The sequence below is a fragment of the Physella acuta genome, unplaced genomic scaffold, assembly GCF_028476545.2.
Source record: "Physella acuta isolate Inbredline_101_S28 unplaced genomic scaffold, ASM2847654v3 ptg001441l, whole genome shotgun sequence".
NCBI lineage: Eukaryota > Metazoa > Mollusca > Gastropoda > Physidae > Physella > Physella acuta.
Genome location: NW_026732956.1, coordinates 132,822 through 277,000, shown reverse-complemented (window position 1 = coordinate 277,000; position 144,179 = coordinate 132,822). Strand labels below are relative to the sequence as shown.

Genomic DNA, 144,179 nt, shown 5'->3' with positions numbered 1-144,179 from the left:
AAGAAGATTAACCAACAGGAAGATCACATACCCTAGGCAGTAGATACATCCATTAAGTATATATCTAGCTACAATCTAGTATATTATAGATGATGACCTCAAGAAGGCGCCTTCAATAGCTCTAAAAAAAAATGTTCGTCATCAACGTAGCTTCTTTTCATGTACTTTTATCAATACATTATAGACAAATTATTTTTCCTCCTGTTATTCTGTCCTCTTAATTCTTTTTACTATTTCAGTATGTGAGATGAATATTCATTTAACAAGAATTACAACACAAAAAAAATAAATTAAAAAAAATTGCTTTGTGCCTTTTTTCTATCCTTCAACAAGTACGTTTTAAATCCATGTTTTACAAATGAAAAGGGGAGACAAGCAACACAGTAAATTTAGCAGAATGGCTGCTGTGCTTACTAGAGGTCGAGCTCCGGCTCAGTACCTCTCTGTTCATCTAAGAAAATCATTCATCCGTCGGGCCTCAAAAAATGCTTATTATGTTCTGTAAGATTATAGATCGGTAAAATCTTAGTTTAGCGTCGTAAATTCGGCCAAAACTAGTAATGTAGGAGAGAGTGCAATAATGAATATGTCATTAAATAATAATAAATATGAGTATATTTTCGTATATTTTGATAAAATATTATAAATAATTGAATAATAGATCACCATTTATGGTTAAATCAATTTAAATATCCTGAAATTAATTTTTATCAACCCTGTTCGAGATAGTAAATTTGCTATTAAAAACAGCAGCCATCTTAAGAAAATGTTATTTAGAGTAGCTTCCCTTTCATTTCTATTCGTATGAAAATGTATTTAAATATGATTGTCTTGTTGTATAGTCCGTATAACAAAGCATTTTTTTTTTAAATTCTGCTCTTTAAAAACTGAATCTCCTAACAAACAACTTTATTAATTCTAGAAGCATTGTGAGATGCAACTTGTATCCATGTTTTAAATCACGTTTTTTTTTTTTACTAATGTTTATTTGATCTTACTATTACTATATAGTTTGAGTTTTTTCTTATTGTTTGAATGTTCACTATTTTCATTTCAGGTTTTTCTTTTCATCAATTAGTGATTCTATCGTAACTTATGACATTTTTTTTACTTCTCTTTACCTTAATTAAACCCCAACCTCCGTCATATTTTTGTTGTCAATGTCACAACAAGTCATAAGGGGTCATCCATAAATGACGTCACACTCGTAGGGGGGGGGGTCCGTAATTTTGTGTTGTGATTATGTGTGATGAGGGGGAGGGGGGGGTGGTTCAGATGTTGCGACGTCACATTTTTGCATTATAAAAAAGCAATGTTAGAAAACGAATTTTAGACGTTATTTCGCGTTTTAGATAACTGTTTTAATAAATTGTAATAGTTTAGACAAGATTTTGGAAAAATATCGATGTTTTAAAAAAATTCAGCTGCAATTTTGAGGGGGGGTTGTAGGTTGAGGTGTGACGTCATTTTAGGGGGGGGGGGAGCTGGCTTTTTGTGACGACGTGTGACGGAGGGGATGGGGGGGGAAGGTAAAAATCGTCAAAAAAAGCGTGACGTCATTTATGGATGACCCCTAATGTAAAAAATTACGCTTCGCTCTGCCTTATCTAAGATCTCTAGCCATAATTTTGACAACAATAAATGTTTGTAATCATTTATATATACAGAGAGACAAAATGTATTATCCACCAGCTTCCCTCGTAAAACATCATCTAAAATAATCAGCCACTCCACCCCTTAAGTGCGTGTTGTCATTATGGTCGATCGCAAGTCTCCACCTGCCAGACACATTTTGGTTATCCTTTGTTGTCAAATTGTCAATATCAAGTACCCAAGTGAGTGATATGGGGTTGCCCATAAATGATGTCACATATGATTTGCTACGGGAGTGAGTGAAGATTTGTGACGTCAACTCAGGCGGCTCCGCAATTTATGATGTGTCGGTCTCACGAAAGGAGGTGAACGGGGAAAAATACCTAGGTGGTTGATGGAGAACCTCTATAATGCTTTGTTCAATCAAAATAACGATAAATAAGCATTAGTAGGCCTATACGTATACCTTGCTTAAAACGAATCATCACAAATCTTGCAAGCCTGCTGTTTTGGCAAAACATTTGGCAAAACGGCCTTAACTTAACACATTATCCCCGTCAAAAAGACTTGCCACCAAATGCCTGCCGACGAATAAGCCGCGTCTAATGCGGGGCGTTAGGAATACGGCCATTAGCATGGGCCGCGTTAGAGCACCAGTAGGCTATCGCGCTTTGTAAGATGACGTAAATACTTAAATTCAATTTCGCTAAACTGCGCGAAAATTTAGTAATGTTCCATCGTTTGAGGAAATTTATTTTCTTGGACTTAAATTGAAATATCATGTTGACTGTCTGGCTCTTAATTTCCGAATATCACTTTTAATGTTTCAAGATTCAGAACTAAAATTTACTTTAATATAAGTGTCATCTTATCGTTTATTGTGCTTTTTATAAAGCGCAGGGTGCGCGGACCTTTGACCACAGGTGCTTTGACCATAGGGGGTTTGACCATAGGGGGTTTGACCACAGCGGAGCTTTGACCATAGGGGCTTTGACCATAGGGGGTTTGATCATAGGGGGTTTGACCACATGTGTTTTCTCAGCAGAGGGTCTATGATCACAGGTGGTCTATCAACTGGTGTTTGATCACAAGCACCTGTGGTCAAAGGTCCTAGGACCAAGCGCAGAGCAGCTTCAAAATCGGACGGCCATCCTGTTTTCACCAAGCTTCTTTTGGAGCTTAATATGGGTAGTCTAGTTCTATACGGTGAGAGCTTAATAGGCAGCAAGCTTGCAGAAATAACTACGTACGTTTAAATGGACGAGTGATAGGTGTGTTAGGGGCTGTTTAATGAACACCAACTTATGTAATCAAATTAAACGTCGCATAAGCGTCAAAAAGGCAGTGCTTGTTGTTTTTTTTTATATATAAAATTAGCCTAACGGTCGGCGGTACCGGTACATGACGTCACGTGCGAGCGCTAACTCGGTGTCGATGTACTAAGTGGGGGAATGAAAAAGGTGGGGTTCAAGAAATGCGACTCAGCAAGCTTTTTACATTTCTTGACCCTTCTTAATAGTTCTATCGTCCCCACTGAGAAAATGGATCACCAATGAATTACGCGTCATACTTCTACAGCTGGTCTTTCTCCCACAATCATCCCCTGTTTTCACGAGAAAAAAAACCTGACCCGTCTCCAAAATCACATCGCTGAGTTCTACTCAACCTCTCCCCACCACAAATCACAATTTCTATCTGAAACAATATGTTCATATGTTTGTTCTGTAATCATGCACGCTGTCATTACTATCTTAAGAGCGACGTCATTTATGAGCGATCTAATATTGATTTGATTACTGCAAATAAAGTGTTCAAAAGTTCAACCTCCCAACAATTGTTGTGGTCTTGGATGCACACTATTAAGTCTGAAAAGGTCTATTAGTCATTCATGTCAACTATATTGAAAAAAAAAGTAAAATTACTATACAGGGGGTCATCCATAAATGACGTCACGCTTTTTTTGACGATTTTTACCTCCCCCCTCCCCTTCGTCACACGTCGTCACCAAAAGCCAGACCCCCCCCCTAAAATGACGTCACACCTCAGCCTACAACCTCCCTCAAAATTGCAGTTGAATTTTTTTTTAAACAGCTATATTTTTCCAAAATCTTGTCTGAACTCTGTCAAAATAGGGTATTTTTATCAATTGTTACTACAATGTATTAAAACAGTTATCTAAAACGCAAAATAACGTCTAAAATTCGTTTTCTAACATTGCTTTTTTATAATGCAAAAGTGTGACGTAGCACCATCTGACCCCCCCCCCCCCTCCCCCTCACCACACACCGTCACAAAATTACGGACCCCCCTTCCCCCTACGAGTGTGACGTCATTTATGGACGACCCCCAGGCATATATTAAAACAATACAAAACAAGCATATTAAACCACAAAATCAACACAAAAGACATGCGAATAGACAATTTTTCAAGGGAAACTAGTCTATTATTGTTTTTGAAACATGGCCGCTGCTTGTGTTTACTCATTGTTGTCTCGAACGGGGTAGTTTAAAGTTTATTCCAGGATATTTATGACTGGTTTGGTTTTAGATTGTGATTTGTTATTCAATTATCTGTTATATTATGTAAAATATGACATAAATATGGCCAAATGAAAGAAATATTCATTAGTTACCTTCATCGCACATTACTAGCTACGTTGGAATTTACGACGCTAAACTAAGATTTTACCTATAGATCTTTTAAAAAGCTGTATGCGCTCTTATTTAAAAATCACGTTAAAAGTGATTATCAAAGTGTTACTTCGATCTGCTTTTTCAGCCGACTTTTTAACTTTTTATTTTTATAAACTTTTTATTTTTGAAGTGACTAGATCTAGATTCTAGGTCTAGATTAGATCTAGACTCTACTCGGAAGAAGATTGTTCTCCCCGTCTCCTCTTAGTCGGAAAAAGATAGCTCTGCACATGAGCAGTGATCTATGGCTAGACTCGGTTAGGGCTAGAATTAGGGTTAGGGATAGGATTAAGGCGCAGGGTAAACCTCCATTTTAGCGTATTAGTATTTTATTCCCCGCTTCACGTTCACCTCCAGTTGAGCGTATTTTATTATAAACACAACCGAAACACACAAAAACGTCTGGAAAACACTAGATCTACTTATTTTTTAATGAATGTGATTTTTAATTAGAAAAGGTAAAAAAAAACATAAAAAGCATTAGAACTGTTCCAATTAAATATCGAATCTCGTGTAATCGTCAGCGGGAGAAAAATCCTTACACTACACGGTCGCGGGTTCACAGTGAGTTCACATTGACATTGAATTATCAGCATACGTCATAGCTCGGGCAATTGCTATTTGAAATTGTGTTGGCCTCAGTTTTGGGGTCATTGTAAGTTCATTAATGTTTATTTATAGTATCATGCCTGGGAGATACTTGTAACAACACAAACTTAACCGACTTGCAATTGTGAGTTACGTTTACGTACTTCACCCATTGCCATGAAAATTCTGACACTCGAACATTGCACATTCAATATTCTAAATTTGGATTTTTCTCAAGTTTTAACTTTAACAAAACTAAATTATCAAAATCTAAAACAAAGTCAGTCTCTTTGTTTTTTTTAAATTAATTTTTATTAATTTGTAAAACAAAAATACAATACAAATAAATGAATCGTGTTTTCCTAATGTTTTGGTGTGTTTCGGTTGTTATAATAAAATACGCTCAACTGGAGGTAAACAAGCAGCGGAGAAATAAAATACGCTAAAATGGAGTTTTACCGTTAGTGTAACGCGGGGGGGGGGGGGGGGGGGGTACATATGTCCCCGGGTGCCGACCTTAGGGGGCGCCAAAATGGGTTGGAAAAATAAATTGAGAGGTTGAGGGGGGTGGGTGCAAATCGAAATCTTGAGGGGGGGGGATGCAAATCGAAAAGTTTGTCCCCGGGCGCCGGGAAGGGTCGCTTCGCCTCTGGATTAAGGTTAGGGATAGGATTAGGGTTAGGGATCGTGTTAGGGATAGTATTAGGGTTGGTGCTATGGCTCTGCAGCTGTAAACACACGCATGCGCAGTACCATCGAAAACATCGCAGCGATGGCATCGGCCAAATTTTTAAAACTTTTTTGTTAGTAAAGTTCAATAAGCCCTAATTCTTGTTTTTTTTTTTCATATTGCATACTCATAAGGTTTGGAAGATTGCGTAAATGAGTAACAACACTCGATTTATACTTCTATTCTAGATTTAAGCTCTAAATATTTAATATTAAATACGAGCCGACCCATGGCATATCATACACCGCTATTTAGTTGTTTTATTTTCTACTTTTCAGCTTGCTCCTAACTAACACTAAGATATTCTAATTAAAGATCTAGCTTGGCCTAATAGTTCATCCAATTTTCATGCTATAATAACAACTTTTTATTGAAATATGAATTTTTCTTCTTGCCCTAAAAAGCATAATTGACTGATTCCTAACAAATTCACTACAGTACACCGTTACCGTTACAGTGTTGTTAAAAGATTCTTGATTGAATAATGTCATGAATACTGTAATCAACACTTCTAACTAAAAACTAAAAGTACTAAAACATAATCATACAATTACATATTTGGTCCCTTACTCAAAAAGTCAAAACATAATCAATAATCATACATTATAACATAATGAACCCCTTTGTAAAAAATATCTGACCAGTTTCCGAGTTCAACTTTCTATTCTATATAACTATCTATATACTACTAAAAGTCAAGTTTGTTTACATGTTTGAATATTTATTTTTTTGTTTGTTTGTCCGATCGAGTATTGTGATATGTTCGACTCTATCTGGAGAGCTGTAAAATAGTATGTAGGTAGAGAATAATTTTTTAATGCAGACAGACTGATAATCACAAATTTATTTAAAGACGTTAATTAATTTATTGATTTATTCATAGGTAGATTAACCCATTTTTTAAAAAAATGTTAAAACATTGACTAAACTTTGTGGGAATAGTGACGTCCCTTGATGTGTTTACTTTTTTTGGTACAATAAAAATGGCGGACTCCATCATAGACTTTGTGGCCCATTCAAAAGTTTAACGCGTTACAAAGCTAATTTTCTGCTGGCTATAACTTAAACAATACGTCCGTTTGCTGTATTTATTACGTTCCAACACTTATATCAATTTTAAACTGTCTTTTTTCATTTAGTTTTACAATAAATTTCTCTAGATCTAAAGATCAGCTGTCGAAGGAAAGTTAATAGTTAATAGTTATGAATCTAGAATCTAGCCTAGGGCAGGGCCTAGATTCTAGATCTAGGTCACTAGACTCAATGTAAATTCTAGATCTAGACTTAATGTAAATTCTACATCTAGAATCTATTTCGGGCCTTAATTATTTTATATAAATCTTTGTTTAGCTTCAATGATCATCTAATTCGAGAATACATGGGATTTTTTTGTTATCTAGGTTCTATATCTAGATATAGTAGGATTACTCACTAACTTGGAGGCGTGGTCGGCTGCTAACAACAATATGGCGTACGGACCGGACGCATGACTTCCGACCATTTTTAGGCCATGTTTACCACGAGCAAAATGGCGGGTGTTCACATTATTTAAACATGGTATAGGTGGCCAGGGCTAGATATGCCAGAAAAGCATTTTAAAATTTGCTTTGGAGAATGAAGGCTAAATTTTAAAGTCAGTGTCATAAACATTAATAGAACTTTTTTTTTTTTTTACGTTTTCAATTATTTTTTCTTAAGCCCTATATGTGAATGATAAGGTTGACTATCAGGACCTCGCGGGGCACAGGGCAGGTGAAGTAGGGTTCATCTGTTTCTTTGTCCTAAGCAAATGAAGGGATAGTGTGGTCAGAGACATGCTCGGCTGGAATCGTTTTTGTTGTCTGAGACGTGGCGGGACACTGGGCAGGTGAAGTAGAGTTGAGTAGGTCACCTGTGACGTCAGTATATGAAGAATAGTCCGAAATCGTTGTTTTCGATGTTTTTAAAAGATAAAAAACATATTTTTGAATGTGGGGTCTGTTTTTTGTGACGATAAGTGACACTGCAGTAGCGTAGCGAGGAGGGGGGAGGAGGGGGAAGGGGGGGGGGGCGGGGGGGGACATATGTTGGGGCGCCAAAATGGTTTGGAAAAATAAATTGAAAGGTTGAGGGGGGTTCAAATGGAAAGTTTGAGTGGGGGGGGGGGGGGGGTGCACATCAAAAGTTTGAGGGGGGGGGTTGAAAATCGAAATCTTGGGGGGGGGGGGAGGGGGGGGGGGTTCAAATCGAAAAGTTTGTCCCCGGGCGCCGGGAAGGGTCGCTATGCCTCTGAGTGACAGACGTGATGTTTTTTGATGGATGACCCCCGAAACCCACAGTTATCCAACGGATGACGGGTATTCTAGTATGTATATAAATATGTTGTGCAACAGTGATTGCAATATAGTGACAACTGTGTACAGCTTATTTCTATATCTGTGCAGTGTCTAAACAACTTGTAATAGAGAAAAGAGGTGTAAAAATCAAATAGGGCTATAAATAAACAATATTTAATGGCTAAAATATTCCTTTTTTTCATGAAAGTACTCCATCTTGAATAATTGATGAAGACTAAAAACAAAATAATGTAATCACAAAATGTCCATCTTTTTATTAAAAAATTATTACTATTACAACATTAAAATTGACCTCCCAAGAGCAGAGAAAATAAAAATAGCCAAAAAGCTAGCAATTGCGTAGTGGCAAACTCTTGATGTTTGATTAATGGGGGAAAACTAGAAGTGCTGCATAAAACGGGAGTGTAATCCAAGCACTAAAGTTAACTGAAGTAGGTAGTACACTACAGACTAGACTCACTTCACTAAACTATATTAAGGAAAAAATATTTTTAATGAATGGACAACCATGTGAACAGTCTCAATTAGTTTATTTAAAAAAAATTTAAATCATGTGCGGTGTATGCAAAAAATATGGTTATAAATACTATTGTGAGGTTTTTGTTGGGCTTTACTAAACAATTTGTTTTTTACATTTTATTACTGAAACTATTAATAAACATGGCATAACTAAATCATGTTGTTTTAAAAAATCAGCTATAATTTTATTAAAAATTTTGTTGGCAAAATTTAAAAGTATCAATGTTTGTAACTTCAGATTATAATTTAGGCTTGATGAAAATAAATAGAAATAGAACTGTGACTTTAAACACACAAAAATATTTTCAAGTTATCAGAATTTGCAACTTTTATAATATTATACTTAAAGGATTAAATTTCTGAATTTTTTCAGGCTCAAGTTTTTTTTTTAACTGCTACTATGAAGTCAAAAGTAGATTATTAAAATAGTATTTTAATTTGCTAATGTCAACCCCTAACAGTATGACAATACTAGCATGAAAGTTCTAACAACTCAAGTTTACTTATCACATCTATGGAAGAGTGTATTGTTGGATATCGTAATATCCATACTCCGCTTTCTTAATAAGATATAATATGTAAATCTAGTACTAGTTATCTAGTAGAACCTAGTCCTAACCATTTCATAAATTCATCTTGAAGACTTTGCAAGCATGGTTTTTTACTACTTTTAACTACTTATAAAAGCACTTTTTGCAACACTCATTTCAACTGAAATAATCTCACATTACTGGCCTATGGTGTATTTTTACATGTATTTTAAATTGTTTAAATTTATATTTAATGCAAAATTTAGTTTTTCAGTTCAGTATGTGCTGTGGATAATTAGTTAACTTCAAATTGGACTACTTGATGGAGTACCACAGGCCAGAGGGCCAAAATATTTAATATCTTAGAGATTTGTGATACCATCTGAGCCACTGTTATCATCACTACATACTTAGTTTCATGTTTTAAATTTACTTTTCTAATATGTTAAGTGAGTAAACCTAAGAACCAAAAAATATTTGTTTCAGTTTGCCTGAAATTCCCCCAGACACAGCTGAAACAAATGCTGTGATGAGAACAGATCAACTTCCACAATTCTCTGAGATTACGCCCAAAAAATGTGTTGCAGCTTGTGCTAAACTCGCCATTGAATTTGAAACAAAACTTGAATCTCACATTGAGAACTTGAAAGGTAGGTCAGTTTTATGAATTTAAAAGCTTACATTTATAGTAAATTTGAAAAGCAACAAAATTTTAGTTCTAGGTTATTTTCTTATTTGTTTTGTAAACTTTTTAATATCTATTTATCAGATTTAAAAAAAGGCAAAACATTTGAAGAAGTTTATCATCCACTTGAAGAAATAGTTATTCCACTCAACACAGCATGGGCAACAGTGAAAAATTTAAACTATGTTGCAGTATCTGAAGAGTACAATAAAACTTTTTTAAGGGTAGCCTATATTTTTTTCATCATTAAATTGATTTCTGTCAAATTTTGTGTACATATATATGTATAAATATATGTATATATATATATACATATATATATAATATTAACCAATGTACAATACATAAATATTACTTTAAAAAGCATTAACAACACAAACGTTTTTAAATATTTTTTTTTTATTTCTTATTTTTATAGGTTCATCCTCAAATTGAAAGAGCAAAGAATGAAAGATGGGTTAAAGACACATTGTATTATGCTTTTAAAGTATAATTATTTTATTTCCAACCTTAATTTAAAATCAGAAATTATTCCTTGTTTTTCTTAGTGTATTTGTAATTAAACTATGATAACTGAACCTAATTATTATACATACTATTTTCATGGGTGTCCAAAATGTATTATGTTTACAAAGTGAATAATTTTCCTAATTTTAGGGTTAGTTGAAATGTATTATTTTTAAAAAATTGTATTTTACTTTGCTCAAATTACAATGAACTTATTATTTATTACTCTTTTAAAAAGGAGTTGGATGCCAACCGTAGCAACCTTACTGCTCATCAGAAACGACTTGTTGATCTATACCTTTTAGAAGGAAAGTTAAATGGAATGGAGTTGTCTTCAACAGAAAAAACACAACTTCTAGAAATTGCCAAATTAATAAAACAAGAGGGAAATAATTTCAGGCAATGAAAATAAGTTATTTGCTTATTAAGCTCTCCCAAACTAATTTCTGCTTATTTGTAACTGTCAGAATTATTTAAACATTCATGTCAATATTAATCTGAAATTAATCAAACATTTTGACGATCTTTTTGAATGTATGCTTTTTGTACTTTGCAGAAATAAAGTGCGAATATCCACAGACATGTTTTCACATGATGTCACAGACTTCAAAAGTCTGGAAGAAATGCCATGGCCACTATTGACTCAAATGTCTAAAGATCGGTAAAATGCCCAATATTATGTTTGAAAAGTAAATTATAGCAATTATTTATTTTAAAAACACTTCTTCTTTAAAATAATTGCCCATTTCCTTGTTTTGATTATTATAGACATTGATTTTTTTCTATTTTCTCCTAATTCTATGTAATATAGAATATCAGTTTGTGTTTGACAACTATTATTACATATTTAAACGTATACCCAAAATACTATTTACAAAGGATGAATCCAACTAAAGGCCCTTGGCGAGCAACACTGCAGCCAGTTTGCTATCAATCTATGATGGCTTACTGTAATGACAGAATGATCAGGTGGAACTTGTGGAATGCATATCACAACCGTGCTTCAGTTTCTTATGCTAGTAGTTTTTTAAACAACAATAAACTTATTGAACAACTTAGAACACACAGGTAATTTCAATTAAAAACTCAAGCATTAATATGTAATTAAAAAATTAGGATCCTTTAAAAAATTAGGATCCTTGTTTTATTTCATTAAAAGACATCATACTTTCATACTGGATGAGAATACCTAAACTCAAATCTGTTAATTGTATCATATTTGTTGTACCTTCAATTTTAGGTTAGACTTAGCCCAGATGCTTGGGTACAGTAATTTTGTGGAGATGTCAATGGAGACCAAAATGGCAAACTCTGCAGAGAATGTCCTCAGTATGATAGAAACGTAGGCCGAAACTTTTTACTTAGAATTTTTAAAAATATTATTCCATAGTGAAAACTTTTAAAATAACATTTTTTTCAAAATTTAAACAAAATAATATGAAGATACTAATTAGTTGTCTACATTATTATTTCACAGACTAAAGCAAAGATTTGCACCCATCTTTTTTGAAGAAGTAGCCCAATTACAGAAGTTTGCTGAGTCTGAAGGTTTTAAGCATTCTTTAGAAATGTGTGATATGAGTTACTGGCAAAGACGACAGAAAGAGCATCTTTATGGGTGAGATTTTAAAAAAGCTCTTAAAAACACTCGTGAATTTTTGTTGTTTTATTTCTTTAAAAATAAAAGAGATGTTTAGTGCTTTATCAATCTTAAAATATCTGTGACAGACAACACAAAGAAAAAGTTGCTGAGTATTTCCCTGTAAACACAGTGTTGTTGGGTTTGTTTGATCTTTGCACAAAACTTTTTGGAATAACATTTGAGGTAAGTTGAGTTATTAACTCTTTCTTCATGAGACCCCTATCCCCATATATACATATATCTATATATATATATATATATAAACATGTTCTCAAGCAAAGGGAAGCTACCTAGATAATACGTTTAAAAAGATATTTTAACATAATCATATTTTTTTGCCATAGCTATCCATGGTTTTATTTTTTATCATAGTTTAATATTGTTGCTATCATTTTTGTCAATAATAGTTTTTTAAACAATACATTATTGCATTTTTTTTCCCCCTCAGGAGGTTACACCTAGTATTGATTTATGGCATTCTGATGTTAGATTTTTCAACATAAATGATGAAGATGGTAAGAGTTTTTTGTGTATTTTAAAAAAACATTCTCTATATATCTTTCTAGACTATTAAAAATGGCTTTTTTAAAATTGAAATAATTCTTTCAGGAAATCACATCAGTTCTTTTTACTTTGATGCTTTTTCAAGGCCAGAGAAAACATCTGCACCATACATGGATGTTGGTCGAGGTACTATTAGCAATCAAATAAATTAATACATTTATTTGCCATTATCATACCACTAAATACTTATAATATATACCTTAAACTTAATCACAGTGAAATGTATTTATTGGGATACAATTTGTATTTACATATATTTTTATCGCTATAAAATAAATTTCACTAAACAGAAAAAAGTGAGTTGATGAAAACTTGGCCCTATTCTTATCTCTCATTGAAAATTCCCCGACCTCCTACTTCATCTGATCCTGCCCTAATGAGGTTTGAAGACGTGCAGACACTGTTTCATGAGGTGTGTTGATTAATGGATAACTTGCATTGTTAAAACTCATTTATTTTATAGTACCATTTTTGTTTCAGTTTTTTAAAAAATCTCTTAGGCATATGGTGTTTTGTCATTCCAGGACTGTTCTCATTATTTTTAGAATTAAAAGTTAAAAATCAACAACTTGTCTCAGAATTCAATTTTTTAAATAATGACGTGAAAATGCACAATGTTATTAAAAATCTTTACACATTTTTCAACATTTCTTTCAGTTTGGTCATGGTCTTCAGCAATTACTGACTACAGTCCCCTATAGTGAAATATCTGGTCAAAAGAATATTGAATGGGATGCAGTACAAGTGTGTGCAAAGTTTATGCGTCAGTGGTTAACAGTACCAAGTGTTATCAAATCTCTCAGTGGGCACTGGCAAACTCAGGAAAAAATACCAGATGATTTGTTAAGGAATGCTTTAGAAGGTTTGTAATGCAGACAACTGTATATTTTATGTAAATACATAAGTAGCATTCTTTTATTTAACCAAAGAAAAGCAATTTCATTTAAACTTAACATTATTATTTAACTTTGGTTCTTATAAAATAAGTGAGGGTTAGAGTCAGAACTAGGATGGAAATAGGAGCAGGACAATGCCCCTGCCCCCTTTGTCAGTGTGTCTAACTCACCTTCTCCTGTACATCACCTTGTCTCTGCTCAAACTACTGCAGTAAGACATTACCCCTGTCACTCCCCCATCCCAACCATTTAGAAACAGATAAATGGATAGGTTAGGGAGATGGATATGGTTAGGTATAATATGTATTACTAAAGGTGTGCTTTTATTCATCAAGTGGTAATGATGGGAAGGCAGGTAATGCTCTAGATAAAAAAAATTTACCTTGAATATTTGCTGCCTACATTTAAAAAATGAACCATACTAATTTATTTCTTCATCAGCAAGCAACCATTCTTATAATTTTGATATGATGTATCAGCTCTACATTTCTGCTTTTGATATGGAAATATATATGACGTAAGTAGAAAACGATAGCTTATCTTCAAGATTTTAAGTTCAATTCATACCTATACATTTCTCCAGACAACCAAGGAAGTAATATTTATTTTATAATTATTGCTTTTCTCACACGACCTTATTTAATCATCAATAACTAGAAAAAAATTAGTTTAGTTATATTCCATATGGCATATGAAGTAGAGTTGACCTGTGGTCTGACCTATGTAGTTCTACTTTCAGGGATATTCTATGAACTGGAGACTTTTAGTTAATGATCAAATACTAGCCCCACTGTTGATAGATTTAAAATCTAAGCACATTCAATAGTTTACAATCTGTAGTAGATTTCATATTGATTTGAAAAAAATTTTTGCATATAGAAAATCACATTGGAAAGCAATTATGTCAACGTTGTGGAGTAAATTTTTACCTTTTCCTTTGGATGAAAATGACAACCTGCCTTGCTCAATGACACCTATCTTCTGTGAATTGTATCCAGCAGCATATTATTCTCATAAATGGTCTGAGGTAATGATTTTTTATCCTAAGCCAACTTTTAAAAAGGTTATTAAAATAGTCTATTAGACACTGGATAAAATGTTACATGTATAGGGTAGAGATATACAAATAATTCTTATCTTATGATTTTATGTTTATATAAGTGTCCTAAAGAAAGTAATTAGCAGAGATTATTTTAGAATTTGATATTGTTAAACTATTAATGTCATCTGATGATGTTCTTGAGTGCTGCTAAACCGAAAGTCTTGAGTGCAAATCCCAGGCTCAAGTCAGTATGCTATCCGTTAGTCTGACGGATATAGTGCTGACTACATTATTTGTAGAGGAGATTGAAGCTGATGAACTACTTCATCTGCCCCATGTGTCTTGGTTACTAGTGGGAAAAGATGGTGATGATTATGTTCTTGAAATCTTCATGGTTTAGGTTCTACAAACATTACCTTGTTTTCATATGAAAGACAGTTTTAATGAGAGAGTTTTCTTTTACTTTTTACAGATGATTGCTTGTGATTTATTTGCTGCCTTCAAAGAGGTTGGTCTTAATAATGACAAAGAAATACAAGCACTAGGGAGGAGGTAATTTTATACATTTATACATTTCTAACAGCTTATTCTATACATTGCAATTTAAGTTACATGGTTTGTCTCTTTTATCTTAATAGCATATTTGATTCACTGTTTTCAGATTCAGAGAAACATACTTGTCAAGTGGAGGTGGAGTACCTGCTAATGAAGTCTTTCGTAAATTCAGGGGTCGTGACCCATCAATAAATTCTCTACAACCTTTAAATTTTTCTTCTTGAGAACCTCTGTGATTTTAGTATTGAAGCTTTGCGTTTGAGTGTCATTGCATTTTCAAACTGTGAATTAAAACAGCTTTTAGCCATTCGATTTTTATGTGAGCATGAACAAGTAAGAAAAAAAAATATTATTTTCTGGTAATTCTAATTATTTATAAATATTTTTTTATTAAAAAGTGACATTTAAAGATCTTTTATTGTAATGAATTCTTTATTTTGCGCATAAAATGGTTTCAAAAACTCTTTCTTTTTTATTAAAAATCTAAACACATAGCAATACTGTTTTTTAAATACTTTCTTTTAAAAATCTATTTAAAGAAACACAGAATGGGATTGACTTGTTAAATACATTTTCATTGTAAATATTTATTCATTTATATACATCATATAGATGCATACATCTGGTTCCTCCTACAAATACTACTGTATCCAATTACTTTGTCAATATTCTTATTTCATTCAAACAATGAGATTTAGATATGTTTTGAGAAAGCTTAGTTTAACTGTGGGAAATAGATCAGCCTCCTTTCTATTCTTCATACTAATTTTAATTGATACATTTTAAAAATCTATCAAAAATATTACTTTTAAATTGTAGATTTATTGTAAATTTCATTTCAGAGGTAGGCATATGGTAATAATCTAAAAAAAAAAAAATGAAAATTCTTTTAGATATTAAATGTAATAATAACATCTTTGAAAGGTATTAAATTTAAATGCGTCCAGTTTTTTTTTTAGACACCCTTTCTAAAAGAAGTTCATTAATACATATTGAAAACTTCTTTAAAAATGTGAATGATTGTAAAATGTTAATTTTTCTTTCTACATGAGTATCTGTTATTGAAAGTTTATGTTTGATGTAAATTGACGAATAAAACTACTTTTAAAAAATTAAATGTGACATTTTTTTCTAGTCTGAGTTTGTGATGTGTTTCTCTTCTTCCAGCTCACAAAATTCTTTATGTAAAGAAGTAGTTGACTTACATAAAATTGAACAAAGCTTGTAAAAATGTTTTATTTGCAACCATCTTATAGTCAATTCTAAGGAGCAACTATATGAATAAGAATTTTAGTAATAAATAGTTATTATTACTTAATATTACTTAGATCCCTCACCATGATTTCTGTCATGCCAACAGCATTGCTACATGTGAACACAGGTGGAAGTGAGAAAAGATATCAATCACCAACTTTTAGCATGGAACGGTAGGGCTCTGGACTTCTAGCCTGAATGTCTTGACTGCAGATCTGTATCACATCCTTGAGTCCAACCAGCTATGATAGATAAATGACTCTCATTACAGAAGTCAATAGCGGCTGGACATAGTGCTGATCACACTATCCTTTCATATGTTAAGGTTATAGAATCAGGTGAACTCTACTTCACCTGCCCCATGGACGAACATGTTTAAAGGGGTAGCCTACTTTAACTGAACCAGAAGCAGAATCCTCTACACAATAATCACACTGCCAACTTTGGGAAAACCCCGGTCAAACACTATTTTCCAAGATGTTCAAAAAACGTAATAGAGAGATCGGAATACACATTACTCAAACCAAGATTTGCCAGTCAGGTAGCGGGTAGGCCTATTTATTACATTTAAACCCAGAAAGAAATAATATGGATAACTTACAGGATAAAGATCTTTTGACAATGAGGAAAAAAGAGACTGGAAAGTGGTAGATCTAGATTCGACCCAGCTTAGGGTGATCGCCCAAAAAAACATTCGTAGTTGAAGACGTATTAATTACTATTAGTATGGCTGCATTCTCAATGTGTCACGAGGGGCTTGGGTGATAATGACAGTTTCTCCCCCCCCCCCCCCCCCAAAGTAAATGGAAATTACATAGATATATTAACAACATATACATGTCCGCTCCCCCGGAAAATGTTGTCCGCACCACCCCCCCCCCCTCCCGAAAGTTCATGCAGCCCGGAGAATACGCACATACAATATTTATTAACCTCTGCACGTCCGATGTACAGTTTCTTTACATTTTGGTGCTTAGAACGACTTATTTTTATGTACTCATTTGCATTGAAGTTTCAAGATCTCTATGTTCCTATGCATCGTCTGCAACTTATCAGTTCTTTACAAGTTTTGGTTTATGCCACCTCGAACTCTATTGATTTTCACCGAGTTATGATGTAGAGGTGCATAAATAATTTAAATTCGACGTCGAAGGAAACCAGAAAACATTTTACACTGGTACGTGTGCATCATCTGTGCATGGATTATCTGATTCTGGAACTCCAGAAAAAAAATCATCAAGAACTGAATAACTAAAAAATAGTGATTTTAATTTTAGAGTTTAGAGACTAGAGAGAGAGTCTAGTCAGTACAAAATTAAATTATAAAAAATGTGTAGATCTTGATATCAGATAGATCTAGATCTATATAGTTTTTAATAGTCTAGTAGTAGACTAGCAGATTAATTCATTAATCATTAATGAGTAGGAGGCTAAACTTAAAAATTTAGAACTAGATTTAGATCTAGGTTTTAGAGTAATTTAGGCAATCTATTAATTAATAATGCAATCAACAACACATTTAAAAGTGTAAAATATTTATTTCAATTATTAAAATTTGATCAAAACATATAAAATACAGGGGCAGGCGGCCGCAGGGGAAAAAATATCGCAAGGAGGGTCGTCACTGAAACATGAGTATCTCAAAGTCTATATGTAGGAATACAAAATGACTCGTACATATAAGAGTAGAATGGCAGCTGAGTAACACAGCACTTTCGGTTTGTTTCCGTGTGAAACGGTTACGAAATAACGCCCAATGAAAATCTGGAGTTCGGAATTTTCCGCTATGTCTGATAGATTGCGGAACTTACTCTATATTCTAGATCTAAAAACAATCTAAAACTCTAAATAGTAAATCTACATGTTTCATGAATTAGTTATTAGACACTTCGATTCACAACTTCCTTGTTTGTTTGTTTATATCTATCTCACTGCCCAAGCCAAGCGCTAGACCTAGAAGTGCATTGCTTGTTTAGTTAGTTAAAAATTAGGCCTAAATTAGGGTAATTATGAAAATCAGCCTACTACTTTATTGCAGGTAACAGGGTACAGGGTGCAAGCCCTATTTCTTCTACCAGTGGTAGTGTCCAGACACTCCAGCCACAAAGTACCTGTCATATCATTGTTAGATGCTGCTTGTTTTAATTGGTATAGGATGACTGCTTCTTAATTCAAAAGATGTGCCATGATCAGCAAGAATGAAATCAAGACTAGGGAAGCCCTAAAATAAAAGTATTTTTTTGTTTCAGTTCCTCTGCATAAAATAAAAAATGTGTACAGGATTTAGATCTCTTTCCTGGCATTTGTCTACCTTGGTGTTGCTAAGCTGCTTACTTTTGGATGTTCAAGGGACACTTTCTAAAAGTCAACGAGGAAAGAAAAAAAAGGAATCAAAAGTGAATTTAAACTTGTAAAATTTTATTAATAAGCATAAAGAAGTTATTAAATATACTTTAATTTAAATCCTTTAAAAAATCCTTTTTTTCTCTCTTTTAAACTTAATTCTTTATCTAATTATAACCTTTTAGTTTAAATAAAACTAGTTTAAATCATGTCTGTTGATGAGATTTGTAAATGCATAGAAATTTCACACTTTTTTTACATTCTACTTCATAGGTTGAAGTTGCTGATAAGAATGTTGTGGATAGGGGGCTTGTCACTAAAAGTTTAACAATAAGAGATATAATCAGAGAACATTCATTGTATTTTGATAGAGACAGGGAGGTAAAGAATTTTGAGGGAGAAACTCTTGCCTACGTCACACCGGTAAGTTTGTAGTTTGGGCTTTTTTATATTAAATTTGTTAAATCTTTTATCTGAATGTGTATAAGTTATAATTTTTAAATATTTTTTTCAGTGGAACAACCATGGTTATGATATTGCTAAACTTTTTGGAGCAAAATTTAACTTTGTTTCACCAGTTTGGCTTCAGATAAAAAGACAGCCTGGTGGGGCATTTCAAATTCATGGAACTCATGATGTTGACAAAGGTCAGTGAAACAACATTCTCCAATCAGTAAAATTTATGTAAACTTTTAATAGAGTACCTGTGACATTTGTTAGTTTCTGTTAAACTAACCCTCAGCAAAACTTAAATACACTTAAGGAGACAAATTTTATTATCCAACAAAGTAAATAATGTCTATTCTAAAGTAAGCATTTAAGGGAATACTTTTACTTTTAAGCAGACTTAAAATTTAGTGTAAGCTTACTATTTATAATTCTATTAAGGATGGATCTCAGATGTTATACAAGGGCGCAAGACTCAATTAGGTCAGTTGATATTATTTAATTTTTACTTTAGTTTTAGATATATTTATCATATGTAAGGTAGCCAGACATTTCAGTTTTGTATTTGATTTAAGTTCTTCTATTTAACATCAATATTTTCAATCTAAAATCTTGTAAAAAATTTCACCCATCTTTGTACCTCTAGTAATTTAGAAATCTTTTAGGTATTTTGAGTTTGATCCTCTTAATTTTAACATAGAGTAACAATATGATTTTTATAAGTGGGCAACATTTTTTATGTGGGTAATATTGTTAATTTTATTTGTATAATTTTTAGTTCCAAGAATTCTTTTTGATGGGTGGACAGCTGATGATTATAATGCAGTATTTAAAAGTGAAGATGCAATGGAAGACTGTATTGAAACAATTATTAACACATTAAAGGTAGCTTTTAAATGAAAGTAAAATTTACCATATAATATATTAAAACATTAAGTTGATCAAGATCTAAAGCCTTAATCATAAATGTTTTTTCCTAAGTAAAACTCAAATCTGCTGTTTAAATACTTTTTACTGTTATTTGTTGAGAAAAATATCCCTGCAGATTTTGAAGTTTTTATCACACTAACATATCTCCATCTTACAAGAGTGATATTTTAGTAATTTTAACAGAAAACTTTAGTGAGCATTAGTGCAAATGGCCCTTTTTAGCACATGTTCTTTACTTTACTGCATCTAATGTACATTTTTAAAACCTATATTGGTAAAGTATTTTTAAAACTACATACATTTTTCTGCATTTAAAGCATTTTTAATATAAATATTAATAATTAAGTCAATTACAATGTAGATATTGATGCTACATTTGAAGTTTAAAATGCTTTATTTGTGTTATATGTGTATAATTTATTTTTATTCTTCACAGAATTATAAATGGCCTGGGGCTGTGATTGAAATATGGTCACAGTTGGGGGGAAAACAAAGGAAGTAAGGTCTATTGTTAATTTATCCTGTAAAAAGTGTTGTTTATTTTAAATTTCTGTCTCAAAAAATTTAAAGCACTCTTTGTTTAACTCATAATTTGTGGTAGGCCCTAAGTTTATTTATAATGTTATAAGGTATTACTATTCATGAGAAAAATTTTGATAACTAAAATCTATTTGTTTACCATTAGTTATTTAAAATATGAATTCATTCATTACTTCCTTATTCTGAACATTATTAGTGTTGTTATTAAATTCAAAAGGAAACAATTTTTTTTTCAGGGAGCTGGTACATTTAATAAACCATATGGGCGAGATGTTCCATTCTGCAAATAAAGAACTTATCATTGTTATACCTCCTCCTCTTTATGGAAGGTATTAAAAGTGCTTTTTTTATACTGTTTATTTCCTCCTGTAATTATGTTAAAAGCTACCACCTAGTAATTGATAAGTTGATTGGCTAAAAACAATTTTAATTATTCAATTGATGTTTCCCTTAAATTAAATAAAAAATACAGTGTAACAGAAGAAAACAACTAATACTAATAAGGGTTTTCATAGAATTTTCAAAAATTATGTTGATTTGAATTTAATGACAGAGATGTGGAAGGCCTTATTAGTAAAGAAGATGTTGATGCTATGGAGAAAAATGTTGACAAATTTAGTCTGATGACTTATGACTTTTCTGGTCCAAACAGGTACTAGTATGTAATAATCTTCTTTCAAACTATAATTTTAAATAATGTACGTCATATATAAATAAATACAATTTTAAAAATCAACTAAATCATGTAGTATTTTATAATAAAATATAAATTGTAAAACAGTTTAGGTTAATTTTGAAAATATAATTTCCAGACCTGGTCCCAATAGTCCACTGTTGTGGGTTAAAGATTGTATTCTAAAGTTGGCTCCAGAACAAGATTCTTCAATTAGAAAAAAGTTACTTGTTGGGCTAAATTTCTATGGCTTGCGTTATGTTGTAAATGAAGACAGTTCTTTATCAAATGGTGAACATATTATAGGGACACAGTAAGTAAAATACTTTTGGTATCGAAACAACTGGTATATCTTTATCTTAAAATAATTTTATTTTTTACATTGTTAAATTATGATATCATCTCCGCAGATTTATAGAAAATCTAAAGAAATCTAAGTCATCTAATATTAACTGGAGTAATCATGCAGCTGAGCATAGCTTTGATTACACGTGAGTTACTGAAAGATTCAGTTTTTTTTAACTCTAGTCACTATTTCAGTTTTTTTACATTAATTGCATTAATAGTTGTATAAATGATTTTCTGTCCATCCAACTAAAGAGGCACTATTTAATTTTAAGATATCAACACTATCAATACAATATTTGGCTTGTTTCATCAGTAATTTGTATCGCAATATTTTTCAAAAAACCAATCTTACATACTAAAATTTTACTTCTAGTATAAGCAATTATCATTTTTAATTGCTAGTGATTTTTTTTCCTTACTGATGGTAAAACATTTTTAAAACATTAAAATAATTCCAGATTGTTTTTAATTTAAGGTTATATTTTTTAACTAATTCAATTACTGTTTATTTTTCAAAAACAGTACTAAAATTGATGTTTTGTCTACAATTTATTTCAGGGACAGTAAAGGTAGATTCAGCATGGTTTATCCATCTCTAAAATCTATTCAGGATCGTCTCAATCTTGCCAGAGAACTTGGAACTGGAATCTCGATATGGGAGATCGGACAAGGCTTAGATTATTTTTATGATTTGCTTTGATAAACATTTTATTCATCTTTTAAAAAAAAAATATATCCAAGTATAAATTTTAATGAACTCTAATGTTGTAATAAGGTATATAATGATGCTTAATGAATTTTGTTTTTAAAGATTCATTTTTGATTATGTAGCGGCTGTCTTGAATATATGTAATTGTGTGAATCTGTGTTACAAGTGTTTGCTTTCGCTAAACATTTTACTTTTAATGTCAAATTGTATTAAATGTTAAGCAATTAAATATATTTTTAAAATAATGTAGGCCTGCCTGTTATACTTATTTTAATACAATTATAATTCTCCATTTTTGCATAGTATCTTTTTTGGCCCCAACAATCCATCATTTCACAATTAACCATTTACTAAGACAATTAGGAATTGATAAAAGAGCAATGTTCTTTACCAATATATCACTCCTATTAATATGCAATCAACACATGGCTTTATATATGAAACTTATTTTTTCAATTAAGGTATATACAATTTTACCTGTATGACTTGTGCTTATAATAGGAATTAAGATGTTTTATATGTTGATTATATAAAAAGAGGCGATAAGCTCCTTGCTAGGAGTAATTTTATACTAAGTCAAGCAGTTTAATTATAAACAAATATGTGCATTATCCTCTTTTACATGTTAATTACAGCATGACAATAAAAATTAAAAGCAATAACATGATGTTGCCTGTTTATTGCAAAATTCAATATAAATATTACACATAGCAATATGTATAAACATTTAAATTTACGGGCATAGCAATGCTCTTGTTAATTTTTCAATTCAATATTTTGTAAAAACATTTTAAAAAGATGTTTATTAAAATAATCATTTAGTATAATTAAAATATACTAATATAAACTATGAAATTTTGATAGAAAAAACTATAGACAAGTTTAAAAACAGCCCTTTTATTTATAGTATGTTAGTTTAAAATTTTATAAATTATCACGCTTTTAAGATAAAAATTTATTATTTGATTTTAAATGACTAGATGGTTACTAGGCTTAATTACATGTTACATATAATAAAATGACTAGTGTCTCTGTCCACTTTCAAGCTGAAGACTTTAAAAAAATACTATTTACAATGATATGGTTGTAATATAACTGAATTTAAGTGATGTGATAAAATCAGATATGACTGTATTCACTTTGCTTAAACTTATAGACACAATTTTAAATTATTGTTGGATATACATGATTAAAGGATCACATTAAACCCTTTCTGTAACACCAATTAGATAAATAAAAAGCAATATAAAGCACAATGATACTATATAAATATAAAAATAATTTTATCACTGCTTATATCTGGTCAGTTAAAAACATTAAGTAAAAAAAGCCCTTCATTGTCTGACAAATGAAATATTTACTGTTAATTTGCTTCTTGTGTAAGTTTGAAAGACATAATTTTGCTCCAAAATGTGTTAGAATCCAGTATAAGTTTTGTACCAGGCTTAGAGAGAATTACATTTGTTTAGTATTGTTTAATTACTTTAAGCTACCCTATCATTTGAAAATGTACAATAAGGAGAGCCATTTAAGTTGAAGCATTCATTATGACAGCCTACATACTGATTGCAGTACTGATTCCTTTAAAAAGTGTAAATTAGAATCTTACCCAAAAGACAAATTTAATGTGTACATTTTACTGGACCATAATGTAATTTTGGTACATTAATTTGATAAAATAGACTACAATGTTAGAAAGTTTTTGATATTCATACACAAGTAAAATAAGTATAAAAACATTGCAAAAGTAGGCCACAATAAATTGCTATTTGAACATTTTTACTGTACAAGATTTGATTCTTTAGCCATACTGTAAAAAATTCCTTGCTTGTTGGAGAGAAGATCTGCTGGTGTTCCAAATTCCTTTATTTCTCCATCAGACAGTACAAGAATTCTTAGAATATTGAAAAATTGTGAAGGACACAGCATATAAACAAAACTTGGATGGTACAAAAACAGCTTGAATATTTATTTAAATTTAAAGAATATTTTTTCATCTTCTCTGTGTAAAAGAGTTTTAAAAGAAGTCTCTGTTACAGTAGTATTGCTACAGAAATACATACTGTCTTCAAAATTATCACCTGTTGGTTTTTAATTGTGCATTAAACTATTAAACTAATTTAAAAATCTTACCTGTCATAATCAATAACTGTCTTGAGCCGATGTGCCACTGTCAAAACAGTGCAATCCTTGAAGGCCTTCCTAATTGTATTCTGAAGTAGGAAATCTGTCTCTAAATCTACGGCTGCTGTTGCCTCATCCAGTATCAAGATTTTTGTTTTTCTCAGAAGGCTACGAGCTAGACACATTAACTGTCTTTGACCAACACTGCAATGTAATTGCTGCTTTTAAATGGAACAGTTGATTTTAAACTAAACATTAAAAAAAATTAGTTCAAGTTTAACAAACGTGTTAATATCTAGTTAAACTTAGAGATGACTGGTTTGTTAAAAGTGAAGCATACCTGAGATTTTGCCCTCCTTCTTCTGTTATGTAATTGAGCTGACCAGGTAGTTCTTTAACGAAATCACCCAGATGAGCATTGTTTAAAGCTTCCCAAACAGATTGGTCAGTGTGGACATCAAATGGGTCAAGATTGAATCTCAATGACCCGGAAAACAACACAGGATCCTAAAAAAATGTTTTAAATATGATACTTGATAAGGGATTTGTTTTACAAGGCAAAGCTAATTCAGTACTTGTTTTATAAAAAAAAAATATTCAGCACAGAAAACAACAAATGATCATAGGATGAATTAAAGTTTTTATATAGGCTCTACAAGTCCAAATAAAATAATTTTTTTGAAAAAAAAAACAAAGGTAAAAAAAGGTGTAAATAAAATAAGATTTTGTTCATAGTTGTTTAATGAAAATGATTGAGAATGTTAAGATTCCTTACCTGGGGAAGTATTGTAAGCTTTGACCTCAGGTCATGAAGACCAATAGTGCTGATGTCTAGTCCATCTATTAGAATCCTGCCCTCTGTGGCTTCAATAAGACGAAACAGTGCTAATGAAAGTGATGATTTACCTGCACCTGTTCGACCTACAATGCCAACCTGTAGACAACAATATTGTTGCATTCTCATGAACCCCTTTTTAATGCAAAAAACAGGTTAAAGTTAAAACATGATTTATCTTGGCTTCATTGAGCAAATCAAAACTTGACAACCTGTAAAATGGGTGCATTTGAGTGCAGCTCTACTTGAGAGGTGGATGTTTAAGTCATTGAAGCAACAATAGCTCCCAGTCTCTTCAACTATCTCCTTCACTTTTTTCTTCATTCTTAATTGTAATATTAGAAGGAATTTCCTCAAACACAATTAAGTATTACGTGCCATCATGTTATGCATCATAGTCTGACGACTCAGATTTCAGCCAATTTTTCTTTTTGGATTAACTTCTATAGCCGTTGTCCAACCAAGAACAAACTACAAGGCAGCAGTAGTTTCATATGACAGTTTTCTCTCCTGGATGGGTAGTTCCCTGCTATCAAGCCTCATCTGCCAAGGGTTTTGACCTCAGGACTATTCAATTTAGAAACCATGAGCTTTACCAACTAGACTGTGCTGTCCCCCCCCCCTCCTCAACCTCCATCCAAAAAACCACCAGACCATACCAACCAACTAGCTCTACAGATGCCATCCAGTCTCACAACAGCCTCACCAAGTTAAAGACTACTGAAACAATGTGGCAAACCTTTTCTCCACTGTTGACTGTGAATGAGACTTTCTTTAACACAAGATCAAGCTGGGGTCTGTACCTAGTGCTGTAGTTCTCAAACTTGATCTCCCCATCTCTGGGCCAATCAGCTGCTGGTTGGTTTCCTTTACTGGTCCACTCGGGCTTTTATTCGATTATAAAACATGATAATCAACCTTTGATTTTTAATACTTCTGCTAGACTTTTTATCCATTATTTTACTTAAATGTATTAGCTTACTATATTAGAACAAAATAATTTACATAATTTTTCAAATATTTTTTTTTATCAAACAATTTATTAAAAATCTAACTAAAAAATTTAAATTAATATTTTAATTTATGTGTAATTTTCCTTTAAAATATTTTTGTTTTTAATTAATAAGCCAATTTTAATGCCCCTTTTTTTGTTAATCATGCAGTTTTAATTTAATTGAGTGCAAAACTTAAGCAATTAATTAGAAAATATTTGGATTAACCACAGCTGGTTTGTTATTATGACAAATTGTTCACATCACTCTGATTAGGATAGGAGGTGAAAAAATGAGCAAAAATAAAACCCTGGTTACGCAAAGCAAACCATGAAAAACAGAACAATCATGAAACGTGTGCATCCTGCCCAGTGTTTGTGCATATGTGGGTGAGCCCCACATTTAATGATGGAGAGCTCAAACAGAAAGCAAATGATAAAGCAAACTAAGCCCCATAGCCTGCCACATCACTGGGGCGTGGACAAACCTCAGGAGCGAATTCTGTGTACTCCACAATTCTCTCCACTGAAACAGAATTGGTTTCTAAGTCTGTGAAATTCTGCACCATCAGATTCATGGCAATGGTGATCTGGAAAACAACGTTGACTCTAGAATACTTGGTTCACTCATATCAACAGAACTTGGTTGTGGAACAAACTGAGTTGGTGTGAACTGGTCAGATTTGGTGGGATTGACAGATTCACACTTATTATCTGCACAAGTTATTTTTAATTGGTCAGCATGTCTACGGACAATAAGTCCATTATTTGTTTTTACTTTATAAGACACAGGTCCTGTACAATGAACAATTTGACCTGGCATCCATTTTTCCCCTCTCCCATAATTTCTCAGATACACATTATCATTAACTCCAAATTCTCTTTCCATGGATGTTTTGTCATGATTTAATTTTTGTGTATGTTGATGTTGGGAAACAGACCTTTGAACAGTTGGATGTAGTAAGTCAAGGTGAGTCTTAATTTTCCTACCACACAGCAATTCGCATGGTGCAACACCTGTTGTTATATGAGGAGTTGTGCGGTATTTGGCTAAGAACCTGTTTACTCTTTCCCTGAGAGAAAATTTGTTACCGGTACTCATTTTTACCATAGCGGTTTTGAATATGCCTACCGCTCTTTCAGCCAAACCATTCCCAGCAGGGTGATAGGGTGATGTGGTTACATGCTCAACACCATTTGCTACACAAAACAGTTTAAACTCATGAGCAGTGAAACTAGGCCCATTATCTGAAACAATTTGATCAGGTAATCCATGAGTTGAAAATATTTCCTTAAGTTCTATAATGGTATCACTTGCAGTGATTGTGTTCATGATTTTAACTTCTAACCACTTAGAATGTGAATCAATAACAATTAAGAACATTTTGTTCATGAAAGGTTCTGCAAAGTCTATATGGATACGTTTCCATGGTTCGATTGGCCAATCCCAGTTTTGCAAAGGTGCTGTAGCTGGTTGATTTGAATGTTGTGCACAGCTTGAACAAAGCTTTGCATATTTTTCAATATCAGCATCCATATGTGGCCACCAGAACCACGATCGAGCAAGACTCTTCATTTTGGAAGAACCAAGATGAGTATCATGTAAAGTTCTTAAAACTTCTTTTTGTAACATTTTGGGGATAATAACCCTTGATCTCCATAGTACACATCCATCTTCTAGACTTAACTCTATTTTTCTTATTTTATATGGCCTTAAATCATCATTCACTGACTCTTCAGGCCAACCATTCTTACAGTACTCATATACTTTTATCAAACACTCATCCTTTTGTGTTTCTCTTTTAACATCATTCACATTTATATTGGAGTTATCCATGATAGTGAAAAGAACAAATACATCTTGTGGTACACAACTAAGGCTTTGGTTTTTTAAAAGTAAACTACTAAGACTATCTGCACTATTCTCAGATCCAGGTTTGTATTTCAATTCATAATTGTATGCGGCTAGTGTGATAGCCCATCTTTGAATCCTTGGTGAGGCATGCTCAGGCAGGGGTTTGTTTTCCCCAAACAAACCCAGCAATGACTTATGATCTGTAAAGATGGTGAACTCCCTACCAAACAGAAACTTGTGAAATTTCTTAATACCAAAAATGATGCCTAAGCCTTATCTATCTAACTGAGAATAATTTTTCTCAGCCTGGTTCAAAGATCAACTGGCAAAAGCAATGGGTCTGTCACCATTTTCATCTATGTGGGATAAAACTGCTCCTACACCATCTGGTGAAGCATCACATGTTAAGATAAGTCTTTTCCCTGGGTCATAGTGAGTTAGCAAGGTGTCAGAAGACAAAGCTTCTTTTGCTGCATTAAAAGCAGCATCTTGTTGTTTACCCCAGTGCCAAGTTGCATTTTTCTGCAGCAGCTTGTACAGTGGTGATAGTTTATCAGATAGATTCCCTATGAACTTTGCATAGTAATTTATCAAGCCCAAAAAAGCTCTTAGTTGTTGGGTATTTTCAGGTTTGGGTGCTTCTTTAATGGCTTTTGTTTTCTCAGGTTGAGGTCTGAGACCCTGTCTGCTCAAATTATAACCAAGAAAACTAATATCTGTCAGCATGAATTGACATTTATCTTTGTTTATCTTTAAACCCTTTTCACCGACTATTTTCAAGACTTTATCAAGTGTTTTAAGATGTTCAGTGTCATTCTTACCGGTTATGTACACATTGTCAATCTTTTGAATCTGGATGAAGTTCTAGTTGATTGTAAGCATGACTAAAGTCTAATTCAGTGAATTTGTCTCCTCCTGCTAAATTCAAAGCAATTTCCTCAATGTTAGGAATAGGGTACCTATTTAGCTCTATTTGCTTATTCAGTGTAGCTTTATAGTCTCCACAAATTCTTACAGAACCATCCTTCTTTAACACTGGCACAATGGGCATTGCCCAATCGGAATAGTCTACCTTCTTTATGATGCCATTAGATTCCGATCTACTTAGCTCATTTTCAATTTTATCCCTCATTGCATAAGGTGGAACTCTAGCTTTGCAGTATCTTGGATTTGTGTCTTTAATGCTTATCTTCACTGTTCTATCATTTAGTAATCCTGAACTACCAAAGACACCTTCATTTTCAGATACAACTTTATCTATTGAAGTAAAACTAGATTCTCTTGCTTTGTTCACTGAAAATATACTCCCCCAGTCTAACTTAAGATCAACTAACCAGTTCCTACCTAGTAATGGTGGTCCATTTCCTTCAACCACAAGAAGAGGAAGTTAACACTTTGACCATTATAGCTTACATGAACCATACACTCTCCCATTACCGGAACATTGTCACCTGTGTATGTTGTTAGGCACTTGTGACATGGTTGTCAAAGTCCTTCTTGTGATGACGGATAGAGATGCTCCCGTGTCAAGTTGGAAGATGATGCTCTTACCGTTGATACAAATTAGTACGTTGATGGGAGCATGACTTGTTGATTTCACAGAGAACAGGTTGAACTCCTGCTGCGGATCAGTTTGAGCATTTTCACTGGTAGAGTGGTTCATTGGTTGGGTTAGGTTGTTTTGGTGACAGTTAACATAGTGCTGCCTTTGGTTGCGGTACTGTCTTGACTGGCTAGATTTAGCAACAGACGAAGACTTTGCAAAGCAGGCCTTGGCAATGTGACCTTGCTTACTGCGCTTAATAGCAAGTTGCTGACTTGAACTTGCATCGATGAGATGCATGGGGACCGTTGCACCGATGACATTTTTGATAATTATTACTAGATTTAGATCTATGATTTGAACTTGCAGGTTGTTTAGCATAAGTTGAACTGCTCTGATGGGGTTGGTGTTTGTTGACTAACCTGCTGTCTACTGCATGGATCCCTGAAGCCGTTAGCGATCTGGCCGCATTGGATGACTGCTGGAATGAAGTTGCAAGTTGTATTGCTTTTTCCAATGTTAGATCTGACTCGAGAAGCAACTTTCTTTGAACATCAGGGCTGTTTACACCTGTCACAAACTTTTCACATAGTCTGTTGGACAGCGTGTCCCCAAATTCACAAAATTCACTTAGATGACGTAAAGCAGCAACAAATTCTGATATTGATTCGTTTGGTTGACGACTCCTACCGTCAAATCTGGCTCTACACAGGAACTTGGGTGGTGCGGGCGCATGGTGGTCTGTTAGCAGTTTGCTCAGCTCGTTAAAGCTCTTGGTAGCTGGACTAGCTGGTGCGCATAAGTCCTTTAATAGCCTAAATTGTTGAGGCCCTATGACTGTTAATAACACAGCTCTCTTTTTGGCTTCTATCGTCACGTCGTTAGCTTCAAGGTAAAAGCTTAACCTATCTAGATAATCATGAATGGTTTCGTCATTCGAATTAAATTCTTTTATCTGGCCATAAAGCGCCATTATCCTAGAAATACTTAGCCAATATGCTCTAGCAAGCTTCTTTTTAAGTAAGCATGTGCTCTTTTTAGTGGATTGATCCCATCCTCGTCGCCAAATGTAATAGATTGTGGTTTTGTTATTATACAATAGACGATGAAACCATGTTGATGTATCTAGGTCTTTATTCAGCAACCACCGGAAGACACATGACATGCAAGGGACATCACTCAAAACAACATTATAAATATAAGACTAATACAAGAAGAGTGAGTTCCCTTGACTTCACAATTCTCAATATATTACAGTTAGGTTGTTAGTAGTAGTATTGCAATCTCAACTAATTTATGGTTAGAAATTAGGGTTAAGCGTATGGTTGGACCAGGTTTGGGGTTAGGGTTAGGGACAGGGTTTGCATTGACATTAGCCAGCAATGTGTGTATATTGTTAACTACCAGTAACCTAACACCCCTTTTTAAAAGAAGATTCCATGATCGGACACCGGTGTAAACATTCTATTTCTATACTAAAATATTTCAGGCCTTAATTACTTTATTGAAATCTTTGTTTATCTAAGCAATTTGCTAATCTCTATAATATTAAAAGCAAAGTTGTCGGGTGCCCGATAGGGCACTTCCTGGCGCCGCAGGCGCTTCAAATTTGGCAGGATCTTGCCTTGGGGCGACAGAACACGGGGGCCGGTTGGCCGAAAAGTCAACCATGAGGGGGTCAAAACTGACCTCGACTGACCGGCGCCTTATATGAGCTATAAATTTTAAAAAATGTCCACGTAGGAACCTCTTCATAACTCCTGAGGTCGTAGACCGACCCTCGGGCGAATGATCTAAGCATTCAAATTCTCAATGTTTTCGAAAGCCTAAGCGAAGTTGGGCAGCATGCCTAGTGTTAACAGACTGGGTGAGGACGCATATACCTCTTTATGGCTTACCACAGAGCAGTTAATTAACATATGATTGACACACAAAAACAACATAACCTATAAATGCCTCTTATTATACAATCTTGTGGCTTTAAGTACACAAGCACCTGTAACTTTAAGCATTATATTCAAATACACAATTTTATGGCTGCAGAAGCACAAAAACAACTTTAACTTTTCATCTCTTTGACTGTTTCAAAAAAGAGCATTGTAATTGTTACTAAATTTCCTACTTTTTATAAACATTTTTCATAGATAGGTCATGACATACCTGAAGAGCATAAGTGAGGGACAGGCCAACCATACCCCCTACTATATCACTTGATATGATGGCAAACAGTCCAGCAAACAACACAATGAAACTGCCAAGGACCTCCAGCCTCACTCTCAGCCATCTGATAAAATTGCAGAAGAAAAAGCAGATAACTATTATAAAAACCCGTTTGCTAATAAATGAATCAAATTCTAACACCATAAAAAAAAGAGTTACAGCACCTGGCAGCCGAACCAGAGGCGAAACTACACTTGTTGTTTACATCCACTTGGTTCTGGGAGAACAAGAAGAACCTGTCACATGCCCTGTAAGCCCTGATGCTGCTGGCGCCGTTGATGGTTTCAGAGAAGTGAGAAAATATTGGAGACCTTGTGATAGACTCCAGACGCCGGAATTGACGTGAAGATGGAATGTAGAATTTCTGGGTGAACATGTCACATATAACAGTTATTTGAGCCCGAACCAAAAGTTTTTATTTGTGCTACTAAGATAAACTCAGCAGCAGTGTAGGCTTATCTTCCAATAGCCACAAAGACTTTGTGGCAATGTTCATTGTCCACTTATGGCTGAATGCACAATGTAGCACTTGTTTTAAGTTTAAATCGTCTCCCACCAATTAAACTATATAAACCTGGGACAATAACCTCTCAACATTTAAACTACACCTATTACAAACCTACTTTTAGTACCTAAGTATGACTGACCTGGAAGAGGACGTATATGATGAGGATTGGGACCACAAGAGCAAGGAAAATGGGGGTTGTGTAGGTTATCACTATCACAATAGAAAGCATCTGTGAGAGAGTCTGTATGACCATGCACACATGTCTGGCTAAATTGCTGTCCAACACATCCACATCACGAGAAAACCTAAAATTATAACAAGAAAAAAATGTGTTTTGGAACATTTCAGATCTGCAGCAACAAAGAAATTTACTCCTTAATTTTGCATCGACTTACATATACAAAAACAATTATACAGAAACATCTATTTATTTACCTATTAAGTATTCTGCCTACAGGAGTTGTATCAAAGAAAGCCATTGGCTGATGGAGAATAGCATCAAGCATGCTGTTGTGGAGCCGCTTAGAGGCATTTACAAATTGAACATAGACTATGAAGATGAAGACAGCATTGCCAAGGACTATTTTGGGGAGAAAAAACATTACTTGCAAAAAAAACTGTGATTATGTAAATTCTAAATTAAGATTGGCAAAATTTTTAACAAAATTAAAGAAATGAAAAAATAAAGAAGAAATAATAGTACTTTCAGATGAATAGGTAAATTACTAATTTACTCCAGTACTGTAAATATGTGACTTTAATAGACACAAGTAAATCTATGTGACTAAGTATTGTACTTGCTACATTTAACAAGGATACATTTTGCAAGTCTACCATGCTATTATTTTTAAAATTAATGGTTACTTCCAGTCAAAGAAATGAGTAAGTCCAAAAGCAATGTTAAAACAATGATAAAAAAAACCCTTTACCTTGCACTAATGTCAATGCTGAGTATACCCCAAGATACTTGTATGTTTTAGTGGTGTAATCATCAGTGTTTATGTTGCTCTCATTTTTTAGGAATGGATCTTCTGTCCAGTCAGACAGGTAGATACCAGCTCCAATGTTAAAGCCATTATAGATGATAACACTCAAAGGAACTATCATTGCGGATATGTAACCAAAGGCTTTCAGCAAAGTAAGAAAAATACTAAGGCGCACCTGTCCAAAAAAAAAAAATTGCATACATGGAATTTTTACAAAAATTCTGGTAATGTAGGTTTCATGTTTAAAAACAGTTGTAGAAAATATAAAAGTTCGTTAGTTTAAGTTATAAATAATATATTATAAAAAAAACTCAATTAAATTAAATGAGTTAAATTTAAAAGTTAGTATTTGAAAAGTTTGAGGAACACCAGTTAATCAAAACTAAAGAACTATATTATTTTGGAGCAGCAAAATAAAAATGTTTAAGGTGAGCAACACTAATCTGTTAGCACCACCCACTGTAAGCACCACCCACTGTAAGCACCACCCACTGTAAGCAGCACCCACTGTAAGCACCACCCACTGTAAGCAGCACCCACTGTAAGCACCACCCACTGTAAGCACCACCCAATGTAAGCACCACCCAATGTAAGCACCACCCAGTGTAAGCAGCACCCAATGTAAGTCCCAATCACCTTTCCCTTCTCTAACTTTTCTTCCTCTATCAACTGTTCTCCAGCATGTTTCTCAGGCCGGGCTTGTTTCACCAGCTTGGTCGTGTCATCTTCTGAAGCTGACTGGTTGGTTCGACGAGTTCTGGATGAGGCATCGAATTGTTTTCTTCCACTTTGATCTGACAGGGATCTGTTGAGGTAAAAACAAAATTAACACATTAGCCTAAATGAAATCAGAAACCATGTATTTAGTGAACAATTTATACTGCTCCTAAAATCAGAAATAAAATAAAAGTACATCAATAGTGTGGCAAGAATTGGTGAAATAAAATAAGTTGACCACTTCAAAAATTTTAACTAATGCAACTTCTTTAAAAAATATACACTAATAAAACAACACTGTTTCAAGAACATTTACAAGCACCAAAATGTTAAAATCTATAAAGTAGTGAAACAAATAATATTTCAAGATTTCCTGCTGACCTTCTGAGTCTAACACTTGAATATTCCTCATCTGAAATGACAGCTGCTACAGCCCCAAGCATTTGTTCTTTCAACTTTTGTACTGTAAATAACAAGCCATGAACATTAAGCGATGTCATTTTACCTTTTTTTTGCTTAAAATTTGCAATGTAAGTTTTAAAATGAAACAAAAAAATCTAGTGGCATATATTTAATATATTTTCAATGCACCCATCAATATTTATTATAAATTTTAGAAAAGGAAAATAAAAGTTTTCAAATAGACTTTTACCCTCTGGATCATTGCAGTCATCCTCCTCATGTTCAAACAAATAAGTTTTCACAAACTGGGCAAACGGCCCATCATGACTCATCAGTTCCTTGTAGCTTCCACTCTCTTTCACTTGACCCTGGTCCATGACTATAATAGAGTCAACCTCAGGCAGCCAGTGGATGCCGTGAGTAACCAAAATTCTTGTCTGAAATTAATGATTAAAAATCGTAAATGGGTGCTGGGAAAAGGGGAGGGTTGAGGAATCAATAAAATAAATTTTTTACCCGTATCAAGCAAACTTTTATAGAACCGTTTAACATAGCTCTCAGAGATTGTACCTTCAATATAGCCCAAAAATGTACCTTAAACTATAGAATTTACATTTCTAAATGCCCTTTAATAAAGTACAAAATTTAAAAAATTTGAGAGCTTTCTTCAAAGATAGGTAATTTAAAAACTTTATAATCCAACCCTGCATCTTTTAAGTACCGAGCAAGTATACATTTTCATAGAAATATTATGCCCTTAAATAATTTATTACTCTGTGAAGGAGAATTTAAAAACATGTCAGGAAAATACCTTGTTTTTCAACATTCCTTTTGGCCCAATAACTTGCTGAAAAATATGTTTCCCCACATGAGCGTCCACCGCACTCAGTGGGTCATCTAGGAGGTAGACATCTGAGTTGTGGTAGACTGCTCGGGCCAGGCTGATTCGCTGCTTCTGTCCTCCTGACAGGTTGATGCCCTAAAACACACACATTGCAGCAATAAACCTTCAAGCAACTGTATAATAGTCAGAAAAAGACCAATGAGTTGTCTAAATGTTAGATCGTGAATCAACTGAATGTATTAGAGTGGACATCTGACAGGCTAAAACAGAGTAGAGTTACTTCCGATGAATTAGTTTACAATGTAAAATGAACCAAACACTTTTTTATGGTTTTCAAATAAATAAAATAATTCTAAATAGGAATTAAATTACCCTGACATAAAAACTCAAGCATATATTATGTAATAAACTGTAAGGACACAAAAAACATGTAAAATTTAGAGAACCTTCTCCCCAATTTCAGTCAGTTCTCCTCCAGGCAAGAGCTCCAGATCTGCCTCTAGAGCACAGGCCTTGATTACTTTCTTGTACCTTTTCTCCTGCACAGGCTGGTCAAACAAGACATTGGATCTCAGGGTCATGTTCTGTATCCAGGCCTGTTGTGGCACATAACCTATTGTGCCCTGATGAAACAAAGTTCATAAATTACAGATTTACATATAGGAATTTTTTTTTCAGCTAACTTTGCTGGGGTGGGTAGTTTTTTTAAAGGAAGTTTTTAATAAATATACAGAGCCTAATTTTCTTGGTGGAAAATTTATTAGCCTAAAGAACACTAGTAAAGAAACATGTCTACAAGCTATGCTGAACAGTTTTTATGCCAATAAATGCCATATACATCAGTCTATAAAAGTCTTAGGAAAAATTGACAATAAACCTATAGAGATTATTGAGAAATGTTTTCAAAATATTGTATAAGGCTTAGCTGAGAAAGTGATAGCAAATAAAAAATGTAACTCACATTGATGCTGTTAAAACCATCCAACTTTTCTATCTCACCCAGAAATGCTGACAATAGTGAGGATTTGCCTGACCCAACTTGACCAACAACAGCTACCAGTTTGCCTTTTGGTATTGTAACTGTTATGCTGCAATGGTAAAACAGTAAGTAAGAAAATAATTTTTTGCTAAAGTAAAAAAAGTCAAGTTTATATATATATAAAAAGTTTTGGTTCATGTAATTTTAAAGATTATACATGGACTAAAGTATTTCAGTTTCCTTGCAGCCTATTCAAGTGTCTGTTAAATTTTAAATAAGAAAAAAAATTATATTGTTTTATATTATAATTTATTCTTTATCAAAACAATTCATCAAGATATCTCACTTTCTGAGTACAGGTGGCATTGTTCTGTCCCAGCTGAAAGTTGCATTCTTCATGACTAAAGGTATTTCTGGGAGAATAAATGACATTAGTGATTTATCAAACTGAATTTTAAAAAATGATATGATGCTTTTACAAATTAATATTTTCAGGATAGTGATTAGGCAATACCTTCTGATGTTCCTGTTGTATTTACTTCATCCAGATCTTCCCCAGATAAATAATCCCTAAGTCTTTCCATTGAGACATGGCACTTGGAAAAAAGGGGAAATTCTTGCAAGTTAATCAATATGCCTAACATTGAAATGAACAAGCATTTAAAGTTAAGAACAAAAATTAACAGACATGGTATAAGAGTATAAACATAGCAATGCAAGCCTAAATTAAACTTAATATATTCTTAATTTTTAATGCCATACTAATCAAATAATGGATTTTAAAAGAATGTAACTAGTTATAGTTAAGAATACACAGGAATTTAAGTCATATTGGTGGTTCCTAAAAAAATGTTTGACTAATTATTTCTTGCCATGTCTACTGTTATAATAGAGATATGAAGACGTTGTTAAATGATATAGATGAAGACATGGTCCTATAAGTTTGACAGCAGAGTATAAATACATACCAGCACCATCTGTGATATCAACATGGGCAGCGTGTTCATTGGCTGACGTATAGTGTTGAACAAGTTCATGGCGACAAAAGCCTTGCTAGGAGTGAGTGAGTTTTCTGTGATTAGGACAAAAGCTATGAAGGTACAGACGGTCACCTGAAAAATATCAAATGCAAAAATAAATGTGAGTCATGGTAGCTATGATTTTTCTTAACTGAATTATTTCCCTTCACTATTCAGTAGCTAGGTTTTTAACAAATCTGTTAAATTTCCAGGTCAAAAAAAGTATCAGATTTTAAGAATATCATTACTAGTTTTGTTTTCATGATTTTAAGAATTCATATAAAAACCAAGGTACACTTGAAAGTTGAAACTAAAATCATTTTAGAAATCAATTAACAGCATTGTTACTTAAAAATAAATCTGTAATAGATTGACGATAGAAGCATGTGATTGTATATAAAACGTTTATTGGCCTCAACTACATGATGGTAACGAGAGAGAGGGCGGAAGTCACGAGACACAAATATATATATACATATAAGGGACATCACTCAAGATAACAGTATAAATATAATACTAATACAAGAAGAGTGAGTTCCCTTGACTTCACAAGTCTCACTATATTACATCCCTTTACCCTTAGTAAACACAACACATCTCTCAATAGAACAATTTACAGTATCCTAAAATCACCAATTATATTGTAACATGAACACTATGGTAGATTACATCCTTACAAACAATGCACAATATGTTACAACATAGATCTAATTAAAATACAAAACAATGATGTCAAAGTCCTTTTGACCTTTAAAATCATAGGTCTAACTTATTTGGGACTTTGATTGTCCTGCTTGACCTTCTCAGTGGCTTTTGATTTGGTGACTCAAGATTCTGACCACATGGATTCTCTATCTCAGGTGGTCTAGGATCTAAATCATTAATTCCAGAATTTACATTTTCTGACTCTAGACAACTTGGTTCACTCATATCAACAGAACTTGGTTTTGGAACAAACTGAGTTGGTGTGAACTGGTCAGATTTGGTGGGATTGACAGATTCACACTTATTATCTGCACAAGTTATTTTTAACTGGTCTGCATGTCTACGGACAATAAGTCCATCATTTGTTTTTACTTTATAAGACACAGGTCCTGTACATTGAACAATTTGACCTGGTATCCATTTTTCCCTTCTCCCATAATTTCTTAGATACACATTATCATTAACTCCAAATTCTCTTTCAATGGATGTCTTGTCATGATTTAATGGAACTATTTTGAATTGGCATCTGAAAGTATTATGCTATTATTCAGATCCTTAACTGACATAGATTTCTTTGATTGATCAATTTTCTCAGGTAATCTGATAGTGCTTTTTAGTAACCAAAAATACTGTTTAAAAGTAATATCCTGGACCATATCACTTTGCAACTGTGATCCAGTATTTGAAGTGGGTGTATTAAATGGCAAAAATCTTTTTTTCTTTTGATGTTACCCTTTTAGTTTCTGTAAGTGCTAATGGTGTTAGCAAAGTTGTTTGATGATCACATTCCTTCTTACTAATGTATTCTCTTTAAAAGCATTTGAAATTGCCAAATCACCATAATCATTTATTAAGTTACAAATACTTTGTTTAGGTAACTCTTACTGATAATGGACTACATCTTCTCCATCTTTTAGACTTAATTCCAGTTTTCTTATTTTATATGGCCTTAAGTCATCATTCACTGACTCTTCAGGCCAACCATTCTTACAGTACTCATATACTTTTATTAAGCACTCATCTTTTTATGTTTCTCTTTTAATATCATTCACATTTATATTGGAGTTATCCATGATAGTGAAGAGAACAAATACATCTTCTGGTACATAGCTAAGGCTTTGGTTTTTTAAAGGTAATCGACTAAGACTATCTGCACTATTCTCAGATCCAGGTTTGTATCTCAATTCATAATTGTATGCGGCTAGTGTGATAGCCCATCTTTGAATTCTTGGTGAGGCATGCTCAGGTAGGGTTTTGTTTTCTACAAATAAACCTAGCAATGGTTTATGATCTGTAAAGATGGTGAATTCTTTACCAAACAGAAACTTATGAAATTTCTTAACACCAAAAATGATGCCTAAGCCTTCCCTATCTAACTGAGAATAATTTTTCTCAGCCTGGTTCAAAAATCTACTGGCAAAAGCAATGGGTCTGTCACCCTTTTCATCCATGTGGGACAAGACTGCTCCTACACCATCTGGTGAAGCATCACATGTTAATATAAGTCTTTTCCCTGGGTCATAGTGAGTTAGTAAGGTGTCAGAAGACAAAGCTTCTTTTGCTGCATTAAAAGCAGCATCTTGTTGTTTACCCCAGTGCCAAGTTGCATTTTTCTGTAGCAGCTTGTACAGTGGTGATAGTTTACCAGACAGATTCCCTATGAACTTTGCATAGTAATTTATCAAGCCCAAAAAAGCTCTTAGTTGTTGGGTATTTTCAGGTTTGGGTGCTTCTTTAATGGCTTTTGTTTTCTCAGGATGAGGTCTGATACCTTGCTTGCTTAATATATAACCAAGAAAACTAATTTCTGTCAGCATGAATTGACATTTATCTTTGTTTATCTTTAAACCTTTTTCACCAACTATTTTCAAGACTTTATCAAGTGTTTTAAGATGTTCAGTGTCATTCTTACCAGTTATGTACACATTGTCAAAGTAAACACAAACATTTGGAATATCCTTAAAAATACTGTCCATGACAGCTTGGAAAATTCCAGGGCTGGATGATATACCAAAACATAGTCTTTCATATTGGTAGAGTCCTTTATGTGTGTTTATTGTCGTATAGACTTTTGAATCTGGATGCAGTTCTAGTTGAGTGTAAGCATGACTAAAGTCTAATTCAGTGAATTTGTCTCCTCCTGCCAAATTCAAAGAAATTTCCTCAATGTTAGGAATAGGGTACCTATTTAGCTCTATTTGCTTATTCAGTGTAGCTTTATAGTCTCCACAAATTCTTACAGAACCATCCTTCTTTAACACTGGCACAATGGGCGTTGCCCAATCGGAATAGTCTACCTTCTTTATGATGCCATTAGATTCCAATCTACTTAGCTCATTTTCAATTTTATCCCTCATTGCATAAGGTGGAACTCTAGCTTTGCAGTATCTTGGATTTGTGTCTTTAATGCTTATCTTCACTGTTCTATCATTTAGTAATCCTGAATTACCAAAAACACTTTCATTTTCAGATATAACTTTATCTATTGAAGTAAAACTAGATTCTCTTGCTTTGATCACTGAAAATATACTCTCCCAATTTAACTTAAGATCACTTAACCAGTTCCTACCTAGTAATGGTGGTCCATTTCCTTCAACCACAAGAAGAGGAAGTTTAACACTTTGACCATTATAACTTACATGAACCATACACTCTCCCATTACCGGATTATTGTCACCAGTGTATGTTGTTAGACACTTGTGACATGGTTGTAGAGGCACTGATCCTCCTGTGACAGCGTCAAAGTCCTTCTTTGTGATGACTGTTAGAGATGCTCCAGTGTCAAGTTGGAAGCTGATGCTCTTACCGTTGATATTAACTAGTACATTGATGGGAGCATGACTTATTGATTTCACAGAGAACAGGTTGAAATCCGGCTGCGAATCAGTTTGAGCATTTTCACAAGTAGAGTGGTTCATTGGTTGGGTTAGGTAGTCTTGGTGAGAGTTAACATAGTGCTGCCTTTGGTTGCGGTACTGTCTTGACTGGCTAGATTTAGCAACAGACGAAGACTTTGCAAAGCAGGCCTTGGCAATGTGACCTTGCTTACTGCACTTATAACAAGTTGCTGATTTGAACTTGCATCGATGAGATGCATGGGGACCTTTGCATCGATCACATTTTTGATCATTATTACTAGATTTAGATCTAGGATTTGAACGTGCAGGCTGTTTAGCATAAGTTGAAATGCTCTGATGGGGTTAGTGTTTGTTGACTAACCTGCTGTTTACTGCATGGATCTCTGAGGGCGTTAGAGATTTTGCCACCTCGGATGACTGCTGGAATGAAGTCGCAAGTTGTATTGCTTTTTCTAATGTTAGATCTGACTCGAGCAGCAACTTTCTTTGAACATCAGGGCTGTTTACACCTGTCACAAACTTTTCACATAGTCTGTCAGACAGCGTGTCTCCGAATTCACAAAATTCACTTAAATGACGTAAAGCAGCAACATATTCTGATATTGACTCGTTTGGTTGACGAGTCCTACCGTCAAATCTAGCTCTACACAGAAACTTTGATGGTCTGTTAGCAATTTGCTCAGCTCGTTAAAGCTCTTGGTAGTTAGACTAGCTGGTGTGCATAAGTCCTTTAGTAGCCTAAATTGTTGAGGCCCTATGACTGTTAACAAAACAGCTCTCTTTTTGGCTTCTATCATCACGTCGTTAGCTTCAAGGTAAAAGCTTAACCTATCTAGATAATCATGAATGGTTTCATCATTCGAATCAAATTCTTTTATTTGGCCATACAGCGCCATTATCCTAGAAATACTTAGCCAATATGCTCTAGCAAGCTCCTTTTTAAGTAAGCATATGCTCTTTCTAGTGGATTATTTATCCTCGTCGCCAGATGTAATAGATTGACGATAGAAGCATGTGATTGTATATAAAACGTTTATTGGCCTCAACTACATGATGGTAACGAGAGAGAGGGCGGAAGTCACGAGACACAAATATATATATACATATAAGGGACATCACTCAAGATAACAGTATAAATATAATACTAATACAAGAAGAGTGAGTTCCCTTGACTTCACAAGTCTCACTATATTACAAAATCTTACCAGAACTGGTGAAAGAGCCCAAAGTAAAACATTGATAGAGTAATAGATAGCAGCTTTCCTCAATTGTTTGACTTCTGCATTGCGATATTCTTGAAGTTTAGAGCCGAATGAAGGCTCCCATGAATATAGCTTTAAAACCTACAACAGAATATAGTTTGGTTTGAGAAATCTAAATGTGTCATCAGATTTTAAAAATTTCTTTTGGGAACAAAGTTATAGAGGTTTAAAAAGGTGTTATTTTTCACACCTTTTCATGGTTTCCATGGCAACCAGTACTGCTATTGGTGGCTATATGTTATATTTGTCTATAGGTTAACAACTATTTACACACTGAAACATGTTAAATTAAAAGAAACATTCTATCCTTAAAAAAACCTAAGCTAGAGATACAAAAATAATTCCTTAGTCCACATTTGCTTTCACTGTTAAAATCAAATTAAGTGAATCTATACATTCCTTTCTGAATGTTGGTTATATAAAAGATTTATCCAAAGTTTTTATTTAACTTAATGCCAATGAGAATCATATTTAAAAATCTTGATTTTCTAATCTTTATAAAACATTAATAAGGTTTTTCTAAAAGATTGGACTTACCTTAACCCCATTGAGGATCTCATTAAATAACTTGATTCTCTGATCTTTGAAAAAGATTTGTTTGGCCTGAGCTTTTCTAGCGAGTGTTGAAATTCTGGAGTTAGTGGGAATAAGAAGCAGCAATACCACAATACCTGTTGAAAGTATAGAACATGGAATTCAATTTTTTAAATTACCATAATGATCACCTTTAGCTGATCTATTCTCTTTTCTTCAATACAATAAATAGTTAACAATATCAATCTAAATCCTGTTTAGCATATACAAAATCCTGAGGCTAAAACAATAATTAGAATCTTAAGACACCCATGTGAAGAATAAGATATGGAACAAGGTGTGTCTCAAGAAACAATACAAGAAACAATATACAATAATTTCTCAGGTGCATAAGATAACTTTTAACCCAGGTAAATCATCTTAGATGTCAGGGTACCCACAGGGTCGGTATATCCCAAAGTGTATTTAACTACAAAAATTAGGGGTTGTCTAACACGGCAGATTGTACTGTATATAGTTAAATGTTTATCACTGAAATAAAAATACAACATATTTTACAACCTACCAGCTACAAAGGCGATCCCTAAAGTCTCATACAACATGTAGAAAGCTATAGAGATTTGGACGGGCCATGAGATGAGGACATACAACTGGAAGGTCAATTCTTGGAACCTTGGGCAGTCTACGGCCATTAAGTTTACTATTGTGCCAACAGTAAACTTGCGTCGTGCCTCAGCATTCATTGTCAGAGACTGGAAAAAACAGAAAAACCTTTTTGTATATTTATTGTTTTACAATAAAATACTTTAATGTGGAAAAAATTCAATAAAGAAATATTAAACAGAATTATGAGTATATATATGAAAAGTTTACTCTTCAAAATGTGTTAAAACCCAATAAGGGCAAGAAATTTTAACCTCTATGCCAAGGTTTAAAAGTTATTTTTAAAATTTGGTAAATTAATTTGTATACATATATTTAGGCCAGGGGTCGGCAACCTACGGCTCGCGAGCCGCATGCGGCTCTTTTGATGTCGAGATGCGGCTCTTCAGCTTCATGCACAAATATTAATATTAAAAAAATTAGGCCTACTTAATTTATTGAAGACACAGAGAGCGGTTATATTACTTTATTTTTAAAAAAATTGAAAAAAAAATGTGATAAAACAAACGCTACTATTAACAAGAATTACTTCATCATTACTATAAACAAAATGAAGGATGAGTTCACTGAGAGATTTGAACAATTCAAAAGAAATGCAAGTACTTTGGCGTTCATAGTAGATCCTCTCAACACAAAAATAAATAAGATTAACTTTGAGCTAATTGGAATTGTTGCTGCTTCGCTTCAAATGGAATTGCTAGATTTGAAAACCAAACATTTGTGTAGTGATAAGTTCACATATATTAAGAGCAAGTTAAAAGATTGGAGGTCCAGTAAAACATGCACGTTTCGCTGCACAAGTGGACTGCTCTAAAAGAAATGCCGCGAGTTGAGGCGCTATTATGTGACGGATGGAATAGTCTTCCAGGATGCTAAAATGAGGTAAAGAAGTTGGCATTTGGAGTGCTGATGATCTTCGGGTCAACATATTCATGCAAGCAAGCATTTTCTTGCAAGAATATAATACAAAGTATAGTAGCCAACTAACTATGTAATAGAGGCGTGCTTGAAACTGAAAACAAGTTATGAGCCAGGTTTAAACAAACTTTCAAAAGGCATGCATGCAAGGCCAAACTGTTGTAAATAGTATTCAACAATTAAAGTTATATAATTTGATTACTGATTTTATTTTTGTAGCAGAGCTAGATAAAATACGTTAAAACTTTTTTCTGCGAAACTTAAGATATATATATATATATATATATATATATATATATATATATATATATATATATATATATATATATATAGAGAGAGAGAGAGAGAGAGAGAGAGAGAGAGAGAGAGAGAGAGAGAGATATTCCTTATCAAAATTATAATATTGAAATAAATTAAAAATGTTAGTGGCTCTTTAAAAACTTGGAAATTTGGTACATTGTAACTTTTGGCTCTTCCGTCTCAAAAGGTTGCCGACCCCTGATTTAGGCCTATCTGCATACAATAATTATAAAAAATAAAATATAATACACAAAAATATAATTGAGAAAATGATTTTTTCAATCAGGATACTATTCAGTCAGAAACATGATCATGAGAGGCTATTGGACTCACTTTCTTATAGACAGCAGCTGTTAGCACAGTTTTGACTTGCATGCCAATGTTGGTACAGTAATAGTAACGGTAGTTGTTCATCATGGAGTTCAAGAAGGCAATGAAAAAGAAGGAACATGCCAGCAAATAACCGTGCCACTCAGGGTAGTCTTCTTTATTCTCAGCGTAGCCAATAATCAAACTGTAGACAAGTAAAATACAGATAGTCATAATTACGGACTGTTTATTTAACTTGTGAACTGAACCTGTAAAAGTGTGTTTAAAATGTAAAAACTGAGTTTAGTTTTCAGACTGATGATGGGGGGGGGGGGGGGGAAAGGAGGGTCATCTGGCAGAGGAAGTAATATGTTTTCTGCCCTCAGGTATATAAAGGGATTGTATGAGCAGAACTATGCTCAGCTATCATTACTTTCCAAGACCCAAGTCAGGTACCCATAAAAATTGAATGGACTTCAGCTATGTATTTTAAAAATATGTATAAGTACTTACTCAAGTAACAAGGGGTTGATAAACACAGTTAAGTCTCCAATCAGCCCAACCAGCTGAGCTTTGAACAATGGCAGATAGTAAACTTTAGCAAGAACTTTATACAGTGATGGCAGCTCTCTCTTCTTCTCTTCATCTTCTGTATCAGCTTGAAGTAGCTGAGTTTTCTCTGTGGGCACCAGATTTGCTGGGATACTCTTTCTTAAACTATTTGTTATATTTCCTGTACCATTGCTGTATATATAGGACAGCTCCTTCTTAAACCTGAGGTCAAAAACGTGAACACATTTTAATGCAGGATAATTTTGTATCAGCTCGAGCAAAACAACTTATTTAAATAGGAATTGCAGATAATGTAAGGTTTATTTTATATTTATTTAGTTAACTTAGTTGATATCACAAGTATAAAATTAGAGGGGCGGTAGACAATAATCTTATCTCATTAAGCTTAAGAAAAAAAAATCCCCTCTATAAAAGAAAATACATTTCTTTAGTTTTTGTAAATCACTAACTTATTATATTTAGCTTTTTTGCTGTTTAGTTCTTTCAGCCAAACCGTCATGAACTCTGGTACATTGTTACGACATTGCATCAAGTTCGGCACATCAAATATGTCTGACAGAACAACCACCTTCTTGTATCCTGAGTAAACTAAACTGTAGGGGGAGATAATAATAAAAAAATAGATTTATCATCATTCTCTATCATAAATACTATTTTTAATTTTAATCAGTAATAGGGTATGTGTACCAGCTGCTTCTAAATTTTGTACTGCATAAAACTAAACTGATTTAAAACAAGTCACAATTTTCATAACTGATGTTGATCTTGAATTATGGTAGTCAATGTTTTTTGTAATTTATATGCCAAATAAAATCAAAAATATGACCTCACACTAAAGAGTGTGATAATGAGACACAATTATTTGAGGTATTGTTACTCTAAGATTTGTTGAGTAATTCTATAACACTGTATTAACTAACAAGATATTAAAAGAATTATTGTTACTCTAAGATTTGTTGAGTAATTCTATAACACTGTATTAACTAACAAGATATTAAAAGAATTATTGTTACTCTAAGATTTGTTGAGTAATTCTATAACACTGTATTAACTAACAAGATATTAACAAGAATTATTGTTACTCTAAGATTTGTTGAGTAATTCTATAACACTGTATTAACTAACAAGATGTTTCAGTAAAACTGCTTGTCTGTATTACTTTGACACTTACTTAAATACCCAGGAGAAAGTTAGCCGAGACACATATGATGCTTTTATCATTGGACAAGGAATCTGTAAAAAATAAATCAATGTGAGTCAATGTTCAAGTTTTTACAAAAATTTGATTGGTATTTCTACTTAATACTGGCAATACCTTTAATTTTAAAAAATTGTGTTTGCTACTTTTTAACTACACAGAGAAATAAGAAGACATACAGCATCAGATGATGAATCTAGTAGCTGAACATTTGTGTCCCCTAGACACTGAAGAGCAAACTCAGTGGCTATAACTGCGAAGGTTGTACACACAAGTGCAAAATGGGTCTTGTAGTCTTCATAAGTCTAAAAAATTAACACAATTTTTAAAACTTTCAAATCAATAAAATTTACATTAACTGGATTTTGAAGTGAAAAAAAAAATAACATCAATTTACTTTAAAATAAGTACAGTTTTGTATCAAAATGATTTCAAACAGTTATTTAACAACTTCAACCAATAATACCTCTTGCATAGCTAGCGTGTAAACTGGTATAATGTAGGAAACAAAAGTGAGTGTCCAGAATATAAAGATCACACAAGGGGAGGGCACTCCAGATCTTTGTGACAATATCATCAACACAAAAACAAGCAACTGAAATATAAACATCAGTACGTTTTAAAACAAGCTTAAATGTTTGTATCATGAAGGCCTATAGATTTTTAAAGCAAATGAAAAACTGAGTCATCTTCCTATGAAGGCTAATACATTCTTTTTTAGGGTGATTACCTTTCATTTCATATAATTCTACAGTATTTTTAAAAAATGCAATCCTTTAAATTATAAATTTAAAACATCTTACAAATGTTGCAGCCCAGACAGATTGAGACAGATAAAAAGAAGGGGGATAAATCTCATCATCATCCATACTGTCAAAGGGAGCTAACATGTGTAGTCCAGCCAACAATGCCAATATACCAGCAAACAGCTAAAAAAACAGAAACAAATATATTTTTAACCATAAGTATAACTACAGGTATTAAGAGGCTATATTAAACTAAAAATTTTCAGTTGTTATCAGCTTTCACCAGGAAAGGCTTTTACAAAACTCTGGCAATGTTGATAAACTGATCATCTAATGAGATATCAGAAATAATTAAAAACTTGATACAATATAAAAATTATGTAGATATGACATTTTTTTTTTCCTTTAACAGATGAAATATTGCCTGCATTTATTTACATTTATGACACAGTATTTAAGAAACCATACTTGACTTCCAAAAAGAGAGTAATTAAACTATTCACTTTGCTTATAGAATAAAAGGGACATCACTGGCTTCAAACTAATAGGAAAAAACAATTTTTTCAAAATATAAATGTTTAATTATGCCAATTTTTAAAAACAAAACAAACTTACCAAGCGAGCTATAGAGATCCATGTTACACCAAGCTTTAGGAACTGGGTGTGTTTATGGAGGTAAATGAGGTGGATCGGTGCTGTCACCCAGAGCCAACCACACGGGGCATAGGTCAAGGCCGTGTCCTGGAAACATCTTGTAAATTCTGGGTACGGGTTGTTCACTAGTCTAACCTCATACTGGTTAAGAGAGACAATGGAATTTATAAGTGGGCAACACGACAATCCAGTGTTTCTGGTCAAAAGAGACAATGGAATTTATATGTGGGCAACACGACAGTCCAGTGTTTCTGGTCAAGAGAGACAATGGAATTTATAAGTTTGCAACACAACGGTCCAGTGTTTCTGGTCAAGAGATACAGTGGAATTTATAAGTGGGCAACACGACAGTCCAGTGTTTCTGGTCGAGAGAGACAGTGGAATTTATAAGTGGGCAACACGACAGTCCAGTGTTTCTGGTCAAGAGAGACAATGGAATTTATAAGTGAGCAACACCCGAGTTCCAATCTAACAAAAATGATAAATTTGGTATCTAGGAATAGCTGATGGCAATAGCCAAAAGCATAAAGGGATGCCTCATGCGGGTATTTCAACAGCACCTCACACGGCAGTGGGTTTCACGCCGGTCTTAGTAAATTACTTGACACCGTTCAGCATGTGTATTAATGTGTATTAATTCATTAATTTGTAGTTAAACACGCATATTGAATCGCCGACGAATCATATAGTTTCATATATAAGTATTTTATCAAAATCTTAGATCCCTATAAACTTTTGAGCGATTTCCGATAACCGGAAGTGGTACTTTTTCAACTTTGAATTTTTCAAAAGCCTATAACTTGAGTACTATTTCAGATAGATCAATGAAATTTCACATGTAAGTAATAGACCTAATTCTCTAAATTCTGTCAAATTTTGAGTAATTTCCGTTGACCGGAAGTACTAATTTACGCTATTACCGATTTCTCAAAAAAACGCATGTGAATTTTTAAAGTACTAATAATATTGCGCACTATTATGCACATTTTTGTTTTGGCGTTCGCTTGGTGCGCAATTCTTTTTTCTATGAGATTCTATTCTATTTTCAAAAGTTTAAGTATTTAAAATGGATTAAAAATCATAACTATATCCCGAGTTACCATCCCCTGTTGTTTTATGCAAGAATATTCGAGAAAGTTTAGGGGAGATCACTCCCGGTTTATTAAATTTGCAATTATTTTTTTTTACAAAACTTGATACTCGGGCCCATACATACAACATAATCAACCAGATTAGGACAGTCACGTGCTATTCAAATATTTCAACGTTAAATGCCCGGTCAATATCTGGGTCGCGGCAGCCTGTGTTAAACCTTCAAGTATAATAGTGTAACAATCTTGCTGATGTCATGTACGGGCTTTCGATAAAATTTGACATTTGCTTTTTCTTTAATAATTAATTCTTTACAAAATAGTAATAGGTTCAGTTTGCCAATATTTCTGATATTGTTTTTGGTCGGAGACGTATCCATCAACCAACTAGTTTACTTGCGTGCTAAGTTAATGGACTTAAAAATTAGAGTATTTGTGTCAGAACCACAATCAAAAGTAGTCAAGCCACTCAAGTTACTCGAGTGCGTCGATAATAGATGTTGGTGGTAGGGTATCGGGATTATCTGGTATAGATTGAGTTATGTTTATTTTTTTAATTGGGAGGATGGGGGGAGGGGGGGGTCAAACATAAATGACATCACGCATTTTAGTAACGATTTTTACACCCCCTCCGTCGAACATCGTCACAAAAAGCCAGACCCCCCCCCCCTTCTAAAATGTCACATCTCAGCCTACAACCCTCGCCCCCTTTAAAATTAGCAGTTTTATTATTTTTAAACAGATTTCTTTATAAAAATATTTACTAAGCTTGGTCAACATAGAGTATATTAGCAGATTTCTTGCACAATTTACAAAAACGGCAGTCTAAAATAGCGAAATAACAGCTAAAATACAGCTTCACAAAATTCCAAACCCCTCCCCCTAGGAGTGTGACGTAGTTTATGGACGACCACTTGGTAATACTTATGGTATAGCCTACTATTAAAAGGGCACATATGAGAGAAACTCCAATCCTTCAAGTACTCTGGGGTCATGATGTGATCGCTCGTCATATCTGTCTGTTGTATGGATGCTAGACGGGGTTATGGGATAGAAGAATGGGAGGGGAGGAAGAAGGTATAATCTATTTATATACACTTTGTGTACCCAATTGTAACTCACTAACAAGCCACACCCACATCTCTACATAAACTCTAAATCCAGGGTTTCTTCCAATCTTACTCCGGGGATGTGTGTGTGTGTGGGGGGGGGGGGTGGTGCTCTTGAAACTTCCGTGTAGTGGTTGACACTGGTTAAAGCCATCTTCTTTATAAACTTTTTCCTATTTCACCTGGGGTTGGGGGGGGGGGGGGCGTGCTCCGGAGAGATACCTGAAAGAAACACTACTAGACCTACTCCTACTTCATAATTCAGACGTCCACTCCATACACCCTTCTTGCGTCACAAATGAGCTTAAGTTAATTACTTAACTAACGAGTACAATAAGAACCTGTCTTTTTATCAGGCCTGGCGTCTTGAAGAAATATGTGCCCATGTCCGCAGATCAAGGGTAACAATGTGCGACAACAGAGAACAGTGGTACATCTTACCTGCTCTACTTACGGTATTTACATCAACAACGTCAGCAAGTAAGCAGAAACAAAATACCGCAACATCAACATTCCGAGACCTGCTAACTAAGTGCCAACCCTACACCCCATCACTCACTAACAAAGTCTTCAACATGCCCCACTATAAGCCACCTTTGAGTCCACCCCGACAATACCCTAGATCCCACCGTTAAGCATGTCTCTACCGACAGTATTCTTTAAAAATAAATCGTCGGAAAAGCAAGTTTCTATGCACAACAAAACACAACACAACTGCAAAACAACACTACTCAACACAATATAAAACAACACAATTCGATTCAATGCTAAACAGTGCGCTACAATTATATCATCATTAATAACATTGATAAATCTAATGCCCCTTTCTTTGTGCATCTTTTATATTAGCAGTGGTCTATTGCAATAAGCCGTCATGAAAGCACATAATATACAAGAGCACCCCTCAACCCATCATTACGTTGACTCCCCCCGCCCCAACGCCCAACACCGATAGTCACCCAACCCCTCATTGTATGCTATAACCAACTCCTCTTTCTACGGCGTGATAGCACCGTGGACTAGCTAGACTACTGACTCCAAAGTCTCGAGTTCGAATCCGGGTTGGTCAGTAGAACGTCACTGAGTCCACCCAGCTCTCATGGGTACCTGACTTAGGTTACATACCTGACTATCCGAAATCAGAGAAACAGGTGAACTCTACTTCACTTGACCCTTGGACAGTCAGGTTCGAAAAGGGAACTTTACTTTTACAGTTTGACAACAGATCAAAAATGTACTACACCTTTATGCACCCTCCCCCCCTCACCCCCCCCCCCCCCCCCCCTCAACGCTTTAGTAGTTTTCTGTATTTGTGTGTGTGCCTATGCCTATGATACAAAAATATTATTAGGCTGTCGTACAAATAGAAAATATAAAAATAAAAAATAGAGATCTGTCTATGAAGGAAACCCTAGCAGTGAATCAACTTCTACCGTTCAAAGCATACCGTCCTACGTCGACTTCGCAATACAATTCATCAAGCTTGACAGATAGTCACTAAGCAGATCGACAGAGCCGGCGTTAGGGGGTGGCAAACGGGGCGGTCACCCTAGGCCCCGCGCTTGAAGGGGCCCCGCGCTTCAGCACTGTCATTGTTATCTGAATTAGTTTGTAAACTTAAATAATTCTTGCTGAATTCAATGGGGAGAAATTAAATGGTCGAATGCCGAAGTTGTTGATTGTTATAACTGAGGTCATGGTTGATGTTAGTGAGTTATTACCCACCTGAACTGGGACAGGCCATAATTCGATGCAAAAACAGTGTCACACCTCCCCTTTGTGTAGGGTACGGTCGCCTGGCATTTGACCTGTGCTGACTGGAGATAGTTGGACGCGAATCAACCCCCGACCTGACATGGGATGTAAATTTGGGAAACACGTAAAGTGGTACCGATGAAGACGACCTATTAGTGAGCAGACGGGATGCCTGTAGTATACAGTTAGTGACCTGATGAACGCTAGTCCTGACTTCCTTGTTGTAGATGTCGTATATGTAGGCCTACTTGTCTTTGTTTAACAGAATTAACATTCAGTTGCGTGCAGAGGGGTGGGAAGAGGGCGACGATGGGGTGGGGGAGGCCCTGAGGATCTATATCAAGGGGCATTAGACAGAGTGATTTATTATTATTTTTTTGGAAGAAAGTTAAAAGTGTTGATGTAGCATGTTTTCTCTATCATTAGCAGGTTTACGTCATGGTATCATCACCACCCCCCTCCACCCTTGTCGGGATTTATCAAATTTGCTCTTAAAAGACTATTTAACTTTTTAAAGTGGAACTATCATTTTTTGTATGTTTTGCTATTTTTTGCCTTGATGTCAACCCCCCCCCCAAATGGTGTCACACGATGCGGTCCGCACCCCCCCCCCCGCTACGCCCCTGCTTTTATATTAAAAATTAGTCATCAACAAACAATTTAAACAACTTTATTTTCCTAATTATTTGGTACGTGATTGAATTTCCTTAAGTGATTTGGTATGAATTACATAACTGTCAAAAGTGATTTAATATCTAAGCAAGGAAAAAAAAACAACTAAGAACACTGGGTTAAAACGTGGGAGAGGTACACATCTGTTATTAAAGTCTTATAGACTCCAAAACATTTATGTGTTATTAATGCATATTATATAGGACTATACACACACACACACACACACACACATATATATATATATATATATATATATATATATATATATATATATATATATATATATATATATATATATATATATATAATGGAAAAAAGCAGGCCCCGCGCGGATGGTTGGCCCTAGGCCCAGCGTATTCCTAACGCCGGCTCTGCAGATCGACACCAGTTAATTGAGCTTTGAAGCGGGTGAGTATCGAGAAAAATAATGCCCGCAAACCGCCATGTCATCCTGGTCTGTCAGGAGCTAAGCCCGAGTGAGGAGGCAACAGATTGGACGCTCTCGTGATACTAGTGTACAAGCCCGTCCTGTGACGTACGCCACATCTAGATCTCATTAACCTCCACATTAACCCGTAGCACGTCCACCGCCCCTATCCCCAATGGAAATAGAAAACATTTAAAATTAAATAGAAAATATTTACTTTAGCCATAGTCGACCCCCCCCCCACCCCCCGTCCAGGAGAAGAAAAAAAAATTCTAAAAGAAACGCCGATATCACCATTTACTACGACAACGTCACGGACATGCTTACTGTCGACTGAGACAGATACCACTGGGAACAACGATGTACTCCTTAACCCACTTGTTTTAAAAACTGCCCCAGTTGAATGATACCATTTTTATCTCTGCACAATTTAAGATATTTTATCACAATCAATGAGTAATTCAAATGAAAAATGTGTGTTGATAAAATAAACTAGAGCAAAACAAATAGCGGATTTTGTTTCCTTATTTAAACAAATGACATTTAAAAAGCTGAAACATTAGTAGGCCTACTATTTTATCACCCAGGAAATCGTAGTTACGGTGGGGGGAGGGAAAAATCAATAAATGCCGTCACGTTTTTGGACTATATATCCCCCCGCCCCCCCCCCCCCTCCCCCCAGAAGATGTACCTACAGCTTGCCAACCTGCTATTTACGAGATGATTAAACTCAAATTATACAAGGAGGTATTGGGCTGTATATATATATATATATATATATATATATATATATATATATATATATATATATATATATATACAGAGAGAGAGAGATCTATATATAATAAGCCTATATTTAAATTAAATAAGAGTCTAAAATCTAGACCCTAGTCAGTATTATGTTAGGAACTGACATTTTTAATACAGATTTTAGATGGATAGCAGTGAAAACTGATAGGCCTATCAACGTTAATAGATAAGAATCAGTGATCATTTCGTGAATTTAGATTAGTCTAGTACGAATAGTGTAATAAGGCCTAAAAAGTCAAATTATATTACAATGAAAATGCATGATTATTAGTTTAATAATTACTTGTAATTTTTAAGTTAATAATAGTTCAATAACAAAAGAGAATGTATTTATATTTAGGCTAATCAGAATACAATGAAATACATACCCAAAAAGTTGAATTACCGCAGAATGATGTTGTCGCCATCTCATTTTCTTTTTAATTTTTTAAAATAAAAAATAGATAGGCCTAGAAATCTATATTTTCTATTGGCCTAATATATTATGCATAACGATAAGTTGATGTAAGTACAAATTACTTGAGCAGTAAGTTTTAATCAGGGGCGGAACTACAGTGCCGCCAGACCCCGAAATGCGGGGGGAGGGGGGGGGTGACCACGCCATTTAGGGGCCCATAGCCGACCATAATAAAATTTTATAGTTAAAAAATAATCTTGCATTTTTGACTTGACGGTAAAAACTTTTGTAAATAACAAACATATCTATTACAGTAGTTGATTTATACAGAAGTTAACACCTGCTGTTGAGTAAACAAGTTAATAAAAAAGTCTAGTGACATTTATGCGCAATTCCCTTATGTTATCTAAAAATAGCTCTGACGTATATTGCTGGGGTGCGTTCAAGCTAGAAGAACGATCGGTTTGTAGGTGTTTATGTAATTTTAAAATTTGTGACCGAACGAGAGGATATTTTTGAAAACTTTCTTCGGCAATATTGTTCTAAATTATGACAGGAATCGATTGGTACATGTTTCAAGTCGCTAAGTGGTCTGATTGCCGAGATATGGGCCAAAAACTGATTTTTTTTGAGTTTTTTTGGCTTTTCCGGGAAATACATGAAAGAAACCCGGAATTTTTATGGCCTATGCTCATTCTCTTAACTTGCTTAACATAATTGCTTTTGAAACTAGTAATCGATATTGCTTCGTTGAGGAAGAGATACGACTTAAAGCCCGGACACACATTCATCCATACATTCATTCATCCATCCATTCCCAGAAATGACGAGTTAATAAACGCAATTCTCCAGAATGGAAATTGCGCTAAAAATAAACCGGGAGTGATCTCCCCTAAACTTTCTCGAATATTCTTATATAAAATAACAGGGGATGGGAACTCGGGCTATAGACATGATTTTTAATCCATTTTAAATACTTAAAGTTTTAAAAATAGAATAAAATCTCGTAGACAAATTAATTGCACACCAAGTGAACGCGAATAAAAAAGCGCATAATAGTGCGCAATATTATTAGTACTTTTAAAATTTACATTAGTTTTTTGAGAAATCGGAAGTAGCGTAAATAAGTACTTCCAGTCAACGAAAAATTCTCAAAATTTGACAGAAGGTAGAGAATTAGATCTTTTACTTACATATCAAATTTCATTTATCTATCTGAAATAGTACTCAAGTTATAGGCTTTTGAAAAATTCAAAGTAGAAAAAGTACCACTTCCGGTTATCCGAAATCGCTCAAAAGTTGATACGGATCTACGATTTTGATAAAATACTTGTATATGAAATTTCATCAACCTAGCTGTAACGGTACTCAAGTTATCGTGTTTACACACGGACACACACACACACAGACACACACACAGACACACAGACATACGGACAAGATTGCAAAATTATGTTTTTCCGTATCAGTGAGATGTAAAACGTCGAGATTTGCAAAAATCTCGATTTTTTTTTTTTGCACGATTACAAGACTTTCTCTATACTTCGTATATACGAGAAAGTAAATATATGCCTGAGCTACTGAGCTGTAGTGTGAAAGTTATGCAAACGTTCAAAACATTTATGACTTATTTCCCCTTTTTAAATAGTTAAATAAGGGCGCTCATAAGCTCCTTTTAATACATTTGTACTAAACAAATTTTAAAAAAATTCATAAAAAACGTTTTAATAACAAGCTTTTATGTACTAATGCACTAAAAAGTAGAAAATAAATTATACACTACTATTTAAATTACTATAAAGAAAAGCGTGGGTCACTTTAGTACTTTAGTACCTATTGGATACATTTACTAATATTTGAGAAGAGACCCACGCTTTTCTTTATAGTAATTTAAATAGTAGTGTATAATTTATTTTCTACTTTTTAGTGCATTAGTACATAAAAGCTTGTTATTAAAACATTTTTTATGAATTTTTTTCAGTACTTTAGATGTTTTATTTACAATAGTGTTACATGACTAAAAACCATTGCGCGTCTATTGAACGTGATGGCGCAGCTATTGAACCTGATGGCGCAGCTATTGAACGTGGTGACGCGTGTGGTGTGGTTGGATAGACATGCCTACTAATTCGGTCCAAATTTTAATTAATTAATAAAAAATTAATTAGGCATCCAATTAAGTCAAATTTAGTTTCAGATTGCATTGTCTTCATGTCTTGACCCACGTGCCAACTGTGAATCGTATCGGTCAAGTACAACTGTCCGAATTTTCACTCCGGCGTTTCTATCTAGACAGACTGACGACTGACGACAGAGGAAGTGAGTTAAATAAAAGCTTGTAAAAAAAAATTCATTAAAAAACATTTTAATAACAAGCTTTTATTACTAATGCACTAAAAAGTAGAAAATAAATTATACACTACTATTTAAATTACTATAAAGAAAAGCGTGGGTCACTTTAGTACTTTAGTACCTATTGGATACCTTTACTAATATTTGAGAAGAGACCCACGCTTTTCTTTATAGTAATTTAAATAGTAGTGTATAATTTATTTTCTACTTTTTAGTGCATTAGTACATAAAAGCTTGTTATTAAAACGTTTTTTATGAATTTTTTTCAGTACTTTAGATGTTTTATTTACAATAGTGTTACATGACTAAAAACCATTGCGCGTCTATTGAACGTGATGGCGCAGCTATTGAACCTGATGGCGCAGCTATTGAACGTGGTGACGCGTGTGGTGTGGTTGGATAGACATGCCTACTAATTCGGTCCAAATTTTAATTAATTAATAAAAAATTAATTAGGCATCCAATTAAGTCAAATTTAGTTTCAGATTGCATTGTCTTCATGTCTTGACCCACGTGCCAACTGTGAATCGTATCGGTCAAGTACAACTGTCCGAATTTTCACTCCGGCGTTTCTATCTAGACAGACTGACGACTGACGACAGAGGAAGTGAGTTAAATAAAAGCTTGTAAAAAAAAAATTCATTAAAAAACGTTTTAATAACAAGCTTTTATTACTAATGCACTAAAAAGTAGAAAATAAATTATACACTACTATTTAAATTACTATAAAGAAAAGCGTGGGTCACTTTAGTACTTTAGTACCTATTGGATACCTTTACTAATATTTGAGAAGAGACCCACGCTTTTCTTTATAGTAATTTAAATAGTAGTGTATAATTTATTTTCTACTTTTTAGTGCATTAGTAATAAAAGCTTGTTATTAAAACGTTTTTTAATGAATTTTTTTTCAGTACTTTACATGTTTATTTACAATAGTGTTTTATGACTAAAACCATTGCGCGTCTATTGAACGTGATGGCGCAGCTATTAAACCTGATGGCGCAGCTATTGAACGTGATGACGCGTGTGGTGTGGTTGGATAGACATGCCTATTGATTCGGTCCAAATTTTAATTAATTAATAAAAATTTAATTAGGCATCCAATTAAGTCAAATTTAGTTTCAGATTGCATTGTCTTCATGTCTTGACCCACGTGCCAACTGTGAATCGTATCGGTCAAGTAGAACTGTCCGAATTTTCACTCCTGCGTTTCTATCTAGACTGACGACTGACGACAGACTGACGAGGAAGTGAGTTAAATAAAAACTTGCAAAAAGTAATTACTTTTCTAAATTACTTTAGAAAAAATACATACTAAAGAATGACTTAGCGTAAAACTGAAATGTATTTATAATAAATTTAATATATAAAGCTCAGTTCTGTATGTAATGCATTTGTATGTCGTTGGAATTGTACGATTTTAAGTGTTAGAAAAATTATCGTGCGCATTTGTCTAAATTTATGAGCTAAAAAATTACTATTGAAAGTGTTGGGAAATAATTTTCATTTTTCAAATTATAGTAATAATTGTCGGCATGTTCATTAAACACAAGTTTTAAAAAAAATATCATCTTTTACAAAAATTCTAATTATGTCTTTATTTAGTCCTATAGCACTTACTTCCCTTTGATAAATTAGGAAAAACACAATTACTTCCCTTTATAAACCCATTGCATTCCGTGAAAATAATTTACTTTTTAATTACTTTGTTTTGGTGTTGGGAAAAAAAAATAATTACATAATTAGCGGGGATTGATCAAGTGCAAATGTTGTAGGTATTTTACGGATAAGCTTGGAGTATTAAAATTGTTCATCAAATTGAAACAGGCGCGTTCGTTTAAGTGAGTGCAAAAGACTATGAATAAGTTGGGGTACTATAGTCGTTCATTAAGCTAAAACAGGTGATTCCGCCCCGGGCGTTTATGTTCGCGTTAGTGTTTTCTTTGTGTTTAGGTGGGTTTGCGTTAGTGGTTGCGTTTTGATTTGGTTCGTTTTTGTTCTTTCTTTTTTCGTTTTTGTTTGTGTTTTTTTGTTTGGGTTTGTATTTGTGTTTTTGGTTGGTTTTGCGTTTGGATTTGGTTTGTTTTCGTTTGCTTTTTCGTTGTTTGTTTTTTTTTGTTGGTATTGGTGTTTGTGGTTGGGTTTGTTGTTAGGTTTTTGTTTTCGTTTGTTTTTTTGTTTGTTTTTTCTTTGTGTTTGTATTGGTGTTTGTGGTTGTGGTTGGGTTTGTTGTTAGGTTTTTGTTTTCGTTTGTATTTGTAATTGTGTTAGCGTTATGTTTGCGTTTTGTTGTTTTGGTTGGTTGTGGTTTGGGTGGGCAATGCCGGGTTTATGATGATTACTAAACACACAGGTAATGGTCTTTAACAGAAAGGTTTTTCACAGAAGCCAGAGCAGGGCCTGGCCGGGACGGCTAGTAATATATATACAAGAAAACAAAAAAATAAACATAACACGAGAAACCATTACACATACAAAGCTTTCACGTTTTATATTCTTTTGACCGACTTCAGTCTGGAGGTTAGTCAGAATTACAGCAGACATATTGATTAAACTATTCTAGATCTATATCTAAAAAAACATCAAAACAAACCAATGCACTCTCACACGATATGCAATTTGTTTTAATAATTAAAAAAAAGACTTTTCAAAACCCGATCAGGTCAGAAATGAGTATCCAATGTTTGTATTCTGTGCTTATATATATATATATATATATATATATATATATATACCTATATAGATGTATATATATATATATATACCTATATATATATATATATATATATATATATATATATATATATATATATATATATATATATATATATATATATATATATATATAATTCTCTTCTGGGAGCCGTTAGAAAACAAGCTGCAAGCGCCTCCTTACAGTCCCCTCTATTTCTCTCTATCACTATCACTACCACCCCCACCCCACCCCCACATGGTCTGGTGAGTTGTGGTCACGCTAAATTAAATGTTTACAAATCGCAGAGCCGGGTTTAATGACGGCTATTAGGGGCAGATAATTTAGTTTGAAACGATTTTAAACTTACAGGAGGTAACTAAGAGGTGGCTGCTTTCACGGGGGGGGGGGGGGGGTGTAGGGTCGGGGTTAGGGGAAAGGGGGGGGGGGGGTTAGTGTTTTAAAGCAAATATTTTCAGTGGCAGCATTCATTGGTACTGTCAAATTCACAAATTATGAATTACTGAAAAGTAGAAAATAAAACAACTAAATAGCGGCGTATGATACGCCGCGGGTCGGCTCGTATATATATATATATATATATATATATATATATATATATATATATAGGGGGCCCAGAATTACTTTTTGCGGGGTGGCCCTTTTTTCTAGTTTCGCCACTGGTTTTAATATTCAATTTAAACTTGTTACCTTTTTAAACTAATTTAGATTCACCCCATGCGGATCACCTCAACGACAAAATCATTGAGCCTCTCTCCTATTTTGTCGAAAAGAATAAAACTCTTTGGAGGTTTCTCAGCTGACAGTGTCGTTGAGAATAATGACTTAATGGAGCATGGATAAAATTCAACAAGCATTTGCACTTAAGGCCTAAATACTAAATAAAAGTATTACGTTAGCTTAATACCTAATTTTCGTGACAGTTTTTCTCTTCTTTTTTGACATGCTATGGTGATCAACACTATCATCAATACAATATTTGGCTTGTTTCATCAGTAATTTGTATCGCAATATTTTTCAAAAAACCAATCTTACATACTAAAATTTTACTTCTAGTATAAGCAATTATAATTTTTAATTGCTAGTGATTTTTTTTCCTTACTGATGGTAAAATATTTTTAAAACATTAAAATAATTCCAGATTGTTTTTAATTTAAGGTTTATTTTTCAAAAACAGTACTAAAATAAAATTGATGTTTTGTCTACAATTTATTTGAGGGACAGTAAAGGTAGATCCAGCATGGGTTATCCATCTCTAAAATCTATCCAGGATCGTCTCAATCTTGCCAGAGAGCTTGGGACTGGAATCTCGATATGGGAGATCAGACAAGGTTTAGATTATTTTTATGCTTTGTTTTGATAAACATTTTATTCATCTTTTAAAAAAAAATATATCCAAGTATAAATTTTAATGAACTCTAATGTTGTAATAAGGTATATAATGATGCTTACTGAATTTTGTTTTTAAAGATTCATTCTTGATTATGTAGCGGCTGTCTTGAATATATATATATATATATATATATATATATATATATATATATATATATATATATATATATATATATATATATATATAATTGTGTGAATCTGTGTTACAAGTGTTTGCTTTCGCTAAACATTTTACTTTTAATGTCAAATTGTATTAAATGTTAAGCCATTAAATATATTTTTAAAATAATGTAGGCCTGCCTGTTATACTTATTTTAATACAATTATAATTCTCCATTTTTGCATAGTATCTTTTTTGGCCCCAACAATAGACTTATCCATCATTTCACAATTAACCATTTACTAAGACAATTAGGAATTGATAAAACAGCAATGTTCTTTACCAATATATCACTCATTGCTTTATATATGAAACTTATTTTTTCAATTAAGGCTTTTACAATTTTACCTGTATGACTTGTGCTTATAATAGGAATTAAGATGTTTTATTTGTTGATTATATAAAAAGAGGCGATTAACTGATTGCTAGGAGTAATTTTATACTAAGTCAAGCAGTCATATAATTATAAACAAATATGTGCATTATCCTCTTTCACAGGTTAATTACAGCATGACAATAAAAATCAAAAGCAATAACATGATGTTGCCTGTTTATTGCAAAATTCAATATAAATATTACACATAGCAATATGTATGAACATTTAAATTTACGGGCATAGCAAGCTCTTGTTAATTTTTCAATTCAATATTTTGTTAAAACATTTTAAAAAGATGTTTATTTAAATAATCATTTAGTATAATTAAAATATACTAATATAAACTATGAAATGTTGATATAAAAATCTATAGACAAGTTTAAAAACAGCCCTTTTATTTATAGTATGTTAGTTTAAAATTTTATAAATTATCACGCTTTTAAGATAAAAATTTATTATTTGATTTTAAATGACTAGATGGTTACTAGGCTTACATGTTACATATAATAAAATGACTAGTGTCTCTGTCCACTTTCAAGCTGAAAACATATTAATATATACTTTAAAAAAATACTATATTTACAATGATATGGTTGTAATATAACCTAAATTAAGTGATGTGATAAAATCAGATGACTGTATTAACTTTGCTTCAACTTATAGACACAATTTTTAATTATTGTTGGATATACATGATTAAATGATCAAATTGAACCCTTTCTGTAACAACAATTAGATAAATAAAAAGCAATATAAAGCACAATGATACTATATAAATATAAAAATAATTTTACCACTGCTTATATCTGGTCAGTTAAAAACATTAAGTAAAAAAAGCCCTTCCTTTTCTGACAAGGAAATATTTAGTGTTAATTTGCTTCTTGTGTGAGTTTGAAAGACGTAATTTTGCTCCAAAATGTGTTAGAATCCAGTATAAGTTTTGTACCAGGCTTAGCGAGAATTACATTTGTTTAGTATTGTTTAATTACTTTAAGCTACCCTATCGTTTGAAAATGTACAATAAGGAGAGCCATTAAAGTTGAAGCATTCATTATGACAGCCTACATACTGATTGCAGTACTGATTCCTTTAAAAAGTGTAAATTAGAATCTTACCCAAAAGACAAATTTAATGTGTAAATTTTACTGGACCATAATGTAATTAAAATGCAGCATTTTGGTACATTAATTTGATAAATTAGACTACAATGTTATAAAGTTTTTGATATTCATACACAAGTAAAATAAGTATAAAAACATTGCAAAAGTAGGCCACAATAAATTTAAACATTTTTACTGTACAAGATTTGATTCTTTAGCCATACTGTAAAAAATTCCTTGCTTGTTGGAGAGAAGATCTGCTGGTGTTCCAAATTCCTTTATTTCTCCATCAGACAGTACAAGAATTCTTAGAATATTGAAAAATTGTGAAGGACACAGCATATAAACAAAACTTGGATGGTACAAAAACAGCTTGAGTATTTATTTAAATTAAAAGAATATTTTTTTCATCTTCTCTGTGTAAAAGAGTTTTAAAAGAAGTCTGTTACAGTAGTATTGCTACAGAAATACATACTGTCTTCAAAATTATCACCTGTTGGTTTTTAATTGTGCATTAAACTATTAAACTAATTTAAAAATCTTACCTGTCATAATCAATAACTGTCTTGAGCCGATGTGCCACTGTCAAAACAGTGCAATCCTTGAAGGCCTTCCTAATTGTATTCTGAAGTAGGAAATCTGTCTCTAAATCTACGGCTGCTGTTGCCTCATCCAGTATCAAGATTTTTGTTTTTCTCAGAAGGCTACGAGCTAGACACATCAACTGTCTTTGACCAACACTGCAATGTAATTGCTGCTTTTAAATGGAACAGTTGATTTTAAACTAAACATTAAAAAAATTTTTTAGTTCAAGTTTGACAAACGTGTTAATATCTAGTTTAACTTAGAGATGACTGGTTTGTTAAAAGTGAAGCATACCTGAGATTTTGCCCTCCTTCTTCTGTTATGTAATTGAGCTGACCAGGTAGTTCTTTAACAAAATCACCCAGATGAGCATTGTTTAAAGCTTCCCAAACAGATTGGTCAGTGTGGACATCAAATGGGTCAAGATTGAATCTCAATGACCCGGAAAACAACACAGGATCCTAATAAAATGTTTTAAATATGATTCTTGATAAGGGATTTGTTTTACAAAAAAGATATCCAGCACAGAAAAAAACATGATCCTAATATGAAATACATTTTTTATATACAAGTCAAAATATAATTTTTTTTTTTTTGATAAAAAAAACTTATGTCAAAAAAAGTTGTAAATAAAATAAGATTTTGTTCATAGTTTAATGAAAATGATTGAGAATGTTGAGATTCCTTACCTGGGGAAGTATTGTAAGCTTTGACCTCAGGTCATGAAGACCAATAGTGCTGATGTCTAGTCCATCTATTAGAATCCTGCCCTCTGCGGCTTCAATAAGACGAAACAGTGCTAATGAAAGTGATGATTTACCTGCACCTGTTCGACCTACAATGCCAACCTGTAGACAACAATATTGTTGCATTCTCATTAACCCCTTTTTAATGCAAAAAAACAGGTTAAGATTAAAACGTGATTTATCTTGGCTTCATTGAGCAAATCAAACCTTGACAACCTGTAAAATGGGTGCATTGGAGAGGAGGATGTTGAAGTCAGTAAAGCAACTATAGCTCCCAGTCTCTTCAACCATCTCTCCTTCTCTTTTTTCTTCATTCTTAATTGTAATGTTAGAAGTAATGTCCTCAAACACAATTAAGTATAATGTGCCAGCTTGTTATGTGTCATAGTCTGACGACTCAGATTTCAGCCGGCTTTTCTTTTTGGATTAGCTTCTATAGACTTTGTCCAACCAAGAACAAACTACAAGGCAGCAGTAGTTTCATTTGAGAGTTTTCTCTCCAGATGGGTTGTTCCCTGCTATTGAGCCTCACCTGCCAAGGGGTTTGACCTCAGGACTATTCAATTTAGAAACCATGAGCTTTACCAACTAGACTGTGCTGTCCCCCCCCCCCCCCCCAACCTCCCTCCAAAAAACCACCAGACCATACCAACCAACCAGCTCTACAGATGCCATCCAGCCACACAACAACCTCACCAATTTAATGACAACTGAAACAATGTGGCAAACCTTTTCTCCACTGTTGACTGTGAAGGAGACTTTCTTCAACACAAGATCAAGCTGGGGTCTGTACCTAGTGCTGTAGTTCTCAAACTTGATCTCCCCATCTCTGGGCCAGTCAGCTGCTGGTTGCTTCCCTTTACTGGTCCACTCAGGCTTTTATTCAATTATAAAACATAATCATCAACCTTTGATTTTTAATACTTCTGCTAGATTTTTTATCCAATATTTTACTATAAATCTTACTATACTAGAACAAATTAAATTTACATAATTTTTCAAATATTTTTTTAATTATACAATTTATTAAAAATCTATCTAAAAAATTTCAATTAATATTTCAATTTATGTAATATTTTCCTTTAAAATGTTTTTTTTTTTTATTAATAAGCCAATTTTAATGCCCCTTTTTTGTTAATGATGCAGTTTTAATTTAATTAAGTGCAAAACTTAAACAATTAGTGAGAATATTAAGATTAACCACAGCTGGTTTGTGATTATGACATATTTTTCACATCACTCTGATTAGGATAGGAGGTGAAAAAAATGAGCAAAAATAAAATCCTGGTTACACAAAGCAAAACCATGAAAAACAGAACAGTCATGAAACGTGTGCAACCAGCCCCGTATTTGTGAGTATGTGGGTGAGCCCCACATTTAATGATGGAGAGCTCAAACAGAAAGCAAATGATAAAGCAAACTCAGCCCCATAGCCTGCCACATCACTGGGGCGTGGACAAACCTCAGGAGCGAATTCTGTGTACTCCACAATTCTCTCCACTGAAACAGAATTGGTTTCTAAGTCTGTGAAATTCTGCACCATCAGATTCATGGCAATGGTGATCTGGAAAACACGGACTGAATGTTAATAAAAGGCGCCAACCTCAGGGTTTAGTTTGGTGTACTCGGCTATTCTTTCAATGGATATAGAGTTAGTCTCAAGCTGAGTCATGTTCTGCACCAGCATGTTCAGTGTGGCTGTCACCTGGGGACATTACATTGTGTCCTCATACAATCTGCTGATATGTTTGTCTACAGCTTGTAGATAAACATGTTAACAGACTGGGTGAGGACGCATATACCTCTTTATGGCTTACCACAGAGCAATAAATTAACAAATGCTTGACACACAAAAACAACATAACCTATGAATCTTGTGATGTTACGTACACAAGAATATAGCTCCAAACATGCATACACCTGTAACTTAAAGCATTATATTCAAATACACAATTTTATGGCTGCAGAAGCACAGAAACAACTTTAACTTTTCATCTTTTTGAATGTTTCAAAAAAGAGCATTGTAATTGTTACTAAATTTCCTACTTTTTATAAACATTTTAACACGTTTTTATTAACTCAGCTTCGCGTGGATGTGTTTGTTGTTAAAATTGACATCGAAAATTAGCCCACTTCTGATTGCTCTATAGATCTGAAATTTGGCATGCAGGTTACTTTCGCCTAACAATTTCAGATGCAATCATAAAAACTAGCAATTAGAGACCGTAATTAGCTTAATTTAATTACGCCCAAAGGACCATAAAATTGAGGACATGATTTCTAAAGATACCGACAAGACTGGAGGCTTGTTGACACAGTTACTTCGGCCCCAATCGATGTGAGCGCGCTGGCCGTGATCGTATAGTGGTTAGTACTTCGCGTTGTGGCCGCGACAACCCAGGTTCGAATCCTGGTCGCTCAAGATTTTTTTAGTCCGTGTATTTATAAACACTTAGTCAATTCATACTTAATCAAGTCATTAGATAAAGTAGAAAATAAACTATATAAAAAACTTTTTTAAAAAACACGTTTTTCATGTGTAGCAACGGACTAAAAAGGAGAAAATAAAATACTTAAAAAAAACTTTTTAAAAAAACCACGTTTTTCTTGTGGACTAAAAAGTAGAAAATAACTATTTACATACATTTGATGACAAAAAACGTGGGTCGGGCAGATGGGTCGGGAAATTTGATGGTGAACGTACCCACGTTTTTTTGTCATCAAATGTATGTAAATAGTTATTTTCTACTTTTTAGTCCACAAGAAAAACGTGGTTTTTTTAAAAAGTTTTTTTTAAGTATTTTATTTCATAGATAGGTCATGACATACCTGAAGAGCATAAGTGAGGGACAGGCCAACCATACCCCCTACTATATCACTTGATATGATGGCAAACAGTCCAGCAAACAACACAATGAAACTGCCAAGGACCTCCAGCCTCACTCTCAGCCATCTGATAAAATTGCAGAAGAAAAAGCAGATAACTATTATAAAAACCCGTTTGCTAATAAATGAATCAAATTCTAACACAGTAAAAAAAGAGTTACCACACCTGGCAGCCGAACCAGAGGCAAAGCTACACTTGTTGTTTACATCCACTTGGTTCTGGGAGTCCAAGAAGAACCTGTCACATGCCCTGTAAGCCCTGATGCTGCTGGCGCCGTTGATGGTTTCAGAGAAGTGAGAAAATATTGGAGACCTTGTGGTAGACTCCAGACGCCGGAATTGACGTGAAGATGGAATGTAGAATTTCTGGGTGAACATGTCAAATATAACACTTATTTGAGCCCAAACCAAAAGTTTTTATTCGTTCAACTAAAATAAACTCAGCAGCAGTGAAAGGCTAACCTTCAATCTGCCACAAAGACTTTTTGTTTATTGTCCACTTATGGTTGAATGCTCAAGGAAACCTTAGGTTTAATTCAGTTTCCAGCAAATCAAACTACAAAAACCTGGGACAGTATTCTCTCAACATTTAAACTACACCTATTACAAACCTACTTTTAGTACCTAAGTATGACTGACCTGGAAGAGGACGTATATGATGAGGATTGGGACCACAAGAGCAAGGAAAATGGGGGTTGTGTAGGTTATCACAATCACAATAGAAAGCATCTGTGAGAGAGTCTGTAGGACCATGCGCACTTGTCTGGCTAAATTGCTGTCCAACACATCCACATCACGAGAAAACCTAAAATTATAACAAGAAAAAAATGTGTTTTGGAACATTTCAGATCTGAAGCAACAAGGAAATTTACTCCTTAATTTTGCACCGACTTACAGATACAAAAATAATTATACAAAAACATCTATTTATTTACCTATTAAGTATTCTGCCTACAGGAGTTGTATCAAAGAAAGCCATTGGTTGATGGAGAATAGCATCAAGCATGCTGTTGTGGAGCCGCTTAGAGGCATTTACAAATTGAACATAGACTATGAAGATGAAGACAGCATTGCCAAGGACTATTTTGGAAAAAAAAAACTTACTTGCAAAAAAACTGTGATTATGTAAATTCTAAAATATGATTGGCAAAATTTTTAACAAAATTAAAGAAATGAAAAAATAAAGGAGAAATAATAGTACTTTCAGATGAATAGGTAAATTACTAATTTACTCCAGTACGGTTAATACGTGACTTTAATAGACACAAGTAAATCTATGTGACTAAGTATTGTACTTGTCACAAAATTCCTTTACATTTAACAAGGATACATTTTGCAAGTCTACCATGCTATTTTTTAAAAAATTAATTAGTCCCAGTCAAAGATATGAGTATGTCCAAAAGCAATGGTAAAAGAATGATAAAAAAAACAACTTTACCTTGCACTAATGTCAATGCTGAATACACCCCAAGATACTCGTATGTTTTAGTGGTGTACTCATCTGTGTTTATGTTGCTCTCATTTTTTAGGAATGGATCTTCTGTCCAGTCAGACAGGTAGATACCAGCTCCAATGTTAAAGCCATTGTAGACAATAACGCTCAAAGGAACTATCATTGCGGATATGTAACCAAAGGCTTTCAGCAATGTAAGAAAAATACTAAGGCGCACCTATCCAAAAAAAAATAATATTGCATACATGGAATTTTTACAAAAATTCTGGTGATGTAGGTTTCATGTTGAAAAACAGTTGTAGAAATTTTTAAATGTTCGTTTAAGTTATGAATAATATATTATAAGAAAACTTAATTAAATTAAAAGAGTAGAATTTAAAAGTTAGTATTTGAAAAGTTAGAGGAACACCAGTTAATGAATACTAAAGAACTATTTTATTTTGGAGCATCTTAATACAAATGTTAAAAGGTTAGTAAATAACAATGTTTAAGGTGTACTAGTAAGCTGTAAGCACCACCCACTGTTAGCAGCACTCAATGTAAGCAGCACCCACTGTAAGCACCCCCCACAGTAAGCATCACCAATTTTGTAAGCACCACCCACAGTAAGCAGCACCCACTGTAAGCAGCAATCAATGTAAGCACCACCCACTGCAAGCACCACCCACAGTAAGCACCACCCACTGCAAGCACCACCCACTGCAAGCACCACCCACTGTAAGCAGCACCCACTGTAAGCAGCACCCAATGTAAGCACCACCCAATGTAAGAACCACCCAATGTAAGCTCCAATCACCTTTCCCTTCTCTAACTTTTCTTCCTCTATCAACTGTTCTCCAGCATGTTTCTCAGGCCGGGCTTGTTTCACCAGCTTGGTCGTGTCATCTTCTGAAGCTGACTGGTTAGTTCGACGAGTTCTAGATGAGGCATTGGATTGTTTTCTTCCACTTTGATCTGACAGGGATCTGTTGAGGTAAAAACAAAATTAACACATTAGCCTCAATGAAACCAGAAACTATGTATTTAGTGAATAATTTTATACTGCTCCTAACATCAGAAATAAAATAAAAGTAGAAAAATAGTCTGGCAAGAATTGATAAAACAAAATAAGTTGACCACTTCAAAAAATTTTAACTAATGCAACCTGTTCTAGAAATATACACTAATACAACAACTAGTGTTTCAAGAACATTAATTTACAAGCAACAAAATGTTCAAAATCTATAAAGTAGTGAAACAGTATTTTATGATTTCCCGCTGACAAGAACATTTACAAGCAACAAAATGTTCAAAATCTATAAAATAGTGAAACAGTATTTTATGATTTCCTGCTGACAAGAACATTTACAAGCACCAAAATGTTCAAAATCTATAAAATAGTGAAACAGTATTTTATGATTTCCTGCTGACAAAAACATTTATAAGCACCAAAATGTTAAAATCTATAAAATAGTGAAACAAATAATATTTTAAGATTTCCTGCTGACCTCCTGAGTCTAACACTTGAATATTCTTCATCTGAAGTGACAGCTGCAACAGCCTCAAGCATTTGTTCTTTCAACTTTTGCACTGTAAATGACAAGTCGTGAACATTAAGCCATGTCATTTACCTTTTTTTGCTTAAAATTTGAAATGTAAGTTTAAAAAAAAATATCTAGTGGCATATATTTAAAATATTTTTTTAATGCATCCATCAATATTTATTATAAATTTTAGAAAAGGACAATACAAGTTTTCAAATAGATTTTTACCCTCTGGATCATTGCAGTCATCCTCCTCATGTTCTAACAAATAAGTTTTTACAAACTGGGCAAAGGGCCCATCATGACTCATCAGTTCCTTGTAGCTTCCACTCTCTTTCACTTGACCCTGGTCCATGACTATAATAGAGTCAACCTCAGGCAGCCAGTGGATGCCGTGGGTAACCAAAATTCTTGTCTGAAATTAATGATTAAAAATCGTAAATGGGTGCTGGGAAAAGGGGAGGGTTGAGGAATCAATAAAATAATTTTTTACCCGTATCAAGCAAACTTTTATAGAACCGTTTTAAATAGCCCAAAAACTTACCTTAAACAAAAACCAGAAAGCCTATAGAATTTATTTTCAAACAGCCCTTCTACAAAGTCCAAAATTAAAAAAAAACAAAAACATTTTAGAGCTTTCTTTAAAGATATTTAATTTAAAAACTTCATCATTTTCTAATCCAACCCTGCAGCTTTTAATAACAGAGTAAGTACATTTTCATACACATGTTATGCTCATATATCATTTATTACTCTGTGAAAGACAATTTAAAAACATGTCAGGAAAATACCTTGTTTTTCAACATTCCTTTTGGCCCAATAACTTGTTGAAAAATATGTTTCCCCACATGAGCATCTACTGCACTCAGTGGGTCATCTAGGAGGTAGACATCTGAGTTGTGGTAGACTGCTCGGGCCAGGCTGATTCGCTGCTTCTGTCCTCCTGACAGGTTGATGCCCTAAAACACACACATTGCAGGAATAAACTTTCAAGCAACTGTAAAAATGATAAAATGGCGGGTTACCTCCCAACTGCTAAGAAAGAAACCAAAGAGTTGTCTAAATGTTAGATAGTGAATTTGTTGAATTTGAGTTGTATCTTTGTCTATCACATATATTGAATTTTATGGATGTCTGACAGGTTAAAATAGAGTTACTTCCCATTAATTAGTATAGAATGTAAAATGAATCAAACACTTTTTTTTTGTTTTCAAATAAATAAAGTAATTATAAATAGGAATTAAGCTATACTGACATAAAAACTCAAGCAAATATTATGCAAATAAACTTTAAGGAAAAAAAAAACGTAAAATTTAGAGAACCTTCTCCCCAATTTCAGTCAGTTCTCCTCCAGGCAAGAGCTCCAGATCTGCCTCTAGAGCACAGGCTTTGATCACTTTCTTGTACCTTTTCTCCTGCACAGGCTGGTCAAACAAGACATTGGATCTCAGGGTCATGTTCTGTATCCAGGCCTGTTGTGGCACATAACCTATTGTGCCCTGATGAAACAAAGTTCATAATTTACAAATTTACATGTTGAAATTTTTTTTTCCAGCTAACATAGCTGGGGTAGGATAGTATTTTTAAAGTGTGGGTAAGAAAGTTTTTAAATTAATAAACAGAGCTTAATTTGATTGCTGGACAATTTATTAGCCTACAGATTATTGGTAAAAAACATGTCTACCAGATTTTATGAACACCATTTACTATGACAATAAATGTCATGAACTTCAATTTATAGAACTGTCTAGAAAAATTTGTCAATAAGCCAATAGGGTTTATGATAAATGTTTACAAAATATTGTATAAGGCTGTGCTGAGATAATGATTGCACATTAAAAAAAATGTTTACTCACAGTGATGCTGTTAAAACCATCCAACTTTTCCATTTCACCCAGAAATGCTGACAATAGTGAGGATTTGCCTGACCCAACTTGACCAACAACAGCTACCAGTTTGCCTTTTGGTATTGTAACTGTTATGCTGCAATGGTCAAACAGTAAGTAAGAAAATAATTTATTGCTGAGGTAAAAAAAGTCAAGTTTATATATTTTTAAAAAGTTTTAAGCATATGTATAAGGTTCATGTAATTTTAAAGATTATACAAGGCTTAATGTTAAAGTGTTTAAGTTTCCTTGCAGTCTATTCAAGTGTCTGTTAAATTTTAAATAAGAAAAAAAAAATTTACATTGTTTTATGTTACAATTTATTGTTTCTCAAAAAAAATGTATCAACATATCTCACTTTCTGAGTACAGGTGGCATTGTTCTGTCCCAGCTGAAAGTTGCATTCTTCATGACTAAAGGTATTTCTGGGAGAATAAATGACATTAGTGATTTATCAAACTGAATTTTTAAAAAAATGATATGATGCTTTTACAAATTAATATTTTCAGGATAGTGATTATGCAATACCTTCTGATGTGCCTGTTGTGTTTACTTCATCCAGATCTTCCCCAGATAAATAATCTCTAAGTCTTTCCATTGAGACATGGCACTTGGAAAAAAAGGGGAAATTCAAGCAAGTTAATCAATATGCCTAACATTGAAATGAACATGCATTTAATGGTAAGAACAAATTATAATGATTAACAGACATGGTATATGAACATAAACATAACAATGCAAGACTAAATTAAACAATATATATACTAATTTTCTAATGCCACACTAATAAGAAATGGATTTTGAAAGAATTTAACTAGTTATAATTAAAAATACTGAGATATTCACAGGAATTTAAGTAATATTGGTGGTTCCTAAAAAAATGTTTGACTAATTTTTTTTTGCCATATCTACTGTTACAGTAGAGAGAAAAAGAGATAAAAAGATAAATGCTGTTAAATGATATAGATGAAGACATGGTCCTATAAGTTTGACAGCAGAGTATGAATACATACCAGCACCATCTGTGATATCAACATGGGCAGCGTGTTCATTGGCTGACGTATAGTGTTGAACAAGTTCATGGCAACAAAAGCCTTGCTAGGAGTGAGTGAGTTTTCTGTGATTAGGACAAAAGCTATGAAGGTACAGGCGGTCACCTGAAAAATATCAAATGCAAAAATAAATGTGAGTCACGGTAGCTATGATTTTTCTTAACTGAATTATTTCCCTTCACTCTTCAGTAGCAAGGTTTTTAACAAATCTGTTAAATTTCCTGTCAAAAAAAGTATCAGATTTTAAGAATATCATTACTAATTTTGTTTTCATGATTTTAAGAATTCCTATAAAAACCAAAATACACTTGAAAATTGAAACTAAAATCATTTTCGAAATCAATTAACAGCATTTTTACTTAAAAATAAATTTTACCAGAACTGGTGAAAGAGCCCAAATTAAAACATTGATAGAGTTATAGATAGCAGCTTTCCTCAATTGCTTGACTTCTGCATTGCGATATTCTTGAAGTTTAGAGCTGAATGAAGGCTCCCATGCATATAGCTTTAAAACCTACAACAGAATATAGTTTGGTTTGAGAAATCTAAATGTCATAAGATTTTTAAAATTTCTTTTGGGAACAAAGTTATAGAGGTTTAAAAAAGTGTTTTTCACACCTTTTCATGGTTTCCATGGCAACCAGTACTGCTATTGGTGGCTATATATTATATTTGTCTAAAGGTTAACAACTATTTAGGCCTACATATGAATCTATTAAACACACTGAAACATGTTAAATTAAAAAAAAATTCTATTCTTAAAAAAAAAACTTGAGATACAAAAATAATTCCTTAGTTCACATTTGTTTTCACTGTTAAAAGCAAATTAAGTGAATCCATACATTCCTTTCTGAATGTTGGTTATGTAATAGATTTATCCAAAGTTTTTATTTAACTTAATGCCAATGAGAATCATATTAAAAAATCTTGATTTTCTAATCTTTATAAAACACTAATAAGATTTTTCTAAAGCTTTGATTTACCTTAACCCCATTGAGGATCTCATTAAATAACTTGATTCTCTGATCTTTGAAAAATATTTGTTTGGCCTGGGCTTTTCTAGCGAGTGTTGAAATTCTGGAGTTAGTGGGGATAAGAAGCAGCAATACCACAATACCTGTTGAAAGTATAGAACATGGACTTCAATTTTTTAATTTACCATAATAACTCACCTTCAGCTGATTTATTCACTCTTCTTTAATACAATGAATATTTAACAACATCAATCTAAACCCTGTTTAGCATATACAAAATCCTGAGGGTTAAACAATAATTAGAATCTTAAGACACCCATGTGAAGAATAAGATATGGAACAAGGCGTATCTCAAGAAACAATACAAGAAACTATATACCATAATTTTTCAGGTGCATAAGATAACTTTTAACCCAGGTAAATCATCTCAGAACTCAGGTTACCCACAGAATTGGTATATCCCAAACTGTATTTAACTACAGAAATAAGGGGTTGTCTAACATGCCAGATTGTACTGTATATAGTTAAATTTTTAAAAATGTTTATCGCTTAGATAAAAATACAACATATTTTACAACCTACCAGCTACAAAGGCGATCCCTAAAGTCTCATACAACATGTAGAAAGCTATAGAAATTTGGACGGGCCATGAGATGAGGACATACAACTGGAAGGTCAATTCTTGGAACCTTGGGCAGTCTACGGCCATTAAGTTTACTATTGTACCAACAGTAAACTTGCGTCGTGCCTCAGCATTCATTGTCAGTGACTGGAAAAAATAAGACAAACCTTTGTTGTATATTTATTGTTTTACAAAAAATAATTTTAAGTGGATCGCTTCAATGAAGAAATATTAAACATAATTATCTGTATATACAGGAAAAGCTCACACTTCAAAATGTGTTACAAACCATTTTTATTTTTTAAAAACTTAAATAACAAACCTATAAGATGAGAAACTTCAATTTCTACTTCAAGGTTTAAGTAATTTTTAAAATGGGGTTCATTAATTTGTATATGTATATTTAGGCCTATCTGCATACAATCATTATATTCAATCAGATTCTATTTAGACAGAAAAATAGAGAAGCTTTTGGACTTACCTTCTTATAGACAGCAGCTGTTAGCACAGTTTTGACTTGCATGCCAATGTTGGTACAGTGATAGAAACGGTAGTTGTTCATCATGGAGTTCAAGAAGGCAATGAAAAAGAAGGAACATGCCAGCAAATAACCGTGCCACTCAGGGTAGTCTTCTTTATTCTCAGCGTAGCCAATAATCAAACTGTAGACAAGTAAAATACAGAAAGTCATAATTATGGGCTGTTTATTTAACTTGTGAACTGAACATATAAAAGTGTGTTTAAAATGTAAAAACTGAGTAGAGTTTTCAGACTGATGGGGGAGGGGGGGGCATCTGGCAATGGAAGTAATCTGTTATTTGTCCTCAGGTATATGAAGGGATTGTATGAGCAGAACTATGCACAGCAATCATTACTTTCCAAGAATGAAGTCAGGTACCCATAAAAAATGAGTGGACTTGGGGACATCAATTCAGCTATGTATTTTAAAAATAAGTATATGCATGTATGTATATATGTATGTGTGAATATACACACACACACACACACACACACACACACATATATATATATATATATATATATATATATATATATATATATATATATATATATATATATATATATATATATATATATATATATATATATATAATATATACATTTTTATTTTGTGTGTAATACTGTAACACACTTACTCAAGTAACAAGGGATTGATAAACACAGTCAAGTCCCCAATCAGCCCAACCAGCTGAGCTTTGAACAATGGCAGATAGTAAACTTTAGCAAGAACTTTATAGAGTGATGGCAGCTCTCTCTTCTTCTCTTCATCTTCTGTATCAGCTTGAAGGAGCTGAGTTTTCTCTGTGGGCACCAGATTTGCTGGGATACTCTTTCTTAAACTATTTGTTATATTTCCTGTACCATTGCTGTATATATAGGATGGCTCCTTCTTAAACCTGAGGTTAAAAATGTGAACACATTTTAATGCAAGATAATTTTGTATCAGCTCAACCAACACAAACTATTTTAAACAGGAACTGCAGACAATGTAATGTTTATTTTACATTTATTAAGTTAACTTAGTTGATTTCACAATAATAAAATTAGAGGAGTGGTAGACAATTATATTATCTCATTAAGTTTAAGAAAAAAAATCCCCTCTGTAAAAGAAAGTACATTTCTTTAGTTTTTGTAAATCACTAACTTATTATATTTAGCTCTTTTGCTGTTTAGTTCTTTCAGCCAAACCGTCATGAACTCGGGTACATTGTAACGACATTGCATCAAGTTCGGCACATCAAATATGTCTGATAGAACAACCACCTTCTTGTATCCTGAGTAAACTAAACTGTAGGGGAGATAATAATACAACAATATCAGCTTTTAACTGGCTGGGACTAAAAAGATAAAAAAATATAGATATACCATCAGTCTCTATCATAAAATAATTTTTTTTAAAATCAATAATTGTATATGTGTACCAATTGTTTCTATATTTTGTGTTGCATAAAACTAAACTGATTTATTTATAGCTTCTTTTCTTTGTTCATGCACTTTCCAGTGGCGCACAATGAAAAACCAGTTGCATTATAAAATTAAAACAACAATTACAATTTTTATAACTGATGCTGATCTTTTATTATGGCAGTCAATAGTAATTCTGTCTGTCTGTATTACTCAGACACTTACTTAAATACCCAGGAGAAAGTAAGCCGAGACACAAATGATGCTTTTATCATAGGACAAGGCTTCTGTAATAAATAAATCAATGCGAGTTTTTAAACAATTGCTTTGTATTTTCAACTAAATAATAGTGATTACCTTTAATTTAAAAAAAATGTGTTTGCTACTTTTTAAACTACAAAGAGAAATAAGAAGACATACAGCATCAGATGATGAATCTAGTAGCTGAACATTTGTGTCCCCTAGACACTGAAGAGCAAACTCAGTGGCTATAACTGCAAAGGTCGTACACACAAGTGCAAAATGGGTCTTGTAGTTCTCATAGGCCTAAAACAATTTAAAAAAAAACAACAACATTAACTGGATTTTAAAGTGGAAAAAAAATACATCATATTACTTTAAGATAAGATTACAGTTTTGTAAGAAAATTATTTTAAACAGTTATTTAACAACTTCAACCAATAATACCTCTTGCATAGCTAACGTGTAAACTGGTATAATGTAGGAAACAAAAGTGAGTGTCCAGAATATAAAGATCACACAAGGGGAGGGCACTCCAGATCTTTGTGACAATATCATCAACACAAAAACAAGCAACTGAAATATAAATATCAGTATGTTTTAAAACAAGAATAAATATTTGCATGATAAAGGCCTATAGCCCACTATAGGTTTTTGAAGCTAGTGAAAAACTTAGTCATCTTCCTATGAAGGCTAATACAATCTTTTTTTTAGGGTGATTACCTTTCATTTCACATAATTCTACAGTATTTTAAAAAAAATGCAATCCTTTAAATCATAAATTTAAAACATCTTACAAATGTTGCAGCCCAGACAGATTGAGACAGATAAAAAGAAGGGGGATAAATCTCATCATCATCCATACTGTCAAAGGGAGCTAACATGTGTAGTCCAGCCAACAATGCCAATATACCAGCAAACAGCTAAAAAACAGAAACAAATATAATTTTAACCATAAGTATAACTACAGGTATTAAGAGGCTATATATTAAACTCAATTTTTTTAGTTGTTATCAGCTTTCACTATGAAAGGCTTTTACAAAACTCTGGCAATGTTGATAAACTGATCATCTAATGAGATGTAGGATATAATTAAAAACTTGATATAATATAAAAATTATGTAGATAATGACATTGTTTTTCCTTTCACAGATGAAATATTGTCTGCATTTAATTTACATTTATGACACAGAGGTGTTTAAGAAGCCATACTTGACTTCCAAAAAGGGAGGAATTAAAATATTCACTTTGCTTATAGTGATAAAAGGGACATCACTGGCTTCAAGCTAACAGAGAACCAATTAAGTTATTTCCCCTAAAATTATAGTGTCATTTTTTTTTTCTAGTTGACGTTACATTGAGTTATCATACATGATTGATACCTGCAGTTATCTATGAACACCATCAAATATGTGCATTCTATATCATCTCGCTTTCCAATTCTGTAAGTTTCAAAATATAAATGTTCAATTATGCCAATTTTTAAAAACAAAACAAACTTACCAAGCGAGCTATAGAGATCCATGTTACACCAAGCTTTAGGAACTGGGTGTGTTTATGGAGGTAAATGAGGTGGATCGGTGCTGTCACCCAGAGCCAACCACACGGGGCATAGGTCAAGGCCGTGTCCTGGAAACATCTTGTAAATTCTGGGTACGAGTTGTTCACTAGTCTAGCCTCATCCTGGTTAAGAGAGACAGTGGGATTTATAAGTGGGCAACACGACAGTCCATTGTTTCTGGTCGAGAGAGACAGTGGAATTTATAAGTGGGCAACACGACAGTCCAGTGTTTTTGGTCAAGAGAGACAATGGAATTTATAAGTGGGCAACACGACAGTCCAAAGTTGCTGGCCAAGAGAGACAATGGCATTTATAAGTGGGCAACACGACTGTCCATTGTTTTTGGTCAAGAGAGACAATGGCATTTATAAGTGGGCAACACGACTGTCCATTGTTTTTGGTCAAGAGAGACAATGGCATTTATAAGTGGGCAGCACCCGAGGTCCAATCAAACAAAAATAATAAATTTGGTATCTAGGAATAGCTGATGGCAATAGCCAAAAGCGTAAACGGATGCCTCATGCGGGTATTTTAACAGCACCTCACACAGTAGTGGGGTTCACGCCGGTCTTAGTAAATTACCTAACACCGTTCAACATATGTGTTAATTCATTAATTTGTAGCTGAACACGCATATTGAATCGCCGACGAGTCATCTAGTAAATATATATATATATATATATATATATATATATATATATATATATATATATATATATATATATATATATATATATATATATATATGTATATATATATATATATATATGTATATATATATATATGTATATATATATATATATGTATATATATATATATATGTATATATATATATATATATATATGTATATATATATATATATATATATATATATATATATATATATATATATATATATATATAAGGCCTATATAAACAGCAGGAGGTTTATATGCGTTAAACATATTAGGCCTACTTGGTGATAAGTAACAGAGTATAGAGCGTATAGAGGTTTGGACAAATGCGGGCACACCGTTAAATTGACACACAACAGTTGATGCTGTTAGGTTAAGGTGTGTAGTACTGCACGTACCACTTTTTTTATTATTAGCTTCTTTTAGTTCACAAGGTCAATCCTTCTATCTCTTATTAGCAAATCTTGCTGCTCAGTTTTGACCAGCTTCTAATGCAAACATTTTGAACTCATCGTATCCATTCAGCTCCAAAGACAACACAATATTTATCAATATTATCAGTTTTTATATAATTATATTGGCTATAAAATAATTTAAAGCTTATTATATTTTATTGCATAAGACAAAGCTTATTACAAGAGAGACAGCATGATCAAGTAGCATAGCTCGCTCGGGTTTTAAAGCAAATATTTTTTTTATAGTAAACGATTTTAATTTCTAAAACTCACTATTACTTAAAAATTTTCCAAAAAAAAAAAAAAAAAAAAAAAAAAAAAAAAAAAAACTTTATATTAATAAGATTTGCACAGAAAATGAAAAAAAAAAGCTTTACTTGAATAAAAGCATTGCCCGCTCATGAAATCTGGTAGGTTGATATATTTAAGCGACCATTGTTTTTAATAAACAAAGCTTGTTAAAAAAAAAAGATTTCAAAAGCGTCTAAACGTTTATTATTATAGATAAAGTCTTTGCAATTATTTTTTTTTACAAAACGTTGATGTGACGTACAGCAGTGGAGTGGGGGTGAGGGGTGTAAGGAGAAGAGTACTGCACTCGGTACACGAGCCACACGTTAAGATAAATGAACTTGATACTCGGGCCCATATATACAATATAATCAAGCAGATAAGGACAGTCACGTGCTATTCAAATATTTCCAACGATTCGTTAAATGCCCGGTCAATATCTGGGTCGCGGCAACCTGTGTCAAGCCTTCAGTTCCGCGCCTTTGTTTTATATAAATTATAATGTGTAACAAACATGCTGATGTCATATACGGGCTTTCGTTAAAATTTGACATTGCTTTTTCTTTTTTTTTTCTTAAAAAATATTAATGCTATACAGAATAGGAATAGGTTCAGTTTGCCAATATTTCTGATTTTGATTTTGGACGGAGACGTATACATGTACTAGTTTACTTGCATGCTAAATAAAAGTTGTGGGACTTAATTAGAATATTTGTGTCAGACCCACAATTTATCTAAAGTAGTCAAGCAACAGGCAGAGCAAGTTACGCGAGTGCGTCCAATAGATGTGGGCGGTAGGTTATCGGGTTTATCTGTTATAGATTGAGAGCTATATTTATTTTTTATTTGGGGGGGGGGGGGGGGTCAAACATAAATGACATCACGCTTTTTCGAAACGATTTTTACCTCCCCCTCCCCACCGTCACACATCGTCTCAAAAAGCCAGACCCCCCCCCCCCTTCTAAAATGTCACAAACTCAAGCCTACAACCCCCCCCCCCCCCCGACAAATTAGCAATTGTATTTTTTTAAACATTGATTTCTTTATAACATATTTACTGAGCTCGGTCAACATAGAGTATATTACTATTAGCCAATTTCTAGTACAATTTACAAAAACAGCATTCTAAAACGCGAATTAACAGCTGCAATTCAGTTTCGAAAAATTCCGAACCCCCCTCCCCCTAGGAGTGTGACGTAATTTATGGACGATACCTTGGTAATATTTATGGGATAGCCTACTGGTAAAAGGGAACATATGAGAGAAACTCCAATCCTTCAAGTACTCTGGGGTCATGATGTGATCGCTCGTCATATCTGTCTGTTGTATGGATGCTAGACGGGGTTATGGGATAGAAGAATGGGAGGGGAGGAAGAAGGTATAATCTATTTATATACACTTTGTGTACCCAATTGTAACTCACTAACAAGCCACACCCACATCTCTACATAAACTCTAGTCCCTCGCTAAACTCTAATCCAGGGTTCCTTCCAGACACCTAACTCCAGGTAGGTGGGGGGGGGGGGCTCTTGAAACCTCCGTGGTGTTGACACTGGTTAAAGCCATATATCTTCTATATACACTTTTTCCTATTTCACCGGAGGGGGGGGGCGTGCTCCGGAGAGATGCTTGAAAGAAACACTACTAGACCTGCACCTACTTCGCATTCATACGTCCACTCCATAAATCCTTCTCGCGTCATAAATGAACTTGAGTTAATTACTTAACTAGCACTGGCAAGTATGATAAGAAATTGTCTTTTATCAGACCTGGCTTCTTGAAGAAAATGTGTCCATATCCACAGATTAAGGTTGATAATCTGGGACACCAGAGAACAGTGGTACATCTGTACCTACTTGCTCTACCTACGGTATTTACATCAACAACGTCAGCAAGTAAGCAGATATAAAATACCGCATTATCAACATTCCATGGCCTGCCAACCCTATACCCAAAGTCTCTAAACATGTCCCACTATCCGCCACATTTGAGTCCACCCCGACAATACCCTAGATCCCACCGTTAAGCATGTCTCTACCGAGTTAAAAATGAGTCGTTGGAAAAGCAAGTTTCTATGCTCAACACAACAAAACACAATACAACTGCAAAACAACATTACCCGACACAATATAAAACAACACAACTCGATTCAATGCTAAACAATGCGCTACAGTTATATCATCACGCTATTAATAACATTAATACGTGCACCTTTTATATTAGCAGTGCTCTATTGCAATAAGCCGTCATGAAAGCACATAATATACAAGAGCACCCCTCAACACATCATTACGTTCTCCCCCCCCCCCCCCCCACCTCAACGCCCATCACCGATAGGCACACTACCCCTCATTTTATACTATAACCAACTCCTCTAGTTAGTCTCTAGCTAGATAGCTAACTTAAAAGTCTAGAGTTCGAATCCGGATTGGGGTTGGTCAGTAGAACGTCACGGAGTCCACCCTATGAAACGAAAATATTATTTCGCTGTAGTACAAATAGAAAAAAGAAAAATAGAGATCTAGCGATGTACTTTTGTATGTGTGCCTCTGCCTATGCCTATGATACGAAAATATTATTATGGAAAAAAGAAAAATAGAGATCTATCTATGAAGAGAACCCTAGCAGTGAATCAACCTCCACCGTTCAAAGCATACCGTCCTACGTCGACTTCACAAAAAATTCATCAAGCTTGACAGACCGTCATTAAGCAGATGGGCACCAGACACAGTTAATTGAGCTTTGAACCGGGTGAGTATCGGGAAAAATATGCCCCATCTAATCCCCGCAAACAGCCATGTCATCCCGGTCTGTCAGGAGCTAAGCCCGAGTGAGGAGGCAACAGACTGGGCGCTCTCGTGATACTAGTGTACAAGCCCGTCCTGTGACGTACGGCACATCTAGATCTCATTAACCTGTTTATAAAGAATTGTTTATTCATTTCTAATGTATGATTCAATTATGATTCGACGGTTTGTGTCGAGGTAATTAGAGACGAACAGGGTAAACTGAACCAGGTATGACAGGGCACAATTTCGTTGGATATTTTGTCCGGAATTATTATTTTTCCAGAGATATTTTGTCATAAGATATTTTGTTATCTAACCTACTAGAATATCATTTTCAATGGTAAAGAAGAAAAAAAATAGATTGAATATAGTTATTTCTGCAGGACAAAGTGCCAAATATAGAACTACGGAGAAAGGCAAGGCAGGAGCCTATGAATGTGCAATTAAGAAAGAAGAAGTGGCGCTGGGTGGGGCACACGCTAAAAAAGGCTCACCCAAATGTGACACGCCAAGCGCTTGAGTGGAACCCCCAGGGAAAGCTGAAGAGAGGGCGCCCAACCCAAGACAGACCTGGAGGCGGAGTCTTCTCGAAGAACTGAAGCCAACAGGGATGTCTTGGGAGACAGCAAAATTAATAGCCGGGGATCGGAAGAAATGGAAGCAAATGGTGGAGGCCCTATGTTCCTTAAGGAGCAAAGAGGACTAAGTCAATAAGCCATAGCTATTTCTATGTTTTCTTAATACCCCACCCCCACCACCACATTTAAAAACATCACACAAGCTGTTTAAAATAGGAAGCTTTTCAAGATAATATTGTTTTTCCTCAAAGTTTTAGAAAAGCCATTCCTTCCTGAATGCTATTGTATGATTTATCGGATGTATTTAAAATTAAATGTTTTCTATTTTCTTTGGGGATGGGGGCGGTGGACTTGCTAGGGTGTGCATATCTGCCCTCCCCCCCCCCCCTCCCCGAGAGAAAAAAAGGCCTCCCTGCCTACTGTTGTTACCGGTATTGAATACATTGAATGAATAAGTATTGTATGCATTGACAGTGACGATGAGTAACAAATGTCGGTGCGGCAAGTTCCCTGTCACAAATATGTAAAGACAATATACAGAGGTACCTCGACATACGAGTGCCACGAAATGCGAGTTTTTTTTTAGGTACGAGCTGTGGTCACAGTACATCGTTTACAAAAAGACGACATGTAGCCTACGTGGAAACAAACAAAACGCATTTTATGCGTTTGTCCGGATCTTCATTTAGACCGGGGGAAATGTTTTGTAAGTGATACAATATAAATGGCATTATACTTTCGCTCACAAGGACTCATCAATTAATTTTTGTCCCATCAGCTGTGCTGAAATTCACCTTATGACAGGCAAGAAAAGGTAAACATTTGGAGACAACAGGGTTAGGTTACTCAAGGTAACGCCGACTATGTTTTTGACAGTATAGATACTCTGACCCCAACCCTGACCCGAATTCTAGCCATAACTATAGTCGTGACTACCATTGATCCTAAGCATAACCCTGACCCTAACAGCAGTGCTCTTAACACACAAAAAAAAAAAAACTAAATACGATACTGCCTTATCTGCCGGCGTTGTAAAAAAAAAAACAACAAAAAAAAAACGGTGACTTACATTACGTTACAAGTGATACTTCAAGGTGTGTGTAGTAGGGAAAAAAGGGGGAAGGGGGTAGAAGAGAGCTGTAGAAAGGGGCGTTCATTCTTTTTAGTTTAAAAATGGTAACGATAACAATTAGATAGTGACTTTCATATTTAACCATTTTAATACACCACCACCATCCGAATAATCGCATTTTTACACTTAAATATGTGAACAGCCCAACCTACTTACGTATATACAGATAATGGTTGTATTATCATGACCCATAAGTTGTCTTTAAATGTGTGAAAACAAGACTTCAAAATGATCTAAAAGTAAACCTACATCGATCTAAATCCAACTGGGTGTAGGAAAAAAAAACAACACAAGTAAATGTAAGATTTATAGCACGTGAGATATGCCGTCCACCCCTACCATGTTACTGTGCAATTTTAGGCATTTCTTCAGGGTGGGAAGGGGGGGGGATATGCGCACCCGTAGCACTTCCACCAGCCCTATCCCCAAAGGAAATAGAAAACATTTACATTTAAATAGAAAATATTTACTTTAGCCATAGTCGATCCCCACCCCCCCCCCCCCACCCCCGTCCAGGAGAAGAAAAAAAAATGTCTTAAGGAAACGCCGATATCACCATTTACTACGACAACGTCACGGACATGCTTACTGTCGACTGAGACAGATACCACTGGGTACAACGATGTACTCCTTAACCCACTGTAGCCTATGTTGTAGCCTACACTTGTTTTAAAAACTGCCCCAGTTGAATGATACCATTTTTATCTCTGCACAATTTAAGATATTTTATCACAATCAACGAGTAATTCAAATGATAAATGTGTGTTGATAAAATAAACTAGAGCAAAACAAATAGCGGATTTTATTTCCTTCTTTAAACAAATGACATTTAAAAAGCTAAAACTAAGTAGGCCTACTATTTTATCAACCAGGAAATCGTAGTTACGGTGGGGGAAGGGGAAATCAATAAATGCCGTCACGTTTTTTGGACTATATATACCCCCCATCCCCCCCCCCCCCCAGAAGATGTACCTCCAGCTTACCAACCTGCTATATACGAGATGATTAAACTCAAATTATGCAAGGAGGTATTGGGCTGGATATATATATATACACACAGAGAGAGAGAGAGAGAGAGAGAGAGAGAGAGAGAGAGAGAGAGAGAGAGAGATCTATATATAATTGAAATTGGCATATATTTAAAGTAAATAAGAGTCTAAAATCTAGACCCTAGTCAGTATTATTTTAGGAACTGACATTTTTAATACAGATTTTAGATGGATAGCAGTGATAACTGATAGGCCTATCAACGTTAATAGATAAGAATCAGTGATCATTTCGTGAATTTAGATTAGGCTAGTACTAATAGTCTAATAAGGCCTGCAAAAGTCAAATTATATTACAATGAAAATGCATGATTATTAGTTTAATAATTAGATCTACTTGTAATTTTTAAGTTAATAATAGTTCAATAACAAAAGAGACTGTATTTATATTTAGGCTAATCAGAAGACAAATACAATGAGTAACAATGAAATACATACCCAAAAAGTTGAATTACCGCAGAATGATGTTGTCGCCATCTCATTTTCTTTTTAATTTTTTTAAAATAAAAAATAGATAGGCCTAGAAATCTATATTTTCTATTGGCCTAATATATTATGCATAACGGTCAGTTGATGTAAGTCCAAATTAGATCTACTTGAGCAGTAGTAAGTTTTAATATTAAATTTAAACTTGTTGCCTTTTTTAAACTAATTTTTAGATTTTACTAGATCTAGATCTAATTGTAATTTTAGATCTAGATTCTAGATCTAATCTAGGATAGTAGTATAATTAATTAAGTATAAATTTAATTAAATTATGATTTAAATTTAATATTCTATTCTAAAATATGTCAAATATTTGCAGCTGGACAAAGGACATTAAAAATAAATTGTTATAAAATCGGCACAATAACTGTAACTGAGTTCGGGCCTATCACAAAAAAAGTTAGGAAACTTTACTTTGTTTACAGTTTAAAACACTAAATGAGTTCATAAAGTTTACGTTCGATGATTTTAAAGTTGCGCGTTAGAATTAGTAACACTATACACGTTAATAAAGTCCTTTAACTAATATAAAATGCAGCAAATACTGGAGTTTATAAAACAATGAGCCTCTGTAGATGTGAACCAGAGGCTTTCATTCGAATGTCTATTGTCTATGTACATGTAAAACATAAACTTTCCTAACAGTCACATGGTTTAGCTATTTATAAAGCGGGCTGTTATTGGTTGACGGTAAGTTCAAAGAGTACTATCAGCTGTGGCGGTTAAACAAAAGGGGCGTTAACAACCGATAAAATTCCATGTAGGCTAACACGCGGTAAAAAACATTGATATTATAATTTATAAAATTAATCTAACTATTTATTTACAATAAACAATTATTAGTAGTAAAACAGTCTCCAGTAAGGAACTAGTGAAATGAAATGCCTTGTTAACACACACAAAAACTATTTTCACTTGGCCAGATATTAGCATAGGGATACTACTAGACCGTGTTTAAACGGTTTATCATTATTATCAGCTCACACTAGTATTGTGCTCAAGTCAGTTGACTGTCCCTGAGTCCACCAAGCTCTCTTGGGTACTTAACTCACGTTAGGGAAAGTAAAGGCGGCTGGGCATAGTGCTGACCAGACTATCACTTTATATGTCGAGGTCGCTGAAACAGGAAAACTCTACTTCTCTTGCCCCATAGACCGTCATGTTTGGAAGGGGAATTTTTACTTTTTTTGCTATTCATACATAGAGAACTAACAGCATACAACATACAGCTACTACTACTAGGTCTAACTGATGAGGAAAACTGTTTTGCATAGTAAGAATAGGGCAAATGGTTCATTAATGACATCAAATGTAAGAGTTATGAACAGTGTTTCTTCCAGACTTTTTTTCTCCCGGGGAGGGGGGGGGGCGGACACTGTACATTTTATTACGTTAATTATTAAACGTGCAACACATGTGGCCATAAAACACATTGATAAAGAAAAATGACCATCAATAATGTAGCCTATGTTTTGAATCGAATTTTTGTTTGTTTAACGTGCACTAAAATAAATAAAACGCATTTTAATAACTGTCATATACGGGCCTTCAATTAAAATGTGAGATTGCACTTTTTTTTTTTTTTAAAGACAACCATACCATGCCCGGTGCCAAAGGAGAAGATGCTGGACGACATGGTGTGTGTGTACATTTGGCATGGCGTTGTGCAGGATGCAACAGTGGTGCACCAAAGACCCATGAGTTTATGGGATAGAAGAATGAGAGGGGTGGGGGGGGGGGGGATTATACCCACTTCTAGCTGCCACGTTGTGTATTAAATTCTCTCTCACTAACAAGTCGCACCCCACATCTCTACATAAACTCTACTCCCACCTTATACTCCAATCTTGGGTTTCTTTCAGACATTTTGCTTCGGGGAGGTAGGGGCTCTTGACATTTCCATGGCGCTGACACTGGTAAAAGCCATACATTTTCTATATACATTTTCCCCCCTCCATTTCAAAAAAAAGGGGGGGGGACGGACGGCCGACGTGCTCTGGAGAGATACCTGAAAGAAACACTACTCTAATCAGCAGACCTACTCCTACTTCGCATTCAGACGTCCACTCCATACACCTTCTTGCGTCATAAATGAACTCGTTGATTACTTAACTAGCCCCTGACGAGTATGATAAGAACCTGTCTTTTATCAGACCTGGCGTCTTGAAGAAATATGCGTCCATGTTCGCAGATCAAGGTTGATAATCTGGGACACCAGTGGTACATCTGTACCTGTTCTACCTACGGTATTTACATCAACAACGTCAGCAAGTAAGCAGATACAAAATACCGCATCATCAACATTCCGAGACCTGCCAACCCTACACCCAAAGTCTCTAACATGTCCCATATCCGCCACCTTTGAGTCCACCGCTACCCGACAATACCCTAGATCCCACCGTTACGCATGTCGCTACCGACAGTATTTTTTAAAGAAAAAAGTCGTCGGAAAACCGTGTTTCAATGTTAAACAAGTTATGTTATGAAAAACATGTTTTGTTCTAAGGAGGGGGGGGGGGGGAGGGAACATTGTACGCGAAAATCTCCCACCTGTCATAATTATTTCGGTCCTATTTTTTTTTTCGTTTCAATTAGCTATGTGTTATGATAAGCCTTGTATTTGATAACACAATAAACATATCGGCACTAAGAGGTATGCATGTATATTTGATTAGATATGTAGTGCTGTTTTGTAGTTGTAAAATAGGCTACTGTCGCAGAATTAGACCATTAACATTTTAACTATTGATGTTTCCTCAGTAAAATAAAGGAAGGTGCTGATAATTAGTCCAGCAACTTGATAATTAGTTTCTTCCAAACGAGGAGGCACCAAATTTACTTTGGATGAAAAAAAGGAACTATGAAACTGGAGTCTGGAAGTGCCGCGTACAGTGTTTCTTCCAGAAGAAGAGAATATGGCTGGAAGAAACTCTGGCAGCGTATAGACTCTAGATCTATATCTAGTTAACTCCCTGACAGCTTCAACACAACCAGTCCACCCCTGATGCTTAAAACATGAACTATTTCCCCTGATATAAAAATAAATAGAAGCCTTTACTACATGACTAAAATTCATTAGTTATCTCAGCATCCAGCCCGCTGTGTTCTTGTTGCGCGATGCAAAGATAAAAGAATCACAATCCGCGAAAGATGTAAAATTTTTGTTTTTGATCATGCTAGGCCTATATTTTTTTTAATCTATACCAATTGATTTATTCATAATAATTTCTTCTGTTTCCATTGCCATTTTAAAAAAAAAGTTGTTTTGTGTGTGTAAATGTCATTACTTACCCCTCCCCCAACCCCTATATACAGCCCTAGTTTTAAACTCCATATAGTCTATTGTTATGTAAATTGATAACCATATTGCACCACAGCCCATTAACCTATAGTTGAAAATACATCCATAACCAACATGTTGTCATGGCTTTTAACTACAATGTCAACTACTAGGCCTATTCTCGGATAGGGAGTGACACCCAGTGTTTCTTCCAGGCACTCCCCCCCCCCTCCCCGAAGAATGGCTACTGCCCCCCGAATGAAATTTATATAGAACATTTATACTTTTAACAGTGTCAGCCCCCATATATATTCTTAATATGAATTATATATTTTCTCATTTCGCAAGGTGATAGATATACTTCGGGGTTGGAAGAGCAGTCTTCCCTCCCCTTGAAGAGATGCATAAAAGTAAAAGAAGCTCGGAGGGTGGGGGGGACACCAAACAAAAAATTAAGGCAACGGCCATGGGCGACACTCGACCTAGCGACTCGCCGCCACTGATTCGCACATCTCACATCAATCAGGTATCTCAGCAACGCATCCTACTGGCTGACGTTATTATCTACAACAACTAGCAAACACTCAGCCGTACCGCGCGTCTTGAGACACAAGGACAATTCCTGAGCAATAATTAACAAAGTCATAGGGGCCCACACATTTAAGGATGTGTAGAGTAAAATTTTTGCGCATAAAAGATATCCTAACTCGTGTTTTTTGTTGTTGAGATGTTTAAATTCATCTGAAAGAAAAGTTAAACCACTTGTATTTTTTTAAAAAGCCCCCCCCCCCCCCCTACTCAAGCGCTACGAAGAGTTGCGGGAAGGTGGAAAGAACAGCTTGTAAATAGTTCTGATGTCAAATAAAGGGAGACTACTGTAATGCAATTTAAAAAATACTCATACAAAGCTGCTCAAAAATAGATTTACATTTTATTCACGAGCAGACAAGAGGCTTAATGAAAATAGTCATGTCATGCTTTGATGACGTAGAGATAGGCCTACTCATCTGACAATGGATTATTTATGGACAATTTTATTTATAGTAGGCTTAATACTCATTATTTTTGATAGATATATATCGTCTGATATATTTATACAAATTCATTTAAATTTCATTGACTATATCGGCAAGTTATAATTGTTAGTTTAATTCACGGCAGTTTAGTTATACTTTCTAGCACAGTAGTTCTAATTGTTATTCACGGGGGGGGGGGGGGGGGGGTGTTGGCGGAGGGGGCAGTAGCCTCCTAAGAGATGCCTGAAAGAAACACTGTTCAGAACATCATTTTTATTATAATAATATTAAATTTCTAAAATTATATAACAGCCTGTTTACACAATTTATCTCATTGGTAGCTAGGGAATGTTCTACATTTAACTTATATTGTACTGGAAAAAATGATGGGACACAAACTTCATTTTTTGGGGTTGACTAATTAAAACTACAACAAAATATGTAAATAGTTTATAAAACAAGTAACTACAGATACATTTACAGCACCAGGTACAATATTTCAACTTGAGCGATCTCAAGAAATCTTTTATTACATGTAAAACAAAGCATAAAGTGTGCTGTAGTACTCTAGGCTGACACAAACACCTTACCTGACACATCAAATCATTATATTTTTTAGTCTGGATATACATACATTACAAACAGATAGTATACAAACACCTTTCCACAAATCTGTGAACAAAATATAATATCACCTCTGCATGAAATATATAGTAATATCAGTCTAATGTTGAGATTCCTACTATGCAAAACAGTTTTCCTCATCAGTTGTTTGAAAATGCAGCAGGCATTTATTGTTTTTTAGCCCAATATAGCATTCAAGGTTTCTCTAAAAGTTTTTGCAGATCTTCACACGTATACACAGGAAGATTACAGGTGAAGTTCTGACAGACGTATGCCGCTGCCTTCTCATTTGTTTTTGTCATATTTTTGATGACCTCAATTCGCTTGCGTAAGAAACTGGTGTCATCCAGATCTGTGACCAAAAGGACCTTGTGTGGTAGGTACAATTTGTGGACTGCCTGTATCAAAGCTTGTGTGTCCTCATTCTTCTTGTTGCCCACAATAATGATCTGTGGATTGAAACACAGGATTTTAAACGCCTTGAACAATGACTGCTTTACATGACTGTATTACTCTGAATGAAACAGAGGAAATGACCAGCACAATACAAACCTGTTTGGGGGAAGAGTGATAAAACAAAAGTGCTGAAACAAGTTCAGGGACAGCAACTGGTACTTTTTCAATCCTTTGAGCAAACACTTTGAAAATTCGTTCAGCCATCTTGAACCAGTCATCTCTGTCAAGCATCATTGACAAGCGCAGCAGATTGCCAGCAGACACAGAGTTTGGGCTTGGTTCAGCCCCATCCTGATCTACCAGACATTTGAACAATTGGAGGAAATTTATCTCATGTTTTAAAATTTAGTATCTAAATCTACTTTATCTAATGACTAAACACAGTAATAGTTGGGCTAGGGTCAACTCCATCCTGATCTACCAGACATTTCAACAATTGGAGGAAGTTCATCTTATGTTTTAGTATCAAAATCTACTTTATCTAAGGATCTAATGACTAAACAGCCATAGTTGGGCTTGGTTCAGCCCCATCCTGATCTACAGACATTTTATTAATTTAAACAATTGGAGGAAATTTATCTCATGTTGTAGTATCTAAATCTACTTTGTCTAAGGATCTAATGACTAAACAGCCAACTCCATCCTGATCTACAGACATTGGAACAATTGATTGAAGTTTATTTTTATATGTTTTAGTATCTAAATCTACTCTATCTGAGGATCTAGTGACTAAACACAGCCAGAGATGACATTCTGTAATCATCATTATTTTTGTTTTACATAGTTGGAAGCAATTAATATGATATTCTTACATTAACTGCATTCTACATATGGATCTAATGACAATACAGGAGACTGATCTAACCTTCTTTCATTACCATTACCTTTGTCTTTTACAACTGAAAGCTATCAATTTTATTTTCTTTAATAAATAAATCTTACTTTATATGAGGATTTAATTATCTATAAGCAGCCACAGCAAACATGTTTTAAGTCTTACCTTCTTTCATCCTCATGACTATTGTCCTGTCTCCCTGTGGACTAGAAAAAAACCCGCCATCTTCTTCATCCCAGAACAACTGATTTTGTTTGGTCTGCAGCTCTTCTGCCCACTCCAGCCACTGGTCATCATAACAGCTTTCATACAGGTCCAACAGACCACGAATCACATAGGCATAGTCATCAACATAGCCCTCAATGGGGACAGCACTGAAAAAAGGAATTAAAGAATTTTTTTAGCGTATAAATGCTGTTACACGTGTTGTTAAAAATTGTTTAATAACCTTTTTAAATGTTAAAAATGGTTCATCAAGAAAATCATAAGATACCAAAAACATTTTAAAAATGTATTTAAAATTTTTTCTATAAAACATTCATTAAATTTTAATATCAACATTTTTATTGTTTGATAAATATTAATATTACATTAGCATCTGCTCAAATTTTGTTTAGGTGGGGATGTAACATTACACTTACATCTGCTCAACATCTTTCTAGGTTGATGAATGTGATCTTACACAAACATCTGTGCCCAACCTTATAGTCTGACGGAAATTATATTACACTTACATCTGCTCAACATCTTTATTATCTGATGTATAACAACTCCTTAGTAAATTTCCCCGTTCAGCAACAAACAAATATTTCTTCAAGAAAAGTGCAGCTTTAGCTGCCCTCTCAGCAAGAGCTGGGTCATTCAGAGCTTGACTTCCTCTGGCAAATCCTGACAGCATCAGACCTGGTAGTTCAAGTATAATGTACTTAAATTTAAATTTATGACAGTCCACGAGGAGATAATTGTTATTAACAAAAAAAAAAGACCTTTGGTAAAATCTAATAACATAGTATTACAAATGAGAAACAATTTATGATAAAAATGACTTAAATTCGTAAGCATTCAAAAACATTTAAAGATAGTATAAGAGACAACACATGAGAAAAAACCTATTTCAGTCTTAATTTCTAGCACCAGGTGTAAGAAATAATAAGAGATCCAGATTCAAACTTGACAATAAACATTAGTAATCTTTCATAAATAAATAAAATTAGAAAGTATTTCTTTATTAAATAAAAACTGAAGCTATATGAATACTGTATAGATATCTATAAACTGTACAACTGATGTTTAATTTACAAAACTTTTAACAAAAATAAAAAATAATAATGGGTTACCATTCCAGGCAGCTACCATTTTATTGTCCAGGTGTGGTTTAGGTCGGGTTTGTCTAACATAGTGTAATATTTTCTGACACTTGGCCAATGCCTCTTTTACTGTGTCCACTGTTAAGTTAAACTTGGAAGCTGCTTCCTCGAGGGAGGACGAAACAATCAAAACATTTTTTCCTTTCAGCTCATCATGTGGATCCTTTATTGAACAAAATATGAAATTAAAGCCCTTAAAATAATGCAAATTACTTAAAACATACATACGCTTTTAATCAAGCTTTAAACATACACATTAAAGCACACACATTTCTAACAGATATTATTTTAAATATCAGATAAGTACAAGAAAAAAATGTCTGAAACCAACATTGTAAATTAGCAACAACACAATGTATTGAGTAATTGAGGACTAAATGAAAACTGAATTAGAATCCCTGAAATAAATGAAAGTAAAATATTTACTTGAAGTGGGTCAACATTTCCCCTTGCTTTGATACCATAGTAAAAACAGAAAACATCAGCTAATGTAACATCAGAAACTGTGTCAGACAGGTGTCGCTGTATCTCTTCCTCCTCCCAAACACAAAAGGCACCTTCTTTCTTTGTACTTGATGTGGTGGTAGGAAGAGAGTCTGCATCTTCTGCACTGTAAAATCCACCATCCTAAAAAAATTTAGCATTTTAGTTTTAGTAAAGTAAATAATACTTATGAAAAAGGTATCCTAGTTTTTTAAAAATCTTTTTTTCAACTTTTAAATAGCACAAAATTGTTTTATAATGAAACTTACAGGGTGACTCAAATTTTTCTCAACATAAGAGTAAATATCACGAGCTATTTCAGCAAAGAAATCATCTTTGGTAATCTACAAGTAAAAAATAAATTACAGGAATTCAGACAAGTATGTAAAAATTAATTTTAAAAACTGTTTATTAAACATAGTTTTTTTAAAATTGCAAATATGTCAACCATATAAAAACATGAAACAATAACCAAATTTATTTTGTCGGGTGCAGGTCATATAAAGGGAGATAATAATTATTTATTATTACCTGATAAGCATCTGAGTAGGAAACTGAGAGCTGTCCCTGATCGTACAACATTTTTTCAAAGTGGGGTACGTGCCAAATCCTGTCAGTTGAATAACGATGAAAACCCTTCAGAAAAAAATAAAAGCATGTTAACAAACTTCAACACAATAAACATTTTGTAGGTGACAAAAGATTAACTTAAAGCATCATCTTTTCCTTTTTGTGCCCAAGACACATGGGGCCACTACAGAAAGCTTCTTTCACTTTTTTTGTTCACCAGCAATTTTCCTGGCAGTCCCCCATGACAGTCCTGCCTCTGTCAGCTGCTTCACCACCTTGCACCTCCACATCTCCCTTGGCCTTGGCAAGCTGAGTATTTAACAGATAACTTACAGTGTTGCACCAAGTTAAAAATGTAGGAGGAATACCTGAGAAATATGATCATGAATGCCACCATCTGCCATTTTTCTTAAAGTCAGCAGACACATGTGTAAGGCTTGTAGTCCTTCATCGCTGTTAGGACCGTGATGGAATATACGGAACAACAGGCTGAAATTGACTGAATAGAAAAATAATTGATTTCTAAAATCAAATGTATTTATACTACAAGTAGGCTGAAATAGATACATTAATATATATATATATATATATATATATATATATATATATATATATATATATATATATATATATATATATATATATATATACTTTATAGCTGTACTTAGACTATAAAGAAAAACTTTCAATATGCTACATGTTTAAAATGTTTACAAAAATTCTATTTCTATCAACAGCTGATGCCTCACCTGGCTGTGGAAACTTAGGAGCTTTCCCAAAACCTCCTTCATCTTTGTCAAACTGTTTGTCCAGTAGCTCAAAGCACTTAAAGACTGTATCAATGGCTGGCACCGCTCCACGGTTATGATCAGACACATGCAACTGCTGCATCATTACATCAATAATTTGTGTTCCCTGACCTTCTATTTCTTCACGGTTTTTCTGCCACTGAAGAAAAGTGAATGACAAAACTTAAACTATTTGGGTTAAAAATTTGTTAAGTGCAGTATCAAGATGATCAAGTTATTAACTTTAATATTAAAAAAAAATTGTTTATAGTAAATTGCATCACAAATACCTGTTGGGTTATGATATTTAAAACAGATTTGAACCCAGGCTGGTTGTAATATCTGTCCTCCGGAGGAAAGTAAGTGCCACCTACTATGGGCTTGAGGTCAGGGGTCAGCCAGACACTCATTGGCCATCCTCCACTTCCTGTGGTTGCCTTACAAGAAAAAACAAAGCATTAACTTAAAGAATCCACAAATAAATACACACAAAAGAATATATTTTAGTTGGATTTCGTTACAGTTAAAAGATAAATGATAATTCCTATATATGCAATAATTTAAACTTTATTACAAAATGAAACATTTTAAAGAGCTCCATACCTGTACAAATGTCATATAGACCTTATCCACATCTGGCCTTTCTTCCCTGTCAACCTTGATGCTAACAAAATGTTTATTCAACAAGGCCCCAATTTCAGGGTTTTCAAATGATTCTCTCTCCATCACATGGCACCAATGGCAGGTTGAGTAGCCAACAGATAAGAAGATCGGCTTGTTTTCTTCTTTAGCTTTCTTGAAAGCTTCATCACCCCAAGGATACCTGATAAATATTTAAAGCCTAAGTTTAATTTAACAATAAATATTAGCAAATACAATTGTTCAGTTTATAATTATTTAAGGTTTTAAAAAAATGCAATAAAACAATAAGAGTGGAACATATCAAATCTAATGTAAGTGTCCTGCAAATAAGATAAATTAGGTTGCATGGATACTGTTAGGAAAGGGGAGAGATAAAGAATTATAAATGTCATAATGATCTCCCTTTAAATTTTTTTAAAGATGAAGCAACAATTACCAGTCAACTGGATTGTGGGCATGCTGTAACAAATATGGAGATTTTTCCAGTGCAAGTCTGTTGGCTCCATGTGGTATGGTAGACATGGCTTGATAGATGATAGGAAATCTGTAAACATGAATTTGATCTTAACAAACAAGTAAAAAAAAAAAATTATTTCATACTAGGTGATGTATAAGAATATTACTGAAAAATGGGTATACAAACATTTAAAGTATTGCTTGAGTAGACATGGATTAAAACTGAGTTTTGTTGATCACAAACACTCAAACCAACAACTAGCATTGTGGCGTATGTAAAAGCTTGTAAAAAATAATTCACTTATGTAAGTAATTGATGTAATTATATGATTTACCTAACAAATGTTGTATTAAAACTTTTCAAAAGTTGTAAAGTACTCAAGTGTCTTCTGTTGAAGCTTCTGTTGTCTTTATGCAAAGAAAAATTACATTTTTCCAGACACGTGCTCAGTTTCCAATCATGCTTCCAAAAATGATATTTGCTCAAGGTAGAACTTGGTTTTTTATGACATAAATAAATTCTCCTTCCAATAAGTGATTTGTTGGCCAGCCATTTTACTGCAATTATCATTTAAATTTTTGGCTTAATCAGCTTTATAAAGGAATCTATTGTCAGGTGTAAACTGTAAAATTAGAAAATAAATAAAATATTTTAGAACTAAATATATGAATGTATGTTCTAATTTAGTTACACTAAAACCTTTAAAATTGATAACTAACGGTGAATAGTTATAGTGAACAGGAGATGAACAGTAGATGAATTTTAAAATAGTGAATATGTAGGCCAACTAGCTTGCATAGATTAAGCAATGACAAGAAGTCTAGTAATAAATCTGAGCTTTTTATTTTACTAGTATATTTTTCTAAAAACTTTTTATAAAAATAATCAATTTTAGTTACTAATCTGCATTGTATTTTGTATTGAGAAATACATTATTAAATAAAGCAGGAGTTATCTCCCCTAAACTTTCTCAAATGTTCTTATATAACACTAGAGGGGATGGCAACTGGGGATATAGACATTATTTTTAATCAATTTTCAAGTACTTAAACTTTTAAAAATTAAATAGAATCTTGATGAAAAAAGAATTCTGCACCAAGTGAACAGTAAATAATGTGTGTATATTAGTGCAGAACATTGTTAGTTTTGTTACTTTATGCGTTTTTTAAGAAAGCAAAAATAGCATAAAGTACTACTCACTCGGTTACCAGAAATTACTCAAAATTTATAAGAAAACAGAGAATTAGATCTTTTACTGATATGTAAAATTTTATCTATTTATCAGAAACAGTACTCAAGTTATAGGCTTTTGAAAAACCGAAAGTAGAATAAATTCCACTTCCGGTTACCGAAATAGCTGAAAGTTGATACACAACTACAAACTTGATGTAATACTTTAATATGGGATTTCATCTACCTAGCTCAGGGCTAGCTGTAATGGTACACAAGTTCACAGATATACAGACAGAATTGCAAAGCCTTGATTACGCCAAAATTTTGATAAATCTGGATTTCGAGCTTTTTCCCATTTAAAAGAAGTCCCCTATATATACTTTAATACTCCATTTATGAAGAAGTACAGAGGTGTAAAACTATGAAAACTGTCAAAATTAGTTAATTACATGCAATTTGTGTGCATGACTACAGTACTTTGTCTTTACTCTGTAAGTAGTGTATATGAGAAAGTAAAAAAAAAGGCTAATCTCCATTAATCTTCATTCCGAATCATTAGCATCACCAGTGTTTCTTCCAGACTTTTTTCTATGGGGGGGGGGGGGGGGGGGCACTTGAAATTTTCGGGGGTGGGGGGGGGTGGTAGACTTTCTTCGGGGGGGGGGGGGCGGACACAGCTAAAAGTATATATATTAATATTTTAATTAATATTTTCTAGGCCTATATAAATTATATAAATTTCATTTCGTTCGGGGGGGGGGGGGGGGGGGGGGGGGCAGTAAAAAATTTTCAGGCTTTGCCCCCCCCCCCCCCAAAGAGATGCCTGGAAGAAACTCTGTGTATCACCTGCTGGTCAGCATCAGCAGGGTAGGGTTGTTTCCATCCAGCAGTTTTATATTTAATCAGGCAATATCAGGTCAGGATGCTTCCAGGTCGTTCCTCACTTTAACTTTTATACTGAGAGTATCTAGAATCTAGATCTAGACTAGACTAGATCTAGATGTCTAGATCTAGTTTAAGTTTAGTAGTTAAACTTAAAAGACTCTTAACTTGAGTGTACTTACCTAAAAAAGATAAAATTAAAATAATCGTGTCCTCGGCTTACTGCTATTGCACTGTAGTAGTAGTGACTGTAGGCCTACTGTTTACTCCGTCGTATTCTTATTTTGGTTCACTTTAAAAAGTTATTGTTTGGTTGATTTCGAAATAAAAGAATTTTGAACCTTCTCATTTGATTTTGCCCATTTTTTCCTTCTAGATCTAGACCTAGAATCTTAGTGTATTTTATTTTCACGTTATTATATTAAGACGCTAGATTTAGATTTGTAGATAGTCTATTATAATTTCTCTTGATTGCAGCCCTTCTTAAATCATACTCAGCTTTTGCTTTAAATGATGAGATTTCTAGATCTAGATAACATGAGCTAAAGTGAAAAAGAATAAAATGATCTGATATATTAAAAAAAAGAAATGCTATACTAGATAAATTATATATTAAAAGGTGATTTGATGTTTAACAGTCTCTGTGGCGCAATCGGTTAGCGCGTTCGGCTGTTAACCGAAAGGTTGGTGGTTCGAGCCCACCCAGGGACGTTACTTTTTTGTTCTGCTCTTTTTCTGATAATTTTAATAATATTCTATGTGTGCCTGTATAAAAAGACGATGGAATGATTAAAATTAAAAAATAAAGCTAGCTGTGAACGTAAAAATATCTCAAATATTTTCTATTTAGGCCTATATCTGAATATAAAACGTTACCCAGCAACAACAGCATGGAAGTGATTTCGCATATTTCACGTAGATCTAAATCTAGATTTAAAAAAGCATTATTTGACATTTACAGGGCGGTGATGCGCCGTATAATGAATGTTTACATTCGTTTGAAAAAATACAAACTCAAGATAGACACCCCCTCTCCCATAGGCTTAATAGCTAGGGGAGGGCGGGTGGGACGGCCGCATCTAACGCTCTTGAAGAGGAGGGGGGACGGGGAGGACGCCAAATGGGGTAGACAGTAAAAATTAAAAGCTAATTCTGAGCGTTACTTTAAAAAATACAGTCGAAGTTATTAAACAAAAATAGATTTCTTATTTGATCTAAGGACTTATGAAACCGATTTCTACATCCACAGTGTGGCACCAAAAGAAAAACTGTTTAGTGACCAGAGTTTCTTCCAGGCATCTCTTCGGGGGGGGGCTCCCCCCCTCTCCTCGAAAAAAGTCTACCGCCCCCCCCCCCCCCCCAAACGAAATTAAATTTATATAATTTATATAGAAAATATATACTTTTAACAGTGTCCGCCCCCCCCCCCCCCCGGAGAAAAAAGTCTGGAAGAAACACTGTTAGTGACAGTAACTGAACTGGGGAAAAAAAGTACCCCGACTTTTTATGCCAATGTGAATGACTATATATATAAAATAAATGAAGGGGGGGGGGCAGTGTTTCTTCCAGACTTTTTTCTCCGGGGGGGCACTTAAAATCTTCGGGGGGGGGGGGGCGGTAAACTTTCTTCGGGGGGGCGGACACTGTTAAAAGTATATATTTTCTATATAAATTATATAAATTTCATTTCGTTCGGGGGGGCGGTAAAAATTTTTCGGGGGGGCGCCCCCCCGAAGAGATGCCTGGAAGAAACTCTGGGGGGGGGGTGCAAAATTGACAGTTCGCCCCGAGCGTAGCTAGGAGAGGACGGGTGGGGCTTATTTCAATGTTTTCGACATCAACTGTGTGACGCTAAAAAATATTTCAAATTTATATATATATATAGTAAGATATAGTGTCAAAGTGACTACCCAGCTAACACAGTATGTAATACCAGGGTCGGCCCAACGTTGGCCCAATGTTGTAATCATGGCCAAACATTGGACAAGCTTACGCCAGGGTACAGCCAAGATTTGTACATGCTTGCATCCCTTGATACCTTGATATTTAACCGTTTTTACCTTGGCTGCCAAGATTACACTGATTTATGGATTCACTGCAGAAATTTTAGTTAAATATGCTTGTTAAACTTAATATATGTTAACTAAAATTAATTTATCTTTTAATATCATGCTCTAATGTAAACATAGCATCAATAACAGACTACGTTGCATGTGTTAAACATTTTGTTAATCTTTTTAAAATTGTGTGCGCTACTGCCACCGGCCCCCTGTCGCCCATTGTCCCTTTGTTCACATTCCTTCCTATTGTTCGCAAGCCAGCATCCCGGTCCTGCGCCATTTTTCTTAACAAAAGACTTTGTATCCAGTCACAGTGAAACAGGTAGGCCCACTGTAGCCATTTTAGTTCAACAGTGAGAAGTAGTATAACTGTATTTATGCAGAATCTGGAAAACTCGTATTTTTTTGTTGGAAACTTTAACTTTATGGGCCTAAGTCATCAAATAAAAGTTATAAAAGGTAGTTTATTTGAGGTAATAAAATGAGCCTAGATCTAGATCTAGTCTAGATCTATATATTAATAATACTAGAGTCTATATTCTGTTTATTTTGGCATTAGGCTATAATAACATTTTACAATAATCTCCTTTATGATAGATCTAGATAGATCTAGATTCTAATAATACTAAATAACTAAAAATCGTAATCAGAGGGCGGTTAATTTTGACAGCACTTTTTTTTTGTATTGAAAAGTATGCAAGTACGTTTGGGGTTATATTGATTATTGATAAATGATAGATCGATGTATTTATTGGTTTTCAACTTTAGGTATAATTATCACGCACAGGGAAAGGGGGGGGGGCTTAAATGTTTATAAATTAATAAATAATCATTCACTTTAACTTTTTAAAAAAAACTTAATTTTATTGTTCTAGGCCTATTTGTGTAAGGATTTGAAACTGTCTTTAATAATTAATTCAGAGAGAGAGAGAGAGAGAGAGAGAGAGAGAGAGAGAGAGAGAGAGAGAGAGAGAGAGAGGAACAGTAGACACAATTATAGAACAAATTTCTACATGTTAAACAGTGTATTTTGATAGGTATTAATTTTGAAAAAAATTAGTCAACTAGAATTCTAAATTGATTCAAGATTGTCATTCAAATTTCTATTACTGTTACAGCTCCCTATGGGAGAATAAGATGTCATCATCATCACTCCTTTGTGGCCCCTGTTTTTCCCTGGGGATTCCAGTCTAATGCATGTTTTGATGAATAAGATGTAAGTTGTGTAAATAGTAGTGTGGAGACCTCAGAGCAACACTTAATTTCATGACCAACAGCGATAAGATGGTACTATTAGTAAGCCATACTTAATGATCAACACTACTCATATTATCATATAGAGGACAGAGTAGGCAAATGGTTGAGGACACTATTGCTAAACATAAAGCCAAGTTAGTAGTACATTCATCAGTTCACCTAAGTCTGATATATACCCAATTTAAGACTATGAAATAAAAAAGGTGGCTAGATATAGTGTTGACTACACAATCCTTTATATACAGAGATCAAATAAACAGAGATACTTAAAAATTAGTATCTAATCTGGCTATCATTTATTGTATCACTCACTCATTTTATTATTATATTTAATAACTAAGAATGCCATTTATTTGCAGGCCTCCAGGTGTTGTGTATATCAATCAGTCCACTGGAGATATATCAATCTTTTAATAAATTATAAGGTCCCCACTGCTTGATACTTCACCAAATACTGGCTACACCAGAAAATGACTAAATGTTCTTAACACTTAACAACTGTAAGTTTACATTGTTTCAAAGTGAATAATAATTTTCATTTAGTAATTTTTGCTTGCATGTAATGATCAGCATGTGTAGTTAATGCCTTTACTGATATTAGTAAAATAATTTCAGACCACAAGCATTACTTCTGGGTCACTCTGAAGGGTCTAATCGTTCAATTACTGAATTGATAAAGTTGATGAAATTGCTCAAAAATTGTCTGGCACCTTCTTAACTCAGAGACATAGGGTAAGGGGTTTATAATATTTATATACATACTATTATTTTTTTTTATTACCAGGTCTTTTTTTTCACTTTTGTTTATAAATAAATATATATATATATATATATATATATATATATATATATATATATATATATATATATATATATATATATATATATATATATATATATATATATATATATATATATATATATATATATATATATATATATGCAGTATAAGTGTTACCTGGGTAGCATGAACACCCCAGACCACCAGTCTTTATACCTATATAATATATCGTTACAAGGTAGCAAACATGATGTTAGGGGCCTCTTGTTGTATGTTCAGTGCAGTGCAAAATAAAATAAACATAATAAATTTAGTGCAAAATGAGCAGTGTATGGTTGTAATTATTTCATAAATGACTTTTAGTGTGTAACTTTTCTTTTTTAGAATGTGGATGGATTATGACATACCTTGCACAAATCAACAACCAGGCTTTTATTGGATTTGAATCCCAAAGGAAAGAGAAAGTTTGTTATCCAAAACAAACATGGAAAATATCAGAAACCAACAAAACACAAGCAGGCAGAGTGTTATGGACACAACTTTGGGGAATCTCCTAAAACCAAGTATAAAAATAGAGAGGTGTGGTTGTGTCTCTCAGCTCCACAAGGGTCCACAAGAATGAGGACAACAGTGATTTTCGTAATAATTTTAGATCAGATTTAAAAAAAAAAAATTTGATCAGATGGATCAGGTTAACAGTTTAATACATATTGCATTTAAGTGCTTAACGAAAAGAAAAGATGCTCTTACCAAAATAGTCTAAGAAAAATGCTGATTTTAAATTAATAAATTGTTTCCTTTTGTAATAATATATAATTTAAGTTGGCATTGTATGTATGTTTAGTGTAGATTTAATGCCCTAAATGAAATATACAATTGACATTTTTTTCTTTAAAGAATTAGTTGCAAATTTCTTTCATTATTTAGTTTCACTGTACAATCTGAAAAAGCTTGCAACATTTGTATTGACAATACTTCTGCTGGTGATATTTATTTCTAATTAATGAAGTAAATTAATATATATTCAGTTTACTATAATTAAATACCTCATACTCGAGACAAAAAAACATTTATTGAATATCGCAGTGATATTCCTGTTCTACACAATGCGTATAAACCCTCGAACCATCTGTCTTCTGAAAGATTGTACATTTTGTATACACAATGGCATTCATTTCAACACTATTTAACCACAATTATAATCTAGAGATCCTGAACATATTTTCGTTCTGTTATTTATGGACAAGGCAGACTGGTCCAGCATTAAAATGTAAACCTTAATTAGAATACTTAAACGAGCTATGCAATTAAATGTTGTTAGACAAATATTTTATACTTTTTATTTTTAATGTTATGTTTACGTATCATAGTACAAGACAGCTTCTGTATTCTTGTACAGTAAATTAAGTTTTTACATTAGTTTAATTTAAACTGTAGGCCTGCTTAACATCTGTTACATTATATGAAAATGTTTTGTATATTTGTTTTAATTTGTTTGTACAAAAGTCAAAATGAAAGTTACTACACTATTATTTACATATTCTTTTTCAATCAATACTTTATAGTATAGTTATAATTTTCTTACAATTGAATGGATGGTATAATACAGATTTTAATAGATGAGCAGTTCTTGTGTATGTATTGCTGCTTTACTACATTTTGATTAAAATTTCTTTCACATTTTGAAATTACCTTTGTAAATATTATGACTGATATGAGAATGGATCTTTTTGTATGCTAAAAATAAAAATTTGAGCCAAGATGTAGCCAGGATATAATACAGGCTGAGCCAAGGTATAGCCGAGATATAGCCATTATTGGGCCAAGATGTAGCCAGGATATAATACAGGATGAGCCAAGGTATAGCCAATATTGGGCCAAGATATAGCCATTATTGAGCCAAGATGTAGCCAATATTGGGCCAAGATGTAACCATGATATAGACAATATTGGGCCAAGATATAGCCAATATTGAGCCAAGATGTAGCCAATATTGGGCCAATATGTAGCCGGGATATAGCCAATGTTGGGCCAATATGTAGCCGGGATATAGCCAATATTTGGCCAAGATCTAGCCAATGTTGGGCCAATATGTAGCCGGGATATAGCCAATATTGTGCCAACATTGCGCCAACATCATGCCGAGTTTCACTACCAATGTTTCGCCAAGGTTAAGCCAATGTTGCAACAAGATGTAGCCAATATTGGTAACTTGCTTTCTTCGTTTATAATGGCTTTGAACGTTCAATGAGATTTCTTACATATTTTAGCGACTTAAGCTTTTATTAAAGTAATCAAGGTTGTTTTATTTTCTTAATTTCAGTGCATTTAAAAGCTTATTATTGTAAGTTTTTGTAATCCAACCGCAGCTACAGTAATCAAGTTAAAAATACAAGAAAATTAGATTTTTTTTAACTATAAAAAAAAATATTATGGTCGGCTGTGGGCCCCAAAATGGCGTGGACCCCCTTAGTTCCGCCCCTAATCGTTAGCTGTCAATCCCTAAAATACAATAATCTGCTCTTCCCTTTCTTAGTCCACGGTTGACTCAAAGCAAGACAAATAGTTCACCGTCGTCGGTTAGCTGATCAAGCGGTTTAATCTTGTTATCTCCCCTTGTGTTATTCAATTTAGCAATTTTTAAATTAAATTTTAATGATTAACCTAAATTCTAATTCGATTAAATATATATTTTCTTGCATTTGTCATCGGGATGAATGTATCTGGAATGTTATTCAAATCGCTATAATAGAAGGTGGTTAAAATTAGGTTACAAGATTAGCCACAACACACTAAACAAACAGACAAATAAACATATATTTTGAGCTAAATACAAGCTAACAAAAAGAACTTATTTAGAGAGCTTGAATTAAGCGAGCCTACATTTAGTTTTGGATTTCACAATTACAGTGCAGAGCGACCACTTAGTGTTGGATATTTCCCTTTCAGGTAGATAAGCCATCATCCAGACAAGATTCTCAAAAAACCTCTTCTTTTAACCAGGCGACACTAGGTGACACTGTCTTATTTAATCCTTACGGCACGGATTACATCACAGAGGAGTCATCGTGTCTCAGAAGATTGGACGAAAATATAAAAGAAAAATCCCATAACGGTTTTGCTCGTCCATAATCACTTAGATCTCTACTTCCAATCTATGATGTTTTGATACATGGAGGAATGCGCGAGTGTAATAGAATTTAGCCCACTTTTGTGCATGGCTTAGCAATAAAACAAATCAGTAACTTATAGAATTATACTTTTTTTATAGGGGTGGTAGAAGCACAATAATAAACCACATTCAAAACAGTTAGGAAAACCACCTAAACATCATCATTTTAGAGCAGTGGCTCTTAACCGTTTTGGAGGCACCGAGCCCCAGTAGTTTCATATGCGCATTCACTTAGCCCTTCTATCGTCTGCACTGACAAAATCCGATTGTGAATCATATATGAGTCGGGTGTGTTTCTTGACCTCCGCCGGACTCCTGAGAAAGACTCACCGAACCCCTTTGGTTCGATCGAACCCGGGCTGGGAACCACTGTTTTAGAGGGAATACGCGCCCAGCTTTTTGTGACGACGAGTGTCGATACAGGTGGAGGTGAAAATCTTTTGAAATAGATTGACCCCCCCTCTTGTTCATACAGTGGGACCTTTGTGACAACAAATAAAACAACCTTTTCTTGCACATACAATTTTTTTTTCAAATAAGACTGGAATGTTTAATACAATTTTTTATTTTCAACAAAATAGTTCGTGACTTTGTTAGTATAGGCCAAAAAGACATTTGTACTCTCCTACATAGAAATACAGATTTGTATCCTCTACTTAAATCATAGAAATACAGACATTTTTGTTCTCTACTAGACAATATCATAAAGTCAATAGTTTCGTAAACCTAAATTAAAAAAAAAATGTTTCATATGTCTAGATACTTTTAGGTGTAAACGTTCAGTTGATACAATAATACATTAAAAAAAACCCCAACAACATGACATTTTATTGACGTTTTAGCATGTGGACTGTATGTATATGTATGTAGGCTATATGTGTATATGTATATATGCATTTGCAAGTGTATTTGTTAATCTTGTATGTATATGTATATGTATATGTGAAAGACATGCTTGTTTTGAATGACACCAACTTTGCTGAAACACTTTAAAAAACTAAAAAATAAATTAATATACATAAAATTGGAATGTGAAAATTACAGAAAATTATTGAATATTTGGTTTTTATTGAACACATTTATTTACAATTTTTTCGGACGTTAAGTAAACACATGCAACAATCAGAAGGGTAGAAAGTAATTCACTCAGTTCTGTTATCGTCCATTTACTTGTTCATATACTTGTTGGTCTTCTTGTTTATTTTTTATTAGCTGCACAATTAGGTATCCGCTGTCAGTGTTTGTTTCTGGCCAAAAAACATTTTAGGGCTTTGAAGTACTAAAGGGAAGTAAATCATAATAGCCGAATGTGTGCTCATGCTATTAATACTCAATTCTGTGTTCGTAATGCTAAAAATAGGGGTGCGACATGAATGAAACATTGGGAAAAAATTGAATATGGCACACTTAACAATCGGCAAGTTTTAATACTTAGGTAGTCGAACTTATCAAGCAAATACCTTCAGAAAAAAAAAACATAAAGAATTTACGTTCGAAGCGTAGTAGCTCAGGAATTTATTTAATTAATTAAGTCACTACACGATAATTCAAAAGATAAAAATAAAACAAGTTGTATTTGATCACAACTGATTGTCAAAAAGGAAAAAAAAAACATTGCAAAAATAACTGTAGTATATAAATGCATGTCACCGCACGGGTTTAATAACTTTTTACTAAAACATTTTTAATTTTTTTTACACTTTTACATTGTCTGTTGATAAAAAAGATAACAATTAACTTGTGCAGATAAAAAATCTTTGGAATGGAAAACAATATTATCGATACTAAAAAAACGTGATCAACCAATGAAGACCAGGAGTGCTGACAGTAACAGAAGTAGACTGCATGTCGTGATGGCGGCACCTGGATGGGAAAACAAACAGGACATTTTTAGTTTTCACATGTGCTAAATTATGAAAGGGGGAGGGGGGGGGGCTCCAGTAAAAAAAATTAAATACTAGAGAGCAAACACTTTTTTTTAAAGGTACATCGGCACAATATGCATTTCCATTTTTAAAAAAAATTAGTGGGAAAATCTTGGTAACTATGACAACAGCGACCTTCTTAAAAAAAAAATAGCATTTTCGTAGGATTCCCACCATTTATAAAGTATTAAATTTTAAGCCCAATAAAAAATTCAGCTAATTATGTTAAGTGCAGATGTTCAAACGAATTTATAATGAATTTTCAAAATGTGCGTCCGTTAAAAACACTAAATTTAAGACCCCAAAATTCCCTCCCCTTAATGTAGAGGGTAAAAAAAAATGCTCACCGTTTCTGTTGTTTGATCCTGGGTTTGTGGTGGTGCCCGCTACCTGCGGGAAGGCGATAGTGGTCTTGGTGTCCACCATCTTCTGCTGCTCCGCCGTTAGAGCTTTGTACTGGGCCTCGGTGATGGCGTTCACTTGGTTTGTGCTCAGTGACTTGAACTGGACAGTGGTCAGTGCCTGGGGGACAAAGCTTGAGGTTAGCGGAAACAGAAGCAGCGTCAATAACACACAGGAGAAGGAAAATAAGTGCTGACGTTACGTGGCGATAAAAACACTCAACATACAAAGACGGTCAACGACACTAAAACAAAGACACATTTAATACATTTTACCAGTAATTTAAATACAATATTTTTTTTGCACAGTTAATATGAGCTTGGGTTTATGTAAAACACATTTTAGGCCAATTGTTTGAAGTTTATTATCGTCTTGCAAGACAGGTAACTCGTAGTGTTAAACTTACAGTTATCTTTTCCTGTGGTAGGTGTTTGATAACGCTAGGATCAATCAGAGACAGTTGATTTGTTGTCAAACTTTTCAGTTGATCGACGTTCAAAGCAGCTGTTGATTTCGAAAAAAAAACGTGAAGAAAACTGCTGTAAACTCGACATAATATATTGTTATAAAAATGCACATGACACGACACTATTAAGACAATTAAAGTTATAAAAATAACACCATTTTAAAAATGGTTTTAAAAACGGAGATGGATTGCTAAACTTTTGAAAGAGGATATTTTATTATAATAAGCTAAAGCTTAAAAATGGGTTTAAAAATGTCTACCTATCAAATGGCCCATGTCGCCAACAATAGCTGGACTCCAGGTGTCTATCTGTGTCCCAAAGGATTCTATCACTTTCTGGATGTAAGCTTCTAGTTGTGGAGTCTCGCAGGATAAAGAGCGGCCGATCACATCGATTGAACGCCTGCGTACAGATAGACAATAAACAATATAGAGTTCCTACGGCATCATTGTTCTTACAAGCATTTTTGAAAACGAGGTAAAAAAAAAGGTGGGTTAGTATAGGATATTAGTTACTACTAGATCTAGCTATGGACGCTGTAACTAGGAAACACCTTGAGCATCGGCCAATAAAAAAAAAGTAGAGCACGTCAAAAAGACTTGAGCAGTGAACCGAACTTGACTAGCCTCCCTACAAAGTATGCATATGCCATGTAATGTTTTGTATGTCGCTGGAAGGTCAAAATAATTACATCGCGATATAACGAAATGTATTGGTACAATGGTTGAAGTCTAAAATGGCAAGACCACCACGTACTGTATTGGTATACGTATTGTATTGGTACAATGGTTGAAGTCTAAAATGTCACTACACGAAGGTCCCAAATAATTACATCACGATATAGCGAAATGTAATGCTACAATGGTTGAAGTCTAAAATGTCACAACATGAAGGTCCCAAATAATTACATCACGATATAGCGAAATGTAATGCTACAATGGTTGAAGTCTAAAATGTCACAACATGAAGGTCCCAAATAACTACATCACGATATAACGAAATGTATTGGTACAATGGTTGAAGTCTAAAATGTCACAACATGAAGGTCCCAAATAACTACATCACGATATAACGAAATGTATTGGTACAATGGTTGAATTCTAAAATGTCACTACATGAAGGTCCCAAATAACTACATCACGATATAACGAAATGTATTGGTACAATGGTTGAAGTGTACAAGGGCAGGGCCAATACGTACTTGATGATGACGACATTTATCTTCTGGATATCGGCGGGTTCGATTCCACAGACGAAGTGGGAGAGGGCTGAGAATTCGCCTTCTGTGACATGCGTGACGTCTGCTTTGCCAGATAAACTCAACCAACGGCGGAAACCTGCCTTCAACTAGGAAAATGAGGAACATAGATTAGAACACTTTCTACATGTAAGTATAAAGTTTGTTTCATCAATATATTCATGGTGTTTGCTTAGTATACCTGCTAGCCAAAATAGAAATAATATATTATATTTAGAAAATATTTACTTTAACTTGCACTCCCCACCCCCTTGGAAATTTAATTGCACTCCTCCCCCCCCCCCCCCCCCCAGCAGCCAAGTATTTACTGACCTATTTCCCCGGTATTCACTTCAACTGTATTTACTGATCCACAGTCTTACTAAATTGACCAAGTATTTACTTCGTGCTCTACATCCTAGCAGCATCTACTGAATTAAAGTCAATTTCTTGCTCTACAGTCTAGCAACATCTACTGCAGTGGCGTAGCGACCCTATCCGGCGCCCGGGACAAGCTTTCAATTTGTCGTCCCTCCCCCCTTCATATATTTTTATATTAATAATGCAAAACTGCAGCTGAAATTGGCTTTTAATTTTCTTTTCAACCCATTTTGCCCCCCCTAGGGTCGGCGCCCGGGGACATATGTATCCACTTGCCCCCCCCCCCCCCTCGCTACGCCACTGATCTACTGACTTAAAGTCTTGCTCTCCAGTTCTGCCTAGCTTCTTGCCGTACATACTGACCTGTTGGATGGACAAGAGCCCATGTTTAGCCACACTGTTCATGGCATCCACGCCGTTCAGTGCCAGACGTTCAATCTCTTCAGGGGTCAGTGCTGAGATGATGGAGCCAGCCCGGCGGATTATCTCATTGGTCCAGTTGCCGACATCACTGTAGATCTGGTTCAAAAATAAAACACAACATTAAGCAACATGAGACGGCGTAGTCTGTAGGACGTCACTGAGTGCACCCAGCTCTAATGAGTACTGGCTCAGGTTTTGGAGAGTAAAAGCGACTGGTCATAATGATAACCACACCATCATTTCATATGGAGAGGTCAAGAAACAGGTGAATTCTACTTTATATGGCTCGTCAGGTCCAAAAGAGTAACTTGACTACATTCAACGATAACATATTTTTTATAAAGTTAACCTAATTTAAATGAATATCAAGTGATAGAGTGGTACTTCTTGACCACTGAAGGCAGAGCTTCCTCCAGGCATCTCTTAGGGGGGGGGGGTAAGGCACCGCCTCCCCCCCCCCCCCCGAAGAAAGTCTACCGCCCCCCGAACGAAATGTAGTTTATATAGAAAATATATACTTTTGACAGTGTCCGCCCCCCCGGAAATTGTTGTCCGCCCCCCCCCCCCCCCCCGAAAATTTCAAGTGCACCCCCGGAGAAAAAAGTCTGGAAGAAACACTGACTGGAGGTCTTACCTCTTTGGTTCTGCTGACAAGCGTCTGCAGGCTCTGTTGAGGCCAGTCTCTGATGGCGCCCAGCGTCGACAGACAGTTGATGAAGTCGTCGTCCCTCATGGTAGCCAATCGCTGGGGCTCCACGTGGCGGGCCGCGCTCTTGAGCCGTGTGATGACGTCACAGGCTAGGGGACCTAGAGCACACACAAATGAAGGTGAATCGGTAAGGTCATGCTGCTTTGTTTTGGATTTTCTTTAATAGAAAATACGTTTTTTTTTTCTTTTTTTTTTGCAATGGAAATTAAAAAAGAATGTTTAAAATAACCCAATGAAAGTGTTATTGGTCTTTGTTCGACATTGGATAGAAAAACTAACATTTTTATATAGGTGTCATCCATAAATGACGTCAAGCTATTTCTATTACGTTTTAAAATAAAATAAAAACATGTGATGTTACCTTATTGACCCCCCCCCCCACATCACACCAAATAGTCCTAATTGACACCCATTCTTTCTATTATTATATGCATGCAATTGATACTTTGATGAATACCGACAAAAAGAAATTTAACACCTGCATCAAGGTGACCTACCTTCGACTGTTGCAGCTCTCCTGCGGCGAGTGTTTGGTTTTGTGGATTGGGTAGCCAGTAAAACCATGGCGTTGACCAACCGCTTTTCACCGTCGTCAAAGTCATCCAGGAGTTCCCTGTCAAACCCTTCCTCCAGCCTCTCTTTGATCATCTCCCGTCTCTTCTCGAGGCCTTTCATGATAGGACTCAGAGTGCTCAGCAGTCCCTTGCGTTCTTCAAACTGTAGAGGAAAATGGAAAAAATAGCATTAAATTCACTAAGGTCTATGCATTTTCGGAAGCAATCATTGGACTGTTTTTCTCTCCAATTTAGTTGTAGCTTCTGTTCAGGGACAGATCTCTAGTAACCCTTTAAACAATAAGAATTTTTAAAATAGTTTGCTAATTCTAAAGCAGATGCTTGCCTTAGCACGCTGTGAGTACGTTTCAGAGTAAGACACACACATTCACACAAACACACAAACACACACACGCACTCACTCACTCACGCACACACACAATGCACATATGTACCCTTTAAAATATCCTGTTATTATATGTGTATTTAAATCTTTATAATATATACATCCATACACATTTCTTAGAAAAATTACGAGAAATGTAAAAATTATGCCATTAGACTATATTTTAAAGAGGCCATATACTGATCTGACAGAGAAAAAAAGGTGAGTAAATATCACACGTACATCACAGTCGTCACTCAGTGGGTGGTCGTCATGCAGCAGGAGGGGACCCAGCCTGGCCATGATATCTGGACGGCAGTGCCATTTTCTGGAAAACATGCATCAAGTCAGTTATTTTTGGTTTTACGTCTTAGACAATGAATAATCAATTATTAGTTAACGGTGTGATAGAGGCTGGATATATGGTAGCTAGGCGGAGTGTGGGGTTTCTGACTTGTGTGACAACGAAGTGTTAAGTCTGGCTGTATGTAACCTGTGTTATTTTTAGGTATCTCTCCGAAAAAAATGGAGAATAAAATACTTTATATAGAAAATATAACCATTAATCAATGTTATTCCCGCCCCCCCCCCTTTTCCGGAGTCCCCTTTCCCCACTCCAGAGAAATGTGTATGCATGACGAGGTGGGGTAGATGGGGTTAAAATCAGTTGGAACTGAGTGATGTAAGGTCTAGATAAAAGTTGTTGTAAGTGCCTCGGATTGCTAAACACGTCTATGACCCATTGGTCCTAATACAGTATCTTTCGACTCCATGTTTTCAAAAAAAAGTCTCGTATAGTAATAAATTAAATACCACTTAAAATTTAAATTGTAAGCCCTGTATGATTGTGACTAATTTAGGACGATCCTTACTTATGGGAACTTATTTTGGTTCTAGAACTGTACTTATACCTTGGAATACACGCTTTGTATTGCAATTTAACATGAATTCGCTTACTCGGCAATGTCATCCATTTTGTCCAAAATGGCGCTGGCCTGCTCCTTTGTTAGTGGCAGTGATCTCAGAAAGTTCAGGTTGTCAAAGAGGGCTTTACTACTGAAGCTCTTTAGCTGAGAAGCTGTTAGACCAAGGGCCATTTGACCCAGTGACCTCAGGCGTCTGGATTCTTTGTCTTCAGAGACTTTCACCTGCAATACAAACGTTTGTATTAAACCTTTTAACGTAAGTTAAAAAAATAAACAAAACCATTTGATACGAAAATGCATGAGGTTTGCATTGTCTTCTTTAAAAATATCCATACAGCTTATTTTATAATTAGTTGATGATGTATATATTATGCATTAAAAATGACAATGGTTACAATTTTACAGGCCATCAAAAGTCAAAAATGTTTTGGTGCTAGCTGTGTAGGCTGGTAGTTTTCTTACCTCCTTCGAGTCATCTGATTCCTCAAGCATGTTAAGCATCATCGTTGCCAGGAATTGGATTTGGCTTGTGCTCATTTTTTGAGTGGACATCCTGGCAAGCTGAGTGACGAACGCCAATTGGCCAGGTTTACTGAAGCGGAGCTTGGTAAACTCTTCTGGTTTTCTTTAGGAAGATAAATTATCGCAGTTAATATTTGTGATTCAAATGTATATTTTTAAATTTGTACCTAAGACTTTAGAAATAAAGAACAAATTACCATTTAAAGTATTACAGTTAGTAATTCTGTCCATTTTTTTAAATAAAAAAAAATAGTCCTAAATTAGAATTCCAAATTTTAAAATGATAAAATTTAAACTCACAAATGAGCAAACATAAATGCTCCTTGTGTGGCTTTAATATCATCAATCTCTATGTCCGTCTTTAGCAAATCTGAGTACCGTTCAACCATTTCATCAATCTAAACAGCAGAGAAACAAAAATAATACATTTAATCGTAATCACCCTATGCTTATGGAACGGCGTGGCCGGGTGGTAGAGCGCTCGGCTGCAAACACGAAAATTCATCCAGCTTTGATCTGTAACTAACTCAGGGTAAGGAAAGGTAAAGCGGCTGGGCATAACCCCAGTGGCGTAGCTACCGTAAAGCTAGCGTAAGCAAGGCATAGGGGACCAAGGCAAATAGGGGCCCTTTTTTCGAAAGTTTGAGGGGGGGGGGGGGGGGGGTGCAAATCGAAAGTTTGTCCCCGGTCTCAGGGAAGGGTCGCTATGCCTCTGAGAGGCCCACTAACACTTTTTGCATAGGGGCCCAAAAATCCTAGCTACGCCACAGCATAACCCATGGACCTCCAGGTTTGAAATGGTAATTTTACTTTTTAAAAACTCTATGCTTAGCTTTGACATGCATCGGATTCAAGTAAATCAAGAGAAGTGTTTCTTTCAGCTCGTTGGAAGTGCTTAGGGGGCAATCATCCCCCCCCCCCCCGACGAGATGTCAGAAAAAAGCTCTGATCAAGAGCCAGACTGTAGTAGCCTACCTGTCCTGAGGTCAAGTCGTCTTGAATGTCCTTCAGTTTTTCAGCGAGTTCTAAAATGTCCTCCGGGGTTTTCATCAAATCGTCCAAGTCATCGGGCACCAGACCGGAAGCGACCTTCCCCATGATGGCCAGCTGAGACAGCTGGAGCCTGTGGCTGGCCGTGGCGTGGATGTATCTGTGAGCCAGCTCTGCGGCCTGTGGAAGGGAAACAAAGTACAAATCTCATTATATATTCAGAATGGATTCGCTTAAAATGGGACTTAAAAAATAATGAGGGTTTAGTTTTGATAAATAAGGGACTCCATGTGATATGGTTAGAGATTGTAAAGACGTATTTGAAACCATTCAATGCTCTATTGAGGATTTTTCTGAGTGTATTGTCGTAAGGGTCAGATTAGGATTTAGGTTAAGTTAAGGATTACAGTTGTAGGCAGCCTCGAGTAAGAACTAGGAAATGATTATCAGGGGGGAGCAAAATGGAGTCACTAGTGAACATTCTATTAGACCAGATTTTGGAAACATACGATCTGTTTATCAAGCAAACAAGAATATAACCCCGTAGTGAGATTGGACTTTAGGTCCACCTTGCCTACAGTGAGAGTGGACCACCTTGCCCACAGTGAGAGTGGACCACCTTGCCTGAAGTGAGAGTGGACCACCTTGCCCTGCAGTGACATTGGACCACCTTGGCCTGCAGTGAGAGTGGACCACCTTGCCTACAGTGAGAGTGGACCACCTTGCCTGAAGTGAAATTGGACTACCTTGCCCTGCAGTGAGAGTGGACCACCTTGCCTGCAGTGAGAGTGGACCACCTTGCCCTGCAGTGAGAGTGGACCACCTTGCCTACAGTGAGAGTGGACCACCTTGCCTGAAGTGAGAGTGGACCACCTTGCCCTGCAGTGAGAGTGGACCACCTTGCCTACAGTGAGAGTGGACCACCTTGCCTGAAGTGAGAGTGGACCACCTTGCCCTGCAGTGACATTGGACCACCTTGGCCTGCAGTGAGAGTGGACCACCTTGCCTACAGTGAGAGTGGACCACCTTGCCTGAAGTGAGAGTGGACCACCTTGCCCTGCAGTGAAATTGGACCACCTTGGCCTGCAGTGAGAGTGGACCACCTTGCCTTGCAGTGAAAGTGGACCACCGTGCCGAATGCTTAAAACATTGTTTGAAATAACTGCTGACCTGTGGAAGCCTCCAGTTGAGGTGTCCAGACACGTTCATGTACACTTGAATGTCGTCGTCATCAAGGTCATCAAGATCCGGCACGCTGAGCACTTGTGCAAAACTCGGGAGAGTTAAAAACTTGGCCGGGAGTTTGGTTTGTTGGCGGGCCTGAGGAGTGGTGGGTACGGATAGTTCATTAATATTACATATACACTTACATACGTACACAAATTGACACACATAGACACATAAATCACATACACTCACAAAATCATCACAGACAACTCACACTTACACAACTCAACATAAACACACACACTCACGTAAAAACCACACAATTTCTTCACATGCTAAGGTAACATAAACAGGCGAACTCTACTTCATCTGCCCAAAGGATCGCTAGGTCCGAAAGGGTAACACATACACACACAAAAAATATATGCTCAGACTTATCCGTATTTACACTGAGTTCAATATGTAGTGGTCCTACCATGCTGGAAATGATTCTCTTCTGGGCGTCGCTCAGGTCAATGTCATCAAGGTCGTCGAGCACACTCTCGATGACGTCACTCTTGATTTTGACGATCTGGTTGGTCTGTATCCCACGGAACAATTTACCCAGTCTGCGAACGTTGTCCACTTGAAATTTCTCCAGCTAAAATAAAGCCAGAATATATTTTTGTCTATACTTCAATATCATGTAAAAAAAAATAAAATCTAACATAGTTTTAGTATATCGTCAGTATGGCGGTGTAGTGAAAAATTATATTTAAATAGTAATATATGTAACCGTGGGCTTATCTAGTGTAGACCAATGGATTAGGTATTTAAGTGCGAAAAAACAAACTACCTCATCGTCGTCATCAATGAGATCATCCAGAATAACTTGAGCCTGAGGGAAGAAGCAAAATAGAAACGATAAGAAACATCTATCTTTGTATTAGCACTTACATTATATGAAAATAATACAAAACCACACGACTATTCGGAGTCAACTTATTGGCTTTAAATATTGCTGTACAGCCAATTAGTAATAAAACAGGTAGTGTTAGTTACCTCACAAATAAAAAAACAATTACAGATACAATGGATACTTCGACCCTTGGTCTTCTTCAGCACGCAACAGTGTGGTTAAAGATTAGACAGAAAAGACAAACAGTAGCACAATTTTGGACTAAGCTCGACAGTGAAAACACGTCATGTCTAAATGCCACGATATCCAAAACAATGTCAGATAAATCGTAGCTAGTGGCAGCTCGGACCACTCACCTGACTATCGTCAAAGTCTATGTCTTTAATCTTGTCCAAAGCTTCCTTGATGGCGTCTTTCCTCAAGTTCATCATCTGGCTGACGGCCATGCCCCGTAAGAGGTGGCCCATGCCCGTGAGGTTGTGTCCAGTCAGCTGACCGACGGGTGGGAAACGTGCGGACTGCGTCATTTGGTAGAAGACGGTCTTGGCCTGATGGGGAAGGAAAATGTTAACAATAAATAAACACTAAAAGAAGTTCGCACTTATAAAAAAATAATAAATAACACTGCCAACTGGCAAACATTAAAGATATTGTGTTAAAAACAGACATGAAAAAAAATATTTTTCAAAAAAAAAAAACAAAAACAACATAAACTTCTGCATAAAAACAATCAAAACTAATTACGTTTTTCTTTGAGATTAAGATATTTGTTGTTATTCAAAATGTAAACAGTGAAATGAGTATATAAGCAGTGGAAGGGTATGCTTCACTTACATCGTCGTCATCAAAATCCAAATCTTGAATCTCCGACATGGACTCGAATAAGTCGTCTGGGTCAATGCTTCGTACAAAGTCAAGGTCATCATGGAGGAAACTCAAGCCTCTGTAACGAAAAAATAAATAAATAATCAGCTTTTTATTTTACACGTTATAGATTATTCATATATATATATATATATATATATATATATATATATATATATATATATATATATATATATATATATATATATATATATATATATATATATATATATATATGTATGTCTTTGTTTGTGTGTATGTGTGTGTGTGTATATGTGTGTGTATGTGTGTGTGTGTGTGTGTAAATAGCGTACCATCCTAAAAGAAAAAAAAACTTACTTCCTAATGAATGGCCGGATCTGCCCACTCTCGCGGATCGCTTGTTTCATCCTCAGTCCAATAGCAAGTCTAGCGTCATCGTCGTCATCGTCATCATCATCATCATCGTCGTCGCGGACTTGAATTCTCCTCACGCTTGGCTTCGCGACCTGCTCCTTAGAATCGTCATCATCTTCGTCGTCGTCTTTATCCTCGAACAGATCGTCGGTGTCCGCGTCGAGTAGGACCTTCATGTTCAAGGTCTGGATCTGCTGGTAGCTGAGAGAGAAGAGGCCCGGCCCGATGTTGCGCAGTTTTTCCGGCGTCAGGTTCCTGACGTCGTCGTCCAGCTTCTCCCTGAAGGCGTACAGGAGGCTGGGGTTGCTGGAGCGGCGTGTGGCCAGTCGGGCGAACTGTTGGATGCTGGATAAGTGGGGGGGGGGGGGTGTTGTATTAGTGGTTTTTTTTTTTAATTTGATAACTGGTGAATTGTAAAAGAAAAGTTATTCCGTAAACTTACAGCATACTTATTGTCTGGCTCTTATTGGTTTGATATAACCAAGGTTTTTGTTTAAATTAATTTATTGAAAGTGATACAATTAAGTTTTTGCATTGGCCTCACAAGGCGGGGGAGGGGTGCGGACGGTGACGGGAGGTAACAGGACTTTGATGTATATGCTACATTCACCTATAAAAGGTAAGACATGACGCAGAATCTACGTCTCACCTAAACTGGACATGCACACTTGTTTGTGCCAAAAAGTCTCTTGTGAAATCACATTTTACACTAACAATAGACTTGTTGAATCTCTACCCCCCGGCCCCTTTCTTGGAAAACGGTGAGCGGTTTTTACCAGTTAAATTAGTTAATTAAGCCTTGTATTCACTTATATTCCTAAATTTGAATGTGTATAACTCAATATTTCAGATTAAAATGTGATTTTTTAAAATTCCCCCCCCCCCCTTTTTTTGGTGCCACCCCTAGGGTCGGGGCTGGGATGATAGCTCCCCTCCATTAACTACGCCACTGGGACTAAAGCCAGAACTAAGCTTGCAGTTCTAGCATACGTTAGAGTTTGGGTCAAGTTTCTAATTAAAGTGGGCTAGCACTTTAAACTAATTTGTCATTTTATACTATAAATTGATAGTTTTTCGTTCCTAATTTTAATATTGAAAGGGGTTTCCTAGTATTTCGTTCAACATATTATGTGCCATTTGGACGGGGACCCAACTTCAGCCTGCTTTTCTTTCTACTAAACTAATACAATTATTTACAAAAAAAAATGTGTGCTTTTATTGCACACAACAACTAGCGAATCTGGATCAAGAACTTACTGTTTCTCAAACAAATCCTCTTTCAGGTCCTCCAGGAAATCGTCGTCTAGAGCTTCCGGTGCCAGCCTCAGCGCCTGCTTCACCCTGCTGTCGTCCCACCCTGCGGCTTTCAGTTGTGAGATGAGAGCTATTTGGTGGGCTCCGTTCAGTGGCTGTACAAACAAATACAACGTCAATACCGAACAGTGGTTTGGGCATGCGCAGATACTTCATGCGGATTTTAGACATTTATTTTGACTAGACTTAGAACTTGAACAAACCGAACATTCGCCAAAAAACATTAGAGCGTATAAACAAATTAAAAAGTTAAAGGTTTTAAAGTGACCCCGTGCTTTGATGTTAATTTGGAACAAATACGATTGTTAAAAGCATTAGAAATTATTTATTCACCTAAAAGGATTTGTTATTTAATGTTTTTGTTCACTTTGTAGCTCTTAAATTTAAAAACAAACAAAACTATTATCTTAATTGGTGTATGTTTTAATTCTAACTACAGTTAGCTTTTTAGTAAAGACTTGTTAATGGTTGTAACTTAAAAAAACAAACAACCATGTTTTTAACGACAGCGATTGTTCAAATGTTTTACGACGCTAGTTTTTTCCTCTTAAATCGTAAGTCATAATTAACAAATCTCACCATTCCACCAATAAATCACACCCCACCATTGCCCACCAATAACAAATCTCACCTTTTCTCTCTCGTAGAAGCTGCTAATGTTCACCCCATTCCCCCTCACTTTATACCCAAAATAGCAAAAACCTTCACCTTTGTGCACGAGACTAACTATTTCACTATCTGCCTGCCACTATCGAGGTGAATTCATCCTTCAAGCTGAAAATTGTGATAGATGTTGAAAGCCAGAAACCTGCCTGTGTTATCAGCTAAGCGTGGTTTTAGTTGCCTTGTTCCTTGTGTTTAGATTAGGGTTAGTGTTTGTGGCAATAGGCGTGGCGAGAGGTGAAAGAACATCTACATACACGTACAGTTTAATGTTTAGACTTTTGTTACAGTATTGAAGAAAGATGTAGTAAATCCGCTGAGTAGAAAGGAAGTGGTGATACTAAGGTGTTATAAACTAGAAAGACGAGATTGGGTAATTTAAAAAGTTACGGTAAATTCAGTGGGAAAATGTTTAACATGGTTGAGGCAGTGGCGTAGGCAGGGGGGGGGGGGGGTTAGCGGGATCATAACCCTCCCCATAGACCCCTCGGTATATAGAAAAAGTATGAGGGGGTGCAAATCGAAAGTTTGAGGGGGGGGGGGTGCAAATCAAAAGTTTGAGGGGGTGGGGTGCAAATCGAAAGTTTGTCCCCGGGTAAAAATTGGACCCCCCCCCCCCCTTGAGACGATCATGGCTACGCCACTGGGTTGAGGAGAGAGGTTAAGCGCCTCATCTTGGGAGTGAATAGATACTTTTGCATGGGTGGAATCATGTGATACTTTTGTGAAGAAAGTTGTGTATAGTTTTATTTATTATTATACAAAGGTTAGATGAGTAAATACAAGTGATAGACAGTGGGCCTACAGTGCTGGAGAGCTGTGTTAGCCACAGTTGAGAAAAAGAAGGACTGAATGGTAGATTGACTTGTTAAATAGTTAAGACTTATAGAAAGAGATGGAAGGACGATTGGGTAAATAGAAGGATTGAATGGGTAGATTGACTTGTCAAATAGTAAAGACTTATAGAAAGAGATGGAAAAATGATTGCGTAAATAGAAATATTGATGGGTAGATTAACTGGTTAAATAGACCAATGGTCCAGACGTATAGACAGAGATGGGATGATTTGGTAAATAGATGAATGGGTAAATTGACTTGGTAAATAATAAAGACTTATAGACAGAAGGAAGGGCGATTGGGTAAATAGAAAGATTTTCATGGGTAAATTGTTCTGTTAAAGGTACAGATTTATAGACAGAGATTGAATGACAATGATGTAAGCAGAACGATTGTCGTGTGTATACTCAAGAAACAGACAAGTACTTGTATGTTTTGTCATTGTGTTAGTGGTTTAACGAGCAAATTTTTAAAATGTGGCCAAGCTTAGCTAACCCAATGTGTTAATGCTAACAGTTTTTGTTGTTGTTATTTTTAACATAACTAAACTTAATTAACCATCCACCTTTTCGTTATTTTTTTGTTGTCATAAACGCCGTTGACGTACATATTGAGGCTTCTACAATTTGAATTCCCCTTCAGACATGAACATATTGGTTGTTATTGTGCTATTTATAAACTTTAAATACAAAAATATTAGAAATTTATCATTGAAAAAATAAAATATAGCCTTAATTCTAAATCATTACGAAATAATATCTTCCCTAAACATGCTAAAGGACTGACTGATAAAAAAAAAATTGTGTGCTAGTTCGTTCAAGATCTGATTCTTCCCTAGACATACAGAAGGACTGACTGATAAAAAAAAAATGGTGTGCTAGTTCGTTCATGATCTGAAAGGGCTCAAGAGTTACATTTCCCTGAGCTAACCGGTAAGCGTCGTCTGGATGTCAGCAACAGACATCTTGTTTCGTTACTCACGTATCGTCTATCATCATCATCATCATCATCATCATCGCGCTCATGCGAATCAGCGACTTCCGGCATGTCATCATCACCATCTTCACTGTCAACCTTTTCTTTTAATTCTTCAATTAATTCAACTTTTTTATCATCCTTATCATCGGATTTATCCTCTACTTTTTCATCGAGTATTTCCTCTAATTTTTCCTTTGATTTATTATCCCCGACCAATTCTTTAGAGTCATCGCTTATCTTCATTTCTTTATCATCCGTTATCTCTTTCGAGTCGTCTTTCATCGTTGAGTTATTATCTTTCTCGTCGCTGTCGTCCTCTATTTTTACGACGCTTATTTTTTCTTTCGAATCCTTATCCTTATCGTGGTCTCTCTCCTTGGATATCTGATCGTCTAAATCTATTTTAAACTCGCCAATCTGAGCCAACTCTTGGCTCTTATCCTGACTCACTTCGTCATCGTCCAGATACTCCTCGCATCCGGTCACCAGGGCAGGCATCCTGGCAAAGATGGCGGCTGAACCCTGGGCGTATCGTCTGCAGAGAAACCCTTTGTCCCCCTTGCTGACGAACCCTGACAGGCATTCAAGGTCATCGTCCTGTGAAACGATTTTAAAATTTCGTAAAAAATTTCATAATTTAAATTATTTAATGATTGAATTGTTATTTTAAATGGCATGGCATGGATTAGCGATAGAAAGTATCTTAAATGAAGTTCCATACATTCATTAATAATAGAATTGCTTTTATTTGTGATTAAAGTTTACTCCTTTTAAAAAAACAACAAAAAAAAAACAACTGAAGACATCTTTCGCATTAACTTTGTGCAGTATTCCTGTTTCTATAATAATAAATTATCCAGTTTGTTTAGTTTCATTGTTGTTAAATTGGGATGTTTTATTAATTCACGTATATTTTATCCCAAATAAAATTAATAAATACTACAAAATTGCTCTGGTCCCCCCCCCCCCCCACACACACGCTTCTCTTGATGCCTGAAGCATGTGTTTACGTTGCATGTTGCCTACACCAACAACTTTTGTTTATTTATCACACTAACAGCCCTAAAAACACTTTACTAAACATTATAGCCACACGATGAAGTTTGAGATATTGTTCTGCTAAGGCACAACCCTGACATACATACTTCAGCTTTAGTTTATGTTTCTGTTTTCTCCCCTAAAACTAAGCCAGGCTAATTAATTAATCTCTGGATATTTTCTGAAATGGGAAGTTCTTGTGTTGTTTTTTTTTTTCTTGCCGAGCGAGTCAGTGTTTGGTCACTGGCTGGGAGGGGTCTTGTCAGTACATTCATCAAGTCCTTTGTGGTGTTGTTTTACTAGTGTGTGTGTCTGTGTGTGTCTGTGTGTTACAGAAGGGAAAGTGGGGGGGGGGGGGGACCTACTACATGTTTACAGTGGTACCTGAAGAGGAGGGGGGGGGGGTGAAGGTTTAATCCTTGTAGCTCTAACATTTTATTTTCCCAGCAAGATGTATCTAGTGTAGAGTCTACTGAGATTTGTGTCTGTGTGGTCTTGTGTTACCTCCAGTGTGGTCCACCTATTCTCCCCCTCCCCCCCCCCCCCCACTACTACAATAGATTAAAACTGATGACTCAGCACCAACCAGCTGGCTGTACTAAGGTACAAGCTGGCCTTCAGAGCAGTTCAGTGAAGTCATTACTGTTTGGGTAAACACTCATTTTAACTGAAGCACAACCTCCATCTGTATTATATTATATCTGCAGGTCCATGTTTAGCCTGGAAAAACTTCATCGGTTATTCTCTTGCAACTTAGTTACAAATTCTGTAACTTCCCTTACACCTTACGTTTGTAATCCTACATGTAACTTCTCTTACACCTTACGTTTGTAATCCTACCTGTAACTTCTCTTACACCTTACGTTTGTTGTCCTATTTGTAGCTTCTCTTAAACCTTACATTTATGACGGTACCTCTAACGTCCCTTACACCTTACGTTTGTTACCCTAAACTTCCTTTACATCTTACGGTTGTTAACTTGTTACCCTACATGCTGTGGCGTAGCGAGGTCGGGCGTAGCGACCCTTCCCGGGGAAAATTTTTTGATTTGCACCCCCCCCCCCTCAAACTTTCGATTTGCACCCCCCTCAAACTTTCGATTTGCACCCCCCCTCAAGTTTTCGATTTGCACACCTCCCCCCAAACTTTCGATTTGCACCCCCCCCCCCCTCAAGGTTTTCTCTATATATTTTGCTATTTTTTGCCTTGGTGTCACCCCCCTAAATGGTGTCACCCGGTGCGGTCCGCACCCCCAGCCCGCCCCCCCCCCCTCGCTACGCCCCTGCCTACATGTAACTTCCCTTACACCATACATTTCTCATCCTACCTCTAACGCCTCTTACACCTTACATTTGTTACCCTACCTGTAACTTCTCCAAGAGGTCGTCCAACTCGAACTCCCCCGTGTCTCGCCTCCTCCTCCTATGATCGTCTCCGTTTGAGTCTTTGGGCTGTGTGGATTTCTTGCCATCCGTGTCCGACGAATCCGTGGAGTTGCTGGCTGTGTCCATGTCGGAGCTGGTGTCGTTGTCGGATTTGTCGGACGAGTCCACGTCGACCGAGTCGGTGATGTCGTCATGTAGCTCTTTGATGATTTCCGGCAGACGACGAAGGAAGTCGGTAAACTTATTGCCGTCTTTAAGGCACTTCATGGCTCTTTCGTTGAGTAGTGTAGGGTGGCCATCTTGAAAAAAAATTAAAATTACGTTTCATTTAAATATTTTTCGAATGTTTTGAATGTCTTGAATCGCAAATGATTTAATTAATCTAACTGCTAATAACAATTATAAATTGAATTACCGATGAGCACTATAAACTAAAATAAGACAAGAACAAACAGGCAAATAATTTAAAAAAAACCACAATCAACTAAAAGTAAAACAATTCAATTTTACCCATATGTCCAAATTATATCCATCTAAATTAATTAATTAACAAACCTACCCTTCAATCCGAGCTGAGCCCAGTTGAAGACAAACCCTGCTGGCATTCTAGTGGCCAGTTTGTTTAATTTTTCGAAAAGGTCTTCGAAATCTCCAAGAAAATCTGGAGTGTCTGGTCGTTCCGGTCGTTTTTCTAAAAGTTCCTGCAGAACAGAAGAGTCAGATATTTATTACTGCTTATATATATATATATATATATATATATATATGTGAGCGGCTGGAGTGTGTTTATCTGTTATTATAATTATTTGTAACTAAGAAGGCGAATGTCGCTTTTTATGTTCCTTTGAGGATTGTTGTGGTTTTTAGTTAAGTAGTCCGCTATTATGGCGCTGATATGATTTCGATTTTACAATGGTTTGTAGCCTGGTTATTGTGTCTTGTTTATATTTGAATGTTATTATTTATGCAAACTTTGTTTTGGATTGTTGCTCCACTTTGCTTTATGTCCTGAATGTTACTTATTATTGTATTAGGGACTATTTTCTTGTGCGTAGCATTGGTTTCTTTGTTCGTAGTATTGGTTTCTTTGTTCGTGAATGTGGTGTGTCGACATGGAGGGACATTCTGCTGGAATGTCGAGGCCTGTGTGTTGAAGAGTTTCTGTGTCACGTTTATGTGGTGTATGGTAACGTAGGGTTATTTTTATAGTGTTCTATTATGTTTTCCATATTTTTGTTTGCTGATTTTGTATACAAAGTGACTATGTACTAGATCTATTTAGTCACTTCGACTTTGAGAAGTTTCAATGTTTGTTTTATCCAGACCACGTGGTAGCACGATGGCCTGGGTTTAGTCATGGATTATTGTAGATTTTACTTTCATTTATGAGAGCCACTTGTTTAGGCTGACAATTGTGTCAGCTTACTGCCTTGTGTATAACTTTTTTTACCTTTTAAATTGATTTGTCTTATTTTTCCTCTTTCTAGGATGGTGGTCCGAAATTGGGTGTTTTGTTTCGTTGAGTTCTGTTTGTTTTGTATGTCTTGAGTGTTTTGTCTAGATCTAGATCTAGATTCTGGTTTTTTATAATAACTTCTGGTTCCATATTTATTATTTTGTTAAATAAATTTTATATTATTGTTAAAGTTTTTTTGTTTTTAATTTAGACTAAGGTTAGGTTATTAACCAGCCTGGGTTTAGCCGGGCTTGCACTGACCGGACAGTAGTTAGTTAGATAAGCCTAGGGAAGGGTAAGATAGATTTTAGGTATCCCCCCCCCCCTAGCAGGGCTTACATATATGTATATATATATATATGTATATATATATATATATATATATATATATATATATATATATATATATATATATATATATATATATATGGGCATCGCCTGCAATGTATTTAAAAAAACATCAATTGTAGTGCAAGTGCAATGAGTTACATGATTTCTAAACTACGCTTGATCACCCATACTACTCTACGACTTGATGGTCCCAATTTTTTGTCAATCTATTTTCCTGATGTCGATCCGTGTGTCGTCGACTGTAATTTTGAAGTGACCCCAATGTTTTGAGCGACCCTTCTGCTTTAATGACCCCAATTTTTGGAGCGATCCTTGTGGTTTAGTGAACCCAATGTTGTTTGAGTTCTCTTGTTGGAGCCATGGTTAAATGACCCCAGTGCATTAAACAACACCCATGTTTTCTAACAATCATACAGACAAATGATTGTTGTCGACGCCATTGTTAAAATAGCCACAATGTATTTACAACACCCATGTTTTCTAACAATCATACATACAAATGATTGTTGCTGTTGGTACCACCTACCTTAATTTGCTCCCTCATTTCTTCGCTTGTAAGTTCTTGTAAGTCCATTCCAACCTTTAAACTCTCGTCTGCTTCATACCCTTAAAAGAAAAAAAAAATGTTGCATTTTATTCAACTTTGACAGTTGTAATGTGATTAAAAGAGGTTGGAGAAAATAAAATAAAAAATACATTAAAACCCAGGCTTCTAGAGATTGGGTAAATATATACACCCCCGAGAAATATACCCAATTACTTAATTGCATTATGTTATGTTTTTGTTTTACTTTATATTTCAGTTTTTCCATCATAATTAATATGAGGATGACCATATGGAAAGCTACGCAGAACTCTAGTGTTAAACATCGGACACATAAGTTTTCTATTTAGTCTCTGATTCAGTGTCGGACACGGAGAGCAGGGTAAAACAATAAACGTGTGAGGGTGTATGTGTCTTCGTGGGTGTCTTGTTTACTCATAGATCGATGACGTCGCAAAAAATGAGCTGCTCGTGTTTGTGTAATGGCCGCCATGATGGATGAGGCGTCCGATCGAGATGTGCTAAAAATAAATTTACTCCTTCCTGTACGCTGTAGCCATGCCATCTGTTAAGGGGATGGGGGTGAGGTGGGGGTGTGGTGAGGTGGGGGGGGGGGGGGTGAAAGGAGGACCTATATGATGACGTGATTCCTATCTATCAATCGAGTTCTAACGGAACATTCCTGCTTCTAAATCACAACATCACGTGATGTAAAGATTGATCACGTGGACTGAGCGCAGATGGCCAACAGAAAGAAGGTAATGCTTCAGATGACCTCACGAGTCAAGTATTTTCACTGCCCCTGCATGTGGGTAAATTGATTAGCTGAGTTTGATGGACGACCTTTCGTTGATCAAGGTCGTCAAACCAAATTCATCACACTTTAGTACTGATCATAAACTAATGTTGTGTTTCATGGAGAGTTTCACTCGTTAAAGGAATCACGAGCTTTCCTGCGCATGCGCTATTGGGTAATGTTACATATGTAAACACTAATTAAATTTGCATTTTGGACTAAATGAATCATAATATTGTTGCACATGATCGGACAGATAATAATTAATCAAAGGGATATTTCCATCCTCTCCATAACAAATATTTTCCTAGTTCTCTACATGAAAAATATTTTCTTACAGATGCATATATATATATATATATATATATATATATATATATATATATATATATATATATATATATATATATATATATATATATATATATATATATATATATATATATTGTTTTTGTTTTACTTCTATACACTACATAGGCCTACTTGCATTATTCACTTTATTAAAAAATATTTCCCTATAGACTATATCTACAGTACAAACATGTTCTTGTATTTGCGCATAAAAATATTTTCTTAGAGCTGTAGTTCAGAGGCGTAGCGACCCCTCCCGGCGCCCGGGGCGATCTTTTAGTTTGGCGCCCCCCCATATATATATATATATATATATATATATATATATATATATATATATATATATATATATATATACATATATATATATATGCGTGTTTGTGCGACAGTCTGGAAACAAGTTAATTAAAAAGTCTAGTGACAATTTAAGCGCAATTTCCTTATGTTATCTAAAAATAGCTCTGACGTATAATGCTGGGGTGCGATCAAGCTAGGAGAACGATCGGTTTGTAGGTGTTTATGTAATTTTAAAATTTGTGACCGAACGAAAGGATATTTTGAAAACTTTCTTCGGCAATATTGTTTTAAATTATGTCAGGAATCGATTGGTAAATGTTTCAAGTCGCTAAGTGGTCTCGTTGCCGAGCTATGGGCCAAAAACTGCATTTTTTCGAGGTATTTTGGCTTTTCCGGGAAATCCAGGAAGGAATTCCGGGAATTTTTTTAGCCCACTATCATCCTCGGAACTTGCTTAACAAATTTGCTTTGGAACTAGTCCTCGATATTGCTTCGTTGAGGAGGAGATACGACTTAAAGCTGCGAACACATATCCATCCATCCATTCCCAGAAAAGACGAGTTAATAAACGCAATTCTCCAGAATGGAAATTGCGCTAAAAAATTAACAATTACGCTGATTCCCTAAAACTTCACTGGACGCCAATCAAATTCCCCTTAAGATGCCGAAACGAATAATAAGTAGAAAATCAAAAGAGCTTAGAACAGTGGGCTCCATCGAACCCGAGAGGTTCGGTAATTCAGTCTTAGGGCTTCCGCGGAGGTCAAGACACACGCCTGACTCATAGGATTCACGATCGGATTTGTCATTGTGGACGATACAACTATTAAGGAGGGTTCGGTGATTGCGCGTATGAAACTGGTGGGGTTCGGTTCTCCAAAAATTTAAGAACCACTGCTTTAGAGTGTATTTTGTAGAAGGTGCAAGCCTTATTTGGTCTACTTTTGGTCGTGTCTTTAGAACAATTTCGATAATAGTAGGCCAGTATTGCAACTTTGAATTATCAGGTTGAACAAAGTAATAATCAGTACAATATACTAATTTTCTTCTCTCTTAAAGTTTTGGCAAAGAGTGTTGCTTCCCATCCACCCGCTCCGTCAGTCTGCTATTTTACTGATCGGATAGCGATACAAGAATCCGTTATATTTATTTCTCTTTAATGCAGTGATCCAGGCAAGATGTAATGCAATCAAGTAAAGTATCTGATCTATCACGATCAAGTTGAGAGAATCGTAAAAATTGTACAAATAACCAGAGTTTCTTCCAGGCATCTCTTCTTCGAAGCCCCCCCCCCCCCCCGAACGAAATGAAACTTATATAATTTATAGAGAAAATATATACTTTTAACAGTGTGCGCCCCCCCCCCCCCCCCCCCGAAGAAAGTCTACCGTCCCGCCGAAAATTTGTAGTGCCCCACCAGCGGGGAAAAAAATCTGGAAGAAACACTGCAAAGAACTAGTCGCGTTATTACTTAGCAAATCTGGGTAGTGAAATCGTACATTAAGTGTTAATACAATTGATCTCTTTTCTAAGTGTTAAAAGAGTTATCTAGCAACCGATCCAGTACAAATCCTGCGATTTTTGTTAGTGAAAAAGCGCCCCACCCTCTTGGACAAAAAATGGTAGAGCAGATTTTAAACGCCACTAACTCTTTTTATGTTATACAATCGTAAAATACGCTTTAGTTCAATGGGTTTCTTTTTTGAGTGATATCGGTTATTTATTCCTTAATCCGGTGTAAATTTTTTCTATTTCAGTCTTCGAAAAAGCGCCCCCCCCCCCCTCCCCATCTAGGAAAGCTGGAAAGCGGTTTTTCCAGTCACTGTTTCTTAAAGATATACGTTTTACAGTTACACAATCAAGGTAGAAAACAGTTAAATCAGTATGCAAAGGCTCTCAGCCGTTAAATTTCTTTACTTTGACTGTTTATAATTCAAAACTGCAGCTTAAAATGAGCTTTTAATTTTTTTTTCTACCCCTTTTGGCGCCCCCTTAGGGTCGGCGCCCGGGGCGGCCGCCCTCCCCGCCCTCCCCTAGCTACGCCTCTGCTGTAGTTACAAATATTTTTCTTAGTAGGGTACATCAATAACATTAAATGTCAACGGTGTTGGTGAATAACACCCTGTGAGAAGTGACAACCCAGTTGGTCAGACAGTACATCATGGTGTAAATCAGGTACACAACTGAGTTTAGTTGTCACGGTTTAGTGTCAGTCATGGTACACAACGGTGTTTGGCTGTCTGGATCAAAACAGCCATGGAGGAGGAAGGCGTGGTCGAAACGGAGGAGGTGTGACTGCTAACTCCTAAAGTCTCGAGTTCGGACCTCCGGGCAGATAAGGCTCGTTAGCTGAGGACAGCAAACAATCTGGGAGAGGAAACTCCAGAGTCAAACAACTGAAAACGGGCTGAAATGGGAGTCAGCCGGCCGTAGGGCGCTTGACATGTTGACAGGCAATGCTCAATTGTGTTGGAGGAAACTCCCTGCCATGTTACAGGGTAGAACAAAGGAAAGGATGAAGTCAACATCGGGATAGTCCTGTGTCCTAGCTGTAAGGACTTATGTCAGCAATAGAACATAACTATGTCCTAGCTCTCAGTGTGTAAATCAACCATGGTAAGGCACAAGGCCACTAAATGTTGTGATGTGGTTCAAACTGTGACATTCCATATACAGAGCAAAATATTGAACAATCACACCTTACAGATTTTACACCAATATAACCCAATACACCATATAACAGTTTCCCCAACGATTTTATCCAACGTTTGCAGCCAAAATCTAGACTTCCACCCCTCTCCCTTTCAAGACCAGAACCCTAATTCAACACCCCTAAACCATTATCCGGCACTTCCACCCAATCCCATTATACAACAAATGTCCACTTAATTCCCTATTCCAAAAATATCCACATCAATTTTCACACCAATCCCAAACCAACAGCTATTCCCTGCAACCCTTTAAAAATCAACTGATTCATCAAACTATTTGACAACCAACAACTACAACTCATAGTCAACAGTTGGCACTAAACAACCACATCTAACAGTTCAACCACACACAAAAACCACATCTCATAGAGTCAACCACACACAACAACCACATCTCGAGTCAACCACACATAACAACCACATCTCATAAAGTCAACTACACAACAATCACATTTCGTAGAGTTAACCACACACAACAACCACATCTCATAGAGTTAACCACACACAACAACCACATCTAACATTGTCAACTGCACACAACAATCACATTTCGTAGAGTTAACCACACACAACAACCACATCTCATAGAGTCAACCACACACAACAACCACATCTCATAGAGTCAACCACACACAACAACCACATCTAACATTGTCAACTGCACACAACAACCACATCTCGTAGAGTTAACCACACACAACAACCACATCTCATAGAGTTAACCACACACAACAACCACATCTAACATTGTCAACTGCACACAACAACCACATCTCGTAGAGTTAACCACACACAACAACCACATCTCATAGAGTTAACCACACACAACAACCACATCCCATAGAGTCAACCACACACAACAACCACATCTCATAGAGTCAACCACACACAATAATCACATCTCATAGAGTCAACCACACACAACAACCACATCTCATAGAGTCAACCACACACAACAACCACATCTCATAAAGTCAACCACACACAACAACCACATCTAACATTGTCAACCACGCACAACAACCACATCTCATAAAGTCAACCACACACAACAACCACATCTAACATTGTCAACCACACACAACAACCACATCTAACATTGTCAACCACACACATCTTATAAAGTCAACCACACACAACAACCACATCTCATAAAGTCACCCAATATTCCCATCGATCTCAAATTGTTTGTGTTGGGTCTCTAGGGCGTGACCGTGGGGCCATCAATCGACCGTATTTGCTGTCTGCTTCTAAATGAACATCCCGTTTCACATGAAAGCGGTGCCCCAATTACGGTAAGACCGCTGATTCATTACGGTAAAACCTCGCTTAGTGATAAGACATTGACAGCATCCGTTTTGAGCAGGACTGAAGTCATGACTACATGACGTCATTCAACGACAAGGATACACGATTTGACATCATAGAGAGTTTGAGTAGTTCAGGTGGAGGCAAGACAGGTGAGATAGACAAGACAGTTTGGTGAACAGATGAGATAGACTATACAGTTTGGTGAACAGATGGGGTAGACAAGACAGTTTGGCAAAGAAGTGAGATAGACTATACAGTTTGGTGAACAGATGAGGTAGACAAGACAGTTTGGCAAAGAAGTGAGATAGACTATACAGTTTGGTGAACAGATGAGGTAGACAAGACAGTTTTGTGAACAGGTGAGGTAGACAAGACAGTTTTGTGAACAGGTGAGACAAGACAGTTTGGTGAACAGGTGAGATAGACAAGACAGTTTGGTGAAGAGGTGAGACAAGACAGTTTGGTGAACAGGTGAGATAGACAAGACAGTTTGGTGAAGAGGTGAGGTAGACAAGACAATTTGATGAACAGATGAGACAAGACAGTTAGTTAAAAGATAAAAGATACAAAAGAGTTAATGGCAGCAAGCAAAAACTTGACAGTGTGAAAGGGGGGGGGGGGGGGTTTGTGGCGGGAAAGAGACTACACAAAAATGACGAAATGTACGACTAGAGATTTAATTTGTGTCCTTGAACATCAATTAACTAAACCAATAAAAGAGGCTTAAGAAATGTAACGAAATTTCCTATATTTTTGTGGTCATCCTCGCTTAACTTAGTCTGTGTCATTCTTTAAGGACAATATCTGTCACACCTTAAACTCCCTTACCCCCTCCCCACCCAACTTGATTCTCTTCTCTCCCCTTCCCCTCCCCCCCCCCTCCAGCAATAACTCTTTTGGTGTGTCTAAGTGTCGAGAGCGCCATGTAGACTTGACAAATGAACCGGCCACTAAAAGACGACGTGGGGGTCGTTAATGACTTGAGATTCTAATACCGCAGCCAAGTGTTTATGTTAGGGCTAAATGAATCCTGCCTTCCGATTGGTTGAAAACTATCTACTCCGGACATTAGCATATTAATTTTCATCAAATTAGAAGAGTAATTAAAATTTTTGACAAGGCATTTTTAATACTTTACCTCGCTAAGACACCAAGGCTTATCCCGATAAACTCGGTGAATTTTATCTTACCACTTAATGAAAAATGAGTGCGATACTTAGTGGAGTGGTAGGGAGCTCGACTACCTGACCGATAGCTTGGAGCTCAATTCCTAGTGTATGCTTTTATCTGTACTTAACGAGGTTTCTTTATGAAATTTTGATCTGGATTGCCCCGGACGTTGAAAATGAAATTCTGGGGTGGTGGTGGTGGGGGGCGGGGGGGGGGGGGGTAGATATTTTCGATTTAAACGCAATGTTTTTTTTTTCTATTTCGTCAACCGGGAAAGGGGGGGGGGGGCTTTGAAAAAACCCCACTGATACATATGTTTAAGTTGGACCTTATTGAATTATTCATCACCCTCACCCCCCCCCCTAGTGATTCCTGATTCAACGCTATTGACATCCATTTCATGTTTGTGGAGAACATCCTAAGTGTTTCTTTCAGGCATCTATTCCAGGCATCTACCGCCCCGTGCGAAATATAATCTATATAGAGAATATGTACTTTTACCCGTGTCCGCCCACCCCCACCTCCACGCCCCGGAGAAAAAAGTTAGAAAGAACCAATTAACATTCTAGGTGTTAATGTTTTCTTTAATAAATCATCTTTTTTGTTTGACGTCATATCGCAATGGTACATGGAGTTTCGAAAGCATGCTACCGTTGTGGTAACACTATGGCTCTTGGTAAGTGCGGGGATAACTTTCCCTTTACTTCAAAGTTTGCTTTTATCATCTGCTTTTATCCTTACGTCAATCACATAATTCCAAGTCTTCATAACTACAGCAAGTATTTATTATAACGCAATTACCAACACTAAAATCAAAAGACCCTACACATTTCACTATCTATAATTCCGATCTTCCGTAACCTTTGTCTTTTTCTATAAATTCACAAACAAAAACTGGATTACAACTTGATTAGATCAGCATGCTTCTCTAACTTCCAATACTTGCATTGTGTATGCCTCATCACAAGAGAGTAGAAATTTATAGCTTACTCACATTTCAAGTTTAAATCAATGCATTTGGCCTAATTAGGATATTATTTACATTGTTTACGGATTCGTCGTTAAACTTATTTCTAATAAGAAAGATTGAAACACTGAATATGCTTTGCCGGATTAAACACAACGGTGTTTACAGTGTAAAATTATGTTGAGTGTGACCTTCAGATGCGCTGTTTCCGAATTATGCCTTTCCAATATTGACGCTATTATCAAAGTATTTTAAAAATAATATTATTAAAGTATATAGTAGATGCTGATAAATAAACACATTTTAAATTATCAGTGTATGATCTGCGTTTTGTTCTATAACAATTGAAAGCTTTTTAAAGAAATATTCAATAAAATCCTATTTAAATTGTCATTTCAACTATCCTATATAATGAGAGATCAAAGATAATGCTAACAAATAATGAAAATTTGAATGATTGGTGATAATATCATTTTTGTTTTCAAATTACGGTAGTTCAGGCTTCTATGGCAAAACTATATTAAAATATTTTATTTAAAAAAAGCTATTTACACATTTTGTATATTGCCACTTACCTTTCAGAATAGTGCTTAGTATACACATAACGTACAGTCCTTTCAATAAACGTCCATAATTTGTGTGATCCATCTTGTATTTACTAAAAATTTGAGGATTTTCTTTTCTTAATTTTTGTTTCAATCGTGTTGTCACGCAGTTCTTTAAAAGTTGTTTGAATGATGTTACAATAAGTTGTCCGAAAATTTATTTTACTTCTGATGTTTCTCTAAACTGTATTCTGAACTGCTGTTTTTCTCGGTCACTTGGGCTATTTATGTTCGTTTGCGGTAAACGAACGCGAAGTGACGTAGTTACCTCTACAACACGCGTAGCGTCCTGAGCATGCGCAGTGGAAAACTTTCGAAAACCATGGGCGAATCTGTGGTGGTTTTACAATACACCTTGAATGATGCTGTACTGTAGTTCGGGCTTTGGGTTTCTAGTTCACCTGTGCGAGGCCCGCCGCTGTGAAACGTGACGGATGACGGAAAAAAATTCGGGAAGGGGGAAACACGCTTGAGACTGTCATCCATATAACAAAGACCCGGTGACACTGACGTATGTCAAACGGTGGGAATGTCGGCTGAAAATAGAGGTCGTGTCTTTTTTTCTCTCTGGCAATTGACCAATGAAATACGATTTGTGTATGTACGATTTAATTAAGACTGGACTAAGATGCCAAGAATAATTAAGTCCATCCTTGATTGCTGAGCTGAGAACGGGGCGTTAGCAAGATACGGTGTTACCTGTGACGTCAGAGGATACTTTTTTTTTAAGAATTTAAAAAAAAATCTTTTCTTAGAAAACGTATCTTTTTTTTTTAAATAAAAAGATAAATAGGCCTATGTAATGAAATATTGTACAACAGTTCTTGTCACTTTATGTCACTTTAACTATAACATCTCCAAAACTCAGCCAAAGGTACATCTAGATCAGTATTTCTTAACCTTTTTTTAAGGTCCGAACCCCATCAGTTCGATATGCGCGTTGACCGAACTTTTCTTAGTAGTTCTATTGCCCGCACTGACAAATTCCGATCGTGAATCTTTTGAGTCGGGTATGCAACTTAACCTTAGCCGAAACCCTGAGACTGACTCACCGAACCCCTGGGGTTCGATCGAACCCAGGTTAAGAACCGCTGCTCTAGATCCGAATCTCAATTTTGCAGACATAACAAAGTTGTATTTCCTGTCCAATATAGGCTGTACTTCAGAAAGGAAATCTTTTTTCGGCCGTTGGCAGAAACACGTTTTTATTCTGGGTGAAACGTGCTTTGAGATTATGTCGCGTCTGGTATGGAAGTTGAAGACCGGCATCACCGGTAAAATATCGCAACGATTGAACTAGCGAATGTAATAGAAGGACATGGTGTCAATTATTTACTGACATCTGTGGTGTGGATCAAAATGTCATCTGGTAGTGAGGGATTAATAATTTAACAAAGTAGGTAGTGGGAAGGTTAGACAACTCTCAACGCTGGTGTTGTATGTCGTTTCTCTGCTTTCAAATGTCGTATGCAATATTTCTTTAAGACTTCTTTTTTTTTCTCCGGAGGGGGGGGGGGGGGGGGGAAGGGGCGGACTAAGTTTGCCGTGAGGGGGTGGGGGCTGACAAAAATTTCCGAGAGGGGGCTGGACATTGGTAAAAGTATTTATTTTCAATATAAATTCCATTTCGTTTGGAGTGTGTGTGTGGGGGGGGGGGGGGCTGGAAGAGATGCCTGTGCCTAGAAGAAACTCTGGTTGTATGTTATTTCTCTGCTTCCACCAAATGTCGTATGTCGTGTCTCTGCTTCCACCAAATGTCGTATGTCGTGTCTCTGCTTCCACCAAATGTCGTATGTCGTGTCTCTGCTTCCACCAAATGTCGTATGTCGTGTCTCTGCTTCCACCAAATGTCGTATGTCGTGTCTCTGCTTCCACCAAATGTCGTATGTCGTGTCTCTGCTTCCACCAAATGTCGTGTCTCTGCTTCCACCAAATGTTACTGCACTAGTTCATATGTCATTCACTTGCTCCGCCATGTTACTCGTCAATGTAGGGTAACGTGATTTGGTAAAGAAGTTTGGAGGAAGATTGCACGGACCGATTTTTACATTTTATTTAATTTGCGTACACCTAATTGTTTACTTCATACGTTTATAATTAGTCAGCGACGTAATTTTTCGAAATATTTGTTTGAAAACAAAAACCTATTTAAAAAAATAGACGTTTATTATCATTTAAAAATAATAATACCGAAGGTAGACAACTGGACAGCAACGCCCACGCCACTGTCAGATGCGATACATATTTAACGGAAATATTACAAGGAAACACAGCCCAAGAAACAGAGTTAATATTCAATGACAGTAAACAAAACAGTGGAGGTGTTGGTGTCACTGGCGACACACCCCGTGACAGTTAAAATTAGAACAACAAGCCAGTCGTGTGTCCATCTGTCAGAAGTGACAGTCTTTCACGTGACTTGACGGCTTCACCGTCGGTTGTAGAAGTTGACGCCGAATATATGGACCGACATCCGCGATTGGTCCAGAAGCTTCTTAAAATAGATTAGCGCGCACGAAAATCAATTAGTTAACTGTAAAGTAGACAATAGAAATAGACTTTGGGGGAAATGAGGCTGAAAGTTGAATGTTGTCCATTCGTTTTGGTTTTTAAAGAATTTTTTTGTTCTTGTGTCACAGAGTAATTATTGCTGTCATGGAAGATAATGCTTCTTGGTGAAGTTTTTAAAATATATATGTTGACATTTTTAGCATGTTTTTGTGTGCTAATTACCGTTTAGTTTAATAGAGCCATAAGACAACTTTTTTATATGTCCAGCTTTGTATGAAAATATTGTTGGAATACAATTCGCTAATAGTGAAAATAAAGTCGAATGACGGTCTACATGTCAGGTGAAGTAGAGTGCACCTGTTATTGTGACTCCGGCTGTGCATAGTGTCGTCAGTCCAAAGTCCAGGTGTCTCTACTTTCCGTAGCTTGATTCAGGGACTAATCAGAGCTGAGTGGACGCAGAGAACTTAAGACTTTCACGGTAGTAATTGTGCGCTCTTGTGCTCGACCATTCCGCCTCTAATTAAAGTGATAAAAAATACTAAAATCCGCAATGAGCAGAAAGATTTTGTTTTGTATTTTGGTTTTGTTTTGACAATTTTTTTTTGCCTTATTGGAGCTTTATAATGTAGGTTATATTCTGAATTTGTTTTATCTTTATTGTTGTGTTCTTAGTTTTGTCGGTTCTTGGATGGTTACAAAGTACTGTGTCCATGTTTTTTTAAAAACAAGTTTTTATTTAGATCACAATGCTGTTTGCGTGTTGGTGGTTAAATCTGGTAACTCAATTACTCAATAGTCACATAGAGAGCAATTTCTTCTAGATAATCTTTTTTGCCTTAAGCGAATGAAATACCATAATTTTAATCTTATAATTCTTATTAGATGGTCAATTGCGTTTGTGTTAGAATTGCGCGTCCACTTATAAAGTAGATTATATCTAGTTTTATGTAATTGTTGGACGGTCTGTTTGAATGGTAGAGTGCATAAATGCTAAGCCGTAAGTCTGGAGTTCGGTTCCCATCCTTGATGGTACCTAAATCCTTGTTAGAGAAAACAACGGCGTCTGGGCAAAGAACGGACCACACTATCTATTCCTTGTCGAACTCTCAAAATATGTGAAATTCACTTTATCTCTCCATGAACGTTCAATACCTAAAGGTTTACATTACGTTCTGTAAAAAGTTGTGGCACTTAATGCTTTACTCGAAACTCTAGAGTTTGGATCACGGGTTCGATTCCATTGTAGATCCCTGAGTCGACTCAGTTCTAATTGATACCTGACGCAAGGGAGTGTGAAGTACAGACGGTTGGGCATATTGCTGGCTACATTTGGCGAGGGATGAACTGCTTATGCTCAAAGCCCATAATGCCTGAAAGTGACATTTTTTTTCCTTTATGTTTATTTTTATAATTAATTTAATTCACCAGTTAGTGCGATAATTAATTTAACTCTTTTTTTAAAATTTATAGTTGATGTCCCTCGTCTGTGCTATAATTAGAGTTAGCAACATAGTGGAGGCGTAGTGACCTTGTTGTCGTGACGAACTGCGTTAGGGAAAACCAACAACCTTTAACAATTACTCTACTAGGTTCAACGACCTTTGTAGCTTGAGTTTTTCCCTCATTTTCAGTCTCGAAACATTTGAGGGGGTAGGCTCCGGAAAAAACGGGGAAAAAAACTTCTTAATTGATTAGCTTTTTTCATTTATTTGTGTATGTATATGTTAGGGTACTTAAGGGAAAATATTTGCAAGCACCAGGGTCTCTTCTGAAAATATAGTTGCCATGGCAACGGTGGCCATCTTAAAAAAACAACCTTTTGTGGAGGTCTAAAATTTCATAAACTAACACATATACCGGCCATATCATCGTTTATCCTTCTTTTACTAACACTAATAGAGTCAGCTGGCTAGTTTTTGTAACAGAAAAACCGCTATAAATTTTTTTTCAAATTTTTTTAAAATGGTGAAATATCATTAAATTTAGCATTAATTTCAATGGAATTTCACCATACCAAATTTTAAAAATTCAAAAAAAAAAATAAAAAAATAAAAAAATGCTAGTGTTAATGGTCAGTTAGACATTATATAATGTAAGAAGTCGTTGTGATACCTTTACACTTGGGAATTAAAAATGGATGACCCAATTTTCTTAGTCAAATTAGTTCAAAGCTATTTTTTCTCCATTTTATTTATTTACGTCATAATGATAATAGTTTCCTTTGAATTGAGATCTCAAAACATGTTCTATTTTCTGTAATGAATTGTGCAGTTCTATTCTTAAGACAGTATGTGAGAAAAATAACCCGTGGTTGTAATTGTTTTTATTCTATTTGACTCAACAACATACATAGCATGAAGTAAAAAGTGAAAGTAAACTTCAGTTGTGGTCTACATGATTGAAAAAAAAAGAACTAATAACTTAGAAACCAATTATCGACATCCAATCCGCAAAGTTTATTCTTTCAATCTCATAATAAACTATAACCCTAACATCACTATCCGCATCTTCATAAAAGACGTCGACTGATCCGCTCATAAATCTTCCACTGTTTTACTTCGCTTTAATTCGTTATGTTTCTCGCTGGTTTTGTTGAAATTTTTTCTCCATTTTTTTTTCTTTCTCATCATAAAAGATGATGATAACGATTGTTTCAATCAACCTTTGTTCCCTTGGTTTTTTTTTTACTCGTATAGAGAAAGGATGTAAAGGAAGTATTGTAATGTAATCAGGCTGAATAATTAACAGATATTTTGACAGTTTTCGCCTTTTTACACCTCCCTCTCAGATACGGAACATTCATCATATTATACGGAACATAAAGGATGCATTGTAATCGCGCAAAAAAAAAAACTAAATAGAGATTTTGACAAACTTTGACGTCTTACATCCTTCCGGGACGGAAAAACTTTGTTTTGCAATTTTGTCTATATGTCTACGTGTCTGTATGTATGTCTATAAACATGATAACTTAAGTACCGTTTCAGTTTACATATATATATATATATATATATATATATATATATATATATATATATATATATATATATATATATATATATATATATATATATATATATATAATATAAAATTTGTAGTTCTGTACGAGCTTTTAAGCGATTTCTAACAACCGGAAGTGGTACATAATCTACCCCGGTTTCTTAAAAGCTAATAACACGAGCGCCGTTGAAGTTAGGTTGGTGAAATTTCATATATTTGTATTTAATTGTATGCACAGTAGCAGCTTTTTCCAGGCATCTCTTCGGGGGGAGGGGGGAGGGTCTACCCCCCCCCCCCAACGAAATGGAATTTATATAGAAAACATACACTATTGCCAGTGTTCCACCGAAAAATATCCGCACCCCCTCCCTACCCCGAAAATATCAAGTGCCCCCCCCCCCCCCGGAGAAAAAGTCTGGAAGAAACACTGCGCAGTATTCTAACACCTTTTGAACGATTTTTGTTAACCGGATGTGGTACTTTACTCAATGTCCACGTAAATACTTTAACTAAAACACTGTTACAGTTGGGTAGAAGAAATTTAAAATATAAGTATAGGATCTTATTCTTAAATTATTTTTAATTTTTGTTTTACCTCCGATAACCGAAAGTGGTATTTTACTCTATTTCCGGTTTCTAAAATACCGACAAATTTAATTACCGTTTCATTGATGTGAACGATTAATTTTATACATAGGTATACATAGGTATAACATCTTATTATCTTGAATCCGTCACATTTTGAGTGATTTCTAGAGACCAGTAGTAGTACTTTACCTTATTTCCGATTTCTCAAGAAAATATCTCTTCTACTAGATCAATTTATTTCAAACTTTTCATGTAGGGAAAAACTCCATGATAACGAACTGTGACATATAATGTGGTTTAATTAACTTTAAAAAGAAAAATTTAATGTTTTCTTTATAAAGTACTAGTTTTTCGCGCTATTATACATATTGTGTATTTGGGGATCGATGTTTTAAGACCTCTGTGTCGATGTGTGGCGTGGCGAGGGTGGTGGGTAAGAAAATGTGAACCAGGTTTTTAGCAGTTTAAAAGATTGTTTTAAAAATTGTAATAAATTGTACCACAGTATTCCTAATATTGACAGTCACAAAATAATTTAGAAAACGCTGTTTCAATTTTTTAAGGGGGCAGGGTGGGGGGCAGGGGCGGAACTACAGTGCCGCCAGACCCCGCAGGGGGCCCACGCTATCTAGGGGCCCACAGCCGACCATTATATATATATATATATATTTTTTTTTTTTTTTTTTTTTTGGGGCCTAAACATTTTTTTGCGGGGTGGCCCTTTTTTTCTAGTTCCGCCACTTTTAGTCATTTTAGTGTGGGGGCGTGACTTTTTCTGATAATGTTTGATAAAAGGAGAAGTGGACGGTAAAAATCGTCAAAAAAATCGTCCAAAAAAAAAATAAAAACGTCAAAGAAAAAAACCCTCATTTATGGACGATTATTCATATTTTCTCTTATACATTTTTCTGAAACAGACGGCGAACCATACAATATGAATTGGACCATAAAACTTGGGAACAATATACAGTTATATTTTCCAGCAGCATTAACAAACTCAACCTAATGCAACCATTTAGAGAAAAGCATTGACATGTGGTGCGTATGCTGAAAAACAGCTTTAAAACATTAAGATAAGCTAAAAAAAACACATTAAAAAACCGCTGGTTGATACAGTACTATCTAAATAACTACAACATTCAAAAGTCTACCGCCCCCCCCTCCCGAACGAATTGGAATTTGTATATAAAATATATACTTTTACCAGTGTCCCCCCCCCCTCCCCCCGGAAAATATAATCTTCCTCGGGATCCGGACAAAAGGCCGACATGGACAAAAGGCCGACAAGACAAAAGGCCGATAACTTTTATAAAACAACAAACTACAATAGCAGACATGTTTAATAACTAAAATATGTAATTATATACGACTGTTTAAGTTTCTCATAAATATTCTTAGGTACATACAATAGGATAAAATAATACACACGATGTAACCAATTATTTGTTGACCATATATTGGTCCATATATAGGGAAATCACAGGGGCAAGTTTACACAAAAAAAACAAAAAATAACTTATTAATTTTGGCACACTTGTATCACAATCACAACAGAATTAATGAATCCAACGAATATAGTATACACTTTTTTTTTCACGCAATTCGCAATGGACGAAACTAAAATATAATTCAAAGTTTGCCTGTATTTAACATGCAGTCCAGTCAAGGCACATGATCGTTCTACTTCATTCGGTTTCTTTGATTTCTATGCGAAATATGGTGGTAACGCCACCTTTCTGTTTATCCTTTGTACACTCCCGTCATCTCCGGTCTTATGGACTTCATTGTTCACCTTATGAGGATCGCAACAAGCATTGTCTCTTCACGTTCCACCTTGTTGCATGTGGCGATGATGCCGGCGGCTTTTGACTTGGTTCTTTGATGATTATCTCACCCCTTTGACATAGAAGGAGCTATGAAAGACAGCAATGACAGCATTCCGCAATATTTAGGTGTTGATCCTTTGTGTTTAAGACACTCCCGTAATCTCCAGTCGCTTGACCAGACGGTTCACCTTATAAGAATAGCAACTAGTACCATCACTTCTCTTGAACGTTTCACCTTATTTCATGCCTTATTTCGATGGTTGTCAAGATAGGAGCTATGCAGTAACACATATTTTGCGATATTATTTTTTATGCTTGCCGGCCTTATGGTTTGTCGGCCTTATGGTTTGTCGGCCTTATGGTCTGTCGGCCGACAGCCTTATGTCCTGTCGGCCTTTTGGCTGTCGGCCTTTTGTCCATGTCGGCCTTTTGTCCTACACACGTCTTCCCCCCGGGAGCAAAAAGTCTGGAAGAAACACTGATTATGTGACATTTAGTAAGAGTAAATTCTTATGTTATAGGCCTATAATGTGGCATTTAAAAAGAGTTTGTAACTTTACAAGTCGTATAATGAGCCACGGCTAGAGCATGTAGGCCCTATTTCCAAATTCGTGACGTCATATACCACGCCGCGTGTGGTTAATGTTTAACATTAAAAAATACAAATGTCCCGTTATATTTAGAACTTGATATATTTGAAAAATTATAACTATCTATAGGGCGTATACGCTACGCTCAACATACTTAAGTGACAGTAAAAATATAAATCTTGGGTGACCTTACAATCTAATGTAAAGCGGATCTACCTGAGCCGTAAATAGAGCCCATGATTCACGCACCAAACGATGACTCATCCCTGACGAATTAAAAATAACTTGTTGTTTTGCCGGAAAGAATAATTCTGTTTAACCCAATTTAATCACGTGTTTTTAAGCATTAATGTTTTAATTTATTTGATCAACGTGACGTGTGCCGTATGGTGATTTCTGGTCACTATGAGATTAAACAGTCAAGTTGCTGAAATGTTTAAAGTCATTAGCGGGAGGGGGTAGACGGCATAGGGATTATCGGGTCAACTATAGGGCTGGTAAGTAGGTCACCAACCAGTTCTACGGCTCAATAAAACCTGCATGAGCTATAGAACTGTTTATTGACCTACTTACCAGCCCTATAATGGGCATACATAACTACAGGGGAATTTCGAGATTCGAATTTTAATTCCTTATGTAACATTGCTCGTATGTCAAATTGCTCGTATCTCGAGGCAATTTTCACCGTTGAAATTATATGAAATATCATTACTACGTTCCAGCCCATTTGTTTGTGTTACGTGTTTTAAAAAAGAAAAATGTATTTATACTTAACAACTATGTTTTAATAACGTAATTAAGGATAATGCAAAAAAATAGTAATAAAATAAACTGGTTTTACAGTGTAGGCCAATTTAACTTGAAAATCAGCTGCATTGAGCTTACAGAAGAGGCTGGGGGAGGTGTAGGCAAAGTGTACGGTGGAGGATTTTAAAAATTAATTAACCCATCACACACCTATTAGTGGCCACTTTTAAATGGTATGCATACAGCTATTGTTTTTATCTGTATTACTAGTACTTGTAAACTCCATCTGGGCAGAGTAATGTGTCATCCTACAATGGCTTAGGCCACAGGTAAGACTTGTAAGGAACTCAGTCCTGGGCTAGTTTTCACAGCTGTCCACAGTAATAATTTAATCTTAACTGCTCGTAAAGAGGTAATAGTATGTAAACTGTTGTAAGATATTAATATACTTTAAAATCTCTAACAACCTAATCTTACAATAAATATTAATAATATGTATTTAATATACCTTAAAGACAGTAGATGATAGATGGAATGTGTGTTCTTTGTTTCAATGACTGCCTTAATGACTGATAACACATGATTTGTCATTGGATTGATTAAAACATGACATCAATAATCAATGTATTAAAACAAACGGCATCCAAAACATGTTTTGAAAGATTTTATTGTAATAACCTAATAAAGAAAAACATCCTCTTGCTGGCTAAAATTTAAATTATTTTAAACACAAGAATTTTATACAAATTACTGGTTAGTTTTTATTTGCTAGCAGATGCTAAACCTGATAGAATGACATCACAACACTAATTGTAATTGGTAGGACATTATAATAGAGGGGACACTTTAAGGCAGACATTGTGATGGGTGGACAATATCCAAAAGCAGACATTGAGATGGGTCGACAATATCCAAAGGCA

The 144,179-nt window shown here is 35.2% G+C and overlaps 6 protein-coding genes, 3 long non-coding RNA genes and 1 other non-coding gene across 14 annotated transcripts; 4 read left to right on the top strand and 6 right to left on the bottom strand.

Moving 5' to 3' along the window:
• Positions 1–386: 386 nt before the first annotated feature.
• On the top strand, positions 387–15,996 carry LOC131927830 (oligopeptidase A). Its single transcript, XM_059283687.1, has 18 exons — positions 387–501; positions 9,477–9,640; positions 9,760–9,899; positions 10,094–10,162; positions 10,421–10,581; positions 10,739–10,843; positions 11,062–11,250; positions 11,423–11,524; positions 11,660–11,800; positions 11,911–12,007; positions 12,273–12,339; positions 12,434–12,514; positions 12,679–12,800; positions 13,046–13,250; positions 13,726–13,801; positions 14,164–14,311; positions 14,799–14,878; positions 14,988–15,996. The coding sequence occupies exons 1-18, from the start codon at positions 398–400 to the stop codon at positions 15,103–15,105; spliced, it is 2,169 nt and encodes a 722-aa protein (XP_059139670.1). The 5' UTR covers positions 387–397; the 3' UTR covers positions 15,106–15,996.
• A 222-nt stretch (positions 15,997–16,218) lies between these two features.
• LOC131927829 (uncharacterized) lies at positions 16,219–16,901 on the bottom strand. The gene is made up of 2 exons (XR_009383695.1): positions 16,737–16,901; positions 16,219–16,377 (listed from the first exon to the last, which is right to left on the bottom strand). It is a non-coding gene; the product is annotated as an uncharacterized LOC131927829 (long non-coding RNA).
• Positions 16,902–17,159: 258 nt separating this feature from the next.
• On the top strand, positions 17,160–22,370 carry LOC131927849 (chitinase domain-containing protein 1). The gene is made up of 12 exons (XM_059283718.1): positions 17,160–17,312; positions 18,385–18,531; positions 18,752–18,901; positions 18,993–19,125; positions 19,367–19,408; positions 19,704–19,810; positions 20,292–20,353; positions 20,632–20,724; positions 20,949–21,047; positions 21,208–21,381; positions 21,479–21,559; positions 21,975–22,370. Exons 2-12 carry the CDS (start codon positions 18,406–18,408, stop codon positions 22,114–22,116), a joined length of 1,209 nt encoding a protein of 402 aa, XP_059139701.1. The 5' UTR covers positions 17,160–17,312; positions 18,385–18,405; the 3' UTR covers positions 22,117–22,370.
• Positions 22,371–22,795: 425 nt separating this feature from the next.
• Positions 22,796–50,454, bottom strand: LOC131927831 (multidrug resistance-associated protein 1-like). The gene is made up of 32 exons (XM_059283688.1): positions 50,395–50,454; positions 47,830–48,009; positions 47,272–47,397; positions 46,935–47,063; positions 46,648–46,773; positions 46,442–46,503; positions 45,720–45,863; positions 45,211–45,471; positions 44,722–44,902; positions 43,073–43,259; positions 42,511–42,644; positions 41,917–42,054; positions 37,098–37,241; positions 36,644–36,725; positions 36,476–36,542; positions 36,112–36,238; positions 35,597–35,773; positions 35,118–35,285; positions 34,557–34,743; positions 34,286–34,367; positions 33,824–33,992; positions 33,131–33,362; positions 32,637–32,781; positions 32,341–32,506; positions 31,858–32,057; positions 31,634–31,757; positions 26,564–26,665; positions 25,824–25,970; positions 25,025–25,183; positions 24,590–24,756; positions 24,259–24,453; positions 22,796–24,019 (listed from the first exon to the last, which is right to left on the bottom strand). Exons 1-32 carry the CDS (start codon positions 50,452–50,454, stop codon positions 23,905–23,907), a joined length of 4,683 nt encoding a protein of 1,560 aa, XP_059139671.1. The 3' UTR covers positions 22,796–23,904.
• LOC131927850 (uncharacterized) lies at positions 45,713–46,770 on the bottom strand. The gene is made up of 3 exons (XR_009383698.1): positions 46,648–46,770; positions 46,442–46,503; positions 45,713–45,863 (listed from the first exon to the last, which is right to left on the bottom strand). It is a non-coding gene; the product is annotated as an uncharacterized LOC131927850 (long non-coding RNA).
• A 10,841-nt stretch (positions 50,455–61,295) lies between the features above and the next one.
• Positions 61,296–85,742, bottom strand: LOC131927848 (multidrug resistance-associated protein 1). 3 transcript variants are annotated; one of them, XM_059283714.1, is made up of 33 exons: positions 85,546–85,742; positions 85,084–85,237; positions 77,622–77,801; positions 76,916–77,041; positions 76,566–76,694; positions 76,299–76,424; positions 76,104–76,165; positions 75,619–75,762; positions 75,110–75,370; positions 74,434–74,614; positions 73,913–74,099; positions 73,340–73,473; positions 72,733–72,870; positions 72,318–72,461; positions 71,833–71,914; positions 71,663–71,729; positions 71,275–71,401; positions 70,741–70,917; positions 70,210–70,377; positions 69,647–69,833; positions 69,383–69,464; positions 68,692–68,860; positions 67,881–68,112; positions 67,378–67,522; positions 67,082–67,247; positions 66,609–66,808; positions 66,386–66,509; positions 65,160–65,261; positions 64,286–64,432; positions 63,500–63,658; positions 63,105–63,271; positions 62,771–62,965; positions 61,296–62,532 (listed from the first exon to the last, which is right to left on the bottom strand). In XM_059283714.1, exons 2-33 carry the CDS (start codon positions 85,120–85,122, stop codon positions 62,418–62,420), a joined length of 4,662 nt encoding a protein of 1,553 aa, XP_059139697.1. In that variant the 5' UTR covers positions 85,123–85,237; positions 85,546–85,742; the 3' UTR covers positions 61,296–62,417. The 3 variants fall into 3 exon arrangements, with proteins under 3 accessions (XP_059139697.1, XP_059139698.1, XP_059139699.1); XM_059283715.1 differs by lacking the exon at positions 65,160–65,261 and adding an exon at positions 65,019–65,120; XM_059283716.1 differs by having other exon boundaries at positions 85,677–85,719.
• Positions 85,743–89,938: 4,196 nt separating this feature from the next.
• Positions 89,939–98,216, bottom strand: LOC131927843 (spermatogenesis-associated protein 20). The gene is made up of 15 exons (XM_059283707.1): positions 97,887–98,216; positions 95,984–96,271; positions 95,629–95,736; positions 95,154–95,373; positions 94,841–94,987; positions 94,512–94,710; positions 94,131–94,261; positions 93,724–93,828; positions 93,462–93,536; positions 93,136–93,336; positions 92,680–92,872; positions 92,077–92,245; positions 91,508–91,716; positions 90,604–90,803; positions 89,939–90,500 (listed from the first exon to the last, which is right to left on the bottom strand). Exons 2-15 carry the CDS (start codon positions 96,217–96,219, stop codon positions 90,246–90,248), a joined length of 2,448 nt encoding a protein of 815 aa, XP_059139690.1. The 5' UTR covers positions 96,220–96,271; positions 97,887–98,216; the 3' UTR covers positions 89,939–90,245.
• A 125-nt stretch (positions 98,217–98,341) lies between these two features.
• Trnan-guu (transfer RNA asparagine (anticodon GUU)) lies at positions 98,342–98,415 on the top strand. The gene has a single exon. It is a non-coding gene; the product is annotated as a tRNA-Asn (tRNA).
• Positions 98,416–100,933: 2,518 nt separating this feature from the next.
• Positions 100,934–102,597, top strand: LOC131927873 (uncharacterized). Of its 2 annotated transcripts, none has more exons than XR_009383706.1 (4): positions 100,934–100,980; positions 101,381–101,521; positions 101,637–101,753; positions 102,187–102,597. It is a non-coding gene; the product is annotated as an uncharacterized LOC131927873 (long non-coding RNA). The 2 variants fall into 2 exon arrangements; XR_009383705.1 differs by having other exon boundaries at positions 100,946–101,155.
• A 2,926-nt stretch (positions 102,598–105,523) lies between these two features.
• Positions 105,524–134,237, bottom strand: LOC131927816 (uncharacterized). Of its 2 annotated transcripts, none has more exons than XM_059283662.1 (25): positions 133,965–134,237; positions 125,769–125,848; positions 123,995–124,136; positions 123,415–123,734; positions 121,016–121,609; positions 118,478–118,629; positions 117,164–117,565; positions 116,795–116,903; positions 116,317–116,508; positions 115,898–115,939; positions 115,538–115,702; positions 115,066–115,215; positions 113,881–114,075; positions 113,206–113,303; positions 112,846–113,008; positions 112,415–112,605; positions 111,701–111,785; positions 111,016–111,235; positions 110,444–110,616; positions 109,750–109,905; positions 108,970–109,115; positions 108,028–108,170; positions 107,708–107,805; positions 107,247–107,421; positions 105,524–106,837 (listed from the first exon to the last, which is right to left on the bottom strand). In XM_059283662.1, the coding sequence occupies exons 1-25, from the start codon at positions 134,035–134,037 to the stop codon at positions 106,773–106,775; spliced, it is 4,329 nt and encodes a 1,442-aa protein (XP_059139645.1). In that variant the 5' UTR covers positions 134,038–134,237; the 3' UTR covers positions 105,524–106,772. The 2 variants fall into 2 exon arrangements, with proteins under 2 accessions (XP_059139645.1, XP_059139646.1); XM_059283663.1 differs by having other exon boundaries at positions 121,463–121,609; positions 133,965–134,236.
• Between the last annotated feature and the right edge of the window lie 9,942 nt (positions 134,238–144,179).

Excerpts from the sequence above, each read along its gene's own strand:
- LOC131927831 (XM_059283688.1), bottom strand. The coding sequence starts at position 50,454 with ATGGGCACATATTTCTTCAAGACGCCAGGCCTGATAAAAAGACAGGTT. Across the intron at positions 45,864-46,441 it reads ACTTTCTCCTGGGTATTTAA|TTTAGTTTACTCAGGATACA; the intron begins GTAAGTGTCAAA and ends CTCCCCCTACAG. Across the intron at positions 35,774-36,111 it reads ATGGTTTTAACAGCATCAAT|GGCACAATAGGTTATGTGCC; the intron begins GTGAGTTACATT and ends TTGTTTCATCAG.
- LOC131927849 (XM_059283718.1), top strand. The coding sequence starts at position 18,406 with ATGTGTACAGGATTTAGATCTCTTTCCTGGCATTTGTCTACCTTGGTG. Across the intron at positions 18,532-18,751 it reads AGAAAAAAAAGGAATCAAAA|GTTGAAGTTGCTGATAAGAA; the intron begins GTGAATTTAAAC and ends TCTACTTCATAG. Across the intron at positions 21,560-21,974 it reads GAGCATAGCTTTGATTACAC|GGACAGTAAAGGTAGATTCA; the intron begins GTGAGTTACTGA and ends AATTTATTTCAG.
- LOC131927830 (XM_059283687.1), top strand. The coding sequence starts at position 398 with ATGGCTGCTGTGCTTACTAGAGGTCGAGCTCCGGCTCAGTACCTCTCT. Across the intron at positions 502-9,476 it reads AAAAATGCTTATTATGTTCT|TTTGCCTGAAATTCCCCCAG; the intron begins GTAAGATTATAG and ends TATTTGTTTCAG. Across the intron at positions 10,844-11,061 it reads ACTCAAATGTCTAAAGATCG|GATGAATCCAACTAAAGGCC; the intron begins GTAAAATGCCCA and ends CTATTTACAAAG.
- LOC131927816 (XM_059283662.1), bottom strand. The coding sequence starts at position 134,037 with ATGGATCACACAAATTATGGACGTTTATTGAAAGGACTGTACGTTATG. Across the intron at positions 110,617-111,015 it reads GAGAGCTGCAACAGTCGAAG|GTCCCCTAGCCTGTGACGTC; the intron begins GTAGGTCACCTT and ends TGTGTGCTCTAG. Across the intron at positions 109,906-110,443 it reads TTGTCAGCAGAACCAAAGAG|ATCTACAGTGATGTCGGCAA; the intron begins GTAAGACCTCCA and ends TTTTTGAACCAG.
- LOC131927848 (XM_059283714.1), bottom strand. The coding sequence starts at position 85,122 with ATGGCGACAACATCATTCTGCGGTAATTCAACTTTTTGG. Across the intron at positions 70,918-71,274 it reads ATGGTTTTAACAGCATCACT|GGCACAATAGGTTATGTGCC; the intron begins GTGAGTAAACAT and ends TTGTTTCATCAG. Across the intron at positions 67,523-67,880 it reads AGCATTGACATTAGTGCAAG|TCCTTGGCAATGCTGTCTTC; the intron begins GTAAAGTTGTTT and ends TTTCCAAAATAG.
- LOC131927843 (XM_059283707.1), bottom strand. The coding sequence starts at position 96,219 with ATGATAATTGCAGTAAAATGGCTGGCCAACAAATCACTTATTGGAAGG. Across the intron at positions 93,337-93,461 it reads AGAAAAATTTGAGTCACCCT|GATGGTGGATTTTACAGTGC; the intron begins GTAAGTTTCATT and ends AAATTTTTTTAG. Across the intron at positions 91,717-92,076 it reads AATAAAGATGTTGAGCAGAT|TGCTGTCCCCATTGAGGGCT; the intron begins GTAAGTGTAATA and ends TCCTTTTTTCAG.